Source organism: Phalacrocorax aristotelis, chromosome 1 (genome assembly GCF_949628215.1).
Source record: "Phalacrocorax aristotelis chromosome 1, bGulAri2.1, whole genome shotgun sequence".
Taxonomy (NCBI): Eukaryota; Metazoa; Chordata; class Aves; order Suliformes; family Phalacrocoracidae; genus Phalacrocorax; species Phalacrocorax aristotelis.
In genome coordinates, this window is record NC_134276.1 from 178381737 (window position 1) to 178525915 (window position 144179).

Genomic DNA, 144179 nt, shown 5'->3' on the forward strand with positions numbered 1-144179 from the left:
TTAAAGATTGTTCCTGAAAGCGGTGAACTGAGATGCTTTTTTGCAGAGTAGGTCTTGCAAACTTTGACTTGCTATACTGTCTTGTATTTTGGGGTAGGACCTAGTATGATGGATTTTAGATCTTCAGGTGTGAACATAAGTGATTACCATTCTGGCAGCTGGAGCATCTCAAGCCTTTCTGTATTCCACAGACCATAGATAGATGTGGGCTGTTGCTAAATTTCTTTGCAAAGCAGAGGCAAGTCCAGTGGTAAATTTGATGTTTTATTGTTTTCTTCAAGCTTCCTACAATGTTCAGGCAGCTGTAGGTGAAACTTGAGGTAAGCATATAAACCCCATTTTTAAGGAAATGGCTTTCTGTCTCGTTCAGTTCTACAAATGGGCCTTCCATCTTGCTCATCTATCGCACTGAATTTATCAAGTAGCAACTATACCACGTCATCACCAAATAAAAGAGCAAACTATGGCTACCCTAGTGGCAAACAACGGCCAGTTTCCTTGAGGAATAGTTAGCTCAGAGAAATCCGTATATAAAATTTGTATGCAGTTACACTTTAGTATTGAGGAATATGCTGAAATCTCATGAACTCCTGAATATTGCCAGTTGCCCAAACCTACAAAAAAAAAAAAAAAAAAAAAGGCAAAACCAAAACCCAAACCCCACAGAAAAATCCAGCAATATGGAGGATTGTCTGTATACTGGGACACATATACAGCAGGTAAAGCAAAACTCCTCATACTTTGCATTTACAGTAGGGCATCCAATTAAGTCAGGGAACTATTTTCCCACTTCATGAATTAAGGTGCCAATGGCTGGCTCTTCCACCTGGCTAGTTTGCCATGGTTTAGACATGTTCTTGTCAATCTTCTCTTCTATGTACTTCCCTGGAACAACGATCTTGGCTCCTCTTTCATTTGCTGACTGATGATGATGTTCAGGGAGAGAAGTGCTGAGGCATTTGTTAACATTGCAGACTTAAGAGTGATTTCATAGCCTAAAATTCATTCCCTGGCCACACAAAACTTTCTGGAGTTCATTTTCATAGTTAACCAGAAAAAAGGCCTAGGAAGGTTTCACAGAAGGCCGTGGTACTTCCTACAGGAGACGAAACCTCTGTTTCTAGTAGAACAATCTCCCCAGTTACATTTTTCTTAGAAGGCTGGGAGAGCTCCTTCCTCCAGGAAAAGGTCAGCTCATAAACTGGAAATGCTGATAACTGCAGTGACATCTATAGATAGTCCTGGGAAGCTGTTGTTATGCATGGACCAGAATTAATAATTGCAGACACCTGTCAAAACAGTGATTACATATCAAGAATGAGACCAGATGAAAAAGGAGATGTTTGAAACTTCCTTCAAGTATTAGTTTTGGAGTCCTGAGACTTCCAAGGCCATTTGGAGAAGACTCTTGGTACACGCATGCATAATACTTAGTGGAAGTCTCTACATTCACAGATGGACAGTTTTTTCCCTTGTTAATGAAGCACATTTTTTGCTTGACAAGTGGAAAACGTTGCCACCTGTGAAAAGATTAAATAGGGATTTTAAGTGGACTCTTTGTCTGTGACCGAGATTTTAGAAATCCTGGCTGTGGGCCAGCTCTCAGGAGGAATATTCTTAATGTTTGTTTTTTCCTATAGCTGAGGTCGGATCCTTAGATAATCTTGACAATGCCACAACAAATTGTTTTATGGGGGGAACATACTCATATTTCCTACGTCTCCAGAGCCACTGGAGCACAAGTCTGTGATTCTCGTTATGCGAGCAAGATGTCCTTAATGTTGATACTGCCTTCTCTTTCCAGTACGCTTGCAAGTGTTAGGTATAACACATGGAATTCCTTCTACTTTATTTATTAGCACGGGTAAATGTGCATTTTTCTTTAAAATTTCTAATTGTGTGTAGCTGGGACTCTGTTCAAGCAAAGACAGATAAAAAGTTGAATCAATTTCCTAGGCTTGGTATAGATAATATAAAATAATACCCACATTATTTCTTACAATAACATTGCAGAATGACAGATTTGTCCCTTGGTTGGCTCGTTGTTGAAAGAGAACAAGAAGTGCTTATCACAGAATCATAGAACTGTTAAGGTTGGAAAAGACCCTTAAGATCATAAAGTCCAACCAATAAGCTTATTGTGCTTGGTGGAGATGCTGGTCCATGCTTTGCTGGTGGAAGCAGTGCAGCTCTGCTGGAGTTTGAGAGCTATGTTCTCTTGCACCACCTGAGCATCTGCAGAATTATTGTGCCTCATGGATCTGGGAAGGATTTTCTAACACTTGTTGCTGCTGTGATCCTAGTTCTGGTCTTTTATTGGTGGCTTTCCTGTATTCATGTTCTTACTCTTCTGTCTCCAATTCCATGTCTTCCAGTGCTTTCCTCAAGGAAGAACATTAATTTTGCTACAAACACTTCTAATTATTTGAGCCTTTCTTAAGTGGTTGAGGTTTTCAGCAAGACCTTAACTTTCACATAGCAACCTAAACTGATGACAGAGAAATGCCTGATTATGAGATTATTGTTCCAGTGTTTCATACAGCAGTCAGAGGAAATAAGTGGTGCCCAATACTGTAAAGCTGAAACTCCTATTACAGATGATATGGATAGGAGATAGCTTGAGGCTTTGTGCGGCAGGAGCTTTCTTACTGGCCAGTACATGTAGGTCACTAAGGCAGAAAGCAAACATGGAGCAGCAGCAACAGCAAGGACTGAGCAAGCGGTTGCTCTCAATTCGAGATCCAGTATGACCACCAGATTGCCCAGGGATGTTCTCCCCCATTTTGGGAATGAGGTCTGAAGCCGCATGCCCAGCTGATGCAGCATTTCTCCTGCAGTGTCATTCTTCGTGTTTCTCTGCTATTGCCTGCTAAAATGTGGCCTTTATCCTCATCCATTTTTCTTACAGGTGATCCCACCTTCTTTATGGCTTTTACTTCTATCTCTGATGAGTTCTTTTTCCTTTGCCATTTATGTATCTGCAACTTCCCTGAGGACCAAGTTCCCAGATAAAACTAGTGTGCCCGAGTAGTGAGCAGGTGGCGTGCTCCGTCTGCTCTACCTAAATAACCATCGCATGAGCCTGCAGTAACCTCTCCTTCAGTTGTTACTGCAGATAACACTACATGTCTGTGGTGTGAGTGCTTTAAGGGAGAAGTCACCTATACTTACGTGTGGTTGTACCTTGCCCGGAACACCGAAGCTGTGACCACAGGCACTATCACTCACTATTTGGGACATAAATGAATAAAAACCTTTTTTCCACATATCAAGCTCTATAACCTTGATGCCTCTTTTCCCATTTTGCATTGAAGCTTTCACTAACCAGCCCATTCTTCCTTTGTAGTTATCCTTGTTCCCTTCTATGTCCAAGCTGTACTATATCCCTCCTTAAATAACACAATTTCATTCTTCTCCCTTATGGCCCCCAGCTCTAATATTGCTTACGCTGTCTGGTGCAAGTAAGTGCATGTGAAAGCATCTTCACTGCCTGTTCTCTTACCATTTCAGTCTCCTCAGCCATCACACTGCTTCTGTCCTTTCATATCCACTCCGAGCTCTTCGTCCTTCACAAAAACTCCACCACCCTTCTTGACATCCAGTAAAACTGCCCGTGTTTGCATCCCATCTCTTGAAGCCCTCTCTGCTCCCTGGCTTATGCACTCCCCGATGCTATCTTTGTCACGCTTCTGGTTTTGCCCTCCTAAAGGTAATGAGTGCCTTTCTCATCTCTCTTCACTGCTGGTTCTGTCCCACCTCAATAAGACTATTCTGAAACTCACCCACCTAAATTACTTCTCTACTGGGCCTCCTGGCTGAAGTGACCCCATCCATGCTAGCCTCCTTATCTTAGCTGAGAACCTGCACACTCCCTGTTGAAATCAATTTACGTCTAGGATCATTTTACCTTCTTTTTTAAATCTTTGTAATTTGTTACTTACCATATGGAGTAAATTCCTGACTAAACAATTGCTTTCTCAGAGTTTTTACTTCACTGGTATTTTACCTCTTTCTTCCAGGTACTTCACAGAAATGACCTACAACTACAACCTCTGAAAAACCATGCACAGTCCCTCCTAACAGCAATGCATCCATAGTCTCACCTTTCCTTGATGCCTAGATGATGACATGACCGTGCTTGGCTGCTGCCTGTCTTTAATTCAACCGAGCTGTAACTTCTAGTGCAGCCTGAGCAACCTGACTCTTGGCAAGACCCATGTTTTAGGCCCAACCTTTCATTTGCCCTTAGCATCTGCATCCTGTGCATGTCATATGTGACGGTGCTACTGCCTCTCTGCTGTGTATCAGATGAGCTTTGCCAGCTGTTTGGTAATCCCCTGTCCCGCTTCGCATGCCACATAAGGGGTTGGAGCAAAAACAAGGAAGCATGTGGGAGGATTTGCTGTCTCACCAGAAGCAGCAGCCTGGTGCAGCATCTCTCATGTGCTCCAATATGGTCTGAAGCCTGCTGGTAACCCATGCACGTTCATCGCCTGATCTGATGCATGCCCTTGTCACATGGTCGGACATGGCAACTGAGAGAGGTCGTCACTGCGGTACGGACAGCATGCACAGGGAGCAGGAGCTGTTCACAAGGGTCTGTGTGTGAAGTTTTGGTAAAAGACTTAATCTGTGTTGAAATGAAACCCTATTCTCTTTTTTTTGTCCCTGGGCACCTAATGAGAGCACGCAACCTGTAACTGAATTTATACTTCACCAAGAATTCTGGACATCTAGGGAGGTTAGTGGAAGTATTACAATAACTTGGGAAGGATTAATTGAGGCTGCGTGCCATTTTGTGAGGTGTTAGGTCCTGATTAAATGCTCTTTACTCTGTAGTCACATTTTATTACAACTTACATATGTTCGGAACACTGATAGAAAAGAAAGCATGTCACCTATTTACAATCACTACAGATTTACATTATATTATTTACAGATAATGAATTTAGTAATATATATGAGCAGAAAATATAGCAAATATCAATATGAAACTGTACAGGGCTTAATCTCACGTCCTTTACTGTGGTTGCATTTCACTGTAATAATAAATACAGTTCTATATTTACACATTTTTACTTTAAAAATCTATTAAATGAATTTTAACAATTTCAAGTTTAAAATATCTGATCAAAATATTTCAAACATGCTTATAAAAATAAGACACAGAGCCTTTAGGACTTTCTGCAAGCTAAAAAAGTTCTGATAAAAGAAGCTTTCTTTAACTAGTCTTTAGAATTATAACATTATTTTGCTTCTCAAATCACTTTACAAACTTCTTAAATATAGCGAGCTGAAAGGAATTTCACTGACATTAAGCAGTGCAGCACAGATGGACCCCAGTTAAATTAAAGCTAAGTAAACATGGTAATAGGTATTGTGCAATGGTTGACTGATCCTCTGTTTAATTCAAAGTGGTTTCAGGCATCGTTCTCCAGCTGTATGCTGCACTGCTTCAAAAGCCACAAGAGATAAAGGATTAAGATAAGTGCTCAGCTGACTTTATCATACATAATTTCAGCATTGGTTCATTTTCTTTTCCTGAAGGATGAACATGTCAGCCAAAGTCAACTGATGCCATCTGTAACTGCAAAACTAAAAATATGCCAGTGTGAATGGACAAGAAAATCAAGGCATATCCATTGTTGGCAACAAATTCTTCATTGTGAAAATCCGTCCTTTTTATATACAGTAACAGATGAATAACAGAGATCATCTGTAACTGATTACCTTAATTACTGGGCTAGCCTAACCTTGGTAACGTTAAAAAATTCACCTGGAGGTTGAGTGGCCATTAACTGAGCAGTGAGTATTGGGCTATTAAATGTCACTCCTCAGGGAGCTATTTTTAACAACAAAAAAAAAGTTAATTTGTGCATTTTCGTGCCTTAAACGATCAGCTCACTCGAGCAAAAGGTGCCAGCTCTGAGAAAAGAATACTGGAATATCCCCTGATGGCTTGGCCAAGGTCAAAGACTGATATTCTAGGGAAGTGAAGGTGGCTCTGTTGTCTGAGACACTTTGACAGTAGACTTGGCAAAGACCTGAAGTCTCCTCTCTCTAACTGGGATGCTTCTGATGTGTAAACATACATGCCTCGATATAGTAAACTATTAACAGATTTAAAGCCAGAGAGGAACGCTGTGTTAATCTAATCTCAAAAGTCCCTGAATTCCAATCGCTGCCCCAATACCGTTTTTGGCAATCTATCCAATTTGAATTTAGAGATTTTTGGTGACAGGTAGTTCCACTAGCTAATGATGATCACTGTCAACAATTTGCACCTTTATTTCTACGCTGCATATCCCTAATGTCAACTTTGAGTCGATCTTACCAGATTCTTCTCCTCTTGAACGAGCAGTCCTCTGCTCACAAACTTCTGTTTCCCAGAAGTAGCTACTTATAAACTGTGATCAAATCACTTCTTTCTTAAGCTGCTTTAAATCTATGATATTCATATCCTTTTCAATTTCAATGTTCTTTACAGCATGTGAATGCAAGAACTGTTTGAAATATCCCAGTAGCGCTTGCATCAGTGCTAAGAACACAGATCATACAACCTCTTCACTCCTACTTGATATTGCCTTGGCTAAGGATATTGGCTATCCTTAGCCAAAAGGACACAGAGGCCTCTAAATCTTCAACTGACTAGTGACCATGAACTAGAAGCTTTCCAGAATCACTGTTCCGCAGGACAGAGATCATGCCATGAGCAGGACTACGGTTTTTGTTCCTAGACAAATTACCTTAAACGAGTGTTTCTACGTGAGTGCCTTTGGTGTCCTTTAATTGCCCTCAGCATGCCAGTCTTTTTGTATTGCTGACTTTCTATGTAGTATTTTCCACCCTCAAATTCTATAAGTCATCTGCCAATTTTATCTGCAGTAATTCTGGGAGCAATTCTACTGGCATAGTAGCAATTCAGGACCAAACTGTTCAGAACCTCACTAGAAAAATATCCATGTGACAATGGTTTGCCATTTACAATTGCATTTTAAGCACTTAACAGGATCTTGATTAACTTCCTTCACACCATGTTAATTTTGTAGGTTTAGCTGACAGTTAAAAATGCTTTGTCAAGTCAGATGACTTCTAAAAACCAAACCCAATACCAGTTAACCTATTAAATCAGCTTCATCAAACATGGAACTTCATCAAAGTCTATTCTGCAGAAACCTTTAGGACTTGAACAGGACTACTCTTCCATTTAGATGCCTTGCTGAATGAGGGCCATACACAGATGCTTATAAAACAGTCATGGCACTGAAAAAATATTATTAAAATCAAATTACAATAAACAGGAGAAAAACCCCAACCCCTGAAAACAAATGGTATCAGTGACGCATTGAAATAAAAACTTACCAATTTAACATGCTATTTTTGCTCTTGACCAACCGATGCCCTTTCTGAGTAGTGCTACTTTAAAAGAGAGCAGCTGATACAACTGCACAAACTGCAGCAGCTTTCAGTTTCTCTCTTCATCCCAGCATTTCGGAAGCAGGCTGAGAAGGCTCAAGTATTGGATTTTCAGCCTGCTGCAAGTTTTGTCATTGACTGTTTTCTGATGTGTGCGACAATAATTCAGAGGCACTCTCTGGCTTGTATGCACACATCCATACTTACTTTTGGGATTAAAAATTTTGTAAACATAGATATTTTCTGTACTGCCACTGAAACTAGCGACACGGAACAAAGGCGACTGATGAAAGATTGCAGCTTTCTGTCATTTGATAAGACGATGGCATTAGTGAACTGCCGGTAGGCATATCGTATGATATGCTGGCACTTGTGAAGGTTACCAATGCTTGTGTTGAGTCACAAGACTGTTTTTCTAGGTCCTCTGAATTCACAGAGATCAGACTAGCATGTTTTGATCTCCTCCATAACAAAGTTTGCTTTCGCAGACTTCCCAAGTCCTCCTTAAAGTGTGGATTGAAAAGTATATAAAGGAGTGGGTTTAGACATGCAGGCAGTGGCACAATCACTAGCAGTATTGACTTAATCACTTCTGGGCTGATAAAAGTGAGGTTTAGTAAGGAGGAAAAAGATAAGAAGGCCACAGGGCAATAAAGAATGCAATTAGTAAAAAGTAGCAAGGCTATGTGTTTGACCATAGAGCAATCCCAAATGTTGTCCAGTTCTCCCTTTTCTAAACTACAGTAGAGCTTTGTATAAGCAATAGTCATTACCAGAAAACAAAGGGAGTTCAGCAATACCAGTGCTACCATGTAGCCCATAGCAGTGGGTTCTCCAAATGGTAGTGGTAAACAAAGCGGAGAAACCCCATACTCACTCCCAGTGAGGAGTGGTATCACTGCAATGATCAGTGCCACCATAAAGCAAAAGAAAATGGCTACTTTTACACCAGCAATGGAGGATTTTGTTTCAAACTTTGTAGCGTGTTTAAGAGAGAACGCACGTTCAAGCGCAGCTAGGGTAAGGAGGAAAATGGAAGCCTCTGAAGCAAAAATGGAGAGAAGGCCAGTTATTTGGCAACCAATTCCACTTTCCCACTGTGCTCCATACTGAGCGAAGCTACCAAAAGTTGATGCATCCACGCTAGCCAGTACTCCACTGGCCAGACCCATCAAGGCATTTACAATGGCTATTAAACCGATCAAAAGTTTTATGGAGGACATATACAACGGAGATCTGAAAACTGTAGCAGACACCAGTGCATTGCAAGTAAAGGTCAAACCCACTATGGTCCACACTCCAATTCTGATCAGCCAGCTACCAAACAGATGGTCACATGGTTTGAAGGGACCTGAAATGACAAAACAAAAAGGGTAAGGTAAACTCACGTAAACCGAAAAATTATTTTGTGCTTTCCAAGACATTACATTTCATGCTTCCTGCAGGTTTCTCAGCACAGCCAAGCAGTGAATTTCAGTCCAAAAGGGGAGCCATAAATTTGCTCTTCCTTTGGAGTAATCTGAGACCTTGGTAACATGCTGCTAAATGCATGTTGCATTACTGGTGCACGTGAGTCTTTGCTCCTCAGCGTGAATAGTTTATGGGTTTGTTTTTGTGCCTAGCAGTACAAGTGCAATGTGAATGTCCAGTCTGTAGTTTCAAGAAAAGCTGTGACATTTTTCAGTGTGTGAAAAATGCTGAAAAAGATACCTCTCTCTAAACTAGGACAGGCTGCTAACGAGTCCTGCTGAAGTGTGATGTAATGGATACGGACAGACACACTTTGGCTACTTTACAACATGCCATTACACAGTCCAAGAAAATTAAGGCTGTCTTTGTGTTTGGAAGTGCTGCCTTTTTGGAGGGGCTTCTGATGACCTGTGGCTGAAGTCAGGTCATTGTGGTTGAAGCCTGCTGCGTATTCTCATAGAATTGAGGTGCATATGCTGTGCAGTCGAAGCTGAATGCTCTGCGGTCTGAGAAACATTATTTACCTTGGTACAAGCCAGCTACGCTCTCTCAAAGCAAGTCCTTCACAGTGGTCTGTGCTTCCCCATTAAGACACAAACTGTGCAGCTGAGATGTGCGCCATATGACGATAACTGTTGCCATCAAGTAGGCATAAGCATCTATTGTGTCAGTTTGCAAGTATTTCTAAGATACCATTTGAAAGATCAGCATGGAAACTAAATTTTCTCTTGGGTCTGGTGATAACTTACCTTGAAGACAGTGACATTTTCACGAACTCAGCAGTTATATTTAGGCCATAGGAGAATATGTGATGGTCAAATGGTTCTAAATTCTTTGGCTGCCTGCCTTTTCTATTCCTCTCTACATAACTTTTAAAAATTCATTATTATTTGCTGTTACAAACAAGAATCTTGGCTTGCAACGAATGCTGAAGTACTAGTTGTCACTTGGGGTTTTTTGTTCATGTTTCATAAAGAAAGAATGGCTAGGGAAAATGTTTGCTGAATCAAGCAAGCAAAACCTATGGCCACAGCTGTCAAAGCTAGAAGCGACATTCCAAAGACATACTTCTTTCCTTGCCTTAAAGGAAACTTTCAGTGGAATTGGTGGCCTGTAGCTTTGCAGTTCAATCAATGCATTCCTTTTCCTTTCTGCCACACTGCGAAGCCAGGGATGCACTATTCTATAAAGAAAATGACAGTGCTGGGGGTCCTTTGTGATGGACTATGTACTTCAGTACAGTAGCGTTTGGTGTTTCCTAGACATGGAACTAAACTGCGTGTTGTTCAAGAAGCTCAAGTGTTGAATAACTCAGTGACGTTCAGAAGTATTACACTAGCTTTGCAAAAGACTGAGCGAGTAAAGATTCTGCTCCCCTTTATCATCTGTGTCTTGGTAGGACAGAGTCTTTGCTCTGTTGTACCCTTCGTAAGGGATCAGTTCCTGTGAAAAGGGGCCTGGAGTGAAGATCTGCTTGAGGGCTGCATAAACCTGTTGTTACACTCATAGATGAATTTAGTAGCTGAATAGTTTTCTGGACTTCAATGCAAAATTTTATACTACTGTGCAATGTATTTGTATTAATCTCATCAAATTATTGCAGAACATCCTGTTACTGTCATAACATCACGTTATTGTCACATTCAGAGTTTGTTCTGCATCTAGAATATCTGGTAATACTACGCTCGGATTCCTACCTGTCTGGCAGTTTCATACCTGGAGAAGGTGAGCATTGCACTGAATGATGAGCTTTCAAATCTTCTTCAAAGTCAAGAAAAAAATCTTCAAAGTCACGCTCATCTGTGGGTGAGGAAATAGCCAGATATGATACTGCAATTTTCAGGAAAACTTCCTTTAGTAAAAATTGCAAAATTGTCTGTTGTATTTAAGGCCTGGTCTTGTCCCTTTGCCTGCCAAACTGTGAGCAGAAGCAGACTTATGCCTACTTGGTTTTGAATTACTGTACTCAGGATTATTTAAAAAGTTGGCACCATCACTTCTCTGAAAACAATCACTTACAGGTACATTCTCTATTACCTAATTTGCAGTGCGATGACTGCCCAGGAAGGAGTTTAAAATATGGATTCTGCTGTTGTGCCAGGCTACTAAGAATTAGCCCAGGTTTTTCTGTGTTTCTTATGTCATCGTTCTGCCACGTATTCTTGGCCCTATTCTTGCTGGGGCTAGCCCTGAACTCTGAGACTTACTGGTTTGCAGGAGTGGAGACAGCACAGAAAGCAGCAGGATGGTATAACATGTATATGTGCACCTACGTAACAGGTCAAGTAACAGACCTTGTGCTGAAGGGGCAGAAAAATATGGTAGTCTCCTGTCCTGGAGAGCAGATGCACTCTCTGGTACCCAGGAAGTGCCAGGGAAAAATAGCAGCAGCTATGCCAAAGTAGCCACATAAGCTCTGTGACTCATCCTGAAGCATGTGGACAGGAGGAGAGCCAAGGATGTGTGGCTGCTTCCAAGGCTGGCAAGAAACTAGTTCTTTGCTGGCCTGCTCTTGTATGGGGTTACATACCAGCACCACTTCCCTGTCTCTCACGTAGTTATTGTTCAGACAGAAAGATGAGCAAGCGAGAGTTTTGAAAGGCAGACCTGAAAAATTAGTTTGCTAAGCATACGAATGTTTGAATAACATATTATCGGGCAAGAGAGAGGGAAAGACTGCCTCTGTGACTGTAGAGAGTATTGGATTTGTTTAGCATCACAGGCTGCTCATAGCCTTCAGGTAGATTTAAAAGCCAAAGATGATGATTACCTTGAATTTGTAACAACCCAGCATCCTTCCTGTGAAAATCGTCAATGCTGCTATTCTCATCTTTGTTCCATTGGCTGGAGATTTTGTAGTGGCTCTCACAAGCTCCAAAGGCACAACACTGGTAAGCATAAGGCATTTCCATGACCCTGTAGAAGAAGGAAGCATGCCATGATACTGGTTTAGCACCAGAGTTACTGGATTGCACTGCTACCATAAAGGAACCTATTTAAATAACCATGACTGAAAGGAAAAATACCTATGGGTAAAAATCAAGTCATGATAATATAAAATGAGGACTCAAAAATAAAATTCCACATCAGGAATGCCGATGATTTCTAGGCTAATTTCAGTAAAGGCACAATGAAGTTTTCTTATGCATTTTCATGGGAGATATGAAAGTGGGAGACATGTGCCTTGTCACTGAGTGAATGCTACTCTTAAGAGCTGTATTTCTATTTTATGATTTTGAATGATTTTACAGTGTAACTCAACGGTTTCTCCATGTTCCTTTCTTAATGGTTTCTTTTAAAAAAGCAGATCCAAAGATCACAACTGCATCTATCTGCCTAACAGGCAAAACCAAAACATCACTTCCCAAATGAAATTTCTCCAGTTTTGGGAGAATGAGGTCTTGTGGAAGTCAAACCTTATACACCTCTTTCCACATCCAATTCTTTTCACAGTAAGGTGGCAAAAAGGAGATTGTCTTTTGTGCACAGATCAAGAAAGCAGTGTTCTAAGCCAAAAGGTGAATGAATCAGAAAGACATTGTGTGTAAAAACACTTGTCACCGAGGAAAAGGTTCTACTTTATTAATAGTCTAGGAAATAAGCATCGTCATTGCAGGACATTGGATGCTCATTCCTAACTCTTTCAAGATCATTGGTATTCCTAACACATAACCGAGTATACATCAGTGAGTTTCAATGACCTTGAGGGTTTCTTTTGTCAGAAAATTGCTCATTTCCAGTACGTTTTGAATTTAATTCCTTCGGAGATGTGCAAATTCTGGGATAGCATGGAAGAACTACATAGATTCAAGTTCTATAGACTACTTCTATTCCTTAGATATATTTTATGCTTTGGAAGAAGAGGTGTTTCATTTGCTCAGTTCACCAACCTAACAACTCACCTTAATTCCAAAAGCCCAATAAACCAAAAAATTAAAAGATAAAAGGTGATTAGAAGTTATTCTGACTTAACTTAAAAGGAACTAAATAGAACTATCAGATTACTTTCAACAGGTTAATCATGTAAATTAACATAATGAGCATTCCATGCAACCTCTAACCCCCTGGGAAATCTGCAAAATCAGTCTGAATCAGGCCCAGTGCCAATAGGACTTAAACTTGTGCGCTAGCCAAAAGCTTGGTACAAAGGGGAACAAATGGAACCCTAAGCTCTAGAATTATTTTTAAATTAGTGCATTTTGGGGCACATACAGTGCTGGAAGCAGTCCTTTTTATGGATGATGCTTATTTGATGTGGGTGATTAGATTTGGGCTTTGTCAAATTAAACTCTTTTAGAAACACTGGCTGAATTTATTTTTATATACTGTTCTCCTATTGATGAAATCTGTATCCTTGATAATTCTTTTCCTGCAGCAACGAACATCCCTTTTTTCTGTTTTCGGATTAAGCAGCAGAGAACACAAGGTTGTTTTCCACCTCACAAAGGTATGGGGTTGATGGTGAATGGGAAGGCCCAGTTATGATGAATGGAGTAAATCATTGAGTTCTTTACAGCACTGAATCAAAGCATCAGATAAAGAAGGAAGGAGTGGCTGGCAGCCTGACTTTACTTCCTCAAAGCTTGCCATAGCAGGCTGGGCTCAGTTCTGTAGTGCGTTCTCATGCCATTGCTGAAGGTGGGGCAGAGGATGCTCAGCTCTTTGATGTGTCTGTGTATTGAACAGCAATGACCCGTTCAGATGAGCAGGAAGCTTTTATACAGGAATTTGTCTTTAATGTTGTAACCAGTGTCTAGTTCCAGCAATTACAAAGGGTGAAATTTCATTTTGTTTTAGATCTCTGTTCAAGTTTGGTGCTTCATGCATTGTCTGTGCAGTGATCCTGTGTGAAATCCTGGCCTTATTTTGATTTATGGTAAAAGTCCTGCAGACTCCAGGTCAGGGTTTTACCCCATTCTCTCCTCACTGGATATAATTTGTTCTTACAGATGTTAATCATCTCTAGATATATTAATCATACTTTTTATAGCCTTTTTAAAGACTTAAGCTACTGCCTGACACACCATTGTTAACTACTTGCCCAGACTAAATACACTGTAGTTGCATTTGAGCAATGTACATGATACTACTGGTGAAAAATCATATAATTTTGATAAAAGAATTAAAAAATCTTAGTTGCACATAATTCAGTTGAATAATGATTATTCTAGGACCACTGCAGCACCTCTTATGCCTCTAGGCCATGGTATATACATCACTATATAGAATCATTAGAATCATAGAATCATTAAGGTTGGAAAAGACCTCTAGGACCATCAAGTCCAACTGTATTGTTGGAGTAATCCATTTTCTTGTGTTTACATTCTTTTAAAGAACCTTCAGGTGTTTTAGAATTGTCACCTGCCTCAACATGTGGGCAAAGTCAGTGAGAGAAGAGAAGCTAAGACAGAAGCTCAGCCTCAACCATCATGATTTCTTATGATACTTGTTTGACCTCTGAGACCCATCTCAAGGTCTCTAGTGTAGGAAACGCATATGGCCTCTAGTACTTAGAATGTTTGTGTTATGAAAGTAGTTTCATACACGGTGATGAAGTCACTGCCCAACCTCTTCTGTGACAAACTACAAATATTGGGTTTATTAAGACTTTCAAGGCATTGTTTCCTACCCTTGGAACCATTTTTTGCAGCTCTTCTCTCTGTTTATATCAACATGCCACCATAGAAGTGTTCTAGTGTGGATCCCTCTCCAGTGCTCTACGCAGAGGTTTAATCAGCTGCGCACTTCTGCTCATGACTCCCTCACTGATAACTCCAAACACTGCAGTCCTCAAGGTAATGTCTCCTTGAGTTGTCTGCCCACTAAGACTCATGGGACTTTGCCAGTGCAAAAGGCAAATCTAGTGAAGACATAAGAATGGAATCTCCATCCTTGGACATATTCAAAAGCTGTCTGGATGTGGTCCTGGGCAACCGGCTCCAGGTGACCCTGCTTGAGCAGCTTGGGGTTGGACAGGATGACCTCCAGAGGTCCCTTCCAATCTCAACCGTTCTGTGATTCTGTAACTGTGTGTACACCGTTTAATTTTTTCAAATTTTATGACATCAAACCTTTTACAGTAAAGCATGGAAAAAATACATGCTGCACTTGGCATCCTCTAATTAAAATATAAAAATCAAGGGAGAGTTAGGGAACACTTCCAAATACCCTGAAGTCAGAGGCAAAACTCTCTTTACTCTGATTTCTCTATGGTCATCCAGTGACTGACAGAGCTGCAAATGCTCTCTAGAGAACATTTCCTTCCGGTATCACAGAACATCCAGCAGAAAATTATTAGCATCAAAATGTTTTAGTAATAATGGCAAAGCATTATTGAATCTTAATCAAAAGATTACAGAAAAAACATGTTCAAACAAAAGAGGTCAAATATTTTGGAACTTCAGGAGTATATTCTTCCCTTGCTATTTTCTGCATTCTCATTAAATATAATGGAAGTTCTGTAAGCACAATCCAGTAGAAGAAGGACATATCACTAAGCTGCTAGCAATATTGTTTTAACAGCTTTTGAAACATATCACCAGGAAGCAGATGTGGCTCGTTTTAAGCAAGTACTGGGGTTAATATTTCAAACCCTTTCAGAGTTTCTTCAGTTAAAAGTGAGCATAATAAAAGGTCTATCATTTTTATCATATTTGCTTTAGTTTTAATAGCACAGATCAAAGACTGACAATACGAAGTAACATGCGTTACACACTGACACACCTTCCATTGCACATGAACACAAATGTGGCTTATTAGTTTTAATGATATACTCACTTGAGTTCTGGAAAATTTTCAGATGATATCAAACTTTGTAGGGCATGATTTCCTGTTAATTTTAAATGAGTTAAACCATGTAGCCCCGTCACAGGAAAAGAGGACAAAAGGTTGGATGACACATCCCTGCATAACAGCAAATAAAAATCAGCTTACAGGTTTCCATTTTTTTTTCTTCAGCACTAGAAGTGTCATGTTGGAAAAACAGGTTAAAATTTTCTAACTCAGTCAAAAATGACTGAATGAACAGAGGCCCCAGTCAGCAGAGCAAAGCTGCAGCACCACTCTGGAGTATGCACCTATGTGCCTAGCAGAAAGCTAACAGTAATATCTAGCAGTTAGCTAAGTCTCTCTTGCTGAATTTTGACTCCCAACATTCATAGTACCAGTAAATCAATTTAAAATCTGTTCATTAGATTGTTTGAATTAAAGGGAGCCAGCTTCCAACAGTTTAAAAGATTCAGTGGGATGCCAGAGCGTACGGCTGCCCTGCAAGCTCCACAGGGAGCAGCTCAGGGAGTGTACAGGGAAGATGCGTGTTTCAGGGTAGGATGGATCTGGGCTGGAGCAGATGAAGGTGACAGTTCTCAGCTAAGGTTTGTCTGAGGGAAGACAGCACAGATCAACACAGATATGTAAATTGGGGAAAGTAAATCAGGTGAACAAAAAAGTGACAGTGATCATGGTAAGTAATAGAAGAGTGGGAAGTCCAGAGGTATTCTGTTCTCTATTTCTTCCTCTGTCTTCCATTTATCCTCTGAGCCTTTTCAGTCCTCTTCACAGTTATCTACACTGCAATACTTAAGATGGTCAACAGTCAAGATGGAGGAAGAAGGAGAGTTTCATGCTGTTGAAATGCTTTTATGCCCAAGGTTGAATAGCAAAGTTCCTGTCTCTCAGATGATCTACTGAAATCTAAGGGCTAGACAGAAAATAAGGTATGTTGATGGACTGGTCTTCTACCTATCTGGTTTAGTGTGTGTCCTCTTGCTCACAACATAGTTAAATACCAAAGGTGAAATTCTGGTCCTAGTGCAATGGTAAAGATGACCACTGACTTCAGTCAGAAGAGGGACTAGCATTTCAGGAAACACTGGTACACTGTGTTACTGTGGGTGTGTTAAAGGGCTTTTTTCTTTAACCCTCCCTGACTGTTCTATATTATTGACCAAAGCTACAATTTATTGCTCACCTTACAAAGTAGGAAAGTTCTGAGGAGGGCCCCCAAAAGGGATGTCATAGACAGTATTGTCCATCAAATGACGAATGATAAAATAAAGATGCATACTGGAAAATGTTTATTATTTAATTTTTAATCCAATTCCTTAGTCCTGAAACACAACTAACAGGAAATATTCCCCACTGCTACAAGAGATTAGACTGCTAACAAATTGAATGAGGAAAGGGAGATGCACTGATAATCTGTAATTAGGGAGATGCACTTATGGACCCCAAATCCCTCTGATTACACAGTGTTATATGCAGCTTTGCTATAATACCTATGGGAATGGGTGAAGTGCAAGAAAGCAGGCATTCAGTTATAGATTCAATAGACCAGAAGATTAGAATACAGAAAGCCTCAGTTTCTGCTGGGGCACCAAGTTATTAAATTTTTATGTACTCTTGCAAGAAAAATGTGAAAATTTGAATGTAAAAGATACACAAATACTTACAGTTTGATCAGAGATGGTAAAGAGGAGAAGGCATTGGGGTGAATAATTTTAATTTTGTTCCAAGCTAAATCCCTACAAGAAAAGTGAGTAGAAAATTACATACCCACTGACTGAATATGGAAGTTTTCATACACTTGATTAGGAGGCCTAAATATAAAAAAGGTATTAATTTAATGTAAATATTTTCAATAAGCTTCTGCATATCTCATAGTGCAAAATATTTTTTCAATTTTTAAATTGTTATTCAGTTAATGGTGTTAGTTATTAGACTGACAACTTTCTTAAAACATCTTAATGCCTTCTACAGTCTAAGGCAGTTATTTGCAGTCTGCTTCACAGCTTCCTAAAGCAGCAGAAAGAAGGGTGGGGTGTATGGACTGCTTCTAAGAGGTCCTCATGATGTGACTGAAGAGCAAATCCATTGTCAATAGGCTTAACTTTCTAATCTCAATCTTCACCGCCCCTGAAAAATCAAAAAGACTGAAAGCAACTCTTAAAATAATGTATGGGTTTGAACCTGCAAAAACTTAAAACCATGAGTAATGTCTTGACAGAGTTACTCTCCTAGCACATGCGTCTGGGTGAAAACTAGAAATCCACACATGGCTGGTCTCTATTTCTTAAGACACTGTTCTCTATAAAAAGATTTCATGCTCTCCAGACCTGATTATTACGTGAACCTGACAAGAGATACCACCTCTGGCTCAGTATCTCTCTCCACCTCCATCAGAAACATTTAGAAGTAACAGTTTTTATAGATGCAGGTTTACATCTTTGAATTACTGCTGCCCATGCTAAACTTCACAATGTTTGTTCTCCTTTCACAGTTATGACCAAATGGGTGAAAGATCAAAGCGAGGAAAAAACAGAAACAAGGATGTTTGGGGGCATATAGCAAGCAGACAGTATATACCCCATGTTTCTGAGAACCTGGGTGAATGGTTGTTAGGGCTGTACTCACAGAGACCGAAGGGCAGCCAGCTGCCGAAACGTGTCTGCTTTGATTTCACCGATTTCATTGTGATGCAAGTCACTGAAATAGCAATAAGAACCTCCTCAGTTTCAAAGGCACTTGGAGGACACTTTGGGGTGTTTTAGATTGTGCTTATGATCCACTTCAATATAGTGCAAGAGCATATATTTAGCATATGTCACATCAGCCAGCAATAACCAAGTTAATGATGCTCAAACACATTTGTATGTTTCTTTTTAGGCTTTTTAGGGTAGTTTGATGCTTACATTTTTTGTAGTTTTTTACATGCAGTAAAACAGGGTAAATCTTCAAGCAAGTTATAAGACAGATCCCTGCAATACACAAGAAAAGAAAAGATTAACATCAAAGTAACGTTAAAAGAAAAAGATCTTTAATTGTCTACCTTCACGCTAAATTTAAAATAACTTGGTTTTATCCACACTCACAGAAGAATAGACGTGCAAACTCACTTATCATCTCTCATCTGTCAGATGTTGATTTCTAACTGAGGAGGAAAGAGAAGGGAAAAAGGCAAGATGTATTAACTCCATATCCTACGTTTGCAAATTCCTTGCATTGTCTGAAGATTTCCTGCCTGAAGCGTAGACTTCACTCTGCTCAGTGTTTTACAGTAAAGATATTGGCCATCTGCTCATAGGGAATATTGGATTTACATCACAGACTTCATATTCATTAAATTCTGACAAATATTTAAACCATTTAAAATAATCTACTAAATATGTATACTCATATTTTTTCAGAGAAGATCCTGTATTCTTCTAGTAATAATCACAATAGACTGTAATCAGCTTTCTATTCTACACTTTTAATTAAGCACTATTGCCTCTGATCCTTAGACTGTTGTATCTTATAACTGAGGGAAATGGTTAAAAAAATATTTGAACTAACTTTGAAATCAATCACTACATGAGGGGAAAAAAAAACCTTAAAAGACTTGAGCCAAAACTCAACAAATTACAGAATAACTGAAACATCTGGACTGATTTATGGTATAATGTAAGTAATCAAAACCAAGCCCAGGCAATTTGCAGAAATTGGAGGGGAAAAAAAAAAGAGGAACCAAACACCCGCCCCCAACACCCAACAGTCTCATCCTATATATATCTATATGTTGCTCAGGGAAAACTGAATGGGAAACTTGCTAGTGAAGAGAATATAGAAAAAAAGCTTGCACCTATAGTTAGGAAAAATGTCCTTTTCCACAATCATCCAATATTATCAAGTAAAAGAGTAACCGCTTTGCACTCCTGTTTTGAATTCTTTATAACTGGTTCATCTCCACCCATTTACTTCCTTGGTAAAATTTTATTTTCACTGTTACTATTCCAACAGGGGCATTTAGACTATTCTATACTTGATTTGTTGAAGTGGTGCAAGTACTGACTGTGTATGTTTTTAAGGTATTCTACTCTGCTTTTACTATGCACAAAGGCTACCATCAATATATGTATACTTTTTGTTACAGCAGGGAAGATTACAGCCTCTGGTTTTGTATTTTTCACAGGTACTCTGCGGTCCAAATCAGGCAGGACAGAGGAGATTTTGAGTGAGCTGGAGGCTTTTAGGCTAAGGTAGAAGATGTTTGGTACGTCTGGCAGACTGGGGCTATTCTGTCATGCACAGATTTGTGACCTAGGTCTTAAAAGAACGCTATTAGCTTGACTTTTGTACATATGGACACTCCCTCTTCACACATGGGAAAAAAACCCAAAACAAAACCGCAACCCTTCTCCCCTCAGTTTCTATTAGAGCTCCAGGAAATATTTCATTTTTTATTTTTAAGGATTTTTCCCCACTTTATTAATACATGAGGCTTTTGGCAGCAGCAGAGGGCAAGTGGTTTTGGTTCCCGTATTGAGGTGCATACCCAAGGGCACTGAGGGTAGTCTCTCAAGGACCGCTGGGACCGTGTTCTCACATACACCTTTACCACAAGTGCACAGACACCCAGGAAGCCTCTGTGTACATTAATCCACATTTGGAAGTATCGGTGGCTGGTAGGATGCACAAATCGTCTTTCAAAGCACTGTTTGTGCTTGTAGTGTTTGCGCACATATCTGAGCCAGGAAGCCCCTTCAAGATCGTAGTCTCCAAGTAACTTGTGAGGTTCAGCACACCGTTATAACACTTCATGGCACAAGCAAAACTATGTGCAAACCTAAATGTGGGCCTGGAAGGCTCATGTCAATCTGATGGGAATGGGGGAAAACCAACTCTAAGTACATGAAATTGCTCTTAAATTGGTTCCTCGCCCTTTTAAATATCAGCTGTTATAATACAGGGTGATAACTTAAAAAATACAAAATGTGAATTTCCAATGGACAGTCCTAATCTACTATGAACTGTACAGGTTATTAATTACTATAGTATTTATTTGCCTTCTGTTTGGAGATTATTTATTGTTTTTGAATGGTACAGACCGTATTTAAACTTAAGTCTGTGTGCAGAATTTCTTCTGGCAACAGACTCTGTTTCTGTCTTTTATCATTCTGGAATATATTGAGTCCATCAGCTAAAACTTAATTTTTTTCTGGAAACGTTCACGACATTCATGCTGGTATTCAAATAATGTGTTACAATTAGTGCTATTTCAATGTTGGCCAGAGAACTAATACCAAATACATTCCTAGTGATGTAATACATAGAGGAAAGTGCTGTTGGCTCATTCTCAAAGGAGCGGACACAATGATTACTTTCGTTAGTGATTAAGCAAACTCCAAGGAAATCTCCGAGCTAAAATAATATTGGATATTTAGTACAAAAACCATGCCCCAACTATGCCAAGGAATAGCCTATTAAAATTTCAGTCAGCTACTTATGTCTGACTGGAAAAGAAACTAAAAGAGGAGCACAACAAGGACTCAAAGCTGCACTCCTTACTCAGTTATATTTTCCATTCACTTTGCTGAATTTTCTGCGTCAGTGAGGAAAAAAACCCCGGGCTACTGTAGGAGAGACAGAATGAATGAAAATAAGGTAGTTCTGTTGTTTATTAAACAAAATAAAGAACTGTTTTACCCTTTCCTAAAAATACGCAAAGTAATTATCTTTTTCAGCAACATATGGGAAATCCTGAATGATAACTGGGTTGTGAACTTTTTGAGTAACATGGGGGCCCACTCCCTGAGCTGAATTCCTAAGAAGTAACATGATACACAAAAATAACAGTAATTGGGTAATTCTGAAATCATAATGATTTCATTTGTCCATTAATCTCTTGCATTAATGTAACATTAATAATCTTACTGAAACGTACAGCACTTGGAGATTAGGTAACTGGTCACAGGCCAGTTTGGGGAGAGAGGTGATCTGTGCTCCTGTGAGTGTCCTGTTGAAAGTATTTATAAAAACAAAAAAGCATTACTTTTTAAAGATTGCAAAACAAATACACTTATTTTAGGACATTCTTTAGAATAAGTCAGTATCCCCAAAAAATAAAACAAAGCAAAAATACTTCTCTAGCACTTACAAACTCTCCAGACTTGTTGTCCCTGTCAAATCAGGAAACTCTGTTATCTGTGAAGCACCATTTAAAGTCCTAGAATTAAAAAACATAATTTCAGTACAATTGTGGTGAGGGAAGTGTGGGGCAACTCTAATACTGAAATATATAAAGACAACTAAAATAAAAAAGTAAACACATACAGAGTTCTGAGTTCTGGTAAGTGTTGAAAAGCAGATTTCCCAACAAGCTGGATAGGGTTATCATAAAAATGTCTGCAAAAAGACAATAAAAAGACATTTTATGAAAAGTATTTTAAAAGATTCTAAATATATTACTTGGTTATACTATAAGGAAATGAACAAACTGCCTATGAGGTATCACAGACTCTGCACCTCTGGTTATAGCAGAGGTGCACCCAGAGGAGCTTTTTTCACCCACTAATCTACACCCATCAGCCACATTTCAAATTTTGAATATTCAAGTAGTCATTGTTTTCTTGGTTTTAAAGCCAGAAGCCAGTCAACAAAATATTCCTTCTTCCTCCCAAATTTGCAAGGATAGAAATCCAAATATGAAAAACTTTGCTATGACCTGAGACAAATTTAAGGTGAAGAAGTCAGAACTTCACGTACTCAGAAGAGGTCCCCTTGCCCTTCTGGAGTCATGCTGCTTTTGCTCATAGAATAATATTGCTCAAGATGAGTTGCTATTTTTCTTACATTTATTTTACACTTTCTTATTTTGAGGTTTGCCCATTAAATGCATTCTCATGTAAGACAATGGGAACTCAGACTGGAATCCATCAAGAGTAATTTTTGCTTGCTAAGAGACTTACAAGAAATAGTTCAAATAGTCAAAGGCCAGAGACCACCACTCGCTTCCCTTAAAAAGGGCATGAAACCACCATTCTTTCCACAAAGTTGGAAAAATAGGAGCTTGTTTGCTTGTATACTGATGTGCTACACAGTACGCTTACAAGAAGAGCTGTTTGACAATTAGCCACAAACATGATACTTAGTTCCACATTCTCTAATAGGAAGAGTCATTGAGAAGAGTCTTACCACTTACATTGTAATAAGTGATGGATTGCCCACAAATGCACGCTCAGGTATTGACTTGATGTGATTGCTATGAAATCCCCTACAAAAGGAAAAATTGTTTACACAGTAAGAAAAAACAAAAAGTGAAGGCACAATCTGTATTCACAATGCACAACGATTCTTTTTGTGTGTAATAAGAGAAGTGTCTGTATGTAAAGGTACATCCTTATTTTCTGGAGTAAGACAGAACTGGGGAAAGTAAACGAAAAGCAAAGCAAAGAAATAGCTGGAATTCTGCACTTTTCTAAATGAACGATGAAGTAAACCGCGAAATGGCATTTTAAAATTCAGGTGCCCTCAGTAGGAAACAGCTTCATAGCTGTATATCATGTATCTACGAATCTATCTGTGTATGTAGCTAGATATAATGTAAAAACACACATGTGAACTCATAACATTAATAGTTAAATATTAATAATTAAATAAATAACAATAATATCGTATATATATTTACTCCTGTACTTGTTAAACTACAACTATTTCTTTTGCTGGGATAATAAAGGATTGTACTAGTTTATTAAATAAATGATTTTATATGTTATGTTGGAATATGTTGAGCCTCCCACAAGCACCTTTTGGTTGAAATTTTTTAAATGTGGACATTAACAAACTATCCACTGTAGTGTGCATGGTGGATAGAGGGCCAAATCTTTGTCTCATCATTAATTACTGGATTTTATTCGTATGCATAATTCTCCATTGTGAAAAACACAAGAAACAACTAAGATTTCAAAAGAGCAATGATGATATGTGTGGGAAACTCCCATTAGTTCAGTTGGGTATGAAAAAGGCTTCCCAGCTTAAATTTATGCATTTAGAAAGCCTCAAATTGTTCACTGATGCAAGCACACTTGGCCATTACTTGAACAGGTCCTACATTATTGGTTTTACTTGTTTAGGCATTGTCATACCGCTGATGAGCTACAGAGCAAGGCTCTAAATCCCTAGTTCTTTTGCATGCAATAAAAAGTGCATCCATGCAGATGTCGACTCTAAGCAACATGAGGATCCCATTTAATCTAGAACCAGTAAACAGACTGGTTTTGTGGCTGTACTGAATGGGATTCCTTGCATGGCAGAAAAGCTAAGGAGAGGGCATGACTGCTTTCCAGGGCGGTATCTGGCCCCTCGTCACCAGTATGGCTTGAGTTAGAGTGAAGAGGCAGTCCCGTCATCAGCCAAGAGCAGGCTCTGGTGCATTTACGCACAGAAGAGCCTGGAGCACTTCTGACCTGGTGGGAAGGGAGCATGCTCACCGCTGCAGCCTGTGACCTGGGGCACTGTACCCAAATGATCCACCCTGTCTGAACTGAAGGCACTTTATAGCCTGTCCGTTCACATACCGAGCAAAAGAGCAGTAAACAAAGCACTGAAGCACATGGTCTCATGGTCTGTGCTGGATTTGGGATTTCAGGTTGCAATTTCATGCTCCAAAGATTTCTTGCACCGAGGAGCTTATCTGAGACAAGTTTGATATTTAGAGGTGAAGTCCTACAGGGCCAGTGAGTGATCTCAAGCACTTCAGGCTGTTTGCTGGACTGGGCAAGGTGCATTTACTGCAGACCTGGGCTATCCATGTTTGGCTACTGACTCCAGAGGTCAGCAAAGAGGATTTCATACCAATTTTTTTAGCACACAAACGACATAGTAGCTGAGAACAGTTGGGCTGAGAAACTCGTAGCACCACTCCCTTCACCAGAGCCGCACTCTGCTAACACTGCTGAACTGGAGTCAACACTGCCAGAGGATCCCTGCTTTGCAAAAAGTCCCAGGTAGCTACTTAAAGTGGCTTTAAGATCAGTTTGTGATGTAGCAGGGGTACAACTGTGTTCAACTCCTATACAATTATCTGTTTTTTTCAAAACTCCATGCTGATGGTACTGGTAACATGGTAAACAATTCAAATGGAAAGAATTCTGAATATACGCATTGATGTGTACATTGTGTGCATGATATGTGAATATAATTTAATTAATTTTTTTATAATTCAGCTGTTGCTTATAATAAACTTGGCTGGTTTCTTTTCATTGTTGATTTTTTAAAATGCAAACTACGTCTGTGCATCCAGAAATGTTTTATTTACGGCATTAAAAAGGACTATTAATACGGAAAAGAAACTGCTTTAAATTGAGAGGGGGGAGGGAGAGAAGAAGGTAAAGACACTTAAACCTGATGGACTAACGAGGGTGTCACGACTTCTTCTTCTTAGAGTAGAAGACTGTCATATATTGAACTGTTTGTGGAATTCAACAGCTGTGTTTGGGACTCAAAGTGAATTAATTGTGTTTATTATTTATTGTATTCCAAGGACGACGTTCCTGGAAAAACTCACTGCACAATGCAGTATAAAAGTAAAAGTTGTCAGAACTTGAATGTTCTAAACTGAATGTTGAAAATCATCTTTTATGCATGTTGGCATGTTTGTTAGTTTTTCCTGGGATATCAGTTTTTAAGGATTACTGATAAAATCACCAGCATTAAAAAAAATAATCACACACTAGACAAAACATCCTCCTTCCTAATATGAGCTGGGTACTTACAGTTCTTTTAGGTTTGTTAGTGTCCTGATAGCAGTGGGGAACTCGTCCAGACTGTTGTAATTTAAATCTCTGTGTGAAAAGAGATTTTATTATTTTGGTTATGTACTGCATAATGGATAGGATAGAATTGTTGGCATTTGTAATGAAATATCAGTGTCTACGCATTGACTAAATACATACAGCCAAAAGCCAGGAAATCCTCAAAAGTGTATGGATGTTTTCCAACAAACTCTATTTAGGGCACATTATCATTCCTAATTTTTATCAGCATCCTATTTTCAGTTATATCTTAGCTGTTCTGCAATAAAGAAAACATAAGTGGATTCAGATACTACTAAGGCATTTGCTGTTTTGTAAATTGCCCATCCTTTTCATTACTTTAAAGTATTAACAGGAAAAAAAATCTTTCAAACAGAATATTCAACAACTTTGTATGGTGAGCTGCTTTCTCCATGGCTAATACATCTCACGATAAAGGTTTCATTTGCTTCTGACTCGCTGTCTAGTTGTATTAGTCTTTTTTTCTTTTACTGATGAAAATATCTCTGAAGAGATTTTTCCCAAAGGTTAAGTGGTAAAAATAAGAGATACTGGAGTTTGGCGGGTAAAATGAGTAGGGGGAATCTTCCTCTGGCTACAACAAGTGGGAAAACATACGGTAAGTTCAATGTTACCATTAACTGTATTGTTAATTTTAAGATTTGTCAATATTCAAATGGAGAATATTTCTAACCACAAAAGTAAAACTGATAGTTTAACTAGGGTAGTGACCTCTGCTTTAAGAACTGCTCATGCTGCAGCGGTAACTAAACTTTATTCTGGTAGGCTGAATGGACTGTAAGCCTACTTCTGCCCTCAGTATGACATGTGCATCTTTAGCATTCAGGAGGCACCTGAAACTAACTTTGAGACATGCCAGTTTACTGTGATGCTCTCTGACACTGCTTTGTGAAAATATAGTCTGAAAAACATGCGCAAAAGCCTTTTTGAACAGGCAAAACACACATCAGAGTTTACAATAGATTGAAATTGAAATAGTATCAGGCTGAAGTAATGCAGGCAGGAAACTGCTGTCTGAACTCAACAAGGCTTTCCTTCCTGCTTGTAAATCTCTCCTGTTTATTGACAAGAAGAGATTACAGACATGTACGGTTTGCTTTTGCCCTCCAGTGATCTGTGATTTCCAGACCCATGCGTCGACGCAAACAAATGATCTTAAAGTTGGCATCCATCATTTACACCAAGATCTCGTTAGATTATCTTGAAACTATCTGGAAACAAGTCTATACAGTATGCAATTACTGTGCTTGAGGCAAGCGCTACATTCTCCTATTGCAGTGGAGTGGCTGCACCTACACTTATTCCCAGGTTCCTGACTGGCCTCTGTGTTTCCATCTCTCTCATGCCAGGTGGCTGGGATTGGGTTTGCAACTGCTTATTCCATTGTTCTGTTTTTCCCCATTTTTTGACCAAGTGCCATGTGAATCTCACTTGAAAAACCAAAACAAATGATTACATTTTCCTTCTCCCTTTCCTGCCCCGCTTTCCGCTGCTACACTTAGGGAGTTCCTCTCAACTCACAGCCAGCTAAAAGTGAAAATTGTAAAATTGCAATTCAGTGCCAAGGGATCAATGTAATCAAATCTTGGGATTAAAAAAAAAGCCCCAAACTCCTTGCTTTCTGATCTTAATGAAATGTGAAAGTGGGCAGTACATAGTCTGTGGATGAGAAACCAAACAGTCACCTTTAGATTAGCATTATTCATGTTTGATACTTTGTTCCTCATAACAGGCCTTTTAGCCTCCGTCTTCGTTGTGTGAAATGTCTAAAATCTCTGAAAATGAAGCAGCTGACTGTGACAGGTGCCAGGAGGAAGGATATGCAAGGTTTCACTTTCCCTGCAGCATTTTTGGGGTCTGTGGTCTAGTCTAGCAGACAACATCTTTATTTGACTAACTCTGTAGTAAAATACTTTGCGCTAACCGTGAGCACTGTGTTCCCGTTTGGCGTCCTTCTGTAGAATTATTTTTTGTTACAAAACTCAAGAAAATTTGAATTGGTCTGAACAGAACTAGAGCAAAAGCTTGAGGAAATTTCAGTCTTTACCAGTGTTATTCTTTATCAGAGTTCTTTAAAGACAAAAACTTGGATACAACTGAAAAATTCCTCTTCCCCCTCTTGTAAAACATGCATAATTTGGCTACCTGGCACTTTTGCTTTTTCCAGGGATAAAAGAAATAAAACCATCTAATTTTATAGCCCTCCTCTATGGCGAGACAGTTTCTTAATGTTAAAGCTTTTCATTGTGACAATTTCCCAACCTAGCTATTAGCTGTATTGATTAAACAAGACAAATAAATAGTACTAAACTAGGCAAACAGAACTGTCCATGAAAAGCCACTTCTTCTTCAATGCTCAGTACAGTTTTCAACTGTCCTTCAAATAATTTATCAATTGAAAATGCTTATTAAAAAGGCAAACTGATTTTATAGTCAGAAATAGGATTTGCTACATAGAGTCATTGTAAACCATCACTTAGATCCTGTAGCGATTAGGCAAGCCAAAAACCACATTTGGCTTTTAGGCTATTTTTATTCTTTCAGAATATTAATGAAAACACTGGAAAAAAAAAAGGAAACAAATAAGAGGTCAACTCACAAAGTCTCTAGGCTGTGGAGCCCATCAAAGCATTTCTTTCCCAGGGAGTAGATTCTATTGTTATGGAGATGTCTGCAGGGGAACATTAAGCACACAGTCAGGAAAGCACACTGCACACAGTGGACTTAAGCAAAACATTTTGATGGCTAAATCAAAAGAAACTTATTTTCAGGCATGCACCGATTATATGCAAGTCATGCTTTTGCAAGAGCATGTATAGGAGGCACCTCCACCATCCTCCCCACTTTTTCCAGATATCTCCCCACCCGTGCAGGCTTCCATTTGGTTTCATAGAAAGGATTTGTTTTAAAATGACCTAGATTGTTTAAAATGGGTATGTCCTGCAGTTTCAGGTTGGGGGGTTGCATATTGAATACCGGGAAATTGTAGCCGTATTCTCAGTGGTGGTTAATTAACAAGTTGCCTTAAAAACTGGGTGCAGGGTGTGAGGTTTATATTTGGAGGACGTATATTCAGAGGGTGTTAGAGGGTATGGCACAGAACAGGAGCAGGTGAGGTGATGGATAATACAGCAGACAGGAAAGGGGCATTAGGCTTCCAGAATGAAAGAAGACACAAAGCCATAGGACAAAAAGTCACAGCTTCACTGAGATGAGTAAACTAATGAACCTTAAAAGTGCTATAACTTGCCTGCCTTTGAAACTATAAAAACCAACAACTACTTTGTCAAATACTTAGCAGTTGAAAGTAATTTTGTTACATATTTCAACCAACCGCCTTGCACGAAGGCTCAGAGTGCTGCCTATTTCTAAGTCTTTTAGACCAACATGGAAAAAAACCACTCTATGTGAAGCTCATTAATGTGAGTAGATACAACTTGGAGCCACTTCAGACTGTTTTTTAAAAAGGATGCCTTTTTCCCCAGATTTTTCCTTTTATTTTATTCTTGACACTCTACCCCTGTAGTAGAGGGAAACTATAAGAATAGCACTTTAAAAGAAGGGCTGCGAGTGAGAGGCTGCCAGGCACTTCCCCTTCAATGCATCATTCTGCTCTGAAAATAATGCTAAAGATCAGAGGCTCTCTGAATGTTCTGCAGAACCCACAGACATTGAGCCTACCTGTCCATAAAAGCCAGGGATTCTGATGGCAAAACACAAATGTTCTGCGGGTTTTTCCTTTCCTAGGAAGAAACCTAATCAACTTTTTTTAATGACTACACTGACCTTTTATGCTTTAGTTAGCATGGAGAGTGCATCTCCAAATTCCAGTCATGCTTGACCTTTAATGATAGAGCTTCAAACCTGCTCCAGCTGACTATGCATTTTTGCACCGAGTTGAAAATTTGCCAGCATGAATAGAGTAGCAAACAAAAGAAAGCAGAACCCACACACAAAGATTTTGATGACCCAAAAATATCAGATGTTGTAGATCATGAGGAATGATTCAATTATTAATCAATATGAAGCCCAGAAGACAAGAAATAAGCAAGGCAGATCTAAAATAAGGAAACCTAACTGAGCAGAAGCAATCAAGCCTTGAAAAGAAATAATTTTCTCCTGCATTTCTTAACTGTGCTCTTATCATTGTGTTTTAGGTAGAGATCTAGAGAATGACATTCAAGACAGTCTTTTGCCTCTAGCATTGCTGAGGTAAGTCTAGAAGCTCAGTCAAATGACAAGTCCATCCACTCTTTAACTTGAATGGGATTGATAATGTAAAAGGAAGGCAAAGATTTTGCGGCACAAGGCAGGTGTTACCCTCCATTTTTGGTGCCCTATATGCTTATATGAATATATTAAGCACTAGGCAGAGATGGTGATTATAACTGTCAATAGAGAACCCTGGCGTGTGCCAGGTTCAGTGCTTACACTGGGGCTAGAATATGCTAAAATATGCTAAGTATCTTACAGACTATGGTTTCAGACAGCTTGTAAAGCTTGAATATAGTATTCTCTCTTTAATAATGCTAACATTTTCCAAAGTATCCTGAAGTAACTTCTCCTCCTCAGTTTCTCCAGCCAGTCTAGAATTTTTTCCACTTGGTACATTCCCAGAAGATAAAAAGCTGAAACCACGCTCCATACTATTCCTTCCAGATTTTGGTGCGAGCCATGCATGTTTCATTTAGTTGAACTGGTATGCAAAAATAACAAAATAGAAAACTACATATACTTTCTATGAAGGGAAATGCATACTTTTTCTACTGGATGGCATTCTTTCCAAGTCACCCAGAAAGCTTTCAGTTCATTTCCTTCTTCTAATCTTCCCTCGTTCAGTACACACTGCCTTAAAGTCTTAGAGGGCACACAATTCATCTCCTCCTGTTTGTTTTGCTGACCAGATAGGGTGATTTTTAAAATTTCCTCACATAGTTCTTTACTGGAGATGGAAACTTTTAAGCTAGAGCAAAACAAGTGATTTAGCAAATGCTAGTTTAACTGTAGGAAGATGTAAAAAATGTGTTTATCCAAGATATATTTTTTTTAAATTTTGGTTTGTAGTACATATAAAATCCAGAAAATGTATTTTTCAGAAACAACATTTTCTGCAACAAATGGAATTAGACCTCTTCCTAAAGGAATATCACTAAGCCTAGGGCAAATGTAGAGGGAAACTGCAGATTTGTAGCCCTAAGATATCAGTTTAATACTAAGAATGTGAGACAAAACAGACTTTTAATTAATGCACATATATACCTCTTTACCTATCATTTGCCAACTGGGGAGGGACTAGGAAAATTTAATTATTAAAGGCTGTCTCGGGCAACATCTAAATTAAACATTGCATCTTCAAGTAATTTATCACAAAGTGGTCAAAGTCCTGCAAAGAAGCAGAGATTGTGGCTAAAAAAGGATCAATAAAACTTACAGAACTACCAAACTAGAGAGGTTTCCAAAAGCATAGTCTGGTATGTAATGAATTTTATTCAGTGCCAATGTCATTGCCTGAAGTGCCGGTAAGCTTCTAAAAGCTTGGACAGGAATTTCTGTCAAAGAATTATCATCTAGCCACAGGTGTCTAAGGGAGACCAAGCCATTGAAGCAGTTGGGGGGCACATAGTTGATGTGGTTGGCATCCAGGCGTCTAGGAGAAAAAGAAATAGAGAAAATATTGACTCTGAGAAAAGAACAGCGGACTTACACAATGGATATCAGAAGTTATCACCAAGAATACAACCCCAAAGGATGGACATAGGTTGCCACACCCATTTTTCATTTCCCAGAGACTCCACATTTCCATCTTGTTTGCAGCCTCACCACTGAGACCTCACATCGTGTTTACAAGTCTCCTTGTCAGCTGGCTCTCTGCAGACAGCTCTCCTTTGGAGCCATCAACTCACTGAGAACACACACTGATCATTTTTGAGCAGAGCCTCTCTACAGACTGGGTATGAATTTGTTTCCCTTCCCAGTTATTTGAACGTACGGAATAAAAAAGTGTAAGAACCTCAGCCAGAGATTCTCCTTCAGAGCCTATAAATTGCTGGGCTGCAAGCTGATTTGGGTTTCCATACGCTAGACAAGCATTCTAAGAGCCAAAAATAAAACTCACTTCTGAGTCTCTGTTCCCGTTTTACCTTTTCTTCCATATTGTTTATTCCAATGATTCTAATGAGCACTGAAGTTCACATATTTTAGTAGTGGAGCAAAATGTTTTTCAACTAGAGGTTAGTGCTGCTAATGCGATGTATTTATTTTGAAAAGGAAGTTATTAAATACACTTCAGTTGCTGCAGAGCCAACAGAGGGAGCTCAACTGCACATTGTACCTCTTCAGAGTCTGCAGGTCATACCTTGCTCTCACACTTGTGTAAATAAGGATTAAATCTACTGAACCTTTTGAAGATGTGGCGCTAGAAATGTTATGTCATATATTCATTGCCTTTTGCTTTTGCTCTGCTTTGCTTTCCCATTGCGATGTTTTCAGGGAGCTATTTAAAAGTGTGCTTCAGATTTCTGAAACTTCATGAAGCATCCAGGTGGTGATTTGTACTCCGATACACTTTTTCTGCTTTTAGTGTGTTGTAGTGACTTGTACCTTGTTCGGAACATGAAAGCCACGCTCTAAAACTTTTCTTGAAGATGTCTGTACAGAGGAGTAATTAAGAGAATGGCGAAACAGAAATAAATTTAAATAGACGTTTGAAAACATTACAGAACAAACAGACACACCCAGGGTACAAAGAAGTAATTCTGTACTGCCTAAATTCGGTCTGTTTGAGAGAAATGCAATACTCTTTGTGGCAGGCGTACTAATCTCTTTATTTAAAGCTGCTTCTTCATTTACAGTCATGTAAAATGTCAGGTCCATTCTATCTCCTGCTCCATGCTGCTCCTACCTACTGCATGAGAACAAGTAATGACTGCTAAGGCTCTGTGCCAGGCTGGCAAATAACTGAGACAAGGTCAGTTGGAACAAATTTATAAAGTTCAGTGTCAAAGCCTTCGTACAATTAAATTTTCAATATAATAACTGACATGGCAGGCAGCAGAGACAGAGCTTCCAAAATAACTCAAGGGTCTGTCAACAAATGGGTGAGGCTGGAAATGTTTAGAAATACTCATGCTGTACCTCCCCCATTCCCCAGGCAACAACCATGCTACGCCTGTGTTTTCAAATAAGGTATAATTTGAATGAGTAGATGAGGTTTCTTTGTGTTCAGTCAGAAGTAAATTCCTTCCCTGGGTGATGCTGGTATGTAAACTAAGAAGTTACAGTTGCCTTAGTTTGACAGTTACACTGATTAAAGAATGGAGGCTTTATTCAACCTAAATACCTTACTGTATTACAGTTAACATCTTGTTCAATGCGAAGCTTGCCTGTGCAGCTCTGATGTCCCCATTGACTCTGCAGGAGTTACTCACAGGATGCTTGGCTGCCTGGCACGGCTGACAGTCGGTTGTTTATATGTGACCCTGTGGCTGAAATGGCAATAATTCTGCTGTCGTCAGCAAGACCAGCATTTTTACCTTACCAATATTTGGTAGCAAATCAAGGAACTGATTTTGTTTATAGCTGAAGTTTCCAAATATAAACCCACCGCTGGTTATATAAACAAAATACACAACATAGAAAGAAAACCAGGACTGCTGTAATATAAATGAGATTCTAGGTAGTTGGATTATTGTTTAAATAAACTTGGGAAGAAATCAAGAAGCTATGGTGATTTGTGCTTCAGGTCCTGTAACTGGGTTGTGTATCATGCAAGCGCTTGTAAGAAGTACTGCCTCAAGTGCTCTTTTGTTATCTAATCTTTTTAAAATTTCCAAGTACCGTTTTCCCTCTTGCAGATATTAAAAGGTTTCAGCAGCAGTTATGTTTCCTGTCACACTGTAGGTAATACACACTGATGTATAACGCACAGATAAAAATCGACGTTTTCAGCCAATTGTTTTACATGTGTTGATCAAAGTTTTGGCACTTCCAGAACTAAATCCATTAACTCACAAACGTGACCCTATTTATAATTGAAAATATATAGATAACACGTGGTGAGTTTGAAAGCTGCTATTATATTCCAGAGAGAGCCAGTTTAGGGAAACAGAAATGCTTGATCTCTTCTGATAGGCAGCATGTAAATAAAGCAGCCAGAATGAAATTCACCATGAGCCCACTTAAAATGTCCAAACCTTTCAAAGTACACACTCGAGCTCTGCAGACTGTACCCCACTGGTGTGTCCTGTGACATACTGTGAATGCTACAACCATGTGCATAAATTATGGAAAGATATTATTCATATAGTTGAAGTAGTTAAAGGTTGGACTAGATGATCCCTGAGGTCCCTTCCAATGTGGGATTCTGTAATTAATTCTGTGATTCTGTGATATAGAATCGTAAACAGGACTCATTTATTGGTACTCTGGAATGACTGAAGGTAGATGTTTGAAAAATATTTTGAAAAATATTTACATTTTTTATCAATTCAGTATAACTGGATGCTTAGTTTTATGCCACTGGTAGGTTTCCAAGGGAATATATATTTCTTTCCTCTTTCTGAGTCTTCTCTCACAGAGCAAGTCCAGCTACAACCTGGATGTACCTTGTGATCAAGAAATTCCTTAACATCTTGTTGGCATGTCTTGCTCATTCATTCAGGGTTAAATGAAATGCTAGATATGGGATCAGGAAGGAGAGTTCTCTCAGGTCATTCTCCCTTCTGAAATAAACAGCTATTACATGGATTGCCTCTTATTGCAATGGATGAGGGCCTGAATACAACAAAGGGACCAGAGAAGAGCAAAGCCACAAAGACAGATAAAGAAGTCAAGGACAAAATATTTCTTCCAACATTTACGTTTAAAATAGGAGATGTAAAACCAAATGAAAAGGGGCTATATGTAACAGGCAGAGGAGGCAGAGAAGTGAGAGCACATGGCAGAATAAAGAAGGGTGTGTTCCTCCCTTTCCTACCATCTTACTCCTCTCCTGACTTGCTCCGTTATGCAGGGAGCCGCAGACAAGCCTCTCCACGAGGTAAGAAGCAATGATGGAGAGAGGCTGGGGACAGGGCCTGTCTGGGGAGGGTATAACGGGCAGGAGGGGGTCTCCTGCAGGCCCACCAGCTTTGCTAGGGTGTGGTGACATGGACCCTCTGAAGGATTTGTTCACAGGACTTGGCCTAAAGCCCCATTTAAGTAACAGCAAGTGACATCAAAACTGACTGAAAACTGGATGTAATGAAAATATAGCTGGCTATTGTAAGCCATGTTTTTCAAACATGGCCCTTTATGCAGGATATCCCCTTCAGTCCACAGGGAAAATGCTAGTATTGTAAAAGCTTAATTAGAACACACCAGCACAGCAGTTCCCACAGCTCACTTTCAGCTCTGCCCTTGTATGGGCTTCTAAAGGACTGATACAGAGAACCCTGTGTGGCAACAGCAAGACCAAAAAAGAAAAGTCACAAATCACAGTTTAGGAGCATTTGTTTCTTTCCCACTGCTCAGTTTTATATGGGGAGGTCTCTGCAGCTCTGGGAGTTTCAACTCTTAGCATTTCTCTTCATAGCTAAACATGCTGCTCAGGTGTTTTGGTAAACCTGCATTCAAGATGGTGGGCCAGGACACTAGCCCACTGCATAAAGCACAAACAGCCAGTTGCAGTGCTATTTTTATACAAAGATTGGCTCTCATACTGGGTATCCTCATTCTCCACAATTGGGAATCCTCAGTTCCCACAGGGGGAAAAAGTGGGGGCCAGCAAGAGCTGTTGGGTTGTCCTAGGAATATGGCTGCAGACTCAGATACGGAGGATACGGAGTCTACGGCTAGACCAGCACATTTGGTGTGGCTGGGAAAGCTCCCAGGTCCTGCAGCCAACTGGCTCAGTGTGGCCTGCGCTACGCTAGTGATCTCTCCTAGCCTCCCAGACGAGGTGGTTGTATGCAGAGTGCCTACTGGGGACGGTCCCAGGGGCGTGCGAACTGCCAGATGGCCCCAGGAAACAGTTCAGGCAAATGTTAGTTTGCACAGGTCAAAAGTGTGCCAAGGACCCTGTTAACAGTGTAGCAGGACAGACGGTCATGGCCAGTGCCTGGGAGCACTCTAAAGCACTGTTTGCTTTGCCAGGCTGGCTGTAGCAAGTCTGTGGCCGTACGGTGCCCAGGAGGATCTCCTCAGAAATCTAGTGTGAGCCCCCCCCATTGCTAACCACTCCAACAGCTTCTTGTCTTCCTCCCACATATGGTGTACATCCTGCTGGGCTTCAGCCATGCAGGATGATTTTTGGCTAGCAGTTCTGAGGTTGAGAAATTTGCTGTCCCTTACAGATGGGATTAAAAAAACCCTTTTTTGAGAATGCTCAGAAGACAGAAAAGAGTCAGATATAATAATTCTGACTAGCTTCTACTAGCTTCTGACTAGCTTCTAGCTAATAATTCTAGTAGTGTCTACTGGATGAAAGAAAACATCTCCAGTGGCCTGGAATTGCTGACCTAGGTCAGCCTATTTGCACCCCACTTTGAAAACAACAGGCCCTTCAGCAGGCTCAGTGAGGGACTGCACCCAAATAAAATAGTAGCACGTGCATTTTAGGGAACGTTGCACCCCTATCTTCCTTCCAGGTGCTTATCAAGTGAGAAAAGCATCTGTGACTGAGAGGGGTGGTCTGATATTGTACTAATGCTCCATGTTTCGGTCACTCTTCTGTTACCTAGTGTGCCCCAGGGCTGTAGTAGCTCAGATGGTTAAGACATGCAATAAAATGAGGAGACTGCAACAGTGAGTTCTGAGACATCTTTGCGTATATGTATAGACACCTGCACGGGTACACACAACCCTGATTTAAACTGTGGGAAATTCTTCCTCAGGCAGTTTGTGGGTACCTGTTGAGGTACTGGGTTTCCTAAGAAGCTAATGCCTTCTGTAGGCTTCATTATCATGGGGTGTGACATGGAAAACCACAACTAAAGATCCTGTCTTTTCATGAAAACAGTTCTCTTGGGAGAATGGGATTTCATCAAAGTTGTTTCCTCTTTTTACTAAAAATCAGGATTATTAATGCAAGCATCAAAATGGAAGAAAATTGTTTAAAGTTAACTTTTCTGAAAAAAAAAAAGGCTTTTTAATTTCAAGCCTGAACTGGAAGCATTTCAGAACTCTCTGCCCTCAAAGTCTTCAATTCTTTGTTCAGATTAGGAATGGAAACTTCAATTGAAATGTCAAATATTTGGAGGATTAGGGAGAAGATGAAAAATCCATTTGCTGTTCTCTCCCAGCCAGGCAATTATTAAGCACATCTGAGATGATTTCTAGATAATCTTTTATGTCAAATTCGATGTCACCATCAGATGCTCCACAAATACTGAAATATCTTTAAAATAAAATGTAAGTTATTTACAAATTCTGTCAGGAAATTTAAAACAAATTTCTTTGATACTATTTTCTTATGTTAACTTCTAAAGTAAAATTAATTTGCTTCACTAAACTCCAGCTTTGCAGGTTGTCAAGGGAGAAAAGATGGTATTATTTTTAATCCCTCTCAACCGTTTCCAGCACTTTGGAAGATGGGCTATGTTGTATTCTGCCCTATTTTCTACTATTAAAGTAAAAGTCCTCTTAAATTTTACAGGAAAGAAAGCAGGTGATACAGAAAATAATACTTGCTTTTAAATGTCTTTCATGACTGGTTTGGCATAGGCAGTGAGATAACACCTGATCTGTTCTTGATTTTGACTATTTCTGTGTCTGATAACGCAGCAGTAAAAGCTGCTCACTAACAATGATGTCTAAACAAGAAAATAAACCAGGAGTGAAGTTTATTCTGTATTATTCACTGCAATGGGTTGTATTACAATAGTCCCAATAAAAGAATAACAGAAGCTTTGCTTTTTCATCAGCAATGCCAATTACACCTTCCTCCTTTATTTAGCAACATTTGCAAGTGGAGCTCTGCAACTTTTTGGTGTCTAGTAATATAAAATTTGTGTTAATGTGTTCAGGGGAAAAATAAAAAAAATTTATCCATATGTCATTTCCTGCTTCACTAATCCCTTCTTGTTCAAAAATACTTAAATGATATGCCAATTCCAGTACATAAGTGATGTCATTAGAAATGACAAGAAATTGCAATAGAGAAAAAGAGATACCTATTCAAACAAATACATTAAATGAAAAAAGTTGGACAGAAAATAAGCTGTTAATTAATAATGACATTTGAAAAAGAAATCAATATAGATATGTAAAAGGTTTTGGGACTATACAGGTATATTCAAAATCATTAAAAGGCTTCTTGATTAAAAGCAGAACAGAGATATTGATGCTGTGGGAAACACAAAATCCAGAGACCATTTGCTTGTAGTTGGTTTTAAAGAAATACATTTGCTCAAGGTGAGTGGCAGGGAAAACAGCATTCAAGTGACACTTCAAACCCTGCTGCCAAGATCGAAGTTGTGACACATCAGTGATTGTGTGTTCACCCCTTTCAATCAGGGCACCTGAGAACGTATTTTCCTCTTTTTGGCTTAACAGAAATAAATACCATTTGAATTGTTAGGACTACTAATCCAGTTAATTAGTATTCACACTAGATGTCAGAGGAAAATAATAGCCCATATAAGCTGAAGATACCCTTCTGCTAAACTTGGAGATCAAAACCACATCTCAGAATCAACATATTCCTTAAATCCTCCTGCCACAAAGGGGACTTGGAGTCCTATGCAATCACTGTCCAACCTCTGGTAGCTGAACTCATTTATTAATCAAAGTAGCACATCACTGTTGTTAACTATTGAACTACAAAGTCTTTTATAAAGTTGGAGAAGATTTTAATATTGTTTAATATTATTTTTTCCTTCAGTGACAGAAAAAAACATATTGTTGTTTGTTTTGAGGCAACAGTATAAAAGTTTTCTCATAGGATGAAATTCACAAATCTGGATTTTTTATCTAATTTTTTCATGCTCATTTCTCAGTTTATAGTATTTATTGAATAATGTCTGCTGTCTGAAGAAGACTGATCTATTCTAGAGGTAGGTCAAGCCTTAAGAAATTTATGAATATTTATCACTCAAACTTGTCACTCCATTCTGCATTCCAGCAATATTACATCTTGGACAAGAAAGTCGAGGAAATTGTTGCTCGTTCCTGCCATACATCAGTTCTTGTTCTGTGTGCCACAGGCCATTTAACATAAATTAATGTATCTAGCATTATTGATACCTATACTGCATTTCTGAGCCTGGAACTAGATAATAAGGAAAGCATATAATCCAGAAATACCTTTTTGTGCAAAAATTTGTGATGAATTTGTATTATGAGTGAACACAGAAAAATTTTATGTGCATATATATATCCCCATCTATTTTTAATCTACACACACACACAATTATATATGTGTATATATATATAAATGATTTTAGCATAATCACATTGATTAAGGTAGCAAGGCAGCTAGTATGCCTTGCCCCTCCTCTACATGACTGCCTTTCTTGAGTAAAACCACAGAAGGCAGAGATTTGAGTCCGGTCACCTCTTTTCAGTTTTTTGCATCTATACTAACCTAAAGCAAAGGGTTAATGAAGCTTCCAGAAATCATGCCACCTGCATAGTTAAACATAATAAATACAAGAAGTTGCTATCTTATAGGAATTGCCTTTGTGAAGGCTTTTAACCTCTTAATTACACCCTTGAAAAGACTCCTGCTATTTCAAAGGTTTCAAGAAATAATTCCTATTGTATGTCAGAAACCAATGCAAGAATCACCTTGTGACCAGAAAATTCCTGTATGAAACAAGAAATTGAATCTGTGCGGACCTTTATCTGACAGGCACAACCCCGTTTAAGCAAACAAAAGAACAGTAGTTTTCTTTTCCTCAAAGAGGTCTCTTTTGCTGGTGATCGTCTTTCAGGTGATAGTAGCTTTTCTGTACAAACCCATATCATTCCATCTTGGGTCTCCTGCCCAGCTGTCTAAAGGTTTCCACTGACCACTCCTATTCTCCTATTCTGTCACAGAATATCAGTTCTTTGCATAGACTGCACAAACTATATTTGGTTTACTTCTTCAACTTCTTCACCCAATGAAAAAAGTATTTGCAACAAAGCCTGAGTGAGACTGTCATTTTGTTTAGAAAGTGCGCTGAAAATTCAACAGTCTCTTTCAGAGCAACAAAGGAACTCTTGTTTGCTTGGCTTATCGTGTTTTGGTCCAGAATGTGTATAGAGTGATGTGATCTCAGCAAGATTTGTTTTGTTTGTTTAGCAGAAAGAAAATCTAATATAGTCACTAGACCAGCATTTTCTCATGACTTTTTCAAAGATCAAAGGAAAGAACAGTAACCTCAAAAGTATATGCCTGAGATATTTCAGTCTGTGTCTGGTCAATAAAGAAAAAAGGCACTGACCAAATAACAATTATAAGATAATTAATTCTTACGGCTGTTTCACCTTTAGAAACCTTAACGAACACTTTGTATATTAAGGAGGTAAATGTTGTTCAAGACGGACATAAGAACCTGGGAGCTAATACAGTATAATGTGTGTCTGTGTAGTGGGAAGTTATCCACAGATGAAATAATTTTGCTGAAAATCAATTAATTTAATTAATTCTGTTCTTCAGATTTCGGCTGAACTGAATGTATGCAAAAGATGTTAACCTTCTGGTGGACCTTTTTTATACACAAAAAATGAAGAGCTTGTTCAACACAGTACATTTCTCAACCAATACATCTTAACTCTAAACAGACTGGATAGCTTGGTACAGACACTCACTCTATCCTTGTCATCGTTAGACTTTTACCAGTGACGCTGGTGATCAGTGCGCACTGTAGCAACAGTTTTTGTGATAGTTATTTGAATTTCCAGATTGACCTCCACATTTGGATCTTGGAACTTTTCAGGAAAATAATATTATTTCAAACTAATTATGTGAAAATATATGGTGGTCAACTAAAGCACAGAGAAGGGTCAGCTGTCATTTTCCTCTGTCCAGAGAAGCTGCTTATCTTCAATCATCTAGATATTTTATGCTGCACATTCAAAATCAGTAGTTGCTGCAGAAAATTTAGTCTTTTTTTTTTTTGTATCAGGTGAAATCCAAGCATCCATGCTTGAAATCCATAAACATGGATTTATTCTGTAGATAATTCAGAAACATACTCTATTTACTGTGTCCTGCATTGAGACAGCAAGAGTGGCCTTGTGGTTGCAAAATGTAAACCGCAGGTGCGGCAGAAGGAACTCATGATACTCATTTGACTGAAAAAGAACACGGCAGATGAATTTTGGTATAGACAGGTGTGGAGTGAGGCACTTTCGGAAAAGGCAATTCAAAGTCTACATCACAAACTCTTGAGTAGCTACTAACATGCTAGAAAGAGGTCCCACAGTTGTAATAAGTATGAAAATAATAGCTCAGTGTTCAGTAAAAGTTAAAAAAATTAAGCAAAACAAAATCTGGGGAGTTAGTAGGAAAGTGAAGAAAAAAGCTTCCACAATTCCCCTCTATAAATCCATGGTATGCAAACACTTTAAACATGCTGTGCAGGTCTGATCCCCCCTTGACTTGTCTCTAATCAGATAAGAGAACTGATAAAAAAGTTCAGTAAGAGTGACAAGGATGGCCAGAGGAAGGGAATAGCTCCCACATGAGAAACAATCCTAACAGCTTATGTCTGAAGAACATGACTAATGGAGATACAACAGAGGTCTATAAAATCCGGCATACATCAATAAGGAACTGCTGTTTCCACTTTCTCCTGATGCTGCACTTAGGGGACATCAAATGTGGTGGGAAGTTCCAAGTAAATAACAGGAAGTACTTCACCGTGCTAGAGAGGGCTAGCTGATCAGCAGATACATTTCCACAGAAAATTGTAAGTGTTACATTGGCTCAAAAAGTAATCATACAAACTCACAGAAGAAAATTCTTTAACAGCTATTAAATTTAAAGAAGCCATAATAGGCTCAGTGAGTCCCTGGGTGCAAACCTCTGGCAGCTGGGACAGTTTACCAAAGGAGTATTACTATGTTCTTTGCCTGACCTTCTAGTTTTCTTTTGGCATCTGCTGTTGAAGACTGGATATTGGGCTAGGTCAGCTTTTAGCATGGCCTGGTACAACCATCCTTACGTTATGGGACAGAAGCACATCAAAATAATTTCATTCATACCACGAAGCAGCCAATCCTCTCTCCTGGTCTAGCAGTTCTGGCAGGAGTTCTGTTAAAACTGAAGCTCATGGACTGAGTCAGCACGGCACAGTCAAGAACTATAAACCTGCCTGAAGCACAGAATATAATTAAGCATCCTGTAGTACACTTTGTTTCATGAGTTAATAGTGTTTTCCATACTGCTTAAAAAGAAAAAAATTACACCAAATAAAAAAACCCAAGAGAGTAATTTGGGATTTTCCCCTGTAAAGAATCTTAACAAGAAACCATGGGAAACACCAGTGCTCAAGGGACCATATTCTTCTTGACAGTCAGAAGCATTGCAGGGCAAGAAGTGTCTTCTCAGATGGTGAACCAGTTTATAATGCTGCAAAGAAGCTGCTGGTGTCATGAAATTACTGGAATGAAATCAGTCACGTTTGATGTTTAATTGAGAGTACAATTCTCTAGAAAAGCAGCTCAAAGAAAGTTAAAAGAAAAAGTCGATTCAGCACATTATTAAGTGATATTAACAGGTAATTAATAGGTAATCATATATTACTGTTCATGCAAAGTTACAAGTTGATTTATCAAATATACTCACAGAGACTGCAGGCTGCGCAAGTTCTGGAGTGCTTCAGTAGGCACCTGGCGTAGCTGGTTATTCTGCAGCATCCTACATTTTGAACAGCATAAAAATGAGAATCAACACAGTAAAGATAATTTCTTTCTATTTTAAATTTTCTTCCAAGCTTACCTCCTTTGTACTGGTTCTACTTCAAGACTACAAAGGGAAGCTACACAAACACTCCGTTACCCCATGCCTGTCAAATGCCGGTTCGCTTCAAAAGAAACAAATACCTGTAGCATACTAGCTTTGTTAACAGCCACACATCAGCTTTGAGCAGGATTTTCAAAGCAGCTGAGGAAGTTAAAAGAATAAATCCGATTTTCTTTCAATAGGGCTTGAGCTCCTAATTGCCTCCAGTGATTCTGAAATGGTCATCCTTATGTAAGGATTTTCTTTTCCTTCTGAAGTGCTTCAGTTTCTTATTCTGATAAAGCTGTGAAGGATTGACACTTGAAATCCTTACTCAGGAAAATGCTACTATGGCAAACAGAACTTTTAACTGTATGAGGAGTTTATGATTTGGTTTGGATAAAATTTTATCTCCGTAAAAACTGCTGTGTTTCCCCAGTGAAATAAATTTTCTCAAATGGAAGGTTGCTAGCAATGACCTGACAACTCACTTTTCTGAAATATCACATCATTTAGCTTGCAAAGACTGAAAAATCACTTTTCAATCCAAAATAATCTTTTCCTCCTTTTGAATATGGCCTAATATCCTTGTTTGGACCAACTCCTACATATATAAAAGCATTCTATGTGGGTAAAACTGAAGTAGTACATGCTGCCTCCAAAATGAGGCATACCCGATGGGACATTGTAAATGAAATAATTTTTGGCAGGCCTAAATCTCCTTAGGCCAATGAGAGCTACAGCTGGCCAACTCAAGAGTAGACGGAGTGGGAAACTCTTCATACTTCTTTCCCACTTACATATTTTTTCAGTAGAGCTTTGTATACTCTTACAGTAGCATCTGGCTTGGCTTGACACTGCCTAGGAGGTTGGCGTTCTTGCTAATACAGTTTCTGTGAACTTTACATAGGCAAAGGTCCTGTCTAGTACAAATATTGTGAGATGTGACCTGCTAATAATTTTAGTAACTCTGTGTACTCTCTTATCACTCCAAATAATACAGGGTTTTGTAATAGTTTTTATAATTATCTTACAGCAATTACATTGCAAAGAACAAGATACGAAATACAAACTGCATTTTAAATTACATGGTATTCTACAATACTGGTTTCCCCACTGGCTCTCAAGAAAAGGAAAAGGCAATTTACCCCTGGTTTTGTGGGATCAGAAAACATCCACTATGAGTTTTAGACTTGAAATCAGAACTGTTGAGTCAATCAAAGAAACTATTGACTGAACCAATTTTTACCTTTGACATTGTACAGAGACATCTACTTGATGAACAAGTTGTTTTTAGAATGCCATTAATGTTTCCCAACCTTTGTGTTTAGGGTATTTTCTATATGAAACCCCAAAGATTTAATGATATTCATATGTATCTTCACTTCAGTTGAATTGTTCAAAATGACCTGATCAAAATATGTAATTTACTTGATCAAAACTTCACTGGTTAATTAGTTCCCTGGAGCATTTAGGAAATCAGAAATATATCAAACAACACAAAGTTTACTTACAGCACTTTAAGACTGAAAAGGCCAGCAAATGCTCCCTTAGGAATGTATGTCAAGCCATTTCCTGCAAGACGTCTGCAAAGTTTGAAAAAGGAAAAGAAAGAGAGTGAATACTTTTCTCTTCATGTGGAATTAATTTCGTTGCTAAAAAGTGCAATACAGCTATGTTTGAGCGACTGATGCCAGAGGCAGTAGTTAAGAGCCTTGTTTTGTCATTAATACACTTTTAAAAGAAAAAAAAAAAGGAGAAGCCCTTAACTGTACAGTTGATTTACTGACAGCTGGACTGCAGAGACAAAAATGCAATTTCATTGCAAATTGAGCTCATGGATTAGAATGCACATCTAATTCTTGACATTGTTCTTTTTAAGGATTAAAGCAATCTCAGCAACTTAAATACAGATATACTGACAGCAATTAGAATGACTGGATTTACAAGCGTGCACTTTTGGAATTGTGCATGTATGATATCTGCGCAGATTTAACTTATTCACACTACTACCCACATAGTAATGACCACAGTTCATTTTAAAACAACTACACATAAAACTGCTGTACTGCTGGAATCATAGTTTTCCCCGTGAGCAGATGTGTAATAGGTTGGCACAAAATATATTTGCTAAAATTTGTAGGGCTTTTTTCCCTACTCCTATTGCATTGTCCTTCTCAGAATGCCTGAAAGTATTTCACAGACCTAGGAGAGTACAGCAAATACCTCTGTAAAGCGTGTTACTCTGACAAAAAAAAAGAATGTTTTCTGTAAGGTTTATGCCTAGGAAAGAGACCATATATTTGATGTGAAATAATGGCATTTCTATGTTCCCCATCAGTGCAACTCCAGAGCATCTTGCATTTAGCCTCCTGACATCTCGGTTCAGCATGAATGTGCTATGATACCTGTACCCTAACTGGAAAACTGACTGGCAGGAGTCAGATTCCCAGTCAAGTTACTCTGTGTCAGGAGAGTCATAGTGTCTGCTCTTAGCTGGCCACAAGTGCAGACTGATATGATGTAACCTCTTCTATTTGCAGACCAAGTTAAGCCATGTGGAATTGATATTGCACATTAAAATTGCACAGTTACCATTGACCAGCTGATTTGGTAACGGGGTTGACATTTGATTTGGCCTCTGGCCCCTTAGAAAAGACCACAGAATTAGACCCAGAAAATGCCTTAGGTACCAAGCTGCCAGAGAGAAACCTACAGAACTGAAGTAGCCACGAGAGTTACCAATACTCTTAATGGAAAATGCCAGGTGCTTATGACTGCAGTTCCAAAGATCCAGCACTGACTGGCCCTTAAATGTTGTCTTCCTCTGCAGTTTAGTTGCCCCAAGCTAACTACAGGGTCCTGAGCACACCTTCTCTTTAGACAGCTCTTCCATACAGAAAATAAAAATAAAAATGGGGCCATAGAGAAAGAAAACATGATTCTAGATCCCAGCTCCAAAGACTTTTCAGGCATCTCCCTGTACATGCACAGCTCTTCCCTGTACATGCACACCTGCTGACTGATGCGACCCGTAGCTCTGAGCAAGTGGCTCTTCCTCTGTCTATTCAATGAATTTAACTGTGCTCCGCAGAGGCACTCCGCTTCAGACAGAGCTGCTTTGCAGTACACTGGAGCCTGATGTTCAGACATCTGAGAATTGGGCACGTGCACCTGAATTCCTGCAGGCAGATGAGTGAACCAAACCTGGCTCACTCTTGCTCCAAGGTGAGGCACTCACAGGCTAAGCCTATTTTTTTTTCCGATGTGTGAGGGGCTTCTCCAGCTTCAGCTTTCATTCTGAACAAAAATGGCAATGGCTTTTGGGTTGTTGCTGGATCAAGCAGGTGTGTGCTAGGTTAGGCACACCAGACTGGGTCCCTGAAAGTAAATGCCATTTGTGAATCACTCTCTAGTGAGGCTCAGGACCTACCTAATGCCGATCTCAGTTTATTATATGATATTTTTGGAAAGACTAAAGACTGCTCCACCCCCACAGCACCCTTTTGCTCTGTTGTTTTAATGACATGACTGGATGTGAGTCTGGACATGAGCCTGGCATGAACCAGAAAGTAAGAAGTCCGCAAAACTTTACAGGAAAAAAAGTAGGTACAGGTGTTGAGGTTTTCACTTACTGCTCTAAGGTACTGCTTTGAGTGTCATATGGAAAGCTTGATAAAGAGCAGAGGACTAAACCCACGTGCCTGAAGACTCAAGCTGGTGCTGTCAGGCCATCATCCCTTCTTAAGAGTGGCCTTGTTGCAGCAATTTTCATAATTGTTGCAGTGCAAAATGCCAAACACACTACATGTTCACACGGCCTGTCTGTACTGGAATACTCTTCATAAAATGGGCCAGCTGAGAAAATCAGACCTGTGTAAGAGCTCCTGGAGAAGGATTCTGGCAACTACCTAGCATGCTCCTCCCTTGTTCCAGCTGTAGGACTCTGGCACTTTAATTGGGACACTACGCAGCTTTAAAGTTCTGTTTCAATGTGCAATACTCACTTTTTCCAGCTTTAGAGCAACATCATGGTTTTCTGTGGTAACCTTAATGTTTGGCATTTTTTGAAAATGGACTGTAATATTTTTCAAGACATTTTTATGGTATCTGTATTGTATATCTAATATATCTTTAGAAAGAAACACCCAAGCACAGGGACACACTTATACATGTACATGCTACACGTCTCACTGACATTCAGGATGGTTTCAGTGAGACTGTACTGCACTGGGCTGTATCTGAGCTAGTCTCGGATGGCTAAAACTTTTCCATGTAACTTTTTTTCCATTTTCTTTTGTGGCCAGGTTTTCTATCAAACTGCCTTCAGGAGAAGATTTTTTCAGAGTAAACTGTTGTCATTCTGTCTGTAAGGTCCATTTTGATCATCTGGCCACCCACAATATGCCACTCTAAGAGCCTGATCCCTCTGCATGGCCCCAGCTCCAACACCTTTTAGAGGAATATCTGAAGCCGACAGAGGGTTACAAGCAAGGGATGCTGAGCCATGTTCTTGAGCTGTTCTGAGTGATAGTTACCTGTGCTGTTAAACTGAGATGTAAGTTTTTTCCTCTTTTCATTTTTTTTTGTTTCAGATTCCAACCCTTGTTTTACGTTCTGCTTCTTTTCCTTTTAGATCCTAACTTCGCAATTATTAAATGTGTCTTGTACGAACACTTTAGACAGATGAAGCCACATGTTAATCCTCTTTTTGGCAGACACAGTTTCTATGTTTACTCCTTATGAGTTTTTCAAACCTCAGGTCATTCTTGAAGTTCTGCTTTGAATATTTTTCCGTTTGAAAAGAGCTTTCACTAATTTTGCAGACAGTGATTAATACTGTCTTATATGACACTCCTCTGCTTATGCAGCAGAAGATCACACTCATCATGTATAGCCCTACATATTTCAGTAGAGGGCTACTTCAAATATATCACAAATGCCAAAATACATGTATGTCCCGTAGTTCTCTCACCAAGCAAACTGACAATGTCAGATATGTAATGATGTTGTCTGACCTTCAGTCACCATATTAAATTCTTTCTTATTATGCCTTTTTCATGGTTTTCTGTGGAACCAACTTCAGGCAAACCACCTATCTGTTCCCAAGATGCTCCATGAGACCTCTTCTGAACTCTGGCACAACAGTAGCATCTTCCCAGCCCTTCAGAATTCTCCAGCATTGTGGTATTTGGTAAAAATCAGCAAAAATGATTCATTCGGATCATTGTCTAATTCTTTCAATATTCTTGGGTAAGAGTTAGCACACTGGTTCTTTAAGGCATGCTGCAAAGCTCATATAAGTTTGGCTTATTTGTTCTTGACCATTTTTAATGCTTTACTTGCGTGTTTTTTCCTGCTATTACTGTGCTTCTATTCTCAGTCTTGGCATAGGGGAAAACGAATTCCCTTCTTGACACTACGGTACCTATCAAGTATCTGCTAGGGTTTACTCTTCTCCACTTCAGGGATTTTGTTTTCCATTACCCTAAGTTATTTGAGGAAAGCTGCCCAGCATTTTAGAGAACTTTGGAAGGACTTTGGGTAGTGATTTTTGACTGGATGGGTAAATATCACTTTTCTTGAACAGATGAGGATGGACATACTACCTGTCTCTATAGTTCAGTGTTTAGTTAATGATTTCTGAGAGCAGGTGAACTTGCTTGTTTATAGCACTTACATAACCAAATGGCTGGCTTTTATTGTTTGAACAACTTTGAATTTCAAATTTTAAAAGTTATTTCTTTTATTTCCAGCATTTCTGACACTATTTTAGAAATATCTCATGAAGTACATTCAGGCTCAAATGTGCCACATCGTTTTAATGAAAAGTAATCAAAGGTACACAGCATTACTGACTTTAGATCATATTCTTTGAGCTATTTTATTTTACAACTAGATTTCACTTATGCTGCTTCATATAATCCTGCACATTAATGGAAGCTGGAAAAGTTTATGAGGAAGTGTTACCACATACTTCCCTCAGTATCTGCTACTTGCCATTGTTGGAGTCAAGATACCAGGATGCTTTTGGCTTAAGCATATGCTAAGTTTTTATATTACTGCATGTTTCTTTCTTAAAGATGTACAATAAATGAGCTGAGAAAAAAGCATGTTGCCTCCATCCTTTGAAACGGCAGCAATTTATAAAATATCTTTCAACACAGTTCAGCCCAGCTGGCAATTCCTGCTCACTGTTGGAATAGCTGCAGTGCTGCAGGTCAGGTTTATGGCTTATGGCTGGATCTAAGAAAAGGTGTGTCTGGGCTCTCCTTTGAGTGTCCCCCATCTGTTTACCCCTTTGGTGTATTCTGACCTCTCCTGCAGTGTCATAGTTCTGAGAAATGGTGATGACCAAGTCAGGACAATTCCCAAAGACAAGACAACTCATGAGACACCCACAGAAAACTGAAAATTATCAGAATCTTTTTTCCTTTTCCTTTGATTGTTGCTCATGTCTGAAAAGAAAAACTTGATTCCTCAGAAAGAAGCAAATAAACATGAACCTGTGACTGAGCACAGTCAACTATTTCCTTTAAGTTTCTAGTACAATAATTTTTCTTTGCCAACTCAAAACTGCTTTGTGCATGGATGTTTTCTCCATCAGGACAAGCCTCACCTGGCAACAAGCGTCTCCTCATTACCTGCTGGATGGAAGGTGAACTTGAAACAGTAAGAAGTTTTCTCTCTACAGTTAACAAACTGTGCCATTAATGAAGAAAGCACCTCTCCACTAACTGTGGAAAGAAGCTGTGGCAAATCTAACCCAGCTACTCCTCATTGTCTGCAGCAGACAGTGACAGTATGATGTGGGGAGTGGCTGCTTCTCTTCTTTGCTTGAGTAATATCTAGTCCTACAAATGCTGAACAAGCATCTGTAAAGTGTATTTCAAAACCTAGTAGTATCAAACCTATAGGAAGGACATGAAAGGAAGATAATAGTCTCCTTGGGAAAAAGCATATGTTTACACTAATTAATATTCATACCGTGTTCTAACAGGATTAGCACAATGGAATTTTCTGGAACAAGTTACTGATCAAATCTTGCAAGATGCTGAAATGTGGGAGAATAGATGGCACTCTGGCTCTTGGTGTGGCTCAACGTATTACAGGAATAAGCAGTGTAAAACGAGTCAAGCTCCACTATTAAGAAATCAAAATCTAGTGAAATATGTTGTAATTCTACTTCAGAACAGATACAGTTAAGTAGAACTTCATTGCACTCAAATTTATGATAAATATATCGGACTCATAAGCCAGTAAACTATAATAGCAATACCAGACTGACTCAATGTTTCTAGACTAGTGCCAGTGCATGCCCTTTAATACAGATCAGGTTATATATCATTGCATCACTTGTGTTGCATTGTATTTAATCAGTCTACATGTACTGCAATATCTTATACAGAACGTGAGTGCAATTTGAAATCATCCTTCAACTGTGCAAAGATGCTGAGGGATTTCTACAAAACTAATTCCATGAACTACTGTCTTGCCTTGATGCCCCTTTGACTCTGCATTTTACTTCTGTTCACTAACTGGTTTGCTGATGCTATTTAAGGAATGAGAGCAAAGACTGCACATGCTAAGAGGATGCTAGAATGAATTTGGTGTTGTATATATATTACGTTATATACTACAACTAACGAACTCTCCAGACATAAAATTGAAAAGGAATTATACAGAAGAACCTAGAGATGGATGAAAAAAATCTTTGCTTTTGTGAATAGAAGTTGAAAGTACAGAAGGCCTGAGACAGTGAAAAACCCCAACAGCTGGGATGGTTCTGCTGCTATGTGGTACTAAACTTCCTGAATTTGGTGCTAAAACACTAGTATGCCATGTAGAAAATGCCATTAAAATTAATGTAATAATGGATTGTGTCTTTTACACCTTGGGTACAGATAAGAAATTCTCTTTCGTAATTTGAAACTTCTTTCTTAAAAGCCTGATCCACCTCTCCAACTGCCATAATTGTTCTGAAAAACTGATAAAGGTCTGTGGTGAAATCTTAGTCTCATTGATGTCTGTGGAAAAATTTGTGCTGACACAAGTAGAAATAGGATTCTCATTTGCATCCTAACTCAGTATCGTATTTGCCAGTAATTTAGCTCTTCTCTGAGGAGTTGTACCAATAGCACTAGTACCAATCCTAAAGCTATTACCTCAATTTCTAATAAAGGAAATGGTTGTCTGTGGAGGAACAATGTGGAAGTATAACAGGAAAACAAAAATTCCCAAATCTTTTTCTAAAACAACTTGTTCTAGATATAAAAAATCATCTCTGTTCAAGGAAGAATTACTGATCTTCAGTCTTTTGCTTCAATTTTGTTTCCTGTCAAACTTAATCAAAGATACACATGCACACAACTACACATGCATTTAGCCCAACTATATAAATATATAGCCAATATATAATTTATATATTTCTAACACCATAGTTTTCTTCAGCTTACATACACACCTATAAATAGGTAACACAAAACATTCTTGCTTCTTACATCAAAAAAGCTCTGACAATATGGATACTCATCCAGCACTTAACCCAGAGTCAACTAAAATTTTGAGGTAAGAGTTTAATTTGATATTTATTAGTGATTATTCTTGCAACAGAAATATATGAATTAATGGGTGATTAATTACTGTGTTAATTATTAGTTAATTAATGGATGACAGCAGCATACATATTTCAAAATGTTTTTGAGGAATTACTTTGTTAGACTAGGAATTTAAATGTTACTCTGTATTTTAATTATCTTTTTATATTTCAATCTGTCATGTTAATTAAAACTGCAATCATTATAGTAATATAAAAAGAAATGTGGGTCAAATGATATATTAAAAAATCTGATGCTCAGAGAGATCAAAGAACAAAATGTAAGATATTCTGCTTTCTTTAAAAAAGGGGAGGGGAGTGTGCAAGTCATAATTGTGCTGTATATTATATTTATTGCTGCTTACAGTTTAGTTCGAAATTCAAATATAACATAGTCTGCTCTTGCTTTAGGGCCTAATTGACTTTTAAAATGCATGTGCCAAATTCTCATAGGGTGTAAACTGGAATAACTCCAACTGACCTCAAGCAGTTGGAATGAATCAGTGTGTATTTGATCTTGAGCTGGCTTTGATAAAACAGATCATAGATTTTTGTCAGCTAAGGATATGGTCTAAAATGTACTATTTCTTTCTCCACTTACAAAAGACAGAGACTCTTTCCGCACCTGGCATGAGTGTGATCCAGTAACTGCTAAAGACAACTGAGCTCTCCTTTTGTGAAGCTGTCCATGGACAGCATGGAGAACAAGCTGTTTTGCTCTCAGTGCTGCAGAAGGCAGCACCGTTCTAGAGGGCTCCAACAGTGCTCTTCTGCCAAACAGGCAGCCAGGTACCTGCCTTCTGATTGCAGCAAGGCCAGCTGTCAGGAGATATTCCAACATCAGCCAGGAAATCCCACGTTGATTCCCAGCAGCTGGATCCCAGGATACAACGAATAAGAGACATAACTTGACTTCTGTGTTTGAAGAATGCTGTCACCAAATCACTACTCCCAGAACAATCCTAATTTGTTAAAATTCCTTTCTCTGTGTTTAAATGCTACAGCAAGATGGAGCAACAAATGGTGGATCATATTCATTACATTTCCTAGGCTGGGTGTTCCAAGTGTCATTTATATTTCTGATGCTGGTTTTGGTTTTATCCCAGTAGTGATGGCATCATCAGAAAGGGTAAGAACTAATAATAGTAATCATTAATAACAGGAATTGGCTGAAGCGTACTGCAGTGCAACACACCATGATCAAACTATCAATAATGAAAAATGTGTTAGCTGTTTTGTCGTTCCTGTGAGACAGGCAAAGGACACCAAGTTTCGAGGTTACTACAGTTCTCTGAGCGGTACAGTGAAGCAACACCAAAGGATTACTGGAGAAATTACTGCTACTTCTGCCTGGAAATTCAAAAAAACAACTGAGAGAGAAGAAGTTGGTTTTATTGTGCTTGTGAACCTATTAGATATAAATGTGATATTGGCTGAAAACATTACCCATAACCCTAAGCAAGCAGAAAATTGAATCATGTAGGTATCAGAGGTGCTCACTGCACTGAAAACAAGCAATCCGCAAACAAGCTGAACTTCCACTGACAAAAAAGGAAATTATTTCTGCCTACTTGCTACTGCAGTACACACAGAATGTGTAAGACTTAAATTAAAATCCTGCCTCAGGATCTACAGATATGCAGCATGTTTAATAAAGCATCGTTTCACAGGTTTAATTAAGTATAATTTCACTATCTGTATTGATCGCATAACACAAAAAGCTCTTCCTATGACTTTTTTTATATCTTAAACTAGTTCCTAATGAATATTGCTTGATAATAAATTACAAGTTCCAGAAAGCATTTAGAAGCTACAAGCCAAAAATAAACTTCAACACGTGCTCAGTAAAAGCAACACAGCAGCACTGACAAGGTTTCTTGGATATCAACCTAGAACTTTTATTGTTTCCGCTTGCATGCAGATCTTACTATTTTCACTTCTATCTTTTTCCTTCCCCCATCTTCTCCCCTTCTGCCCCTTTACACCACAGATGCACAGCAGTTCCAGTGTCAAGGCTGTTCTATGCAATTTGCATTAACATTTCCAGGATAATTGTCTGTCATCACAAGCTATTCAACAAGCAATGCAAGCAGCTCTAATTTAGTAATGCATTTGCTCTGTTGTTTTTGGTTTTTTTTTTGTTCCTCATCTTGTCGTTCTTGATAAGGCAGCAAAAAGGGCGGTTTGGGGGGTACCAGGCTGACACATCCACATGGGAGAGTTCTTTGTTGTTACTGGCTTTGGTGGCATCAAAGGGACAGCAACAAAGACAGTGACAGCTCCAGAACATCAGGGCCCTTGTTTTGTCAATGTAAAGGTTACAAGTGATATTTCGTACAGTAGGAATCTTCTGGGTTTGGGTTTGTTCTTTTCTAGTAAATCAACCTAACGGTGTATGCAAAAACTAGGGGAGAAGACTACCGTAACTGCTTCCAACTCATTAACTAGATAAACATCTTCTCACTGTTTTTACCAATGTATGGTTACTTTCAAGATGACCGGTGTACTTCCCTCTGTGAGGACTTTGAGCGCCTCCCTGGCTGTATTAAGGCAAAGTTGGGAAGCCACAGCCCTGAGTTATCAGCAAAGTGTCTTACGGCAACAGAATTTACAATGTGCCACGGGCCGCTTGCCTGGCTGGTGACAGGTACCTCTCACTGACAAACACCATGTATTGAACACATTGGCATGGCCTGAATAGATCATCTCAACATGCATGCATGAAGTGAAGAAACCAAATTCACAATTTATGTGAAGAAATTGAATTCACAACTTCTGTGTTAGATTGTGTGCGGCTCGAAATTACCTATGGGATCATAAGTCATTTAGTAGTGAAAGTTCTTGAAGCTTTAGCTGATGTTAGATGGCACAAGCTAATTTCCACCAGGAATAGCTCCACTAAAACGTGCTGTGCAAGAAAGGTTGGACTAGGTGATCCCTGAGGTCCCTTCCAACCTGTGATTCTGTGAACTGTAAAAATGGTATTTTAATTGACATCAGAAGGAAGCATGTGTAGACAGTTTGAGACCACTAGATGATACTCTATTTTTACTTTTGTTGTGCATGTCAGTTGCAGGTACTTTTACTTTTTTGCCTTGGAGGTTTTTAAATCTATGCAGATTAATCTTTGGGAAAGCCTTTAGAATTTAAGCATGCTGCCCAAAGACTCTTGAAGTCAATGACAAGATTCCCCCACTTTATCCAAAAAGTTCTGGACTGTGGCTGCAGCACTTTCATGTTTTCTACTAGCTTAAATAGTAGTAAAAAGCAGAGAATCAGTTTTCAGTGCTAGCCACAATGTTCCTATACCAGCACAAAAATAAAGACTGTACAAGACCCCAGGAGCTAACGCTCTCAGCTTTCAAAGAAGTAAATGACCAGAGAGCTCAGTCCCACTGCTCAAAGTCTGTGGGGAAAAGAACACCTAATTCCCATTAACAGCTTTGAAAACCTCTTTGTAGGAAGAAAGAGCAACCAGAAAGAGAACTAAAGGGAAAACAATAAATAAGAACAGATGGTAATGGATTGTGCCTGGTAACTTAGGATTTCATTTTCACGTATACAGTGGCCTCTTGACCAGTTCTGCAGTGTAAAGGGATTTCACACAAATCATGGTGAGATTCACGTAATATGTCTGTTTTGTATTGCATCTGTAATTCTGCACTTCATTATTGTAGTAAAATGCACTTTTAAAGGCACTTCTGCCTCAGTAACTGCTGTAATAATATTGTGATCAATCGGAAAAACTTTGTACATATATTTAATTCCCTTCAAGGTTATTTTAAGAAATAACATGGGTGTCAGTAAACTTTCTTGCACCTGTATGTAGGCTGCAATTAATTTAACGTGGCTTCATTGCTTGATTTTGTGAAATGGAAGTTATTTGGAACTGTCTTACTCTGAAGCTAAAATAATTGCAATAAAACAGTCCTTTGTTTGCTGTTTTACTAAACACCTATTTTAAGTTGCTGAAAAATAGCAATGTACTAAAAATCACTTGGAGTTTTGCTTATCTGTGAAATGTTCCCGTGTTTAAAATGAAAATAAAAGTCCTATATATGTGCATGCGTGGGTATGTGCGTATATATTTATGCATACGCATATGTAAGTATGTGTGGAGATACATCTAGTTGAAGGTATTTGTAGTTAGGTCTCATTCAAATAGTTTTAAATTATTATTGGCTTTCTTCCTCAGTCTTCATGGAGACATTAATTTATAAAATAAAACAGTTTCAGGCACTGCTTTGAAGTGTTCTTAATCACAAAATGATAAGTCTACACTCAGATGTAGCTACCTCTTAAACTGTTAAGAGACCCACCCTAGGTAATTCTTTATACTTTTTAAAATAGCTTTTTTTCATTCATTACTCTAACTTACTGCTCTATTAATAAGGGCATTCATATTGTGTACTGTGCAATACACAAACGTATTTGTAGAATGACATACATCTAGAAACACTCCACATGAGATCGAGCCTTGGACTCAGTCATACTGATAAATATCTGCAGTTATTTTGAATTTATAATGAAGAATTTGACTTAATGGTGCTGTACAAGTTCATGCAGAGCAACTTGCTGATAATCGAGCAGCCGAAGCATATTTCTTTCTTGGTGGGAGTTCCATCATACGCACTTTAAGAGAAAATGAGGCCTGAAAGGTCCATCATTTTCAGCAGTAAAAGATCTTGCTCAAAACTAAACTTCTTAGGAGCTACAACAGTTCAGTTTTTAAAGTACCACATTTTTTTCCAAAATATTTGGAGGAACATGGACCTCAGAAATACAGCATAGTTTCAGTATGTTGCACTTCTGTGATCAAAGTCTTTGGTTAAGGATAAATACCAGGCATGATCATCAGGATTGCAAGAATGCTGCTTGCAGAGGTGTCTAACCTTGGCTGGAAGAGTGGATCAGATTCAGCCTAGAAGGTCAGAACTGGCTGAAAAGACCTGGCTTATACATCCTTGCTTTGGAGTAAAAACAAATGGTTTAACTGTCTTAATAAAATCTCAGTTCTTCTGGGGCAATGACTTATCAGTCTTGCCAAACCACGCATCTAGGACATAACTTCTCAGCTAAAACTCAGTGGATCAGTCGTTAGCTTTTATCACATTTTTGAACCAGACCTCTAATAAAAGGATTAGTACACTTTTTTTCAACACTGAAAAAACCCTTAAAAATGTATTTTAAGCTCCTGTTCTTGTATTTCAAAGAGCAGATAAACATTTCTAAGATGTATTTTAATTTCATGGAAACCTTGCTTTGGTATAAAGATCTTGTAAAATCTTATTTTTACAATGCCTGCATTATGGGCCAACTTATATTTTGCAACAGCCCCCTTTAACTGAGCCACACAAACAAAACACAGAATTCCCATGTAAGCTGGGAATACAGATTATGTGGCAATGCCTGGATGGGAAAAATGATTTTCTTATGTGCAATCGCTGCTCAGAAATGAACATAGGGGTACACAGGAACTAGAATGGCTGTTGCCCCCTACTTCAAAACTGAATATCCAGTTCTCTTTCCATTGTTAATACCTTCTTCTATGTAATACTAGACTGAATTGTATTACATGCCTCTGAACACCAAAGAATCTCTTAGCACAATGGGTTTGGATCTGCATTAAGAAGAGGCAATCAGTTGCCTTGCCTATTCAAAGGCTTCAGTTTTCTATGCTCATTTGAAAAGTGAATACAAACTGGAAGGGTTTCACAAAACAGCATCCCAGTTAATAAGCAATGGAAATGATTGGCTTGTGTGGAACAAATGGAGGAGCTGACTGTGTATATGTAAAAGAAAACATAGTAAAGAAATAAATATTTTTCTGGTACTACCAGCAATGAAGGACTGGAATTAATCTGGAACAAGGGTTATAAGGATAACGGTTTAATATTTCCGGTGGAAAAAGTAGGCCCAAAACAAGAAGAAGGTAAGAATACTTTCAAAGGCCTTGATCAGGAAAATGAAGTAGACTCCTGAATAGTTTCTCAAGCAGTGACATAATTCTCACTGTTTGGGTCATCTAACTGCAAAATGAATGAGTGAAGGTAACTTGGCTTAACGTATTACAATTTCCTTCCAGGAAAAGCACAGACTTTTGTTTTAGTTCTTTTCTTTTAATGGCTGGAGAGAAATCATTGGGTTGGAAGCTTTTAGTAGGTTTATTACAGTTGACAGGAGATGGGACAAGCAAACATGGACATGATGCAAAAATCCACAAGCAAGGTCTTTGTGGCATGATTCACTTCATATGCACTTGATACTGTCAACACTTGGCGTGTGACATCTCTACATCTCTCCTTGTTATGTCCATATCTATATGTTATTTGAAAGTTGCACCAACACCAATACAGATAACAAGAACCAAAGAAAAGAAGTAAGGGAAGAGAGAGAATTAAAAGAAATAGTGCATTCTAAATACAAACGCTGCCTGTCATAAAAATAAGACAGGAAAGGAAAATCTGCTTGCAAATAGGGTATTGCTCAAAGTTAGCATTACAAAATGGCTTTAATTTCTTCTTTTTTTCATAGATGCCTGCTGGAAAGACCAGGTAGCAAAATGCAAATGAACATTATTGGCAAGGACACCAAAAGTTGTCAGTGAAATACCCACCTAAACTGCAGAGGACTGTACATATTTCACGGCTTAAAATAGACCGCATCTTCGCAAGAAGGGTAGCACCATGACTTTGCATATCTTACCTGGGTTTTATGGTGTGTTAGCAGCTAAACATGTTATAAAAAAAGGAGCCTTTCAATTTTAAAAGCTTATAAACCACATTTCATAAAAGGCTGGATGCCTAGACAATTCTTTTAATCAACTTTTAGAGGTACTCATGCAAGGGCAGCAGCCAGCTTTTTCCCACAAGATCTATGGTGCATCAGTTACAGAGTCTTCATCACTCCTCAGGAACCTAAATTTTCTTTTAAGCTTGCGCCATTATAACTAGGGTCACCGCCAAATCCAGGTCTCATGAATGCACAATACTTTTCACTTCTGGTTAGTCACCATCACTTCAAACCAGCATTCCTCTTTTGATGTTGTGCTTGCTTAGGTAGTTTTCACAGTGTACTTTTTCACCTCACTGAACGTGCTAGATAGTGTAACTAAGCGTTTTGCAGGATTCTGCATTTTACAGTCAGCCTTCAGGGATGCTAAATTTAAGAGTAAGGAAACAGTAATTAAAAGTGATTAGGACAAGAAGCCTTGATACTATGAAATGTGGACTCAATTGTCCTTGACACAGGCAGAACGAGGCAGCAGGTTTTGGTTTTGATTATAGCTTTACTTGAGATTTTAATAAACATGAGCCAGTATTCAAACTTTTAATATCCTGCTGCTTAACTATTTCCAAAAAGCAATCCAGCTCTTTTAAACAGCCCTTGTTTAAAAATTTTAATTTGTTTGGCTCTGTCTCTGCTTAGAGAAGTTGTAGCCTCACGGTAACTCTTTTATAAGTTCATTTCCAGAATCACAAGCAATTGGGTTTTTTTCAACTAAGTGTTTCCGCATGTGCCAAAAGTGTCAGGCTGACAGCTTTCCTGCACCGTTTTATCTGGTTCCCACAGTAAGTATGAGAGACAAACACAGGAATGTGTCTAGTGCTGACTATGCCCATCAAGGATACAATGATACTTACAGCTCTTCCAGGAAGCGGAGATTGTGCACGGGGTTTGAGGGCAGCTTAGTAATGTTGTTCATACTGAGATCACTGTAGGGGAAAACAGACAGAGACTTAATATGGCTTGCTACAACTGTGGTATCCAGCTGTTCATTCCACACATTTTTAAGTACTACATTAACAAAAATTAGTTCCTCTGCCAGAACTGATGAATCATTATCTAGTTAGCACGTTAAACATTCTTCTTCCGTATGAACACACCTTTGTCAAACCAAATACAGGCTGTAGCGTGTTCCTTGTTTCCAAAGATTTTGGAATGTTTTATCACGCTCTATAAATCAGCTGGAACACTAAACAACTCTTTTAGTCTACATAATTGTAATAAACCACTGTACTGTACTAAAATTTACTTGGAGTGGTAAAGGAAAACTACTACCATTTTTGTTGTTGTTGTAGAACTGTAGCACGTTTGGTTTACTCGACAGGCAAAAGTGTACAGCTATACACTATCTGCATCATTCTTCACATTTCATGAATATGGAAGCATTTTGCTTTTGCTGTACAGTCTGCTGCACAGTCGTACTGATTTGCCTTGCCTTATGTTAGGCACATCAGGTGTCCCCAAAACCCAACTTATTTGAGTTAAAGAAATAGCTTATTTTCAAATAATAAACATCCCCTTTTTAGAGTGCTCTTTTTCTGCAGGTTCTCAAATTGCATTAAATAAGTGAAATGAACCATAAAACAAGGGTGTAATGTGATCCTGCTCTGTAGCACACTTCCTGGTGGGGTTCCACGGTAGTTCCTGGCACAGGAAACAACCAGCCATATCAGCTCTGTCAGAGCTCATTCGAGCTATGTTTTAGACTAAATTTTATATAATACCTTTTTATGCTTAACATGCTTTTTCATTGTTTTCCATTGTCTTTCCCATGCCCCACAGTATCATTATAATTGCTTTGCATTAAGTATAAAAACTGTAAACAGACTGCATAATAGAATTCTGTGTTGAAGATACAACTTACAAAACCATACCAAAATTCCAGTAGACTGTTAAAATAAAAATATCGGAGACCTGCATATTTTATGCAAACATTACGTGATAATTTTAAACTCCCCACTATCTAAACATACATACATTTGTAGCAGCGCTTATAGTTTCCAGCTACTTCGGGTAGTATTTAGATAACTTTATTTCTTCCAGCTGTTGAGAGCTTACAAGGTAAATAAGTTATCTGTACTTTGGTGGGTAGATGTCCTATTCCTAATCCATCTAGTTCTTATTACTCACAGTCTGTTTCACATTACAGAATATATGCTTTTAGCCAGCATAGTTAATTTCAATGTTTGATCTTTTGCTGAATTTTAAAATGTATAATTTTAAAACATACTTCATGTAGAGAGTTTGAAATAAAGGAAATGTGTTAATACTTTACAACAATTATCAAATCACTGTTGGGTAAGGTCTCCGCATTCACTTCAAAATCAAGGTATAATTTGAGAACTGAGTACTTACTAAATTCATTCTTTACCATAATACTTTATCACCTAATTCTTCCATACCGTTTAGCAGGCTATTACCCTTTCACTTTGATAAAGGCTCAAAGGATTTGTTCTGGCTAAGGAACAAAACCATGGATTTATTTGGCAAAAGGAAAAACTCATCCAGGTAGTGAATTATACTACTGAACATTAAGATAAACCCAACTTTTAACAATATGATTTTGATCGTGAGATTTTCAACGCATGTCTTAATGGGTTTTTGCAAATATACCAAATCACATTTTAGACTTAAAAAGCCAGCCTTGGTGGAAGATGGGAATGATTCATCTTCAGATAGACACATCTTTGGGCATTCTACAAAAGCAGCATTAACCAGTGCTCCAGGGAAACCTGAAGCCCGTTTTTCTACCGTATTAATTTCTGTTAGTAGTAGGCAGTACTTGTCTAATGTACCACCCACAGTACCCCATGATGACATCAGTCACAAGCAATCTACGGACCAGATCCTAATATCTTAAGAGGATCAGAATAACAGAATGTGGGTTTCATTATGTGCTTTGATGCACAATGAGAAAATCAACAATACATACACTTTTCTTAAAAACATCTTTAGACCCCAGAGATGGATTTACCAACAGTGAACTCCAATGTCCTAGTCTCTTTTTTGTACTCCATTCATGTGGTGAAGTATGTGCTCCACCTCATATGATGGAGAATAACCTCTTCCATTCCCAGTCTACACTGCAGCAATTGCTAGCTCCTTTTAAACCTACTAGTTAAATAATCTCATTCTGTTAGATAGGTTCCTTTTTCCCAGATTATTCTTTTCTTGGAACATAGAGTACAAAGATGTTTTGCGCAACAGCACCACTAAACATTACCTATGCATATTTCATAGAATCATAGAATCGGTTAGGTTGGAAAAGACTCTTAAGATCATCAAGTCCAACTGTTAACCTAATACTACCAAGTCCACCACTAAACCATGTCCCTAAATGCCACACTTACATGTCTTTTAAATTCCTCCAGGGATGGTGGAGATATAAGAAATTATTTCCAATTTCGTTCAATAGCTTCTTTCCAAATTAGTTTTTAACACACTAGGAACTAATACACAGGCTGTTCCAGTCTATGCTGGTGATGTGGTATTGTTGTAGCTATAATGGCTATGCTGCCTTTCAGTGAGACCGGGACAGGATGGAGAGCTGGGCCGAGGGGAACCTCATGAGATTCAACAAGAGCAAGTGCAAAGTCCTGCACCTGGGGAGGAACAACCCCAAGCACCAGTACAGGCTGGGGGCTGACCTGCTGGAAAGCAGCTCTGCTGAGAAGGACCTGGGAGTGCTGGTGGACAGCAAGGTGACCCTGAGCCAGCAATGTCCCCTGTGGCCAAGAAGGTCAATGGAATCCTGAGCTGCATTAAAAGGAGTGTGGCCAGCAGGTCAAAAGAGGTTATCCTCCCCCTCTACTCTGCCCTAGTGAGACCACATCTGGAGTGCTGCATCCAGTTCTGGACCACCGGTAGACAGGGAACTACTGGGGAGAGTTCAGTGGAGAGCTACAAAGATGATCAGGGGACTGGAGCATCTCCCTTAAGAGGAAAGGCTGAGAGACCTAGGTTTGTTCAGCCTGGAGAAGAGAAGACTGAGGGGGGATCTCATCAATGATTATAAGTATCTAAAAGGCGGGTGTCAAGAGGATGGGGCCAGACACTTTTCAGTGGTGCCCAAGGACAGGACAAGGGCAATGGGTACAAACTGGAAAACAGGAAGTTCCACCTGAATATGAGGAAAAACTTCTTTACTGTGGGGGTGACAGAGCAGTGGAACAGGCTGCCCAGAGAGACTGTGGAGTCTCCTTCCATGGAAATATTCAAAACCCACCTGGACGCAGTCCTGTGCCCCCTGCTCTGGGTGTCCCTGCTCAAGCAGGGGGGTTGGATGAGATTATCTCCAGAGGTCCCTTCCAACCCCTACCATTCTGTGATTCTGTAATAAGGGTTTAAGAATGTAAGGGAGACTACCGTAGAGAGAGACAATATCTTTGATTAGGCTAGCTGATACAGCTGGAAAACCTGAGAAACTTTCAGGCATAAAAAGCAAAGACCTCTGCTTCTTCCAACTGTACCAGTTAGCTAAATAGGTGACATTATTTCTCCCTGACAACCTCACATCACTTACACAGGCAAGGCAGTACTTCATCTGTGCTTCCAGTTTTTAGATTCAGAATACTCCTTTGGGTCAGAATCACCATGGATGCATTTCATCCAATTTTTGTTCACTGAAGTAACTAAGGGTCTTAGGAGAAAGTCCCATGACCCAGAGCTACTTCTGGGGGGATGTTTGGAGAAGTGAGACAAACAAAAAGAGTTAATGCAATGCAATCAGTCACTGGGTCTCATGTGAGCAATACTGCAAAGTTTGGGCTGCTGAGCAGAAATTCCTCACAGTGCTCCAGAGACAAATAAGGAGGTTCTCAACAAACTTACCAGCCTTTGGACCATATTGCTGAGAAGACATAGCTAGGATGAGACTTACGGCCATTAGCTAGATCAAGCACAGCTAACAGCCAGAAAGAGCTAGTTGGTAAACTGTACATATTATTACTATGAAAACCAGTAACAATTGAAATGGGTATGTCTTATGTCCTGCACCAGCAATGGTTTCTTTCCAAAATGTGCATCGATCAGGTTTTCTGATTTCTCGTTTCAGTGCTAGCCTGACAAAATCAGCAATTTCCTCTCTCTAGAAAAGAGAAGGGGATGAAAGATGGCTTGCACATCAGGATTTGTAGTGTAATGCTGAAAAATATTAAAATCAAGGTACTAGATCATTAACTATCCTCAGTGGAATGGTTTCCTGATTTTATATCAGGTCCATTCCCCAATTTTCTTTGTGTGCCTGTGCATGTATACTCAGAACCAAACCAGCTGAAACTGCAAACATTTCTTGTCAAACTTGGTAGACTCTTACAAGCTACAGTGATGAAAATGTTACAATTATTAGAATACTGAAAATCTTTAAATAAGTTAGTGTAACAAAACTACTCCTATATCCCACCACCAAAGCACATGCAAATGCCACCCATGCCAGTAGGAGCGGCATTGTGAGAGTATACTCTGAGTTTTAAAATGCTCCTAATGTAAGCAGCAGTAGTACCAGATCTACCTTTATGAAAACTACCTGCACCATGAGCTGACGTACTGCACTGGAAAGGTGGTAGGATATTTTGAACCATCAGAGGAAGACATCATCTATTCTCCCACCAGCATTCCTGCAGCCTGTTTCCAACTGCTGACTATAAAAGCAACATACCAGCAAATGAAACTTTTATCTTTTCAACATTTGGCAACATGGCTCACTATAATGATATCTTAATTATGCTCTGTGCCAATCAATCACCACACTGTTTCTTTGGTGACTTGTAAAAGGAATCCTATCTGTGATGAAACCTTGGGAGAACGGAAAATACTGCAAACTGCACCGTGCATCCACCTGTTTTTTCTTGGTGACTATATGGGCATATTCTGGGTATTTGCAAAACAGAGTCCAAGAAGGCAAATACAACAGGTCTTTTTTTCTGCCCAGTTTTGTTGCCCATGCATATACATGCTGAAAAAATATCCAGTTACCATCTTAAAAGTGAGTAGCTCACAATGAATTCCCAAAAGCCAGTAAAACAAGTTAAGTGAACTAGTTCTTAACATATAATAGATGAGTCTGGAGGCCAAGTTACTAACCTGTTATTAGCTGTTATTACAAGACATGTTTCAGTGACTCTTCATCTTGGAAGATCAGTTTTCCACATGATATTTATGGCTTTTAAAGGACAACAAAAATCTGTCTTGGGATATATGCAGGGCTTCTATTGCCTTTCACCAACCTGTTAATCTACTGCTAGGCTAAATTTCTATTATACTGAATGGTACAAACTTGTCTACCCATTGCAGGGCTAATACAATAATCCAATATCAAAGACAATGAATTTTGTAGCCTATCGTTTTTTTTAACAGTTGCAAGCTGTTTGATTTTTAGAAAATGATCAAGACATTATTAGGATTATTAATTATACTTCCTCTAGGCCTGCCTTAGCCCAAAAAAGATGTATTAATGATTATTTTTATAGAAGTCTCTGAAAAACAAAGCACTCACATAAAAATACTGACAATAGACTGAATGCACTGCCTTGAGTTCTTACCAGCTGACAACAGTTCCTAAATTAAGACAACTTCCTTAATCCACTTACAGCAAAATTGACCACTATCTTATATGTAGTAATACGAAAGAATGAAAAGGGGTGAGAATTACTACTGCTCTTCCCTTGCTGTGCCTATCTTTTTAACACAGCACTCTTGTCTCTGCTGTTGGCAGAATGGTTTACTAGCTCTACTGTACGATGGAAGAATACGCTAGCCATTAAGTGCATATCATCCACTAATGAAAAGGCTTCACTATGCATATTAAAAATAACGTCATCTGCTACAACTACTTAAAGTAGATAAATCTATTTGCCAACACTGTAGCTCCTAGTAGTAGTTCCTATTTATTACAAATAAATTCCTATAGCATGTTTTCATTCAAGGGTCTCAATAAATCAATAGAATAATAATTGCCATCATTTTACAGAAGGGAAATTAAGACCCCTAATGGCAAAGTGACATGTTCACAGCCAAACAGCAGGTTATATGCCACAGAGGAGCCAAACACTGACGATGGTTGGTCCAGTGCCCTTTTCGTTAGATCACACTGTCCACCCCATGGCGTTTACACCAGTTTTCTAAATGGTGATGCATAAGCTGTCAACAGCCTCAGAAAACAATGGCCATATTTTCATTTTAATAGTCCTAGATTACATTATCTCCCAAAATCAACATGAAAATTGGTAGTCATGTATTTGCATGTTTAATACACCCATGCAGAGCAGCACAGGGCAGGGTATAAGCATGCATAAATAAGCATTGTAAGCACTTCCTGACAATTAAATCATAGCATTTATTCTCACAACTAGCTTCAAACTTCATCTGTGGTTCTTTGAAGGACTCTGTAGCAAACTATGATTAAGATGTGAACTTCCACTAAATGATTCACATTGGAAGCAGTACATCTTTGCATTTGGAAGAACCTTCTGGAAGAAAGGTCGTAGATTTGCAGGAAGAAGCAGTAAAGAGAGAGTTATAATAGACATTACACAGAGTAGCGAATCTCTCTATCAAGGTATTCACAGTAAATAACAAGTGACAAAAGCATGGATATTCCTGTTCTTCTGCATACTGATAATGACAAATGCTAAAATTAAATATTTAAAAAATCATTATCCCGCATAATATTATTTGTAACAGAAAATTATGAGCAACTGACCCCATTCTATACTTTCAAAAATTAACACAGAAGTGATGCAAGGCTGAAACAGGATTGCTTGTTACTCATTTTTTACAGAAAATTTCTGTTACTTGACATTGAAGTTCATTGTTTCCAGAGACCTGACACCTTTGTATTAAATGACACCCTGCAAATGCAAATGACGTTGTGTGGTCACATGAGAACAGACCCTGCAGTGAGGGTATGTGTGCCTGGGCACCTCATGAAGAGCTTTATGCCAGAAAACAGACAGTACTCTCACTGTCCCCCTCGCACTGTCCTTTTCTTCCTTGGCACATGAGTGGTGCTTGTTCCAGCAGTGCATTTTGCTTACAGGAGATACAACCACTGCAGCTGTAAATAAGTATCTATGGGAAGGATCAGGCATTTTGAACTTAGGGAAGCCTCAAAGGTGATCCAGAAAGGTCAGGAGGGCTCTGTCTACACCTCTTCTGCGCTGTTGTATAATGGCCCATAACCCATTGGGTGAATATTAAACATCAGATCCTGGCAAACCAGGCTGATAGGATGTGTCTGGACTCAGCACAAACTAACCAAATGCTTTGGTCAAAGTTCTGCACTCCCAACACCTGTCAGTGGGCTCCCCTAATGTCACAGACAGCAAAATCTGGCTTATTGCTGCAGAAGCTCTGTAACACAGTTGTTTTAAACAGCATGCATTATTCCTGAACATAGTAGGCAATTCTGTCATATAAGCAGCCATCAAAGACTTACTCAAATCTAGACTGCAGAACATTTGTAAAGCAAACAGTACGTGCATGATTAATCTTTTCAGGAAACAATTTTGCCATTCAGCTTATCCAAGACTCCAGCAGAGGGAGCAGGGCAGAGCAAACAATTAGGGTCAAAAAGAAAGTAAAGATCAAAGATCAGATCAAACACACACAGTGCTGAATTAATCTGACAAGTACCTGACATTTCATTTTAGGTACAAAGATTCTGGCTCTCTACTTTTTTTGTATATCAAATTCACGATGCTCCCTAGATGAAATTATCCATTTACTTTCAAAGCTGATTCATGGCTGTTCATTTGGCGCTGAAGACTCAGTTTGCTAAGTAATAATTACCAGGGTAAGTTACAAAAACATTCCAACATGTCAATCATTTACCATACTTAACCCGCATATTTTAAAGCTTAAATAACTAAAGGAATATTTTATAATACAGAAGCCAGCACAAGCAATTAAAAGAGGACTGAATGGAATTCCTCTTCCTCCCATGCCCACAGATGTATTAGTATTATTGTACTTTGTGAGTTATTACTTGTTTCTACTGCACTAACTCAAATAGATTATACAAGTACTGCATGCATGATTCATCTTGTTCAAATACTGAAACAATACACAACAGGAAAATATATCAGGTTTTGTTGTCATTTATGAAGACAACTGCTAGAGTGTTTGTTCTGTTTTTCATCATTACCTGTTTACCAGGTACTGTTTGTCTTATTTTTGATGAAGAAGGGTACAGTTAAATTGAGAAGAGGTATTTATTAGAAGTGACCAACACTGGGAAAAAAACCTCTTGGCCTCTGTTAGTTTCAGAATATTTTCTGCAACTCTAGAAGTTGCTTATTTTTCAACTACTTGTTACAAAAATGACAAAAATATAGGAAAACATAATTTTCTTCTGAATGAATGGACACACTCATCCATTTTAGAAACTGGGGGTCCAATTTCCTTCTAATTCCAAGTCTATAATTTCATCCCTCTGAATACAGTGAAGCCGTTCCTAAATTATCCTTCTTTATATAACAGCATCTACAAGAAGCACAGCATAGTTTGCTTATTAGCATACTATACCTTGACTACAGCAGAAACTAACTCAAAATATATCTGAGTGTAGACAAAGACTCAAAATACAAGCCTAAAGTAATAAAACACAACTTTCCTAAATCAAGTATTACGGGCCGTGCAGTCAACTGTCTGAATACGCAAATGGAAGTTATGCACAGCATAGGTTACATGTTACACAAACCACTTTTAAAACTCATCTTCACCAAAATATCCAATAGTATTTCAGTGAGGCTGCTGAGGGTGGAAATGAATCAGGATTAGCCTGATTTCACTCACAACAGGATACACTGCAGTGCCTTTATTCTGCTGGTCTTAATTTGACTCAATTCCATAGCATGGATTTGAAGAATTAAAAAGCAAACAGCTTTGAGAGCATCTGCTACAACACATTCTAACAGTAATGGTGTAAGTTTGAGTATCCAGAAATCCATGCACAACACACCTGATTTTAGAGCGGGAAATACCTATCCTACGTTGCACAGTGCAGAGGTCCCCAATGTACAGATGAGTGAGCTGGGTCCAGAGCTGGAAGTTCCATTCCCATGTTAGGTGTCCTCGAAAGGCTTATTATCCCAGGTACAGCATGATGCTTCTATGACTGTACTAATTTCACAGTGCAGCATCTCTGCACAATGCTACTTTGTGTGATGTAATGTAGCAGCTGTCATGTATATAAACTTGGTATTCCCAAACCGGTTCACTGCAAAACATATATACTCTAGACTAGGAGAAATTCTGGCTTGGTAAACAAAATGGCAAAAACATCATTCTGCAAAGACGAGTCCCAACTCTTTTCAACTCTTTTCAAAGTTTGATCCCAACTGATCTTTTCATGTCAGAAGAGTTTTCAGTAAAATTCTGGTTAGCTTCTTCACTACTCCTATTCTATAGGTTCCCATTTTCTTATACACTGATGCTGAATGATTGGACTTCTTTTAACACAGCACTGCCACTTCTGCTTCTATTCTATTTTAATTGTACCTTGTGTTGTTGAAGAGTAACTGAAGAGTTTCAGCAGAGAAAATGATGCTACGCTGTATCACAACTACTAGAGTTCTACTCTGAATTACTAATTTGATCATTTTTGTGTTGTTGCTTAGCTGAAATAATTGTTTACAGAATCTGCTCTGTTTTGTGTGGACAAGCCAACTGATGCTACATTATCAGCACACTAATTTTCATCCAACGCTGCTACCAAAAGAATTACTCCTGACCTCCCTCCCACGCCAGCTATTCAACCAGAGCTGGCAACTGATCTGGATTAAAATAAATCCAGCAGGAAAAAAAAACAACTTGTTTTAATCCAAACCAGTTCCCTGAGCTGGTTTATTGCATTGCTGTTTGTGCCACCACAAGCTAAAGTATAGAAGAGAAACAAATAAGGAAGGTGAAGCATAACTGTTTTTTCAGTTGGCAGTGTTGGCCTAGAGTAATGCAGGGTAATCCTACACCTAGGACATAAATATTGTAAATCTTCTTCAGATATACTAAGTTGTGATTTTTAAAATATATATACACATCTTCCCTTTATATCTGATGGAGCCTGTTTGCTGAAATACAATAGAGCCTCCAGATCTGCCAGCTCCTGGCTGGCTGACAGCCTCTGCCAACACCTCCTATGGAGCTCAGAGGAATGAGAGAGCTGTCAAGATTTTTCACTGACAGATTGAACACCCAAACTTCTGCAATAGTAAGTGCCAGGAAATATGTATAGCTTGATTCTTACAAAGATAACGCACTTAAAAACACTGTATTTCTCCACCAGGTAAATTTTTTTTTTTTTTTGCTTAAGTGTTCAAAATTCACTTTCATCATGACATACCTTCACATGAACTGGTATAAAATAGTCTGAATATACATAAACACCACATCCTGAATCTTATACTGACATCATGTATACCTTCTAACTCAACAGTTGCCGTTCAGATAGGCAGAGTACTGAAATACCTGAGCTAGCTTTAAACAATTCAGGTCAATAAGCTGGGTTTTGATGCGCTAATTTACCCTAATGAGGAGAAATCTCCAGTAGAGACTGGTGTTGGATTGAGCTGGCATGTATTTTTCATGTGGTTATACCAACACAATCATCAGGGAGAAGAGCTGTGCTCCTTCTAGTATAAAAGTGTCTTCTCTTTGGATAAATTATTTCCCTTTCCAATAACTTAAGTTACTGGGATCAGACCTCTACAATTAATACGTGGAGGTAAAATACTTCAGGACTATTTCTACTGAGATCAGCTGGGCTGTTCAGAGGATAAGCTAATATTTAGTATGAGTAGAGGCAGCAAACTCTGATCCAGAAAAAATGATCCCTGTTTCCTTCCTTTTATTCACAGTGTTTACATAATCCACTGTTTGACAACCTCATTTTGAGGCCAGTGACCCACCACTTCTTGTGATTGTTATGATGATCAACAGAAAATCTCTTCAGGGCAAGCAATTAACTTGTGCTATTCAGTCAAATCCACGGCTGTGTCTCAGTTTCAAGTTTCAAGTATCAGTTTGGGGTCTTCCTGGAGACAATTTTGAGTAATATTATAAACCATCAGTAGCCAAAACAAACCTTTACCAAATGTAAACTGTTGCTGCAAACTCTATTGCACCTGTGTCCATAGGTGTAATAAGTGTGTCCCCTATACTGCACCTGTCTGCTCTGCTTTTTTTGCACAAGAAATGAACTTTCCAAGATCTCTTTTCTTTAGCTGTTCCAAATGCTATAAAAATGCTGGAAAGAATCAGTTGCCCTATTATTACACATGTCTTAAAACTTATAACACAGCAAGTCAATGTCAGCACTAGAACAGTGCCTGGGGGTAAACACCTGGCTCCACTGGTGCTGGTAGCAAAACTCCCATCGACTCCCATGGGAGGAGGACGTCATCCCAGGCCTCCGAGTGCCTAATGCCAGGTTCTACCCAATAGGCAGTATTTCACAGTTGTGGAAATCATACACATCACTTTGCGTGGAGTAGTGAATGTAGTACTGCTGGGTTCACTGGGAAGATTTCTACATATTTTTTCCAGCCCTTTTATAGTTTCTAAAATATGTTGAGTTAAAGGCAGGATGCCTTTGGGCTTTGTCACTAAGAAGAAGAAAGTGTGACATTTTCTGCTGACAAAATCACCCCTATAACTTTTTTCAAGTGAGGAGGTTCAAAAATCTAAGGAAGTGGTTTATTTCAGTTTCTTTTATTTCCATATTGTTCACTGTTAAAGCTTTTCTTTCTTTTCTGCTTGGTTGTCATGCCTGCTCCAGTTATTTGGTTACTTAACTTTTCATTCCTGGTGTTATGCTTCCAAGTGAAGTGCTGATTCTACTCACTTTTCCCTCCTCACCCTCTCTTTTCCATAGCCGTTGCTCAATTTTTGTTTCACATAAAGTTCAGCTTTCCAGTCAGCTCCATCAGGAAAACTCAGAGTAATCTGCATTGTGATGGTTCTCTCTGGGTGAAGATGAATCAGCATTTTGGAACTAGACGGCTTAAACTCTCTGACACTTTGGGAGATCTCTTAAAGGCTTAACTTGCCTTGCTATGAACAAGTAGCACAAATGAACACAGCGATGCCCACCTCCTACGTGACAGCAACTGCTGATGACCACCGGTCTCACCTTGCACAAGACAGTACTGCTATTGCTGCATTCCCCCCAAATGGTGACAAGAGAGATGCCAGCTTGAAAATGGATCAGGTTGAAATTAAATACAGGGCAGAAATAAAGTCAAGGCACTCACTAAGCAGAAGCAGGCCTTCTGCTGAGAGGTGTTATCCTATTTTCCACACCCTGCAGAATCCAGGCAGCCTTGCCTTCTCTTCATGAGAGGTTTGGAGTTGGTGGGATGCAGACTGGTGCTCCTCTTCACATCACACAGGGTATAAAGAGACTACCTCAGCCCACAGGCTAGCTTTGTTCTGTCCTGTGTGAGGAGTGATGTGAAGATTAGAGTGGTGAAGGATGCCCCTCTCAGTCACGGTCTTGGCATGTGGATCTCAGCTTTCACATAGTTGGGGCAGACTGAAGAAGACAGCATGGCATGGTTCTATGTGCATTAATATTGTTGCTATTAGAAGGACCACAAAGGGGGTTTTATGGGCATTTGTTCTGACTGAAAAACACAAATCCATCAGGAGTTCCCTGCATAAAGCCCCAGTATATCCTTGCAAGATCCACCAGAGATTCCAGAGAGATCCTTTCTCCAGAATGGCCCAGCAGGTTCTGCACGTTTTGGTTTGTGCAGTTTTATTAAGCTCTTCAGAATTTTCATCTTGAATCCTGCAGATTCAGCACAGCACAGGAAAAAAAGGACTTCAAGCCATCCCGATCTTAAATTAAAACCCTTTTAACAAAAACAAAATCATCTAAGGTGTCTTTTTTTCTAACCTAATCCTATAATGGACATTTTTTAATAAAGGCATGTGGTTTGAAAATGAGCTTCTCAATAACCAGAGAAAAGAAAGAACATAGAAACAGGTTTTAAAATGTCTGTGGAAAAAAGACAGGGCATTATTTTAAATAATTAAACTCAAAGCTCAGGTGATTTGTCTTGTCACATGTATAATGTATGAGGTTACTTTTCTTTAAAAGCAAGTGTTAAAGAAGGAAATGGTAGCGTCATTAACAAATGCTATAGGGCAGAGAGCCTTTTCTGGGCAATTTTTCAATTCAATAAAATTTTCAAACTTGTATTTCGCCATTTCCAGCTCCCGTATTAAAAATCTATTAGCAGAAAGCCTATTGAAAAGCTGACCATGAGCACAAGAGACTTTTTCTGGAAACACTTCTATTCAGTTCTCATGCCTGAACAAAAGCAGATTGGCACATTCAGTTATATACAAATGCCTTTGAAAGGGACCTCCCCCCCCTTTCCCATAGCCACGCGTTTCAGGGCTCTATATGCTGAAGGAAGGCAGTGAAAGGTTTGAAGGGGTGGGGAGACGAAGGGCTTCCACCGAGATCCTTCAAAGTCCTCGTCTTCTATAGTGGGAGGATTTCCCTCTAAATCCCTTTCAATAGCATATTGATGGCTTTGAAAGCTTAAATGGCATTTGTCAACCATCAGTAAATCTTGAAAACTGTTTCTGCAAATAGCCCAACTCTGAGTCTCAGCTTTTCCCATTAATCTGTACGTAAGGCCACTGAAGACTTTTTCAGAGCTTAGATAATGCCTGGATTAAAAGGTCCATTCAGAAGGGAAAACTTTAGCATTCACCTTGTGTACATAGCCATTTCACCAGTGGTATTCATGGGTTGTTATTTCAACTCTGCATTTGTCCTGCAAACAAGACATTTTGCCACAAAGACTTGGTAGAGACATTCTTCAGTGAATTACTGAAACCTAGCCCTGCTATTTGTCATGGCTTGTTATTTTTATCAAGTGTAATCAGTTCAAATAGGAACCCTAGACTGACAACTTTACAATTATGTCACTATTTTAAGAGTGGAAGGTATGTTTCTTCCAATTCAACAATGAAATTGATTAAAGCACAACCTGATTGCTTTATCTAATGAAACAGTCTAAAATTTCCATTAATCAGATGTCAGAAGACTTTTTGTTTGGTTTATATTAAAGCTAAAGACAAGATCTTTATAAAAATCATTATTCAACATTCTTACTTTATGATATTTTATAAACCTGTATACATTTACAAGGCTTAACAATTTATAATATGGTACATACTGCCTTGTGTTTGGATTTTAGGGCAATAATGTATTCATTTAGCTTTCTCCAAATAAACCAAATGGACAGCCTTTAAACCCTCAGAGCCTCTGGCCCTTACACATGCAAACTCCTTTCTTAGGCTGTTCTTAGATCCTAATAATGTTTGTGTTCTCTCCTTTCTAATTTTTTTTCCATTTTGCATCCAATAAGTTATACCAAAGCCAAGGTATGAGCTATTTTGAAGGGCACAAGGCATTTCATTATTATTATTATTGAAATAATCAGGTCAAAATGTTTATGCATCACAGAAAAGAAGAAAAACAGAACGAGATCACACACCGGAGACTCCAGGCAAATTTTGAGGTGCCAGTGATGCAATGCTAGGCAAATTTTTTAATATTAAAAAAAAATATATCAGACTCCTGTCAAATTTCCCCCAATCCAGACAGAACTCATTGTCTGAACAAATCAACCTTTTCACCATACTGTATGATTTACTGTGAACATGAAAAACACCCAACGTGGGGATCAGTGAAATCCACTGAACTTCCCTCACAAGGATACACAAACATTATCCTTCCCTCTAGTACTGTTGAAAGGCAGAAGCTTAGTGAAATCACATGTGGCTGAGGGCCACACCTTGCATCTGCTTCTTTTCGTTTGCCTTTATTTTCACCTACATGGATATGTCCCACCCATTTTTTGCTATCAGTGGAAGAGACCTCATAATTTAAATGTGAAAAGTCTCTGCAGCTTCGGTATGGTATCCACGCTCAGCTCAACTCACTGTAAAACTAATATGAAGCCTGTCCCACAAGTTCAAACAGAAGGGTTTTTCTACTCCAAACCTGCCCCCTCCTCCCACCCCAAGTTACTGTGTTAATAATACTGCAATTCTCTGTGTGTCTTGAAGATTTCTAGGGGAAATATGCCATCGCTTTTGGCTGATTAAAAGTAAACTAGGCCAGATTTTTTCATCTGTGGGTCACTTCTTGAGATGATTTAGGGTATCCTGCCTGGCTTCCAACCAACCCTTTCCATACAGTAGGGGATGCACTTCCTGTAGAGGCCATATCACATGTACCCCATGAAGACAGCACAGATAACCTGGAGTACCTTAAATGGCATAAGGCAAGTACGTGTGAGCATCTAAATGAAGCTCCAGCTGCATTAAAGAATGGCGACACAATTTAGCTTGCTAAACATAGGCGTCTACAGTCATTTGAAACATCCTCAGTTACCTGAGACATCCACATGGGCCTGGCAAATATAATATTATGACCTACGATAAGACCCATTGCCTTTTGAAGGGAAAACTGAAGGCCAGCTAAGGCCCTAAGGCAAATCGAGTGCACTAGATACCTGTGCTTAGGCAACTGCACTGACCTCTGAGACTGGGATTCTGCTCCTAACACTAACCTAAGTTAGATGTCTGCCTGTGAAAGAGGCTTCTGGGCTCCCAGTGTGGTCAGTTAAATCTAGAAAGATTTATCTTATCTTCAGATAAGTGACTTTTTTGGTCAATGCCCTCCAACAACTAGGACTACACTGACTGTTAGGAGAGTGAGACACTGCTTACTCTAGACATCTGCATTTTAGATCAGTATGTAAATCTGGAGCTGAATATCAGTTCAGTTGACTTCAGGAGCAAATAGATTACAAGATAAAATGTATGCATGGTATTTATACTAGTGGTGGTGCAAGGAAACTAGGTGAAAAAATCTGCTTCCTTGATTCCTCCTCTGCACTAATACAACTTGAGTTTTCTGACATCTGAAGCATATCGTAACACCCGGTTCCTTACTCAAGCTTTTCTTTTCATGAAAGAAACTAGTTTTCTTTATGTGGGAAAGTGAGAAGTTGTCTTTACTTTCATCAGTATATGTTAAGACTTGTGACTTGACTGTTGGGCTTTGTTTGATAAAAATAAAAATAGGCCTTTCTAGAAATACAGAATACTTAGCAAGGATGATTTAATAAAAATTAGTAAAACCTTAATGAAAGTGAATGCAAGTTAAGACTTCTGAAGTCCTTCTCTGTAACTCAGGATGTGTTTCATGAAAGTAGACCTTCGGGAGCCCAGCTTCATGTGAGTTTCCATCTTGTAGTCAGACTCCTCTAGGTTCAATGAGATGGAGCAGGTTTCTCTCCCATGCAGATTCTTAGGTGTCTCTAGATAAAAACCATCCTTTTTGGTAATGTTCGTGCTCAGGTAAGGTCAGGCGCAGCGCTTTGCTGATGGTTTCCAGATGGTTCAGAACATGGGCAGAGCTCACACACATATTCCTAAAAAATTCTACATTGATGTGACTTCAGATGTCTGTTGCATCCTTTGGGACTAGAAACAAGTGATATCACAAAAGTGTGAAGTGTTCCTGGAAAACTATATTCCTGCACCATTTTGAGAGTTGTGTATTTCCGTATTACCACAAGAATGTTATTTTAAAAACCCTCAGCCTTGTAATGAACAGAATACTATGGAAGAAGGACAGCTTTCATAATTAGGGTCAGTGTTTTCCTCCTGTAGGAGTGACAGATCCTCTGATTTCCTCATGGTTTTCACTCTGAAAAACCCTAAGGATTTAGGAAACTAATTTCAGTGCAACTCAAAAAGAGGAACAATAGCAAATCCCCTGTCCTTCCTCAGGTTTGTGAACAGCTGTAGGAATTTGCACTCTAGCTCACATCCTACAGAAAATGTGATGAATTCAAAGGTCTGAGACAGAATTGCTACCTCTTTCCTTGGGAGTGCCAGGGGAGAAACTTCTGGCCACTCATACCCAAGAATGACGTGTATTGGCAGGGGGTGGAGGGAGAATTTTCTGGGCCAAAGTAATTATGTGCTTGCTGGCTTTTCCCTCCTGCACTTTCGGTACAGCAATATTCAGCTAAGCAATACTTTTCAAAGAATAACATAAAAAATAGTTAACTACTATTTAGGAGTTAAGGAGACAGTAGAGTGGGAGATGGACTAATTTTGCTGTGGCACTAAGCAATGCAATAAGGAAACGGAAGAAAATATAGATCTGAATCTCTGATCAACACTTTATCTATGAGGTGGTGCTGCCTCCTTAAGCAAAACCAATAAATACTCCCAGGCTAACTGCAACTCTCAGTGGTATTTCAATGAATGCTTCTACTTTTCTTTATAACTCTTCCATCAGATTTTATTTTTGTGACCATGTTCTCACATTCAAACTAACATAGCTTTTGCAGCTGACATCACATGGGTTGGAATACAAATACTGCAGATGTTCACAATGCCAACATATTTTAGGACATAGAAAGACAACTGAAAAATCTGTTATCTACTTCAGTTTAAGAGTGCTATCGTACAGGAACATAGGTTTTTTTTCCCCAAATACTATTCAATGCATCTTGCTGGCAGGGGAAATTAATTTTCCAAGCTCAGTCTTTAAAGGATATTATTTTTTTAATAGGAGCGTCTTTGAGATAGAACATATGCCCCTGTTTCTCTATCCACACCATAAAATGGTTTTCCCATTCATCACAAATAGCTGTTTTTTTCCCTACGAAAGCTTTTATAGAGCCTGCCTCTGTATTTTAACTGTTCCTGACATAGTGGATCCACAATCACAATTATGGCTGTGGACTGCAATACAACCGTAACAAAAATGATAAATAGAGTCCTCATGCTTATCTGAATTTTTAAATATAACTTTCAAAATACAGGTAGGTGGACAGAATTATTAAGCAGGCTGGCTGTAACTGCCTGCTGAACTACTCAATTCATACAAAAGATGGGGAAACCTGGGGAAAGATGTAATCCTTAACCTTCATTTAGTACAGCCTAAGGTTACATTATTCTTCTCTGCATTATTATCGCATAGCACAAAAGGACGTACAAACACGAGGCTCTAATGCTTATGGAAGGTCTGCCTAGCCTCTGCAAGGAATGGGTGTTCCAGACCCCTAATCCCCCCCACCCCCGAAATACCTTTTATACCCTTGTAAATCAACTTTATGAAAGTGAGATAGCTAAAAGCTGAACAATGCCGTCCAGTAATTTCTCCTAAGTCATGTGTGATGGACAGTTTAGAAATCTGTTTGCTTATGATAATAGGCATGTTACTGACAGAGCACCAGACTGCTGACCGGCAGCAGTCGAACATAAAAAATTACAGGTACAGATATTCTTTGAAAGTTTCTTAGTTTAATAGTAATTAAGATGGCTAATAAATATTTCCAAAACAATCTTCATTTTAAAGACAGGAATTAAAAATGGGGGATTCCGCAGCCTGTGGACTTCATTAAGATTATCTGAATGAGTACTGTTTGCCTGGATAAAGACGTCAGTTCTGTGTCCTGGCATTTCATCACCTCTGCATATTAAGGCTTTTATTAGTGGAAGTTATTATCTTTCAAGGCGTCTTGATCTATACTTAAATTGAATGGTCAAAGCCAAGAAGAAGAGAAGTAACAGCTCCCAGAAAACTTAGCTGAGGCATACCACACCATAGCGCACGTGCCAGACTAACAGTCACAGTTCGAGCCCACAGAAGCGCACAGTTGTCACCTAAAAGAATCAGGAGACAGAGATATCCAGTAATTTGGCTTTGGCTATGGCTATGGCTTTTTGATTTCACTGGGTGGCCTTAGCAACCCTCATCTTAAGGTCTTATGGTAGCAGCAGATTCAGACTTCAATGAACCACCGAATTATTCTAATGTGATTGTGGAGAAAGGTACCAGAATGCTTTGGGAAATCAAGCAACATTGTCAGAGAATGGCATACTTACTGTTTACATCGGATATGTTTTTTCCATAAAAGAGAACAGAACCTGTATATACTAAAACTCATGTGAAATTAATCTTCAAAAATGTTTAGCTGCGTAGCATTATAGATCATGGTGTACAATGATATCCCAGCCCATAAAACCACCTTAATCAGGGCCTCTCTCCTATGGCACCATCCTATTTTCAACTAACAATGCTTTCAGATGAGCCGAAAAGGGGTACTTTGCTCCCACCATTACAATTTCTGCTCTTCTTTCTTTACCCTTTTCAGAAACATCAAAGCATTGGATTGCTAATTACTTTTATCCAGCCTATAGGAAAATTAGTTTATCTTCCTGATCAAAGAAAATTAGGCAGATCATGGCTGATTAGAATGCAACAGTAAAATCTCCATACTTTCTATTCCACCCCCTTTTCTCTCAGAAATGGGGCCTGTGTCAAATATGTAGGTATTTCCCACGGCCAGTCTGGACTCTGTTTCCAACGGGCTCTGGGGCTGGGACAATGGTTCTTACACAGACACTGAAGTTCTTTAGTTCAGTCATTGTGCAAGGAAAGAACTGGTAACCCCTTAGCTAGCATTTGATGAAACATCTAGATTTACATATTTCCCTAATTGCATTTTTTGAATGTGAGTGAGATTTATCTGACCAGAGTTAAATGCCTCCTTTATTCTACTACCCAAAACACAAACCTGTGCTCACCAGGCAGAGTTGCATTTGGTTCTGATCCCAGCATTAAAATTTTGTTTTTTTGCTACAATGGGACAAAGCAATGTCTACCTTTACTTCTCAAAGCACGATCTAAAGAATAGCTTGGCTAGTTGCTTCCAAGGTGGCTGCTGCATTACATTGCAAAACTGAATACCATTGCTGCTTCTAAGTTAACTGCTTCAAGCAGCATTTTCTATCACTCTAGTATTTTACTATTCACTTTTTACCCTTCATAACTAATTTCCCTTCAATTTGTGCTCTATGGCTTTAATACATGAAAGCCAAGCTATACTGCTACTTTATTTATAACCAATTACTATAAATTAACAGTAAATCTCACATTTAGCTCCATTTAAACATCACTATGCAGCTGCCCATTTGAAAATAAAATGGTTGCCTTCTTTCACTTCAGTGGGCACAATACAAAACATCCATTGAGCTTTTCCTTTATTGCAGCTGCCAATGCCCAGCCGACTTTTAACAAACCAACCAAGCGGAATAACAATGCAGCTGCAACATTTTATGGTATTTCTGTTAGTTCTCCTTTGAGACTGAAGGTGTTAATTAGGAATCAAAGAATACAACCCTGCCAGCTTTCTTTCACAAACTATACACTGGCCACTGCAGTTTTCAGAAGAAAAATAAATCTAATAAAGGGACAAAAATGTTGTTTGTCACACCAGTAACGTGTATTTAAGACCCTTTGATCATGAGCTTTTTATGTAGTCTTGTCAGACAGGCTGAAAATATTTTTTCCTCTCTTTTCTCCTTTCTTTAGGCTTTTCTGAATACTGATTCTAGGGTTGTCTGGAAAGGTGAAAAACCCGATAGTAACTGGACTGCTTTACAGGTTAAAATGGCTATGCTGAGCAAGCCAGCTTTAAATCAAATCAAACCATAATTGTTCACTTTTCTGAGTCAAGCGTAAGTTGTCCTGAAATATAAATAATCTGTTCCTGTTATGGAGTTTACTAATTCTGTGTATCATTTAATATTTCAAGCATTTAAAGATATGTAGGTATTTTAATATTAATACATCAATCGTTTTGTGGAATCTCATTTTAAACCATCAAAAATGACAGTTTACAGGATGTTGTAAAATATCCATTACATGCATACTTCACATGTGTACCATACAATATATATTTGATATTTTATTTATACTTATTAACCGTAATCATATTAGAGTATCATATATTCAAAGGTAGCAGCATGAAGTCATTACCTTTAATCTTCAGTCAAAGTTAAAACCTTAAAATAGGTTTATGAAGTTAGCACAACTGAGAATTAGTCAAGCTTGCTAGCTTACCCAGCAAGAGCTTTCACTGTTAAATGCACAGATCATGCCAAAATCCATTAATCCTGCCAGGGAATGGCAGAAAGAAGCTCTGGTTGTTGATTTAATGATAATGAATTGAACAGGCTCTTAAGGCTACCTGCAGAGTTTTCTAAACTGTAAAACAAATAAAGTCGGTTTTAAGAAATACTTTTTACAGAAGTACATATAACAGTTTTCTTTGCCTTAAACACTATGTAGGAGAAGCAAGGGATTAAAATACAATTCTTACCTTGTTATGCATTTAATATAACTCCTTATAATGTTATATACAGAACATGATTATAACATATCTGCGGGATTTGCTATTTGTTAATCAAGAAATACAGAACTGGCTTGAAAATGTTAATATACTAATCTTAGTAACAAAAAAAGTTCTGAACAACATTACCATGTAGTACATCTCAAGTAAAGTGCAGTCTCTGGCTACTGTAACAGACACGAAATGAGATGATTCATAGTTCTAAAAGTACATTTTCTTTAGTGCCCCAAGTGTACCATTTCTTTTATTCCTGAATTTTAGAAAAGTGAAACATAAAATGGGAGAATGGTTTTTTTAGAAACACAAACATGTCCACCTTTTGGGTTTTTTTTGTAAAATGACATATGAGATAACGTAGTAAATGTGACTGATGTATTTTTACCTGTTTTACTTGTTAAGCATTGGTTGGGGATGCAGAATTTGGCTTGAATTTCAAAGCAAGCAACGGCAGCTGGGAGGCAGAAGACAATATTCCCTTTCCACATATGGAATAAGGTAAAACCAGCACATATATTTGAAATTGGCTGCTGCAATCATTTCTTAAAATCCTTTTTTCTGTGCCACGGTGTCTAAAGGGATGAAATTATTCTTGTAGAAAGATGTCAAGTATATACACACAAGCCATACTGCTCTCCATAGGGTTAATAATAATTATTAGAGTCTTGTTGCTAATAATTTGTTGAAGTTCTGCTCTGGATGATGTATTTCACAGATATTTCAGAGTAAGGTGGCATTTTCAACTGTAAGCCCATACCTGATGAGTCGTCTTTCACTCTCTTAAACAGGGTGTCATGTGGTCTATAGGCTAAGGATGGATACATCTTGGGTGAAGTTTGCCATTAAGCAGACAAAAAACCTGTGGGTACTTCGATACGGAGTGGAGAGGATATTTTTTCCCAATTTTGGAAAAGTTTTTACCCGGTCATTATTTTGAAATTATTTGGTGTATAAACTTCATATTTATTTGACTCACAAATTCAAGAACTGCTCTGTGAGATTGTTTTTATAAAGCTATACCTGGATGAAAAAGTTTTTCTCAGTTGACTACTAAATTGAACCACTGTAAAGGAACTCAAGTTCTCTGAGAGCGTTTATCTGCTCAGTTTTCCTGAATTATAGACTCATCTGGAAGAGTCTAAAGAACTTTTTATTGTGCCTATTATGAGCACCTCCAATGGAATTTTTACAAAATGCTGTGTTTATCAACTATACCCAATTAATCAAGGCAAAAGACTTTTGCTCATGAGCACATGACTACAACTAAATCGAAAATAAGGAAGTCCTATCCCTATGATTTTTTGCATGTTCATTTTTGCATTGGAAACTGCAATGGTACAATGGTACTTGAAAAGTTTTCCACTCCCCTCCAGTTGCTCACTGAACTCCCAGTCAGTTGCCCCCGTCCCTTCAGCTGTGCTCGTTCAGCTGTTTCTGTTGCTACATTCTAAAACAGATCAGTGAAATGAGATATATATTTTTCAAAGACCAGAAATGTGTTTCTTTTTAAACTGGATTATTTCACAGATCTGCTTAGGAGCACAGCCCAACAAACAGCTGAGTCAGCACAGCCAGAAGAGATGAAGCCTGGAGCAGGAGGGTGGGAACAACTGGCTTCGAGGAGGGGAAAGCCAACATGAACATCTTAAACTGCCTCTGTGGCAGAGGGACTCTTAACATGGAAGCACATTTTTTCTGAGTTTCTTATTCCAAACGCAATCTTCGAGAAAATTCTGAGCACTATCTTCTTCCCGTTCTGTGAATTCAGGAACTTAACGAGCAAAGACAAGCTCCTACTCAAGCAATTCAGCTGCAGAAAGCAAGTTCTTTTCCAGTGCCCTGCCCTGCTAAGTGAAATCAGCAATTGTGCTTGAGCTGGGAGTGTCAGGAGACAGCACACATGCTGGCACCTTGGAAGTTCACTTTTGGTAGTCTACCTCTCCTGAATTGTTTTTCCTTGTAGATCTAGCCAGTCCTAAATCTGTTACGTTTCACAGCTCGGAAAAAAAGTCTGTTCTGGTTTCATATGCCTTTGTATGAGGGGACTCTCTGCTGATGGAACCAGAAGAGAAAGTGTTTTATCTATATGTCAGATAATAAAGCATATCAATCAAGCTTTTCCTGACCTCTTTCTCATCTTTTCCACTAAACCATCGATGTTATAAGATTTCATTACTTACCCTCAAATCCCATCTTTGGACTGAACCCAGCATGCCCATTCCATCCTCATTCTGTTGTCCTTTCAAGCACAGTAATTATAGCAAAGAACAAAACTGGCTCTCAAAGTTGGCTTCTGCAATGCCACTGATTTTTTTATTAGTCTGCATTTTTTTATTTTGGTGAGCAAAGAATTGAAAAAAAACCCTGTATTCACTGAACATTCATTATTTATTTTGAGAACTCTAATTTAAAGGAATTTAAAGAAACTTGCCATAAGAGCATACAAAAAAAAGTTTAAGACTGTTTTGTTTAGAGGGAAAGTGAATACAACAGTTAGGCTATACATATATCTCCTCTTCATAATGACAAACAATCCTCTTCATAATAAAGAGATGACTGTAATAATAAAGCTATCAATATTTAATACTTTAAAAAGAACTCTGTATCTGTAAAAACTGTTGTCTTGAGGCAGCTGAAATTAGTATTTTAACAATATTTAGAAAGGGTCAGTATGCTATCAGGAATAAGAATATTCACAAGTATATTAAAATACCATGGAACACAGTGATTTGTTTTCACTTAGCAGTTAAATATCCTCCAAAGCAGCTAGGTGTGGTTACTGTTAGAATGAGATATAATCACCTTGGTCTGATCCATTTCGCAATCTCTTATTTTGCCCTTCATAATGCAGGTTGCCTAATAATTCAACTCTGACTTCCCCCATTGTAATGGCTTTATAATTTGTAGACTCTTCAATAATTTGATTCTATTTTATCAGAGCTTACACAGTTCACTATGAATACCAAGACCATTCAATTTTCAGATTTATTTGACAATAACTACTTCCACAAAGAGGATGGACCTAGGAACATGACAGAAGTCTAGTCAGTGACGTGAGGATCAAATTTAGACAGCTGTCTTATTCTCTACTGCCTGTACATTTGCAGTCATACTCCTGGTGTTAAGAATGTAGTTGTGTAGGTTGGCAGATTTCCCAAGTGACCACCTGGGACATTTAGATGATATAGCATATAAAAATTAATGTAAAAATAAATATTCTAAGGCCCAAACAGAACCTCCTTCCCAGCCTGTACACAGGCACACACAATATCTGTATATGTTCTACCAACTGCAACTTAGAAGGGAAATAATCTTCATCTTATCAGCTATTGTCGCAAAAATGTCTTAAAAACTCAATAGCTAGAGAAGTCCTATGAAAAAGCTCTTCCTAGATTGGAATAATAAGCTGAGAAGCTTGAAAAAGCTTTGTTTTCCGGTGTAAGGTGTCTCTTTTCTACTTCAGTAGCTTAAAGATGGTAAAGATAGAGGTCTTAAAAGCTGTATAGGCACTTAGAGATACAGATAGCAAGCACAGACTTGCTAGGAAGGGACCAGGCACTGTGTAGGTGATATGGAGGTAATAGTCCCCACAGCTGGATTGCCTGGTGTCACACCAGTCGCACCATGATCTGTCTTTCCTTCCAAACACAAAAAGCTAGGTCTGCAGCTGTATCCGAAAGTATATAACTGCCAAACTCCTATGAATATAGAACACCTTGGTATCCAAGGAAAAATTTAATGTATAACAGAACTTCAAAAGTATTTTGAATTTGACAGAATGAAAGATTCAGGTACTGGGAAAAAAATACACTAATTTCTACATCTGAATATATTTTACACTTTAAGGGTAAGACAACTGAGTGTATGGAGGTTCTGCACTATACAGAAGCACCGCAGCTGAAATCATCAGCCTGAAGATGCACACATTTACATTAGTCTGCATTTGTTTATGTCTCCAGAAAACATAATACATGTAATAAATCCAATCATTTTACTACAGACCTTTACCTAGAAATGGCAAAGCTTGTAGTTATATTGTCAGGTCTTCTACATGTGAAAGTTTAAGAACATAGATATAAGATTTTAAGATCCAAGAAAAGCCAAAAATTTCAACTACTGAACTAAATAGTTCTGAAGAATCTTCATAATTTTTCACGGAATTGGGGAACAGTGCTTCATCGACCCATCTGTGGATCAGTCCAAATGGGGCTCTCTTGGCTCTGAGTAGCCCTCTCAGAACAAGGCAATGGTATACCACAAACCTCCTCAGAAGCCTGAGAAAGATGTTTTACATTCTCTGCTTGACAGTTCCAACTAGTGGAACAGTTCCCAGGGTATCTATGAGATGATTGCTTTTCTAAAAAGCAGCCTGAGGCCTTTTCTAGTGTCTTTGTGAGCTGTGTTGCTGTCCTAAGTAACCTACAAAGGAGAATATTTTAAAATGGCAAAAGGTACCTCTAGCCACATCTTCCAGGCCTGGATGTTAGAAGGAGCATAAACTCTTCTCCAATATCCCTTACTGAATTCTTCTTAATTAGTGTCTTTCAAAGTCAACTGCATCATGCACTTAGTGAAATATTTAGAGAGTAGCATGAGGTACAGAACTGGTATTAAAATCAACCTTTTATTCATTTTAATATCACTCAGCCTCATGTGTATGCTTACATGGTGACATCTCAAACCTGTTTCCCTACAGCAGGAAGCTTAAGTTTTATTTATTTTTTATTTATTTGGAGCAAATTGCAGGTCTATTCCATGTCATATGTTTGAAGATGTAACTCCATGGTCTAACATGTACTTTGTCTAGGAAACTTTGACTAGTTTGAATTTTTATCCATCAATTTTGTGTCTTTTGTTAATGTTAACACTCAATATATTACGTTAAGGCAGTCTGTGCTCCAAGTGCTTTACAACAAATTTTAAATCAGTTTATGATCTCATGCCAGCAGTAAACCTCACCATCATCTTGCCTATCAGAACATTTAATGGTGTATTTTTACTAAATCTGGCAGTAAGAGATAACCCTGTCAACAAAATTATTTGAAAATGAAAGAAATAAAAAAATATTAATAGGAAATAAAACTCTTGATTTTACATGCACTGCATTTTTTATTCTAAAGGATTATGACATAAAAGGAAAGACAGATATCTGAATGTTTTTGGCATTTCTTTCTTCACATTTAAACCCCTGTGCACTGAGATCAATCTCTGTGTGCAGTTACTTCTTTATACTTGCCTTGACACATGACAAAATATTCAAAAACTATCTTTTTAACTAGAAGTGAACACCATACGTATATTACATCATTAAAATACTTTCTCAAGAATGATATGCTCTGAAGGAGCACTGTAGAATCATCTTAGTATGCAACTTCAAAGCCTTTTTCTCATACTGTAACTACTGAGACATATATACCACCTCATATTTCACCTTCATCAATAATCGTGCCATACTGCATAAAGAAAAATTTCAAGCTCCCTTTGTTCTGTGTCATCCTTCACACCTGGTGCAGCCCTAGGCTGTTTCTTTCAGGTCAGCTTGCACAGTCTTGAACCATGTGCTCCCAAAGTGCACCCAAGGTCACTGCAGTAGCACCAGGCCTGCCCTAATTGCACCCAAGTGGACTGACTCAGGCGTTTGCCTGTCACACTGTTTGAAGACCTCGGTTTGCTTAATAAGCCAGGAGCTGCTCCATGAGTTAAACAGCATACAAATATTCTGGTTGCTTTGTAAACTCTTTAGACCCATCTTCTAAAGAGTCACATTGGCTAGTACTGGTCCAAGGCATTTCATTGTGAATGGACTTGATAGCACAGAGGAACACTCTGATTAATGTCTAAACCTGCTAATAAATGTTAGATTAACAAATGTTTTAATTACCAGAATTGTTTCTGATAAACAATACCATTTTACAGATAGATATAGAGAACAAGCATGTCTGATTTTGCTTCACCCTGTTATAGCTAGGTATGTATTTCATTTCTCTTCAATGCTAGCAGTTACATTACTGACAGAAAGAATTTAGACATAATGCTTTGCTGCGAAAGTGTATCTTTTTTTTCTTTATGTCTTTCTGTTATTATTCTCCTGCGGCTACGACATCCATCCATGTACCAAATTCATATTGTTACATGATGATACACAGAGTGCTTATTTTCATTTGGTCTAATCTTGATCGGTACATATTTATTGAACAACCACCTTAATGCTGCCTGATAAAAGCTGTGAACACTTTAATGGAAGCTCTCCATGCTGAGATAATCAAAACCACTAATGAATGTCATTTACAATTAATTACTATCATTGTGTACTTAGGTAATTATTCATTTACCAAATATGAAAAATACATCTATTTGTGTACTCAACATATGGTGATATTTGGATAAAGAGTGAGTAATTTCCCTTAGATTAGATTCACCATGACCCAACAGAACCCTCTACAATAAAACTAACTGTGACATACCAGGAGCTCAATCCATATCATCAAAAGGAGTTTCAGTTCTAGTTTTATTGGGAACCAAATTGGCTCATCATTAGTTTTCACAAACCATTATCAGAATAGATTAAACTAGCAGCATGTTGAGGGCATGCAGCATTTCCCTGTATACTTCCCACACAGAGAAACAACACTGTAAAAAATACCATACAGTGAATCTGGATATTACAAATTCCTTGTGAAATCTGATGCTCCTACAGCACTGCTCTATGGTCAGACAGGCAGGAACACAGAGCTACACCACTGCAAGATGCTGTACCCGTGATTGATGATAAATGCAGAAAACAGACCACATCTGGCTTCAGGTTTACAGGATTCTTCACAGATTGACCGGAGACAGTCATTGAAGGTAGAACAGCTGAGGCACCAATATGTACAGAAATGTGATTTTGATAACTCTATTTGGGGTGCCAGTTCTTTCTGTCTACGGTAAATGGAAAGAATGTATCACAGTGCCGTGTAGGCATCCCCAAAAAATATCTATTGCTTTTTTCACTGAATGCTATCAACAACAGAAAGACTGAAAAACAAAAGAAAATCCCTCCTTCCTCAAACTGCTGGAAAGTCTGTACAGTTGACCACAACTCCCTGACACAACACAAGACAACTTTCCTGCCTGAGTCTACATCCTGACACAAATGATCACTTGGCTGTATGCTTAAAATCCTTTTTCCTAAAAAAAAAAAAATAAAATTGTGACTTTTATTTAGTTCAGAAAGACAGACACAATGCACAGTAATGACATATTAGAAGCTTTTCTGTCATGAGTTGGCACACTAAAACTGAACTGAATGCTTCATTTTAATTATATCAATTAATGCTTTTCCAAAATCTTCAAATTTTTTGAATTAAATTTATTTTAGCAGTACCAGTTCCACAGAATTAAGTTAGTTCCATTAGCATAAGCAGAGTGAAAACTACCTGCAGTCTTTCTTGGCATAAGTCTATTAATTTACACACATGGAATGACATGCAGAGATTAATCTGGCACTGGGTCTTTTTCTCCATTCCCTATAATGATTTCTTTTAAATATTCCATCCAAATAACCTAAGAAATACTTCTGCTATAATATTCTTCCACATATATCTGTTTCAACACAATGTCTTTTTCTATTCTAGATGAAAGATTTTTGCCTTATTGGCATTCAGTAAGTATTTGTCTTATTCTAAAAACATGTACTTCAGGGTTTCAAGAGTGTGTTTAGCTACGTTCCGTTACTATCTCTGGCCTTCAGGCAGATAGGGTGTTCCAAGATGCATGTCCTGCCCTTTCTTTTCACATTTTCTGCCTTGGCCAGAAAGAAGTAAAGTTCTGGCACTCTGCAGTTCACACTACTCTACATATGTACAGGCAACAGGTAAAAGGCAAAGTGAAGCCTCCACATGCTGAGGAGCTTACAGCCTTCCCAGATGCTATTCTCAGATCATGAGCTTTCACATTGTCCCTTTCCAGTGCTACGCCTAAGTAACACCACATGAACCCCTTATTCTGCTACCAATTACTCTTCCATAGTGCCCCACACTCAATTTTTAAAAACACCCAGCAGCAGTACTGCAAACCCATACCCTTCACCCCACCACAACTATATACTTAGACGTTATCTCCACTAGGGCCAGCTCGTCACAAACGTTTCTGATCGTAGCTATGCCAAGGTAACTGTACCCTACAGAACCTTATTGCGGACACATGGCACTAATGTAAACTGTGAGTCGCATTATTGCCACTTCTGAGCGTTTAAAAGTGGTCGACCTGCCTGATGAGAGCCACATTTCACTACTTTGTGGCACTGATACAGACAATTCCCCAGCTATCTGCCGCCTCTTTCTTCACAATGCTCTTTTTGCTTCTCTGTTCATATTCCTGTAATTGTGTGTGCCTGTTGCAGGTTAAAGTCAATATAGTAAGGCTTTATGCAGGGACACTATAGGACTGAAATTTATTCCCTGAGACCCTTGTCAGGTCGAGAGGTTGAACCTGCACTTCTTTTGGCCCTCTTTCAAATCCTTGTCTGTGCACAACTTCAGCACGAGTGCAAGCAATACTTCCATATTGCACCAAGCATATGGATTCTGTATTTTCTTGTCAGCAGGTCAAGTATTGCTTTCAGACGCCTGGATAGACTTCACTTGTTCCAGTAGAATCTTATATATCACAGAGTTCAGCCCACATAGACAACCATGAGCAAAACTGAAATGCAGACATACATCCTCAGGAAGACAAGAAAATCCTTCAGGATTTCACCTTATTTTACCATGTCATACTCATAATTAGCACCTCATTAAGTGTTTTTAATCTACAGATCCCCAGCCACTACCAAATTAGTCAAACTCAGGTGTAGGTAGCTGTCCCAGCCATTACCTATACAGAGTAAGAATACAGAAAAGTTGCATTAATTGCTTAAATTTGTAAACTAATTCATTACTGTATCGAGGAACAGAACTCAAAAGTCTTGCTCCCTAGATCCCAGCTATAACTATCTGATCACACTCCCTATTCCCAGAAGCAGCTCCTGCGCTTTCCTCACACTCGCAAAATGGCAATCTCTGTGAATCTGGGTGTTTAAGAAACTTTTGTTTCTATGCCTTCATAAGTATGAATATAATTTCTGGACACTGGAAAACTTGGTCTGCCCCCACCACAAACATAACTGCAACCTCATCATGTGCAAGACCAACAGGAGAAAGATTTAATTTCTGAGGCAGCCTCCACGCCAAACTGATCAAGGATCAAGCCCAAAGGTAAGTTACTCATCAAGGTGGTTCTGAACAGGTAACTTTCAGTGATGGGTGAGAGAGAGCTTTGTCTTATCTCACTGTCTTCCTTTGCCAGCTATGACCTATTTCTCCCCTCAGGCCACACAGAGACTCATTTACAAACCCAGTGAATGCCAAATCTGTGCAGTTACACTTCCCTTAATGCTGACATCATCCCACATCTGTTCTCTCATTCACTTAGACTAGCATTTATATTATCACAGGATCCAGAAGACAAGGTATAACTGGCATCGTAAGATGCCTACTGCTGCAGAAACAAGGGCTAGGGAAGTTTTATTTCTGTCTAACACCAGTGCTGTAACTATTCCATCCTCAAGCAAAGCAGACTAAAGTGTTTGGTAAAGGAACTAACAGCAAAAAACCTGAAGAAAATAGAGAAGTAGTAGTACTAAACACCAGCTTTGCTCTTCTACCTCCTACCTCCCCTTCATAAATATCATCATCAAATTATTGTACACTTTTCACGGTAAAAATATGACACAAGCACAAGAATTTATTAGACTTAAAGTGTTCAGTTTATACGCAATCATTATACAAATCAAGTCCAAATCCAGCAAATACTTTTGCATTACTTAAGTACTTAATGATTAAGTTTGGTAACATCACTAGGCATGGTTACTCTCCGTAAAAAAAATAGCATTTATTCAAGTGTCTGCAAAAGAGGGGAAAGATTTTGTGTGGTGGGAGCTACAGTTGTCTGTACTGCTTTAGGCTGACAGGTACTTTTTTTTTAATTTGCCCACAGCCTATCTATACACACATATCTACACACAATATTGTATCTCCTGTACAAAACTCCTATACTTTTATACTATAAGGCAAAATGTTTTAGCAACTTTTTATCACAAACATGTCCTTAAAATTACTTCACTGCAATTACTTAATAGTGTTGAAAGACAGTGAGTTCCAGATTAAACTAAATATTCATTTTATTTAAGATTTTGAAAATTTTTGAAAGAAAGGCTTCTAACGATTTACAATATACATAACGCTTTAGGCTGTGTAATGAGACAGTGGAGAATGTCTTAGGGAAACTATTCCACACAAGTTTGATATTGAGTTGATATTTGGGGAAGGGGATAATTGTTTTAGAATTATTCAAGGCCTTGATCCGACAAATATTTGCACATGTGATTTCAGTAGAACCATTCCTGACACTAAAGTTAAGTATTTGAATAAGTATTTGCAGGACCGGAGCCAAATCATACAACTGGGCGCAAATTAAGAATCCATTTGTTACCAATAAAACCTTAATACAGGAGTGGCTGATTATTATAATTACCACTGTTGGATAACACTGCACTTCAGAAAAATTATTTTTTGCATCAGTGTTTAGCCATGAAAATACAACTTGTCCTTTATGGGATGGACCTCAGTGCTGTGGCCACTGCCCCAGAACCCAAAGCTCATAGCTAAAAATTAGTAATACACAGCAACATAATAAAACTGGAAGGTGATACAGAATGTGCTGTCTGAGCAAAGGCCTTATCAAACTGGGGACATACTGTACCAGTTCCTGGGGATCTGCACTGCTACCGCATTTCATTCCTGCTTAGAGTTCCAGGTATTGTTGGTGCCTAGTATAATACTGGCTAGCTTGTGCTCTCTCAGCTTGAGCGATCATATCTCCTTCAGCAGCAGCTAAGAGGAGACTTTTTCATCTAATTGGCAAAGACATTCCAAGATGGTATTTTGATTTGGGTGCTACTGCTTTAATACTCATTCCATGGTCTCTAGTACAAAAATTCCAAGCTGATGTCTATAGACTTTTAGAAAAAAAGCATGCTTCCTGGGACTTGTCCTGGTTTCGATGGGGATAGAGTTAATTTTATTCCTAGTAGCTGGTAGAGTGCTGTGCTTTGGATTTAGAATGAGACTAGTGTTGATAACACACAGATGTTTTAGTCGTTGCTGAGCAGTGCTTACACTAAGTCAAGGACTTTTCAGCTTCTCATACTGCCCTGCCAGCGAGGAGGCTGGAGGTGCACATGAAGCTGGGAGGGGGCACAGCTGGGAGAGCTGACCCAAACTTGACAAAGGGATATTCCTTACCATATGACATCACGCTGAAAAAAAATACTGGGGGGAGCTGGACGGGGGGTGCGGCTTCTGCTCGGGAACTGCCTGGGTATCGGTTGGTGGGTGGTGAGCAATTGCATTATATGTCGCTTTTTTTGTGTATTCTTTTATCATTATTATTATCGTTTTCTCTTCCTTTTCTGTCCTATTAAATTGTTTTTATCTTAACCCACGAGTTTTACCTTTTTTTCAACACTCTCCTCCATCCCACTAGGGGGGAATGAGCGCACAGCTGTGTGGTGTTTAGCTGCCTGCCAGGCTAAACTACAACAGTCCTTTTGGCATCTAATGTGAGGCTCGAAGAGTTGAGATAATGACAGATCTGACCAGAGCCTGTTAAAACAAATTTGTTATACTTATTCATTATATTATGTTAATAGTGACTGGTTGCAATGTTGATTTATTTGCTCTCAAAGTTGTTGTGCTTGTTCTGAGTTGTGTTATGTAACACCTTACTTGCTGTATATGTTCTCCATTGTGCTGTTTATCATCTCTGGGGGCTGGATTAAGGTTATAATTTTGCTGTTCTGTGTAACACTGATTTATGATATGATAAAATTATTGACCGTGAGACTAATCTGTTTTTTGTACTCAGCATTGCCGTCAGCTCCATTCTTCGGGAACCATCTCTTGGAAACTATTAATAATTACACTCTTTACCTTTCCTTCTCAGAGAGCCAGTCTATGGGGGAGACAAGAGGGGACACTTTCCCCTGCTCCTTCACCTTCCCCTTCTCCTCCAGGCTAGTTACAATAGGTCTTGAGAATTTTGAATATCATATTTTGAATATGATGTTCAAACCAGCATAGTCCTATTGCTATGCCTCCTGAACATGTTTTAGGTTTTGTTTAAGGTTAAACAACTATGTAAGAATACTGCCCAGATATCTGCCCAAGGCTGGATAGTTATGAGTGGCAGGGTGTGTGGGATACTTCGGCAAGTACCTAGGACAGTGGGCACCTCCAATGTTTTGGAACTTCACCCTTGAACAAATGCAGAACCCTGAAAAACTAGTAAAATATTTGTAAAAAGTAGGCTATCACCCTGGCAATTCCCAAGAGACACAAATCACTGCAACGTGCTGGGGCCCAGCCCATGCCTACCGAGCCCTGTCCAACACTACTCAGTACCCGCAAGGGGAGGAGAAGGCCTGTGGATCTGAAGACAAAGCAACAGGTGCTGCAGCTACTCCAACCCCTGTGACAGGCACCGTGGCTACTCCAATGCCTGCAACAGGCACTGCAGCTGAACCAGAGAACCAACCCATGGCAGTATCAGCTGCCCCTATACAGAAGAATAAATACTGGATGCGAAAGTCAGCTCGCTTAGTAAGGCAAGAAACTCCTACTAAGAAGGGGAAGGAGGAAAACATGGACAAGGCAGGCTGCTCCAAAGCAGGGCCACCAGGAGAACAGGAGAAGAGGCAGAACTCATAAACGAGGTGGTAAGCACCCTATCCCTGTGTGAACTGCGAGATATGTGAGAAGATTTCAGCTGTTGTCCAAGCGAGTACACTGTCACCTGGCTGCTCCAATGCTGGGATAACAGGGTCAGTAGCTGGGAATTACAGGGTTGGGAAGCCAAGGAGCTGGAATCCCTTTCCTAGGAAAGGGCCATTGAGAAAGCGACTGGAAAAGGGGCATAAGCCCTCAGCCTTTGGAGGCGACTCCTGTCAGGCATGAAGGAAAGGTATCCACGCTTCAAGGAAGATGTTATATGTCACCCCGGCACGTGGACCACCATGGAGGGAGGTATCCACCACCTGAGTGAATTAGCCGTGCTGGAAGTGGTCTATGATGACCTGGACAATAAGCACTTAGCCAAAGATCCAGATGAAGTCAGGTGCACATGAGCCACATGGCAGTAGTTTGTATGGAGCGCACCATGGTTGCATGCCAACTCATCAGCAGTAACGACCTGGAAAGGCAGAGAAGGACAAACGGTAGATGAATTGGCTTGCCAACTCCAGCGATACAAAGAAAGTCTCTCTTCACCCCTACAGGCCTGTGTCTCAGCTAAGGAGAAACTGTCCTGGGAGTTCCAGCAATCCAAAGAGGATATGCCCTATTCCCTACCCGTATGGACCAGTATCTCAGCCATTAGGAGCAAGCGTTCCTCTGCTCAGGAGAGAGGATATAGTGGGTACATACCACAGGCCACCCTGCAGTTTTACCTGTGTGACCATGGAGAGGACATGAGGAAGTGGGATGAAAAACCTACCTTGACCCTAGAGGCCTGAGTACGTGAGTTGCAAGGAAAAACAATTGCAAAAGGGGGTTGGTTCTTCCAGGAAAATTGCTGCTTCAGTTTCCAGTGGGCAGTTACCCAGACGGAGCAGAAGGGCTGATTTTACTTCCAATCCTAATAAAGGGACTTTTGGTTCTAATTTACAAGAAGTAACAAATACTATGACCAGGACTAGAGAGGCCCTGCCTCCAGACAGTTGGAGGAGGGGGACAACCAAGTTTACTGGACTGTGTGGATTCGATGGCCTGGCACATCAGACCCACAGGAGTATAAGGCTCTAGTGGACACCGGTGCACAGTGCACCCTAATGCCATCAAACTGTACAGGGGCAGAAACCAGCTGTATTTCTGGAGTGACGTTTCTGGAGTGGTATTTCAAGGACCCCAAAGGGTACAGGTGGGCTTTTGGTAGAGCTGCCTTGGAGACAGAGGAAATTAAACAGCTGTCCACCTTGCCTGGTCTCTTGGAGGACCCTTCTGTTTTGGGGTTGCTGAAGGTCAAAGAACAAAGGGTGCAGATCACCACCATGACAGCGGTGGCAATATTGCACCAACTGAAACTCCCTGATTCCCATCCATGAGCTCATTTGTCAACTAGAGAGCCAGGGAGTCACCAGCAAGATTCATTCACCCTTTAACAGTCCCATATGGCCTGTGTGGAAGTCTAATGGAGAGCAGGGACTAACAATAGACTATTGTGGCTTGAACGAAGTCACACCGCCACATAGCGCTGCTGTGCTGGACATGCTAGACCTTCAATATGAACTAGAGTCAAAGGCAGCCAAGTGGTATGCCACAACTGACATTGCGAATGCATTTTTCTCAATCCCTCTGGCAGTACAGTGCAGGCCACAGTTTGCTTTCACTTGGAGGGGCGTCCAGTACACGTGGAATTGGCTGCCCCAGGGGTGGAAACACAGCCCTAGCATTTGCCATGGACTGATCCATCCCACACTGACACAGGGTGAAGCTCCGGAACACCTACAATACATTGATGACATCATCATATGGGGCAACACAGCAGAAGAGGTTTTTGAAAATGGGAAGAAAATAGTCCAAATCCTTCTGAAAGCCATTTTTGACATAAACCAAAGTAAGATCAAGGAACCTGCACAGGAGATCCAGTTTTTAGGAACAAAATGGCAAGATTGATCTCATCAGATCCCAATGGATTTGATCAACAAAATAACAGCCATGTCTCCACCAACCAGCAAAAAGGAAACACAAGCTTTCTTTTGCGTTGTGGGTTATTGGAGGATGCATATTCTAACTTACAGTCTGATCATAAGCCTTCTTTATCAAGTCACCTGGAAAAAGAACAATTTCAAATAGGGCCCTGAGCAATGACAAGCCTTTGAACAAATTAAACAGGAGATAGTTCATGCAGTAGCCCTTGGGCCAGTCTGGGCAGAACAAGGTGTAAAAAATGTATTCTACACCACAACCAGGGAGAATGTCCCTACCTGGAGCTTCTGGCAGAGAGCACCAGGGGAGACTCAAGGTTGACCCCTAGGGTTTTGGAATCGGGGATGCAGAGGGTCCGAGGCCCACTATACTCCAACTGAGAAAGACATATTTGCAGCATGTGAAGGGATTCGAGCTGCTTCAGAAGTGGTTGGTAGTGAAGCACAGCTCCTTCTGGCATCCTGACTGCTGGTGTTGGGCTGGATGTTCAAAGGGAGGGTCCCCTTTACACATCATGCAAATGATGCTACATGGAGTAAATGGGCTGCACTGATCACCCAGCAGGCTTGAATAGGAAACCCCACTTGCTCACGAATCTTGGAAGTGATCATAGACTGGCCAGAAGGCAAAGATTTCAGAATCTCGCCAGCGGAGGAGGTGACACATGCTGAAGAGGCCTCACTGTATAATGAACCACCAGAAGATGAGAAGCAACATGCCCTGTTCACTGACAGGTCCTGTCACCTTATGGGAAAGCACTGGAGATGGAAGGCTGCTGTATGGAGTCCTACACGACAAGTAGCAGAAACTGCTGAAGGAGAAGCTGAATCGAGCCAGTTTGCAGAGGCGAAGGCCATCCAGCTGACCTTAGACATTGCTGAATGAGAGAAGTGGCCAGTGCTCTATCTCTATACTGACTCATGGATGGTGGCAAATGCCCTGTGGGGCTGGCTACAGCAGTGGAAGCAGAGCAACTGCCAGCACAGAGGCAAACCCACCTGGGCTGCTGCACTGAGGCAAGATATTGCTGCCCCGGTAGAGAACCTGGTTGTAAAGGTACGTCACGTGGATGCTCACATGCCCAAAAGTCGGACCACTGAAGAACATCAAAACAAGCAGCAGGTGGATCTGGACTGACAACATAAAGGTGAACTATTTATAGCGCAGTGGGACCATGACACCTCAGGCCACCAAGGAAGAGATACAACATGCACATGGGATCATGATTGAGAGGTGGACTTAACCATGGACACCATTGCACAGGTTATCCATGAATGTGAAACATGCACTATAATCAAGCAAGCCAAGCAGGTAAAGCTTCTGTGGTCTGGAGGACGATGGCTGAAATATAAATATAGGGAGACTTGGCAGACTAATTATACCCCACTTGCACAAACCTGCCAAGGCAAATGCCATGTGCTTGTAATGGTGGAAGCAACTACTGGCTGGCTGGAAACATATCCTGTGCCCCACGCCCCGCCCAGAACACTATCCTGGGCCTTGAAAAACAAGTCTTATGGCAACATGGCACCCCAGAGAGAACTGAGTCAGACAACAGGGCTCATTTCTGAAACAACCTCATAGACACCTAGGCCAAAGAGCACGGTATTGAGTGGGTGTATCACATCCCCTATCATGCAACAGCCTCTGAGAAATTGAAAGATACAATGGACTGTTAAAGACTATACCGAAAGCAATGGGGGGGTGAGACATTTAGACACTGGGATACACATTTAGCAAAGGCCACCTGGTTACTCAACACTAGAGGATCTGCCAATCAAGCTGGCCTTGCCCAGTCAAAAGCCTTACGTACTGTAGAAGGGGATAAAGTCCCTGTAGTGCATGTAAAAAATATGCTGGGGAAGACAGTCTGGGTTATTCCTGACCCGGGCAAAGGCAAACCCATCTGTGGGATTGCTTTTTCTCAAGGACTTGGGTGTACTTGGTGGGTGAGGCAGAAGGATCGGGAAGTCCAATGTGTACCTCAAGGGGATTTGATTTTGGGTGAGACCAGCCAATGATTTGAATTGCATGTTGTTAATTGCTATCTAATACTGTATGTCATCACTTCTATGGTGGCCATACACCATATTGATGGTATTACAGTAAGAATCGCCTAGATTAATGAAGAATGGACTTTGATGAAACTGAGCAAAGTGCAGCAATGATAGAACTGGACAAGCGTAGCAGTGATGAACCAGAACTGTCTTCAGCATGTGACAATCCAACACCACACACCACCTCTCCTGCCCGAAGGACTGCTATGACAGATGAAGCCCAAAGTCATGGACTAAATGAACTCAGTGGACATTTTAGAGGTATGGCCCATAGAGTAAGGGAATGATATCTGTGTGTATGTATCAAAAGACAGGAAGGTGGTGGTGATTAATTGGAATGTCTTGGAAAGTGTGGGACCTGGGCATGACATAGATGGTATAGAATAAGGGGTAGATACTGTCCTGGTTTCAGTGGGGATAGAGTTAATTTTATTCCTAGTAGCTGGTAGAGTGCTGTGCTTTGGATTTAGAATGAGACTAGTGTTGATAACACACAGATGTTTTAGTCGTTGCTGAGCAGTGCTTACACTAAGTCAAGGACTTTTCAGCTTCTCATACTGCCCTGCCAGCGAGGAGGCTGGAGGTGCACATGAAGCTGGGAGGGGGCACAGCTGGGAGAGCTGACCCAAACTTGACAAAGGGATATTCCTTACCATATGACATCACGCTGAAAAAAAATACTGGGGGGAGCTGGACGGGGGGTGCGGCTTCTGCTCGGGAACTGCCTGGGTATCGGTTGGTGGGTGGTGAGCAGTTGCATTATATGTCGCTTTTTTTGTGTATTCTTTTATCATTATTATTATTTTCCCTTCCTTTTCTGTCCTATTAAATTATTTTTATCTTTTTTTAACCCTTTTTTTTCAACACTCTCCTCCATCCCACTAGGGGGGAATGAGCGCACAGCTGTGTGGTGTTTAGCTGCTTGCCACATTAAACCATGACAGGACTAAAAACAGGGTCACCATGAGTTACTGTTATACATAGTCAAAGCTGTTAATTGTCTTAGTTTTGTGCATTTTTTCATTTTGACCTTGATTCCAAGATAGAGATCAGGGTAGCACTCCTTTGACAAGTAAGAGTAACATAATTTCAAGCCGTACCCCTCCCCAACTACATTTATTTCTTTTATAATTCTCCAGGCACTAAATTTCTTGCATCTGATCAGTAAAATTGTAGACAAGTTTCTCAGGCCTTGTCGGCAAACAGCAGAGAGCATGTAGCATAATGATTTGCCACTTCAATTGCTAAATCTCTGAGGAGTAAGCATGCTTTGATCACATCTCATTCTTTTTAAAGATGTTAGGGTATTTTCTTCTAACTGAAGTCTAAAGCTGTTTTGCTATGTCAAAAACACCACATCAGTTTTCTCAGAGCCAAAGGAACCACACCTTTTTTACCATGATTTTTACTGGGAAAATAATGAGATCTGCTGGACAGTTCAAGGAAGGAAGTCAGGGAAAATACCAAAAACTGTATTATTCAAGACCATTTAAATAACCAATAGAGAATTAAGAAAGCAGTGCATGCAGATGACATATTATCTTGGCCAACAAACAGAATAAAAGAAAGCGATCTGGACTGCTGCAAAATTGGTAGCAATTTTAAGCAGTTGAAAGACAAATGACATCGGAGAAAAGACTGGGTTAACAAGGGAGCACTTGAGGAAAGTCTAATCTCTGCTGGCATGCTGACTGGGAAGGTCAGCCCAGTGCATGCGTTCTCAGCTGGAGTCAGGCTCCCTCTGCCCAGCCAATTGTCCTATGCACTTCAGATACCAAACCAAACTGAAGGTGCCTTCACCCTGCCAGCTCCTTACAATCTACCAGCTTAAAGACAGCTTCCTTTTCCCTGTCAATTTATGCAGCGTTTCCACAGAGCAAATGCTACAAAGGAGAGAGGTAGTGTGTGAGTGCCTTTTTTCCCCCCTTCTGAGCAGCACAAGGCTCTTTAGGAAGCAGTGTAAAGAGTTATTTTTAGCACTGTATTCTCAAGTGGGAAGAGTGACATTCTCTTCCTAAATACACTTTTAATCCAAATTTTCCACAAAGACACTAACTTTGAGTTGACACATTATGTTTTGAAATTTAAAGCAAATCCCTTGGAAAGTGGCAAACATGAACTTTAAATAGTTTGTTACTTCTTCAGTTTTTATGTACCTCTAATTTGCCTGTAAGTACATTTTACCTTTGCATATCTACTATTGCCATGAGTAGAGAGGAAATGCTCTGTTTTCTTTTCAAAAGGGATATTTAACACTAAATTCTAAATCCAGGACCTGGATTCATCTTCACCCTCAACTGGGACAGGACTCAGATTATTAACTGAAACCACATGGCAATCATTTAATTTATTTCAAGTAGAAAGGCGCAAAAATGGTTTATAAAGTCTGGAGCTATGTAAAGAAGTACTTTCTAAGAAAAGGCAGACTTGATCTCTTTCAAAAAACTATGGTCATTCCCAAGATACCTTAGACAAAGGTGCAGACAAGACCTGAGTTTTCACTGTTAGATCAGACTGACTAAAATAGTGCAAATTTACCCCAAAGGGTTGGGCTTAATGCTTTTGGGTATTCCTGACACAGAAACAACTATCGTTCTTATTTCAGAAGTATAGTTACTTTCTGGCAATATACTTTTTAACCTTCCAAAAGTAAAAAAATTTTCTTCTCCCAAATTCTTGGGTTTTTTTTTCTGTTTAGTAGTTTTAAACACTTTCATATACCCTACAGAGTTTTGACTGTGCTCTGCAGCAATATTTATCATCAAATACAATATTATGGCAATGAATGAAGCAGAAGCCCAAAATTTATTTGAACACTAATATGTTAAGAACCTTACAATATACACTGATTTCTTCTTCACAGGTTTTCCTGTAGTACTATCAATGTTATCACAGTTTTGAAAAATAATTTTTTCTTAACCAATTATTTCTATGAAGAATTAAAACTTATATGAATCAGATTTTCCCAAATGTTACTAAGCAAATTTATAATGTACTCATAATTAAACTTTTTCATGCAAATATCACATATCCCAAAACAACTCATTTTCACCTGTGTATAACTATAATGTAAAAGGTAATGTACCATATGCTGCAATATTTATACCTGTATGCGTGCATGTCTATGTCAGTCTAAGTACATTATAAAAGTATTCCATTTAATATTCCACTTAAAATATTCCACTAAGTTTATAACTGAGAGTTTTAATCACAAAAAAGACAGCATCTGAACTGTTAGACAGCCCTGGCACTTATAATAAATTTACTTTTCTGTGCTATCCAGGCATGTAGCAGAGACCCTCAAAATCTTCAAGAGCTATCTTCTATCTTGTCATCACATGAGATATGAAAACAGATTATTTTAAAATACTCGTTATACTAAACATTCTTGAACAGGAGTTGCCAGATTTTACAATATTTTTAATGAGCAATTATTTAGGAGGAGTAGAGTGAGCCTGTCGTTGAAGAATGGAGTTAGGATATGGCATTCTGGCTTTAATTACTGGCTTTGTCATAAACTTTACCTCTAACTTTGAGCAAGCCCTTCTTTACCTCCGTTTTCCACATCACAGTAAATGGCAACAATATTTCACTAACTCACAGGCTTGGTTCGAGAATTAACAAGGGTCCCATGTGCAAAAGACCTGTAGATCCTGGCTTCTTCTTTTCACTGTGTACTGATAGGCAAGTGAGATGTTCTTAATTTGAAACAGGGACACAGTGCTGCCCTTCCTCAGCACATGGAATTCACATTTCTGTCAACAGGAATTGTATTAAATACATTGAGTACATGATTTAGCCTAAAATGAAGAAAAAGGAATGGAAAGAAACTCCTGGATTCTCCTTGCCTGCTCTTAAAAAGTCTAACAGTTCATGGCAGCAGACATATAATCATAAATAAAAAGATTTTTGATGGAAGGCAAGAATTGCTGATGGGGAATATAAATGAGATTGGAGAAATGTGTAACAGGTCCATCTGTAGACTACATTTAGCTCTGCTGCAAGAGCACCATCACAGAAAATATGCAGAATTCAGTTACCATAACATATGCTCCATACACATTTGTCACAACATAAACCAAACCTTAATGGCCTCGGCATTTCAGCTTTTCACACAATTTCCAATGCACACCAAAGAAAATGTTTACTTTTTTTTTTCCTCTATGCAAGTGTCCAGATAAGATAAAAATGACAGAAATGTAGAAAAAAAACTTTAAAACTTTAACAAAAGGTAGCACCCCAGACTGTTTTTGGCCATATATATCTACCATGCAAGAACAGAATCGACTAGAGAAGATAGGTTTTTTTGCTGGAATGAGGGTTAATGTGAGTACACAGTTTTAATCTCCTACTTTGGTCTGAAGTAAAAATTGTCACAGTGCAAAAAGACATTTATGTTTTTCTGCGGCGGGAAAAGCCAACCAGACAAAAATAAGTCAAGGAGCATCTGGTTGGCCACTACCAAGCTCAGGGAGGCAAACATCTCTATAACAAGCAGGCATGCTTTAAAATTTGCCATTGCTTAGCCATCTGCAGAAAATGAGACTTGACAGTTCTTTACGGAAGGGAGGCAAGAGCTACAACTCTGCATAATTAGGCAATAATTAATCAATCCAAGGATAACAGCCTGGTAAATTTGGAAAAAAAGTATGTGTATCTGCCTATGTATATGAAACAGCCTTTTATTCTGTTATACTGCATGTTTTTTATACTGTTACACTGCCTGTATGCAGCCTTGGTCATTTAAAAGTCTGCCTGTCCCACAGCGGGGTTTTTTTTACTTCAGTACGCTACTGAACAGCACAGAATTCTTGACTGGAGAAAGACATTCCCCTGCTGAAGGAGAAGAGGATTTAAAAACAAAAGTGCGAACCAGATCACAATCCTACCAAGAAGCAGGTTACTGGAGGTATATATCTTTTCAACAGCAGAAGACCACAGCAGTGGTATTCGTATATCGTCACGCATGTTTACGTTCTCTTTTTATTCATAAAACAGTCAAACAGTGGGTTCTCTGAAGTTTTTACAGTTTTACCATTCCTCCAAACAACCATGAATTTAGGGCACCTACTTCTTGACATAGGATATGTACAGCTTAAGCATGCCTTTTTACCTTCATTATCTATCTTTCTGCTTATGACTTTCCAAAGCACCAGAAAAACATTGCGTCTTGGCGTATACCCACAATCCTGACCTGCTACTTGTCAAACCAGTGGCAGACTTTGTATGTGTCTTAAGGACTGTATCTTTACTACGTATAGCCAAAGTTCCGCTCTACTGTAAATGGTCATTCAGTAACGCTGACTCCTGGCTCTTAACATTACTAATAGCTTTGACTTTGATATGTCTATGATAAAATAAGCTAAAACTTATCAACAAAAATTTCAGAACAGTATTTACATGCATAATATTTAGAAAAGTCTTTCAGCTGCACATCCTCTTTCCAAACCAATGCTACTTTCACTAAACTAAGCTTCTCCTAACACACACGTAGTACTTCACTTCTACCTCGCCTATGCTGTCACATTCATACTTCTCTTAGAAAGGCCATTTCTAGTTTAGTTTCATCTACTTTCTCAGATGCAACATGTTTTACGTCCTTTGAAGTATGGTATTAACAGAGAAGTGAATTCAGAATTATCACTTTAGTGCCCCAGACACACAACTCTGCGAAAGCATCTTTACAGTAACCATAGTAGCAAGCATGTCAACAGCACGTCAAAACATACAGATGGACAAGCACATACAGAAACTGACATGCTGTGCGCTGGATACGAAGGATAAGTGTTAACAAGCTACTGGCCATGCAACCACAAAGAACTGTATTTTCATACAGCAGTGAGGAGGGCACGGAAGTAACCGTTTTAGGGCACCAACACTTTCAACACGTGAAACCCAGAGAATCTAAACGACGACCCTTCCGCCAAAAAGAAGCTAACAAAGAGGAAGTTTCCCCACGGTTTTTGGGTGGTTTTGGGTTTTTTTTGTTTTGTTTTTGTCCTGGTTAACACGAAGTTTCTCCGTCCTCGCCGTCCCCGTCCCTGTACCTACAGGCTGCAACTCAGCACGCCCGAGATGCAGAGGAGTCGCCGAGCACCGGAGCCCGGCCCGGCGGAGATGCCCGATGAGGCGGGTGCTCCGGGGCAGCGGGAGCGCTCCGGGGCAGCGGGAGGGCTCCGGCGGGGCCGGGTGTCCCGGTCCGGGGGCACAGCCACCTGCCCGGGGCCGCCCCCGGCACCGCACCGGACCCCGAGCTCGCTGGCTTTATTTATTGCCTTTCCTCAGCCCGAGGGGAGATCTGTTAAAGATTAAATCAGCAGCAACCGCAGTTCAAAGCCCTGTCCTGGGAAGCAAAGGTGAAGATAACGTCCCTGCAGATCTAATCGAGTTTCTGCTGTTGCAATCGCTTTTAATTACCCTCTAAACGGCACATCACACAGTGATCCTCCAGGCGCCGGACGGGGCACCGAGATAGCGAGATACCTATAAACGCTTTACAACCCGCCCGCTGATTAAAAAGCGATTAGAAACTTATTTGAAGTCGGGTGTTTTCTATAGGCAACGCACCGACCCCGCCGCGCCCCTCCTGTCACCGCCGGGGGCCGGCCCGGGCCCTCCCGCGGGGCCGCTGCCGCCGGTGCCCCCTCCCCGGCCCGCCCGCGGGGGGCTGCCCCACACTTACAGGTAGGAGGTGAAGACGCTGAGGTTGGCGGGCACTGCCGTGAGCCCCAGGTCGGAGCAGTCGGCGCGGACGAGCATGCCCTCCTGCTCGCAGCGGCAGGGAGCCGGGCAGCCCCGAGGGCGCTGCCCGCCGCCCCGCGCCCCCCGCCGCAGCCCCGGCAGGCAGAGAAGGAGGAGGAGAAGGAAGGCGCGGGCAGCGCGGGATGTCGCCATGGGGCCCGGGGGGTACCTAGAGATGCGGGGCGGCCGCTCTCATGCCCCGAGGCGTGGCGGGGGGGGAAAGGCGGGCGCCCGTCTGGGCTCGGGGAGCTGCTGCTGCGGCCGCCGCCGCCGCGCCGCTGCCTGTGGTAGCATCTCAGCTTACACGCTGCTTTAAAGCCCTGGAGCCGGCACTGCGCGCCCGCTGACGCCGCCCCAGCCTTGCCCGCCGTAGCGCGGCGGGCCCTACCCGCGCCGCCGTACGGGCGGGCGGGCGGGGAGGCGGGAGGCGGGGGAGCCCCCCCCCCGCCTCCCGTCTCCCCGCCCGCCCGCCCGTACGGCGGCCGCCCCGTCTCGGGGCTCGTCTGAGGGCAGTGATCTCCCCTCAGGGCAGGGGCGCGGGCGGTGGACGCTTCTGGAAGGCGGCGGGACGGGCGGTTGGGCAGCGCGTGCGGGGCTGGGGGCGGTTGGGGAGGCGGGGGTATGGTGGTCCTGAGGCATTGCGGGGGTGTCTCTGGGGTGGTGGGGCAAAGGCTTGGGTTGCTCCTAGGCCTAACCCCGGCCTTAATTACGGTCAGGAAACCCGCCCGTGGGTGAGCGGTCCCAACTGCGGGCTGGCGATGGTCCTCTTCGGAGGGGGGGATCCACTCGCTTCCCTCGCTCCCACGCGGTTAAATCGCAGGCTTGCCAACAGGCAGCAGTTTTCCAAAGGAGACCGGCTGCCAAGGGAAACTGACTTCGCAGCGAGGCTGATGTTGAAAGCTCCTGAGCTGTCCCTCACCCAGCTTCTTGCCAGAGGTTTCCACTCCTCAGGTTGTGTGGAAAGCGGCCCTCACGCTACTCTCCTGTGACTGAGTATGCCAAAGCCATTGGTGAGGGAAAGATGAATGTGGCAATTTTTGAAAACCTTTTCTTTTTTCCTACAAATGAGCTTTCAGTGCGAACAAAGTTGACCACAAGCTCCAGACTTGCGACTAGCTACGGCTAGTAGCAGTTTAATAACCAGTCCCAGCCCAGTTCCTGTTTAGACTGGTGACTACGTTGTTGGTCAGGCTACTCGGTATGCGTTGGAGAGCAAGGTTTTCTGCTATACTGTCTTTGAATCTACAATTAAGTCTGAAATGAGAGCCTAATGAAAAGGCCAGCAAAATACATGCTTCTACCCAGTTTATAATCCCTATTCCCACCTCTGGACCATCATTTGATGTAATCTGAGCTGCAGAAGGATCTTGTACTGGAGCTCAAGTGCTTTAAAATAATAAAAAAGGAATCTGCTGTCTGGCTGGTTAGGCAGGCCAGAATGATTTGTAAATCTAGGCCTATGGGGCTGCTTGGAAGCTTTTCCCCAAGCATCACCTTATCCTAAGCTAATAAAAACAATGGCTGAAAGCGTAGATTGTCCGGAAGAAATGCCTGAGGAGAAAAATCCTGCAGGAAGCAGAGTATTCATTATGTGCCATGATATCTGTCCAGGAGACCTGTTCCCACAAGGGGGAACAGGAGACCTGTTCTCCCTTAGCCATGTCTAATATCACCACAAAGCAGCAATACTTTCGTCACTGAATTTCATGGTTTTTAAGAAGTTTCACACTGTGCTGAATAGGTACATGCCAATGGTTTGATAAATTGTGGACACTCTACTTCCTTCTAGGGTAAAATAGTTTCTATTAGGCATCTGTACTGTGTGATATTAGAGTCCTTAATGTGCACTGCCAAAAGACATCAGAATAATTGTAGTTAACAAATAAGTAAATATTTTTCATAACTGTAGTGAAATAGTATTTGTATAACCTGAGGCTAATGCACACATATTTTGTTTGTTCTAGAAAGCAAAGTGTATACTGTTTGTTCATTTTTTGTTGAGGATTTATCAGCTTGAGCAAGATATCTGAAGTTAGACATCGATTAATTAGTAGTGAGCGTTTAACTGTAAAAATTCTCCCTTGAAAGTTTTTTATTTTGCATGAATACATTTGTTCAGCTAGTGGCTTTTTTGAAGCATTTAATGTACTTCAATTTTACTTAAAGATTTTTTGAAAGAAGAGTAGCTTGAAGATTAAAAGAAGGATTTGGTAGGAATGGATATGGATAATTCCTACCTTTATACATTTAAATTGGACTGTACAGTTATTTCCTTTTCATGTCTCTCATAGGTCTCCGGTTCTCCATAAAGAGAAAAGGAAAAACATCTGTCAGTTTGGTAGCATCTCTGGGAGGTGCTGTTAGTGTTCCAAAAGGCCATTGGGACTGTAAGACTTCCTGCAGGTTCTGACATCTCAGCATAATGTCCTGGTCACTTGGAGTGACATCCAGGGTAGAGCCATCAGTGGTCTTCGGCCTTCGTCAAGGTAGTAAACACACCCCGTAGGGATCTCAGCAGAGTGCTCTCTTGAATCTCTTCCTGTCTTCCTGATACTCAGGCAAAAACACCTGTTTTCTGAGCATGATATATAACATGATGACAGTACCGCCTCAGGTTTATCAGCATAGAAGATATCTTTACGGAATGTTACGTACAAAAACAGAATGGTATGTTGTGTTATATAATGTTAGCATGCAAAAAGCATACCGATTCTTATGTCATGAATGTGCAGCAGATATGTATTTAACATGCAACTTTTAGATTGTTGCTCACAGCATGACAGATTTTAGACTTTATGTGAAATCTGATTTTAAAATACAGGACTGTAAAAAGAAAATCAGTATCCAAAATATTCACTGCCACTGTTTAATAAGCTTAAGCTGGGTTAATTGATTTTAAAAAAGAGTGTGGCTAAAGCATTTAACAATGGAAATTTATGCTTAATCCTGAAATGATAAATTGTCCCAGCCAAAATGGAGATTAAGGCAGAAAAGTTAACAGATCCTGCACTAGCAAAGGTAGCAGCTAGTGCATAAATATTAAGGCAAGTCCGATACAGCACCAAAGTAAAAAGCACAGCAGCAAAGGACAAGGTAGTTTACAGCTGAATGCAGCTTGTTTTTCCCTTTCCTGTCTCTGGATGAAGGGTAAATTCTTAGAAGGCAGTACAACTCTGTGGTTAGGCTGCAGAGAAAATAAAGCTCTTGTGCAGGGTGGGATTTCTTTTTCAGCCCATTTGGAGAAGAAATTCTTCATTGAATGTGTTGAAGTCATTACATTGAAAGGGTTCATTAGGCAAGTGTGAAGCTCCGCTAGCCCGTAGGCTGTGCTACTGTAGAGCAGTACTGCAACTGGCCAGTGATCTGTGCAGAAGGGTCCGTTCCTCTTTGCAGGATGCCTCATTTGTCCTTTTATTCTGTCTAGCCCTGGAGAATGGTGCGTCTTTTAAGACTTACCGCTATATAGGGTTTTTATACATACAGCAGAAGGCTATTTATATACTGTCTTCATTTGATTCCATATTTACCTATCGGTATACGGTCACATTCATTTGCATTATGTATCTGTCATGTTTCACTGAGGATCTTAAGCTAACACTTGCATTTACATCACTTTATTAAGCCATGCAATGTTCTTCAGACCAAGGCAGGTAACACCATTTCTGTTTTACATAGTGATAAATGTTCGTATCTGAAATGTAGGATGGTTAGGGCAGAGTCACTCCTAGAACCAGAAAGAAAGACAGGAGTTTTAATCACCCTGGCTGAGTTTACCACATGGTAAAGCTTTTCAGTCACAATACTATTGTGGATTATGTGACATGAACTTGTTTTTGTTTAGGTTTTCATGCTATTTGAGGCACGCTATGTCATGCATCTTTAGCAATCGTCTTTTTATATTGATTCTTTCATTTGGCACACTGCCACCTAGCTGCACTCTTCCCTCAACAGTTCAGTAGCTAGTGTGATAGAAGGACCAAGATGAAACATTTGACAGGTAAGATTTACTTGGGTTCATCTGAAAGGTTCTTCAATAGTCAGGTTGCCAATGTGAAGAAGGGACAAAAATAGAAAAACAGTAGTAGTATTGCTGTTACAATTCATACAGTGACAGTTGACTTATCCATATAATTTTGAAGCAACTGCTGACATGAACATCATTTTTAGTTTGAAAATATCTGATAGTGAAGCTTGCAGCATTAGTGGAAAAGTCAGGATTACCCAGGCACACTTTAATAGCTAGGCATTTGGGAAAATAAACAAGGGAAAAATGTAAATACACAGGATGCAGGTTTACTGAATGTTTGTTTGGAGGGAATGAAAGCTGATCATTACAGTAATTATCTGTTTAGGAAATAAAATCCATGTGTTAGAGTGAAAATGTGGAAATAAGCTATATGAAGAGAACCTTCTCTTATTTTGAGTCGAGGTGGATGTGATATCATTTAGGGAATTACAGTCAGGCTGCAAAAGCATTAAGTGGATATTTCACCAACATAGGGACTTTGTGCTTTAAACAATACTTTAAGTGATGCTTTTTAACTCCAGCATTTACTGGTCTGTTACCTTATCCTTGTATGTTTCACTTAAAGCTAAAAGAAGAAAGAGGAGAACATGTAAGCTATGTCTAAAAGTACATGAAGAATGGTAAGTCATTAGATGAGGTGTAATACCTTTTATCAGAACAGCTAATATTTGAAAACACACAAGAGCTTTCTTTTTGGCTCATCAGTCTTTTTTCTCAACCTATATCTAACTGGCTATTCAAAGCTTGTCTTACTTGTAGCCCTGGAGAATCATTTCAGCTGGTATGATACAGTTTCTCAAGAACTGTGCCACACAGGAGTGTGGCAGCAAGACAGGTGAGATCGACTGTAGCCTTCCTCTAGTCAGGTGTTTATATTGTGCTCTTAACTGCCTACTGATAGTCAGTAAATCATTGCAACAAGTCTCTGAACTGATTTGTCCTGTTTCTACATGCACAGAAAAACACATAGTAGGTTTGAACCCAAATGGCAAGTGGGCTCAAACATTTCTCAGAAAGGACTGAAAGAAGGATGTGAATTTTAGAATGATATGTAGTGATGTATGAATCCATTTATCTGTTTCCTGAATTGCACAGTCTTGGGACTCTACTTTCTCACCCCACAGAAGTAATCGATAACTACTTGTTCCATATAATAGCAGGTGTCAGAGCCAAACGTTTAAAAATGCATTACTGTGCATTATAGCACAGTAGTAAGAGCAGAGTGCTGCTGCATTCTGTGGTGCTTGTCAGTGAGACTTTGAGGAAGGTCTCCAAAATACTGTTCACTTAATGCAACAAAAGTTCAGCACTCCCATGGAAAATCAATACCTCCACATCTGTGAGGAAGTTAACTCCAGTTCATAGAGGTTTTTGGGGTTTTATTTTTTTCCTTAACACTTGTAAAACATAAAACCTTTGAATATGTGTGCGTGTGGAGATGCATGATGTGTTTCTGTGTCCTCAACATGCTGTGGTGATGTGCATTCTTCTCTGGGTGAAAGGCAAGAGTTGATACATACCATGTGCATGCATAAAGTCATTTCTTAATTTAGCAGCTCATATAGAAATTCTGTCCAATTTTTTCATCCTTCTCTCACTGTGCCTGTGTGGCAAACACCCTGGGGTTTCTGAGGTTTTTGAAGTGTATTTGCATGATACTGTATAATGAGCGATTACATTGTTTTGTAGTTGTTTGAAGGTCACAGTAATGTGTTTTTTTCCTTCTTTTTTGTGGTGGTTGTAATAGTTTTAGCCATTTTGGGATCAGCTGCCATGCAAAAGGAAGAAATGTATCTAAGAAAGAAGCACCTAATTGTGACAAATTGTCGGAAGGCTTTAGATGTGGTGTAATACCTTGTTTTCCTTTAAATGCCTGTCTAGAAGGGGGGAAGGGTCTGTATTTTTATTTCTATTTCTGTGTATTTGGCTGCTGAGGTGTAAGCACAGAAAAAGCAGATTTCTTAGCAGAGACAGAAGTCAAGAGTTTTTCATTAGTAAGACCAAAAGATTTTAAATGCCTCTATCATCTTGATAGCAGTGCTTTTCTTATTCTTGACTAGGACTTTGGAAAAATCAAACAGCAAATACCCTATAGGACTTCATTTTTCAAGAAGTTTTTGAAAACTATTTGCATATTGCCCAGTGCAAAATTAATCAACAAAGCTTTTTAGTACATACTTAATCAGAACAGATGTTAAAAGTGTCCATGTTTCTGTGGCTCATATGCTTTATCCTCACTTTGTACCGTGGTGATAAACTGGCAGGATATGTTATCCACCTCTGCTAACTCTTCTAAGTTGATGCAGTCCCATCTGCAGTAATGCAAAATGACACATAGGGAGAGAAGGAGCAAGATACAGGTCTTTGACCTTCAGCACATGCACAAAGCCTCACCAGAGCCTGCCAGAGACACAGGTCATGTAGAACGCTTATATGGATGTACAAGAAATGCTGTTTCTTCTGCATGGCTGGCAATCATGCAGGGCCCCTGCTGTAGGTGGAGGGAGGGAATTGGTCGAGAATTTGGACAGAGCAATCAGCAGGAAGGAAAAGTGGGATTATGTGCCTACAGCTGCCAAAGAGCTGAAGATAGAAGGAGCCTTATGCAAGGGAGCATGGAGCAAAGGGAGGAAGAATGATTACAGCATGGATATTTACAGGAAGGTGAGAGCAGGTGAGTTGGAGGAGCCCTTGTATTTGAAAAAAGGGAATGGGGACACTCAGGACTAATACGAGGTTTAGAGCCAGAGAATGACAGGGAGGTCTTTACAGAGGAGAAGAGGGAAAGTGGCCCACAAAAAATTTGCAAGAGATGGGGCAAGAAGTCTTGGTACCTGCAATAAACTCAGCCAGTTGAAATACACAACTCTGAAGTTTCTATGCCCTTTCTTCTACAAACACTGCCCCTGATAGTGTTAATACTCTGTGAATTGCTATGTATTTGCATTAAATGTTTCTGAAAGAAACAGAGATATTTCTGGACTGAATGTCAGAATCAGGGCCTTATGTAACATTAACATGTTTATAACATGCATTGGGTTTCTCTTCTGTTCCTTGGCAAGGTGGTTAGTTGACTTGAAGGCAGGCATGTTTATTTTGGGTTGTGTTTGCCTTTGAGGCAAGCAACTTACTTGAAAGTTTTATGTTTATAAATCCCACCTTAACAGAGTGACAGCATAGACCCATAACATGCAACACCTTTACAAAGTGGGGAGCAAGGTATTGCATCATTTAGCTTCACCTGTCATCACTGAAGACAAAGAGGTACCTGCAGAAGTCACTTGCTGTCCCCTGGCCTCAAGCTGAGTGAATTCTTATCTCTGTCCGTTGAGATCACACCCTTACAGCCTCTTACAAGGCTAATACAGTTGCCCATGCCGGATGGTTTGAATATCCCTCCAACTGCTGTCATTAGCACTGACATCTCCAAACATGTTTGCTGTGGGACTTTCTTTTTAAAAGAGCATCTGACAGAAGTTCAAATTTATAGTTGATAGACCTGGTTCAGATCTGTTAAACTCTTGTAAATCCAGAGTAAGTTTCATTTTGTTGTAGTAGCTGAAAAGGCAAGATTCTCAGCAATACAAAATTAGTACAGTTTCACAGAAGCCAATATATTTCTGTTAATAACTCAGACCTCTGAGGGTTTGGCTACTTTTCTGTAGTAATTAATGGAGGCAGTAGGAGATGAGGAGAGAGTGTTCATACCACCCAAATTTAATCTCCCAAATTTAATCTCCCTGGCATCTCTCTGAAGCTGATTAAGAGTAATAGACTCCTCCAGAAGGTGGTTCAAAGCACCTATATTAATTATTTTATGTATTTGTGGATAGTTAAATCAAGGTTGCTATGCAAAAGTATCCTTGCATTGATTATGATTAGAGTTGCTGCTACAGTAGAGCAGAGCCCTGAGAAGTTATATGCAGGAAAGAGGAAACTTTGGCAAACAAGGGCTAATATGAAAAGCCCAGGCTTAGTATATTCTGTTTGTACATTTTTTCATCTGCATTTGGCTCAATATATAAGCCCCTGAGATAGGTGAAACAGAAGGTTGGAAGTAAATCAGTAGTAATCATTTTGGCCTAATGCCACTTGGAATCTGTCAGAAGCAGCAGTGGTATAGAAAGCAGAGCATTTGGTCAAGTTTAATTTTTCTCTGAAATATTTCTGTGAACTGTGGTAAAAACAGATGGAATTTAAAATATACAAAAAGAAAAAATTACAAAAGGAGAAAGCAGTATATTGTATTGAAAAATAATTACTTATTTTCCTCAGTTGGAGGGGATATCAAAAGCATCAAGTCAAAAGCAATGCATTTGTATTTTTTCACTTTCATTTCCATTATAGGTTTTCCTTTTCAGGGAACACATCTTCCATCTGTAGAACAAATATGCACTTAACGGACTCAGTATTAAGAATAATAACGATCAGTGCAGAATTTTAGAAAATGTTATTATGGGAAGAAGTCACAAGTGTCAGGTCTGTTGGCTGATGATTTTAGGGAGTATTTCTTTGAATATGGAAACTTAACACAATTGAAATGATTTGGGGAGAGAAGATGACCTCATAGGGGATGCTGTGTTGCACATGGGTGAGCATGCAGAATTCAACAGTTCTCTTATTTTGCTTCAGACTTCTGTCCACTCGGCAACTTGCAGCTTGGCCCATTTGTAACAGAGAGCAATATCTGCCCCTTCCATACAGTGTCAGAGTTTTAGGATAAGTCATCAGATTATGCATTATGTATGTGTGTGTGTGTATACATTAACATTGTGTTTGGCTTTTTTTAGGACAAAAGCACATTAATGACAGGTGAATTTGAGTCAAATCAGATACTACTCTTTAGTAACGCTCATTTGTGCCCAGAAATCTTCAGAATGCATTATTTCTATTTAGTTAAATTTTCAAAATGTACCTGCTAATTTTGAGACACTAGTAGTTTTTGCCGTCCTGACTTTGCACAACTTAATTACAAATTGAGAACAACTTAAAAACAGTTTGAAAAGTTAGACTAAGTAAGCTATTTTTAAATCCTAAATTCAGATTTACTGTGGTGATCAAAGAAGATTATTTGTGGTATATTTTACTTTGGAGCTTTAATGTTTAGTATTTGCAGTTTTACTGTTGTCCAGCAATATATCAGCAAAGTTTTCCCCACTATATCTTTTAAGAGAACCTTTTTCCATGCAGTAAGAACTCTTACTTTATATTTCTTGAGAATATGTTTGTGAGAGGCAGCATTAAATTCAACATGAAGTTAATTTTATCATTAAATTATTTTGAGGAGTAGAAGTTCAGAGTAATCTGGTGAGACTAATCTATTTCATCTCTTACTATTGCTGTGGGTTGATAGATACAAAAAAATGTATTATCAGGTATGTATTTACATACAGCTTATTATTTACTATGGTATGTCCAAACGTAGAGGATTTTATGGTAGTTCCATTGCATTTAGCATGCAAGGTTATTCTTCCTATTTCTGTCTTAGTACCTCACCAGAGTAAAATCTAACAAGTTTAGAATTGTGTTCAGGTGAATTGCAACTGTTCAGAGAAATTTCTTTAAAAACATACCCATAACACCTGAAAAATATGGTACTTTTTATTAATGCTTTCACAAAAAGAGTAATTAACATGAGTTATAACAGAAATATTTGGAAAAAAAAACCCAAACAACCCAAATAATTAGATTTCAGTAGGACATTAAAAGGACAAACTACTCTTTGGAAAAGTCAAAGGTATATATTATAAATGTATTTCTTGTACATTGCTCAACTTCTTTGGGACTCTTCATATGGACAAAGTAAGTGCATACACTTGTTAGCAAGGCTGGAGTCTAAAGCCATGGTTGAACTGAAGAAGGTGAAGGCGTAGATGAAGACATTATTTTGACTTTTGAAAAAGTAGTGTCAGACGAAAAGGCATATGAGGCCAAGGTTTAATTAAAAGATTCCAACTGTATCTACAAGTTGATCTGTGAAGAAGTTGAATGGATTCCCATGCATTTCTGTGTTCACCCCAAATAATTTTTTTACTGCTTATTACTGGAAGGTGTGGATTTTATTTATTGTTTTGCCAAAAGCATGCACACCCAAAAGATAGATACTTCTCCTTGAATTAAAAAGTAACTTGGCTACCGTCACTTACCAACACTTGAGTTTATCTGTACGGAAGCTGTACGGTTGATGTTGCCTTTTGCATTGCTCACCAATTTCAGTAAGACAAGACCAAGCTAAAAGCATGAGCTCCCTCTGCTGGCTGCTGGTCCTGCTCTGAGCTCTTCTGCGGGGCAGTCGGCAGGCGCTCCAGACAATAGAATTGAGAAGACACGAGTTGCAGCTTATTTTAAACAGTCACACTTTGAGGCAAAAATATAATCAAGTGGCTATTAAAGTAGATTTAATCTAGCCTTTAAAAGACAACAGCAATGGCAAACTTGCATTTGGAATCCCCCGGCACTCTGAAGTAATGTTTTATGGTGAAAGAGCATCAGATGGAGCAGAAAAGAAAGTACTAGACAGAAGCAAGTTTTTACTGTCTATGATTTCAGGTACTAAAAGAGGTGGGGGGAGTGGAGAAGTTAGGATGCAGTCTAACCAATCCTAGCTCCTGTGTAACACTCAACAGAAAGCTAATATTCCATCTCTCACTTCTTTTTAGCCGTCCCCAGACATTTCAACTGGATAAGGCCATGAGCAACCTGATCTGAAGTCAGTGAAGGTTGAACCAGATAACCTTTGTAAGGCCTTCCAGCATACATTGTTCTATTTTATGTCCTAAATGTGAGAAACAGGTTCAACTTATGAAAAGAGTTTGTATAATATAGCCTTTAACCCCATGTTCATCTTGAAAGGCCTTTTATATTCCAAGGCGGCAAATGGCAGTCTACCTGTATAAATAGAGGGGCCTGGATCCACTTTCTGAACTTTCACCCTTTGCATACCAGCAGGCCTTTGCAAGAGGAGAGGTGTAACACACGGACAAGAGTACAGGGCTGCAGATTAGGGAGCTCCTCATGTATTAAGGAAAATGGCTACATGTCCCCTGTACCAACTAGCAGACTAATGGCTGTTAGTAAAGCTGTGGAAAAAACACATACAGCTCATTTCAAAAGGAATCCTGGACACTATCTCTTAGACTGAGGGCTCAAGTGATAGTCTCTGACATGCCTGTACAATGAGGGAAGGCCGCACAGGCTATATGAAAGTAAGGGAATGTTTTTAACACCCTCTCTGCGTTGTGACCAACAGTTACCACAGAGCTGCTTGGCACAACCATTCACTGCATGGGAGAGTGGATGAGTGTGAACCCTCCATCCTTCGCCAAAGTACTGAGTAGCAGTTATATGGAAGAGAAGTTTACAGTGCCAGAGAAATGCAGGGAAATGTACAATATTCACAAGACGGAGAGGCTTCTTTAGAAGGTGGTTCAGAGTAGAAGCCATAATCGAGGCATTCTTGAATTTTTTCCCTCAGCTTAACTCCTATCAACAATGAAAGCAATCTAGCAGGTCTGGTCTTTGAAGGCTAAACTTAGCTTTTGTGAATACTTCCTTCCCTTCCCTCACTCCAGTGTCCAGTGTGATTTTCTCAGTTCTTTAGTCCATGGATGGACATGGAGTTTGGTTTTTATCTGATGAGTTTGAATTATATGTGAAAAAGTAGTGAGATCAACTTTCCACAACAGGTTCCCATCATCCTGACATGAACATGTCAGGTGAAAGGTTTGTTTGGGCATGTGTTGTGATTTCAGTTAAGGGTAATGGTCAAAAAAAAGGACTATGCTTTTTCTACTAATCTTCTGGAAAACTGGCTTTACAAACATGATACCAGAATTATTATGAGACCTATTTCAAGGTGGAATCTTTTGGGAATTACTAAATCCCAAATTACAAAGGGCAATTCTGAAGGAACAGTCTGAATTTTTACGAAACAGTGACCAAATCAGTCACATATTAGCAGTGATGAACCCAACTACAACTTAAGAAGATACGAGGAGGAAGGTTAAAAAACACCCTGGTAGTTCTATGATGATAGTCCTGATGAGGACACTGTATCCCCAGTTAGTCCTCTCTGGTCAAAATACCCTTGATTTACTAGAGAGTTTTTCAGGAAATAGAAAAAAAAATCGTAATCAGAAGCTACAGAGATAACCTGGAGAAGCCTCATGTGTTTCTTTATACAAGTTGCCCCTCTATTTTACCAGGAGGACCTGGCATTGAAAATCTAATCGGAAAAATGGGCTTTGAAGGGGGTATGTTTTACAGGTTGTTTTGTTCAGCGACACTTGCTGAAAATGCTGAACCTACAGTGTAGCCCCAGGGATTAATGGTAGTACTGGCACAAGCCTCTAATTGAGCCTGTTAGAAGAGTGAAGGAAAGTGTGTAGCTGATATTGCCATTCTTTCCAGATTCCGTTGTAACACGTGTCACAATCGCTCTTAGATTTGCTTTGTAGCATGATGTACATTTACTTAAAATAATTTTATAGTAACATGTCTGTAACTTTTTTATCCTTTTGACACTTGAATGGGCATGATAGTAGTAGTACACAGAACAGGACAATATTCCTTCAGGTTTGTGAACCATCTGCATCTTCAGTGTTTCAGCAGTCACCCAGACATTGCCAGGACAACCGAATGCAGATATAGTTTGACTTTCTATGATACGGATATAGATTTAATAAACTGGAAGTTTTAGAAGTCACTGCTTTTATGTGAATACTTTAGAAGCGCCCCATATAATTAGCATTTATTAGATAGCTGTGCACAATTCACTTGCATTTGACCCATTAAGGCACTGTCAGTAGACACTATTTACCACACTAAAGTCTGTGCAGGCAAATGAATGGAGTAAAAAACCTGCTTTCAAAGCATCCTCACATTAGGAACTTCTCTGTCCTTTATACCTGGCTTTGAGGCATATGATGGACAATACTGGGATTTGAGGGTGAGGTTTCAAGACTTGTTTTTTCTGCCACAAGAAAAAAAAAATCTTTTAATTGAGCTAGGATGTAGTTATGAATGGTAGAGGGGGCAGCTCACACTGAGCCAAATATAAGTTCCGGGACTCATTCCCTTCCACAGTTAACTCTGTAGCTGTAGGGCCAATCTTTCAGTTCATACTCTATTTTGCTAATTTTAATTTAAGTCAGTGGAAATTTTGGTTCACAAGGGCTGTATCGTGACAAAGAACAGGAGTGTTTACATGCCTCTCTATATCTATATTGATATACCTGAGCTGGCTTTGAGAGACTGGATACGTCTTTCAGGACAAATGCAAAGCTGAGCTAGCTCAAGTCGTGTGACTAGCCAAGTGACTGCATTATATAGTACTGCACAGCACAGATACACTTGAGGAATCAAGGCTGTTGCTTTCTGAAACCAAAAAAGGGGCATTAGCCATTAGACTTACTAGGCTTTTTGTTTTCTAGCACATAAGGTTGGACTAGATGATCCCTGAGGTCCCTTCCAACCTGTGATTCTGTGATTCTGTGATTTTCAATATACTGGAGAACAGATTATGCTGTTGATATGAATGCCTAGAGTTTCAAGAAGTAATGTAAAATGCGATTACGATTATCCTACTCTCAGTTCTATCTGAGTTTTAGCCTATTTGATCCCATCACAAAATGCAAGAGAAAAAAGTCTTCCATATGCTGCCTAAAAATCCTGTGAGAAGCATGCACTGTTCATCAAAATACAGTGTATATTCTGTGAAATCTGGTTTTGTGTTTTTTTTTCTAACTTCATTTTATATTAGGTATATCTGCTTTACAAGCATAAATTCTTTTAAAAAATCATTTCTTCTGTACATTATGTTTGTCTGCTGTAATAATAACACAGGAGAATGTTTGCTGAAATGTACTGAATCCCAGCCTGTAGCTTGCGCCTTTAGAGTCATCAAGTAGGTGTTCCAATTTATGAATAATAGATTTTATGGAAGCAGGAGGGTGAACCAACACCACTGGCTTGCCTCAGTAACTTCAAAGGGAAACTTTTATTTTTCAGAACAGACAGAAAGATCATATTTGGAGGTTGAAAGTGTGCGCTGCACCCTTTAGCCAAGACAAGGAGAATCAGCCAGCATCTGAGAGATCTATTTGTCAAATTATTTAAATAGAAATGCAAAGAAAATGTTCTGTAAGTTGTAAGTAGCATGGATAAAATTACTTATAGGCAAAGTGGCTTTATTATTGTTTCCAGATGTAAATTTTGAAACGCAGGAAGGGCAGCTAACATTTGGGTCCATTAAAAGCAGTATAATTCAAGACTCATTCAGCCTCATAGACTCTCTTTTGGATGAGAAAGGGAAGACAGGAATGAGAACCTAGTGCAGTTGAAGGCACTAGACATGGAGCCATAATGTGGAGCTTGGGTAGGATGTGTTACTTGAAAAGCAGCATCTGGACACGTACACAAACTAGCACAAATAATTGACAGTTTTGTTCTATGGCCAAAAAGAAATTGGAAAGAAAAAATTCTCTCAATCTGACTTTTTTTTCTTGCATCATCAAAACTAACATACAGATAGTCATTTTCAAAGGAGGTGAAGGGATTTACAGCTTCTCATTTCCCACTGAAATTCAGAGTCTACTCCTCCTCCCCTTGTAGGCAACTCTAAGGTCAATTACTGTGAATAAAGTGAAGGTGCCCACTAAAAATGATACATTTTTCCTCCTATTGTTTGCTTCCACTGTGTGCTGAGCTTTTCCAGCTTACTGTGCTGACTCTAGGGATGAATATAGTCCCTAGTCAGTGGTTCTCATGTAACCTGGAGGGCCACAGGACTTACGGTCTATAGTTACGGGCTCCTTCAGGGTTCATGAAGGTGCTCAAGCACAGGGTAAGGAACGCTGAAGCATAAAATCAAACAGAAAGCAAGCCAATGCAGGCCCAAATACAAACTGTTGCACAACCAGGCAGGCGTTAGTAAGCAGCCTGCAGCCGGTCCTTCAACAGTCAGGTGTGAGCAGCAGGCAGACGAAAGCTGGTGCACATAGTGCTTAGAGCTCTTCCAAAGGTGGCATAGCCCTTGCCAGTATGTTTTAGCTGCTCTTCTCTTTCTGGAGAGCCAACAGGTTTTGTGGGAGTGATTTGGTTTATTGTTAGTCTTGCACAATAGCATTTCTAATGGAGGTCCAGCTGCAGAGCATCTTCTACTGGTGATGCTGATGAGTATGAACTTGAGAAAACCTATCCTGACTTTTGCATTTCAGGCCTAGTTTGGAAGGTTGACATTTACAAAAGGAAGCACAAGCATATTTTAACTTGTCAACTGAATAAAATTGATACAAAATCTATGAGGTCACTGGGAAATAAAAATACTGAAAGACAAGTATCTTTCAGAGTATTTTAGTACACAACTGCATAGCGAGATAGGTTTTATTCTGTGAATTCCCTTAGGACACTGACTGTTTATATCTTTCTCACTGAGGAATATGAACAACCCAATTCTGTGACTGTACACTCACAAGTGCTGTAGGTTTCAAAGGGGTGCTACATGTGGAACTGAGTAACTCAAATTATAGGACCCATGTAAAGAGATCTCTGCTGAAGTGTTCCAGCTTTTAAAGTTTGTCCCTTGTTTCTGCACATAAATTTCTATGAAGGCAGGTTTTGTCTGTAAATGGATGCAGCCAAGTGTGTAGATGATGCATATATATTACTTAACCGAAATACAATTTTCATTAGTAGAATTTATTTTGGCTTTTCTTTATCCTGACATTGTAACTGTTTTAAAAATATTTAACCAAAAAGCACAAACTGCACTTTGCATAAAACCCTCAGGAAGTGCAATAATACACCACAGGAGAAGAGAATAAAAACATCAATTAATAATTCATAGCATTTCAGTAGCTATATTAATATCTGCTACTAAATTAACAGAACAAGCAGTTTTAGAAAAAGCATAACAAAAAGATTATACCGGCACTGGCTCTCCTGAAATAATTCTTTCCTGGATGACCTTCAGTGTGGGATTTTCACAAAGCAAGCCAGAGGTCCTGACATAGCTGACTGCATCCTTTTGATGTTTAGTTTATGTGACTATCTTCAGAAATCTTCCATTTCTTAATAAAAATGTGATTCTACTGTTAACATAAATCCCACTGAAGTTGGTGGAAACATTCACATTGAATTCAGTAAGACCTCACCGGTCCCTCAGTCACCCAAATATTCATCTGTTGTCTCGAAATAAAGCTATGTTTGAGGATGCAATTGCGGCACTTGCTGGTGCAAAAGTTAAGCTCATAAAATATATGGCTATCAGGCTTCACCTTATGAAAATCTGGCCTACAGTGCAAAGGGATAGGGAAACTTGAAGGCATTTAATACTCTTCTGATTTAAAGATGGCCATGCATAACTCATTTGTGGCTCTACTTCAATCGACACCCTGCCCCTTTTGTGCATAAAGTCATCCAAGAGTCACAACTAAAAGGGGCGTATTCTAGGGGGCTACAATTCCTTTGACACCTCTTTAAAATTAAATGATAAATATAAATCGCAACTGAAAGAATCTGGTAAACCTGATGCAAAAATATCTAGACCGCCGCACTCTATTAAGTACCTTCAGATGGCAATAGGCATTTCTGGAATTAAATCTTTCTAAACTAAGGTATTTCGCATTACCACCACTTAGCTCCCTAAGCTGAAGTTGAAGATTGCTGAAACTGCATTGAAATGAGGTACCTAATTCCAGAAGAAGCAGCCAAAAAAAGCTATTTTCCACCAATACCTACAATCTGGTGCTGCCTAGAATTCCTTCAGTATGACCCTGAATGCCCCTGATGTTGTGCCCAGACCCGTGCGGAAGTGCCGCCAGGGTGGGTAAGAGCCCTCTTCTCCCACATGAGTTCTGCTGGGTTGGAGGAGTTTGGAATGCCTCCTCATTCCAAAGCCAACCTCGTATTTGCACTCAGTGGTCAGGCCCTGACCACTTGCCTTCTAGAGCAATGCCAGTGCTGCTGTCCCATTTGCGTCCCAGTATTCAGCCAGGAGGTGCGAAGGAGGAACCCTGGGCTCTCTGAAGTCACTGGCTGTCAGTTCCCCTGAGAGTGCGGCAGCTCCAACTGCAGTGCATGCTGAGAAGAGAGACCTTTTCTTAAACCCAGATCACTGTGCTGCTGGGAGCAGAAAAGACTGCTGTCAAAAGGAAACCATAAAGTTTGGCTTTGCAGCTTACCAAGTCAGGGAGACCAGTGCTCCTGAATCAGGAAAGCACACACCTATGGCCTATTAATGCTAGCTACAGATCTAGCCTTGGAACAACTGCTTTGTCTGATGGAGGCAGAAAATTATCAAATTATATGAGAGTTGTGTATACTTTGTCCAGGAAAGTGCAGGTAGCCTATAAGCAGAAATGTTTAGTAATGGAAATAAGAATACTTCTATACAATATACTTCAAAATATTCAGTTAATTCATATACTGTTTGGATTTAAGAGAACAAGTAGGCTACAAGTCTGGTTGCATATAGACAGGGTTTCCTTCCAGGGAATTATATTATATTGCATGTAAATTAGCTTAGTTGTTTCATACAGTTTAAAATTGTTTTCCTTCCTGGGAAGGCTTTGAAGATTTTGCAGATTCTGTCCATCTCTTGTCAGGACAATATACTGGAAGTCCAGAATGATTGTGAACTTACCTATTGCTTTGACATGAATTGTTCTTTTTGTTTGTTTCTAAATATATAATTCCATTTTTAAGGTGTATTATTTCAGCTATCACCATCTTATATTTTGAAATTAAAACTTCGAAAGGAAAACTGAGCAAACAAAAATTAGTTAGAAAATAATCTAAATAACTCTTCTCAATACTTTTGAAATATTTCCTTTTTTTTTTTTAAATAAGAAAAACCCTTTTTATAAGCCGGCTCATCATTCCCAAACAATTTCAGTTTAAATAATTTTGTGTCTTGTGGCAAAAGTAGATTTCTTAAAATTTTCCATTCAGCCGCATTCCCAATCCTGGAGGAGTAGGGACTCATTCTTTCAATGTGATGATGGATAGGCGGTCTGCTTTTTTACTTTGAAAGTGTTATCTGATGGTTAGAAACATAAATATAATACAATATCTTAAAATGCTCAAATGCTTTAATTATTCAGCAGGAGAATGAAGCAAAAAAAAATACTATGTTTTTTCCCAGCATTGAGACCATGCAGTCACAATATAATGATTGCATGGGTTTTACGCTGGTGACATCACACAAGTATTTTATCATATGTATCAATATTAATTTCCAAAGAGGTTGACTTTGGGGTTTTTTAGACATCAGAGGTCTGTAATGTCAGTCTTCTAACAGAAAATGTAAAGGAATTTGCTAGGTGAAAAAGAGGCTTATAATGAGATGAAACATGTTCAATTTTAGGTTTGCAGAGAACGCTTTGAGCATTTTATATTTTACAAACATTGTTAAAATCCCATCTGGTGTTTGTGAAGTATTTTACTATCTCCTGCTGGGCCAGGCAGACATTGGTTTTCATGTCTGTATGTTTCCAAAACATTAGGAAAAAAAATTGAATGGACCTGGACCAAGGGCAGCAAAATGATAGAATACCGTATTTCCATTCTTCTGCATTCAGGAACGGAGACAAATGTCCCCGATTCCAGAATAGATCCATCACTTCCCATAATGGAACCTCTTGTGCAAAAGGCAAAGGAGTAAATTTCTCTAAGTAGTTCAACATTCAACATCTTGCGCATGATGGATTTTTATGAGCAATAAATACGTAATTTCTGTTTCAATTATATACTTCATTTTCAAGGGAATTAATTTAGAAAATATAAAAGCCAGATGACTGTGTGTTCCATTTTGATATACGCATTTTTCCCTTATGCAGTTGACTTTTCTTATTAATTGTGTGTGAAAAAATAAATAAATACCAAAACAGAAATGCAAAGTTCTTCTAATTTTATATTCCTGGAGCCAGCATCGTGTGTACTGACGGCCCATCTTCTCTGAAGCCAATGGGAACAGACCCATTTCTGGTCTTACACCACATCTATAACTGGTACAGCTTTTAATTATTTTAATCCAGTTACTGAAGCAAAAAGAGAGGAGAAAAGAGAATCAGTTCAGAAGGGGGAAGAGTCAGTGGGTCTGTGTTAGCTGTTGTTTGTAGAAGGGAAATAATTATCTATAATGACATGGCAGCGATAGCATGGCTACTGCTTTTTAATGGCTTAGAAAATAAGTATTTCCAATCACATTTGTTGCACTGAAGATCCTAGAAAGCGTTTCCTACGTTCACTGATAATTCATAGAAAATGTAGATATGTTGCCAAAACAAAGAAAAAAATCTTAGAGGAACAGAAGTATAAAAATAGACTGATTGCTTTTTAAGATGCAGTGGTCATACCATTGGAATACCAGATGGAATTTTCCATAGGCACTTTTGTGCCTTTTACCTGATAAATGGCTGGCATTATATCAGAAAACCTTTTCTGTGCGTGCTTTTGATTGTGTATTTGATATTTGCTTAAAGGACAGAGTTTTGATGGGAGTGTAATTATTGCTGCGTTTGTTCATCCTTCATTCCTCCACACGTGATTTGCACACACAGGACCCATCTTCCTGCACAGAAAGGGGGGAGCAGGTATACATGCAGACACACATTTCATGTAAACTTCATGTGCGAGCAACCCAAGGGATTCACTGTGTGTGCAGATAGTCAGTAGGCGCATCGCCACTTCCATACAGTCTTCTCTCTTGTGAAACATGTTGTCCCTCTCATTCCAAGCCCTTGGTTCTCTCTCTTTGCTGGTATCGTGTCCGTTCTTAGAGCTAAAGAACAAAGTTGAGACTGTGAGGTCAACAGATCATCTGATGCATATATGAAAACTGCGGAAATTAGATTGCTCTCTGCTTCTGCCTTTCTCTGACCAGTGTAAAGAAAACCACCTCCTTTGCTATTTAAAATGGTATTTTCAAATATTGATCTAGGTAAACATTGTTACAGCCATCTTAAACGTCATGATAATCAGCATTCTGAATAAATGGCATTTATTTCTATTTGAGGCACTTTGCTGAGTCAGTATACACAGAGTTTGATAACAGCTTTATGCTTAGCCACAAACGTGAACTGTTAACTCTGTGGGAAACAGGGCAGAGGGCTGGAGAAGCTCAGCCGAGGTAATTGCTGTCTCCTCCACAAGGCAGATGTGCAATACAGGTATTTATTCCATTAATATCTGAATGTCTGATAAACTGGAACTGGAGGGGCACTTAGAGAAAGGTAAGAAGCTGAGGGGGAGTAGGGATTGCTGAAGTCTGTAACAGCGAGGGGACAGTTGCCTCTTCCAGCCCTTTTACCCTTTTTTAGGGGATATGGTGGTCAGTAGCGAGCTGGTGACCAGCTGTGGAGGTGGTAGTGGGGGGAGGGGTGCAGTGGAGGGGAGGAGTGATGGGCAAAAGGAGGCCAACTGCAGCTCTCCAGCAGGTGGGAATGATTATGGAAGGAATGACGACCTGTACTGTACAAGTTATTGATGGTAGTTCCCAGAGGAGTTGAGTTAATAAAGCTGCAGCCAAAATAAACCACATCCTTTGCATCTTGTCTTTTTTCCTGCATGTCCGGAACAACGCCATGAAAGTCTATTGCCTCCCCTTCCCCATATGCCTCCCCTGACACGCTGAAGTTTTCTTCTACTCTCTTCTACACAGCTGTGATATGGAAGGATTTAACTTTTGTCTTCTGTTAAAAGTATGAAAATATGAACATTGAGTAGATCCCAATTCTACTTTTCTAAAAGGAAGTATACACTTAAAGTGAGAAAAGAAGTAGAAAGCAAACAAGCAGAAATATTACCTGCTTGATGTAACAGTATGTTGGGTTTGCCTTTAGCATCAGTTCTTAGATCTGTGCTAAGCTGCAGTTCTCTAGGCTGGGCAGAAATTACTGTGTTTGTACTATACAATCCATGAGGGGAGCTAACACCCAGCAATCAGGTGATGGTCTTTTGAAGTGATTGTTCTTTTTAATAGTATGGGCTTGTAGAAAAGGAGTTGTTCCGAATCAGAATAATTGTAGAATGGAACTTTTTGAAGGGTTGAATTCCTAGAATCCAAATTCCGTCTTTCTCTGTGGTTCCTGTTGATTTGGAGCTATTTTATTCTATTATCTCTTTATATATATAGTCCATTTTATAGACGAAGTAATTTTCTAGGTATTTTCCACAACAAACAGCAGATGACAACCCTGATCCTACATCATGTTTTTCCTTTTGCTTTTACAGCTCCAGTCTTAATTTTCATTATTTTCATCACTAATGCTAAATGGCATTCTTCATTCTGACTTGGGTTCCAAGCCCTGTCAGTATGGAAGAACATTTGAACTGGTGGGGAGGAAGGAGTGGCTTCAACACCACGTCTATTATTTAATAGCTTTGGCTTGCTATTTCCTTGAAAATTGGCTTGTCTGCTTCCAAGTCTATCATAGGACCTGCATGTGCCAGAATGCTGCTGACACTGTTGCCCTGGGTATGATTCTTTGCACAATTATTTGTACAGTGCCTCTAGGAACTGGCCCGTTACTGAAGTATCAAAGTTCTTCCTCAGTATTTAAAACCAGAATTACCTGTAACAATATAATCTCTGTTTTCCTTTTTCTTTGTCCAGGGTGTCGGAAAAATATCTTCCTTAGTTTACAGCTTGCCTGAATGGACATTTGTGTACCCGTGTACGTGATCGAGTGCTTCTGTATTTATACTGAGAACTCATAGTGAAAGGTATATTGACTACACATCTATTTCCGAAGGTGGTGACATTTATGCTCATTCTCCTGTGAGTCCTGCAATCAAGGTTAGTGTCTCAGACCGGGGAGCTGTAGCATTCATGGGGAGGTCATCAGCCAGAAGTGGGGTTATGGTCCTGAAACTAGGTGTGCTGATGTAAAAGCTTGGGAACCGCTTATCTGGGTCAAACTATTGTTAAATGACTTTTGAATGGAAGATAATATATATAGGTAGGTTTATTATTTTGTTAGTAAAGAATCTTCTTTTAAGCCCAGGAGGCAAGGCACCGAAAATTGAAAATTTAGAATAATAGGCAGGGGCTGCACAGCTGTTTACTAGCAAGTCAGGCATTTTGTGTGAAGTGGTTTGTTGCTATTTGTGTATCTGCTGTTATTGTAAAATCATTATATCTTCCTGTAACAGTACTTCTCAGGCTTTTAAAAGCTGAGCTCACTTTCAAAATTAAACCAACCCATTGCTTTTCCATGAGCTTTTAAAGTCAAACACCTTAACATATGTATATTCTAGTTTATCCTTATTACGTGCTGTTTTTACTGCTTAGTCTCAGAAACACTGGGGTAAGGATTGCTACTAACATACTTTTTCCTTTGTACATGCATCAGTAGTGAAATAGTGGGCAGTATTGGCATTAGCACCTCCTGTAATCAGTGGATTTAGCCCCTGCCTAGGAGTATATGTGTCAGTCAGACCCTTCTGAACCAATTTCTCCATTTTTTTGCAAGAGTTAGAGCTTTAATTTTTAATGAAAGCTCAGCCTCTTTTAGGAGAGTCATCCACCAATGTTAGTCCATATCCTAAGGAATGTTCTACATATTGAGAAATGTCATTCTATAATTACCAGCTTAACAGCAGGCAAATGGAAAGCTCTTTTCACACATAAGGACTAGACCTTTTATAAAGACAAAACATTTTGTGGACTGCAGAAATTTTGCAGTCTTGGTGATGATCTTGGATAAAGTTAAAATTAGGGCATTTGCTTCTGTTGACCGGATTCCAACATTAATCTAGACCTAATCAACTTAGCTCTAATCATCTTGATCTCTCTTTCCCAATGAGGGGGGGAAAATTTCCTTAAAATCCCTTTTGTTACCCTGGGTTTTACTTGGTTTGCAAAGGTAAGAGTCTATCGCTGTAATTTTTTCAGGTGTTCTCTGATGTGAAAGTCTTTAGGGAGTGAATCACTGGGCTGTGGATATTTCATGTTCTACGAAGTGTGGTTGTATTACTAAAGCTTTAGGTATCAAAAGTTTTGAATTTGTTGAGGTACAATTTTTCCTAACAGCTACTGATGCTCAGTATGTAGGAAGTTTGGCTAGTGGATCCAAAGACTGGGGATAAGTGAGTAGGCCAGATGTGGATCCTTGCCACCCTGCCCCAACGTCCAAATTTTCTTAGGAAAGAATAAAAAAACCGCAGTGTGGATGCATACCGATGAAGGGTCTGTTGCTGTCTGCACACAGCAAGATCTGCCCCAGCATTAATAACCACAGTAAAGACGAACATTCGTTTCATCAATTGTTTTTAAGCAACTGGGTCAATGATATTTTTGACAATGTGAATGGTGAGCATTTAAATTGCTTTCACAAAAGTGGTTAACACATTGTACCACTAATTATATGATTACAGGGGAGCTATTTATCAATTTACTTTTACAGGAACTGTTTATTTTGGAATTGACCTTTGAGTTTTGCTGTAGTTTGAAACAGAGCCTCTCACAGAAGGAAGCTGTTAGTAGTGGCTAGTTTATAGAGTTTGGGGCCCAACAAAAATACCTCAGAATCATCCAAGGCCAGACAAGAGGTTTTATGAAAGTATCCTAATTTCACACATGAAACACAAGTTAAGTTTTAGTTAAAAAGTGACCAGATTTTTTATTTCTAAATATTCATCTTTATTAAAATTCAGGCTTTGGCTCATGCAAGCATGGAAAACTGGTGACACATAGAAAAGGACAGGTAACCTTTACTGTATCTACCTTAGTTCACTTCCCTCCTCATATAGCAACACTACTTTTTGGGTTTTAGCAGCTATAAGAAATAAAGATAGTCAACTTTGCTCATGGTCTCTGGCATATACTGGCTTTGAGTGGAAGGATTTGCTAGGGACAGAGCAATAAACCAAGCTGCCTTTTTTTTGAGCTTTGTATAAGGGCTGTAATGTCTCTAGATCTCCTGGTAGGCCTGCAAGTGATGGCATGAGGAATTTTGCATGATAGGTGAAATATGAATATTGCACCAAAAGTGAGCATGCCCAGTGCTCAAGTAGAGTAAGAATGTGGAGCAGTGAGAATATTAGAGGGAACAGTATGTACTAAATCCATAGCCAGAATGGCATTAACCAACACAGGCTGGCCTTTTTGCAAGTTAATTCAGGATTATATGGAATGGACTGTTCTCAAACCAGGGAACTTATGCCCTGTGCTCCCTTTGGAGGAGTCTGCATATGCAGAATAAATGCAGGGCAGCATGCCCTGAGATTTGCCTGCAGAAGCAAGCTGCATCAGGTTTGACTTAAATTTTAAAATAGGTTTCAGTTAAACACCCTGTGAGGACATGGTTCCCTTAGTTTAAGTATTAGATGGGTTCCTGACTAACTGACCTGAAATAGCAAGGTTTGCAGTGCTTTTTATACAAGAAACCTCACAGAGTACTGTAGACACTACCAAGTGGAGCCTAAAGAAGAAGAGGATGGAATTTATTCACAGACTGTTATTTAAGGAGTGTCTTTGAACACACTTGTACTTTCATAAGAGTTGAACAATTTGTCCAGTTCAGAGCCTAAGGACTAACCCTACTAAAGGCTGTTTAAAAATTAGGCACCGTGCCCCTAGACGGGATCCCACATCCTGTGCTAAGTGCTAGTGTTAGCTATGCTGAGAGTAGGGAGAAAGGATGAACCAAAAACATCTGCAAGAGGCCTGTGCAGGGGACTTTCTACAGAGGGCCAAAAGGACATGTTAGGAATCTCAATTCTCTACTGAAGGAGTGAATCTGACTTACAGCTTCAAAAGGTGTGTCCTTCTAACTTTGGATGCCTGGTCTAGAATCCTTTTCGTGGGAGACCGTCCCCACGATTACACGCTTGCTGATAGTGCGACAGCCATCTGCTTCTTTTAATAGACTGACAGCTTTAGGACTAACAATCTGAGGACTTGGAAGAGCTGGGTTCCCTGCCATTGGCGTGAGGGGCAAATCTGGATGCAGCAAGTGGACTCTGAAGTGAACATTGCAGTCTTTGTCTCTTGAAGATCCCGTCAGGGATTTGGCCATAACACACTGAGGCTTTGAGTTCAGGCTGTGTACTTCACTTTCACTCTCCCAGGGTGCTGTGGTGGTGATATTGCAGACCTGCATGTTGTTCCACATTGAGATGTGATGTGATGTGGCAGAGCCACTTACTGAGATTCTGGAGCCCCTTATAACCAAGGACATGAAATGCTCATTTCTTACTTCCCATAAGATGTCTTTAAATTACACCCTGCCCATACTATAGAAGTTATGACACCATCCAGAAAAGCATTCAACATTCATCGATCCAGAACGGCCAAGAAGAAACCTGTTTCTGTACCTCCTATTTAGGACACATACCTCACAGTGATGATTCTTGATTTTTGTCCCATTTCCAGCCTCACGACCAAACACCAGAACTCATAATACCCCATCTGGTTGAAAAGTGGTCTGTATTGCTACCATTCGGAAACATACTCTCTGCTGTAAATTGCTGTATCACAACCGATCTTTTCTGCATGATAGCCTCTGTATTAACCAACAGCTCGAGAGGCAGAATTTGAGTCCTCTGAAAATATGTCCTTAAGCTGTTGAACTTGCATTTCTCGTTTCCTGGGTAAATGCTGTAAGATCTTCCGTAAAAAGGGGTGCTCCCACCTCTGGGTATTAAAAAAACCCCAACTTCATGGCTCACAACTGCTGCCTCCACAAAGTCCAACTCCATGAATATGTGTTAAATGTCCCTCTGAATGTCTGTTGCATTCAGTTACTCAGAGATTTTAAGCTAATGGAACATGTTTTTTCTGGATCCTGACCATATCTAGGCTGGCAATGGCAGAGAAAGCACTGAATCACACAGAAATATATAATGGGTGAATTTAAGCAACCTCAAGATTAGGCAACAGCTGATGAGTCTAATTTGGATCCCAGTTTTGGTCTCAGGGCCTCAGTTCCAACTTCAGTCCTGTTTTAAATGCCTGAATCCTTCCTGGATACAGGACAAAGGCTCTAGAGAATGACAGTGCCTGTGTTCAAGTATGTTTTTTCTGCAGCCCCTGAGGAAAGATGACACTCTTTAGTCTTCTTCAGACTCCATACTATGACATGTGTTGTCTCTTTTTCACTTTTGAGGAAACAAAATTTAGAGGTTCATGATGGTCTGTTACCGACCTCAAATGTAACTTTTTTCTTCTTTCCCTACTCTTAGGGCTCAGATACTCCAAACAAAGTGTTTGGGGGTTTTTGGTTTCTTCAGTATGATTTTGTTAATGTCTCATTATTGCTTTTGTGAAGTAAGGTATAAGTTAGTAGGTTGTAACATACGTGTTTCTGTGCACATTAATTAGACTTCGCAAAGCTAATTAATTTAATCTCAAACACCACCACAAAATTCCGCTTCTTAGCACATACTAATCTGAGATTCATAGTGGGAATGAAATGGAAAGAAAGGGCAGTTGTTACAAAAATACACAGGGACTTTTGTCTGAAGAATGTTGACCTAGAAGCTGTGTACACATATTTCTTTTGTTAGAAGTGTTCTAAAAGGTGAATACAATAGTTCTATATTTTCTCATGGGAAATGTCAAGTAACAATTATATTACTAGTATTCAAAATTATATGGAAATACATTAAAATGGAAAAAGTGTTACATTCAGTAACTTGCAAATACTATTCTTGCTTTTAAAAACTTCATATAAATCACTCCCTCTTTTCAAAACAGAGAACCTACAGTTAGTCTGTCAAGAGCATTAAAGCATTAAATAGCTATTATTGACCTTTTTGGCTGCTCTCAGGTGCTAAACACTAGAAAACATGAAAGTAGCTCATTTGGGGTTTAAGAGCTTACAGCTGAGATTCGTTTTATAAAACTATTGCCCACAGAAAATAAAGAAGTAGATGTTGCCTGTTGGTGAATATTCAGTGAATAATTTCAGCCTGTAAAATACAAGTGGTGAGGGAACAGATATTTGAGGCAAATAGATAGGTGGCTTGTTTATAGTCACTCATTCTGAGAGAGGAACATGTCTGATATTTACACTGTTTACCATCAGTTCATTTCTAACCCAAAATTAAAGTTCACTTGAATGCGGAGGTCAGTCTGTCAAGAGGATTCCTCAGACTGATATCCATAAAACCGTGTGCCAGAGAAGTCAGTTCTGATGCAGCTTTTCAGCAGCTCACTGGGGTGAATTCAGCAGATGGAAATCCTGTGACTGGCAATCCTTTTGCTGGAAGGACTACCCGACTTGCAACACTGATGGCAGAGAAGCTGCTGTTGATAGTTGCACTGCTCCTCACAGTCTAGCCAGTGGTGTTGACAGCAGCTGAGGGAATTGGATTCCCAGGCCCAAGGCAGCATCATGCGTAGTGCCTCTTTTCTTCATTTTGAGGGAAGAAAAGGAAGAGTTAATTTTCGCCTAACATGCAAAACTTTTATTTTTGTGTAGTGCATGGAGCATGAACTTAGTGGGAGGTCCATGAAATAGAGCCCAGCTCTGCCCCATTAGCATTCTGGACATATTTTAGGACAACATAAGCAGACTAACAGCTTTTAGAAATGTTTTGCTCTCATCTAAATCTGCCCCAAAGCTGAGTTGTGTGTAGAGAGGGGGTGTTGTCCCATGCCAAGGCTGGAGTATTTCAATTTCCCAGCTGTTTATTTTCTATTTAATTATTCTTTCTCCCCTCCCCACCCTGACAGTTTTTAGAAATCAACGAGAAAAATTAAAGGTAATTAATTCAGTTCAAGATTTACTGCTACCAAGTCATTCTCCAGCCTATGTTCATCTTTACAATTTTCTTTCTTTTTTCCTTTTTTAAAATTAATACTATTACTAGTAGCTTGAAAAAATATTGTTTTAGTGTCTACTCATGAAAAAGTCATAGGAAGCTTCACTGACCTCCCCTTGCTTCCTCTTCTGGGACCAAAGAAGAGCTGTGCCTGTTATTTCCATCACCACAAGTTGAAATTTGTGCCATCTGACCAGGTGAGTTCTGCCTCTGACACAGCCAGGGTCCACAAGCAAGCAAGACATGCAAAGGGCATGCTTTAAAGAAACTTGTAGTGGAAGCCACTCATTCTCAAAACAAATGACCCCTACTGCAGGTTCTTTTTAAATAATGAATTATTTCTCATTTCTGTAGTCATCAAAGTTTTATGTTTTTCACTTTTCAGTTTCTGAATACTGCAGGAAATTTATTGCATTGGCTGAATTGATTGATTGACTTAAGAAACTGAAATGGTTTTCTGCTGTTGTTATTAGAACACACGGAATAATGTGTAACATAGTAACAGTTTATTTTATTCAATTTTTTCTGAAGCCAACTTGAACTAAGTTTTCAAGTTCCTTAGTTTTTTTATTTCAGGCAAAACTATTGATGCAATTGTATTTGCACTCAGCAGAAAATGAAATATTCAGAACTGTTTGGGTTTATGCCCTCTAGAACCACAATTACATCTCTAAATGAGAAATTGATTTTGAAAGAAACCTCCGGTTTTAATAATTCTCAGTGTTCCCTTCAGGTTCCTGTACTGTGTAGGGAGTGTTGCAACTAATTTCCACCTCTTGGTGGAAGGCAGAAGTACCATAAGTGTGAATCAGAAATGGATCTGGCTGCAAAGGCTAGCTCTGTACTTTCCCAAAGTTTGGGATTGTTTACATCTTGGAACTTGATTTTGGTCAGGCTTGTTCTTTGATATCCTGAGATGAAAGGCAGCCTATAAATGTGAAGAGCAAATTCTTCTGCCTTGGTTACACCAATGTTACCGATTAATGACAATGTGGTTGTATGCTGTAACAGGGTGGAAAATGTGGCCCAGAGTGTTTATTGTAAGTAGCAATAGGGAAAAGAAACCTATTGAAGAGAAGAAACACAAAACTGTAAATGGTCAGGCAGCAGGCCTCTTGCTAACTTTACTTGCCAAACTGATGATTTACTCCAACATTAACATTTTATACAGCCAAGCCAAATTCACTGTATAAAACATTTTATTGCAACAACCCTGCCTCCCCTGCCCTTTGCCTTTTCCAAAAGATTCAAGGGCATGTATAAACTGCTAAAAGAACTGAAATTGTTTAGCTATCTGTATTCAGTATCCCTCCAGGCTTATTTACTACATAAAGAGCAAAGAAAAACAGCTAAACATTTTAAAAGGATAGAGAAGTTTTAATTGTGAAATATCCAGGGGCTGTATTGTAGATGTATGGTCTGCACTACACATTTCTAATAGCAAACAATAGAAGTGAAAAATAAAAGGCCTTAATGCATTAGTTATGGGCTGGCAATGGACAGATATGTGGTGCTTATTCTCGGGCTGTTATGGCATGGCATCAGCATTGAGTCCCTACTACAACAAAAAAGCGGAAAGTCAAACAACAATCATGTCAAATTAAACCTCTTCTTGTTTAATTTTTCAAAAAGTGATTCATTTAGCTGGTTGGCAGAGAGTCAAACTGATAGCTAACAATAGTTCATTTATTTAATGTCGCTTTCAGTACCCTGTAGCCACTCGACTGTATCAGAACTTATCTTCTGTAATTCTCTTTGAGCTATGAAGATAGGCCAGGAAGCTGGAGTAGGTCAGGTGTACATGAAGGCGCAGCTCACATGGTGGAGCAGTTTGTGCTTCATGAACCATGGAATCGAGAAGGGATTTTCAAGAACAGTTAAAGCTCACTTTTAATCTGAAAAGTGAATAAAACTGATATCACTGTTCCATGTTTGCTGAGTCTCAACAATTCAAAAAATGAAAGAGCTCAGTTTATAGTGAAAAAAAAAGAGGTGTTGTATAAACTGCCAATGCTTCAAATACCCTGTGAGAGCACATAATGAAAATGAGATCTTTCCTGACTACATTTTCTCACCAGTTGTAAAAGTTTGTGAGGGTAAGTTAGTTTCTTGGTGATTTCAATATAATTCTATTTTCTACAAGAGAGTTGGAAAAAAAAGTCTGATTAGAATTGGCAAACACAACTGCAGTTTTCCACAGATATGAGTAAATCTAGTCATAAGCACTGTTTAGAAATGGTTCTATGGGACTTATAGAATAAAGTTAAGCAAAGATTATTATGTTAATAAAGTCAGTAGATACAAACCTAGTAATCAGAGAGGAAGCAGATCAGTTGAGTAAGAAGATAATATTTACAATAAGTGTGAGTGTTGATAGCAAAGATTTTTCTGTTCTATTTAATAGACTTTTGTGTGACTGTTGCACGGTGTTTGATCAAGGAGCTCTGGCATAGGTTGTTCACCCAATGAAAACAAGTGTAGTGTATGGCAGTTCTCTGGCATTTTAAAATTGTGTATCATGCAGTATAACTGTGTATAGAAACACTACAATGAGAAGGAAAATATAAGCAGCCTACACATGGAAGACATCTGTTTAAGTCCCTTTTTAAATTTTTGTTTGTTTGTTTGTTGGTTGTTTGTTTGTTATAAAGGGCTGGATAATTTTGATCTTCAGTTTCAGTTTTTACATTTTTTGTCTAAATTTTTCCATATATTCATGCTCAGACAAGGTGATCTGTGATAAAAGAAGACATTGGTATACATAATAACCATGGAGTAAAAAAATTTAAAAGATTAAAGAAGTCTTTCTACTATTCAGCTGTGGTGAAGATTATATATGCTTGCAAGGGACGAGTTTTCTCAAAAGCAAAGTAGCCCTTTCACCTCTGTTACTGTAAGTATGCTCTATGCCAAACGGTCTTGTGCCTGTGATTCACTTCTAGTTTTGTGCAGGTCTTCTACTAAAGAAGGTTATTTTAAAATAGTTTTCAAATGCTGATTTTCTTAAAGAAGCATAGTTATCTGTGGTTCAACTTATATTTATGAAAATACAATTATTCTGATAGGATGACAACATTTTTTCGTAAGATGTGTATAGCTGTTGCTAAGTAGAAAGATTCTATCAAAAAAAGACTGGAGAAAGAACATTGGTCCATCATCCCTGGTTCTCTGGGGCTATCTTTATGTGATCCTTGTGTTAAAACCTGTAATTTTTCCTTTCTGAATTGCATTTAACGTAAAATTTTTGTTATTCCTTGTGTTACTGCATCTTTAATGTGTTGGGAAAGGTTTGTGTTCTCCAACATCCTGGTAAGCCAAGCCCATGAGAAGTTTTGCTAAGTATGGGTCTCTAGTTAGTCAAATCACGAGTGGATTCCGATCAAAAGGAATCCTTCAGCCTAACATGGTAAAGAAACATTCTATTCTCAAGAAAAATTTACATTATAGAAACAATGCAATGCCCATAATATTCCGTTTAAGGTATGTATTTTCTGGTGGTTTTTAGAGTGATATGAAGTGTAATGGAGAAAACCAGATTCTAAATGTGTATTACTCACCACACTATGGTAAATGTATCATGAGTACTTTGGTGGGAGTTCCAGAAAGGCTGCTGGTATTAAGAACAAGCCCATTATGATGAGGCTCAAGAATTACTCTGCGTTAATAGATGCCCACACTGCTGAGGACTTTAAAATAGAAAAACACCTAAGAAATATGAAATCAATACAGCATTGGTTAGGGTTGACATAAAGGCAATGCAAAAACCAAAACAAGCATAATTTTATTGTTCTTTATTAACAGTATTATTTACATTGCACAAGCAGTGATGTAGATGATATATAGATATATAAATACCATTTTCTCCCAAAATTTAATTCTACATGCCTATGTACAGAAAAAGAAAAACCACAGGAAGGGAGGTGCCAGGATTGCTCATGCCAATGCAAAAATGTCCTACTATGTGTGGTGCTGGTGGTGTTGGCATGGGGCTTACAGGACATTTTATACAGTTGAAATGTATACTTTGAAAATATAACCCAGAGGGTAAAATCCAGTAATGAAATTGAGTTTTGCCTTTGACGTCAAAAGGGCCATGGTTTCACTCAGGTAGGTAGTTCTGTCAAAGTACAAAAACCATATGCCTGGGGAGAGTATTAGTCAATAACTGAGAGGCAAGTAATAAAATTTTATAGTTAATTTTCTTGAAAGCCCTTTTAGTTCTGGAAAAAAAACAGGAGTCAGTATCAAGGTTATGCTTAAAAGTTACAGCCTAAAAAATGTGTTTCACCTTCCACAGTCTAAAAGTGGAGAAGGTTTGGCCAGCTTTTGGGCTGAAATCACTTTGTTTATATGAAAGGCAGGGAAAGATCCATTAAGAGACAGGAATTTTAGTCCAAAACTTATGAGCTTTGTGTTCCACAGACTTCACACATAAGCATGCAAAGGTGACAAAAGAGAGCAACTGCTGAAAGGAGGCAGCTTCTAGGCTGTGCACATATCTCTTTATTCAGCGCAATGTGATACTTCCTGGATGCTGCTGGGGTCAAGACATTTAGAAAACTGGATGTAAGTCAACCATCTTCCCAACAGCCTGAGTTTTTTTCATATTTCCTATAGTTTTAAAGAAAAGTGCAAGGATTCATGTTTTTTCCCACTCTTACTTGGAGAAAATAAAATATAATTGCTTACTCAAATAATCTTGTTTATTGCTTATACTAGAGAAAGAAATATTGGTGGGAATCTGTCATTATGACACTTTCATTTTGCAGAATTATTTGAGGAAACATTGTTCTGAAGATAGAGTAAAATCTCTATGCTGTTAGAGCACACACATTTTTTCACCAGCAATTTCTGACACAACTGGAGTGCTCTAGAAAGGCCATTAGCTGGTAAGTAGTTGGGGCAGTCTGTATTTAAGGAAGACATTATAGAAAATAAGCTTAGACTGGTCAATTGGAAGTTCTGTTAGAAGGATGCAGAAATTCAGACCTGTAAGTCGATTTGGGATTTCAAAAGGCAAGAGTTTCTAAGTTATAAGCACAGGTACATACATGCCTTTGATGAATAGCAACAGCTTTACAAGTGACCAGCTGTCAACTGAGGCACAGAAATTATCTGTAAACGTACTTCAATCATGAAAAGACCACATTAACTCTAACCTCACTGAAAGTAATCAGCTGCCTTGCATTTAAATGCCAGATGGGTATAGATGGTGACAGAGAAGCAGCTGACAAAATAGGTTAAGATGGTGATTACTCTGCAGCAATTCATGACTGTGTTGATGCACTAAACACAAGGACAGTGGTACATAGGGATGAAGACAGAACCTAAGAAATAAAATAAGTAGCTGAATGGTAAAGAGGTTAAAGAAACCAGAGCTATTGACAAAAAAAAGAAAGAATAATTTGCGGTGCTTTTCAGTAAGTTGACTGATACTAGCTACAGAAGAAAAAGGAAGTATAAATGGGAATGAAATAATGGAAAGAACTATAACAGAAGTAAAAATAAAATTACAAGTGATCTTGCCAAAAGGGTAACAGACTCAACAGTAGCTGTCCTCTTTCAGAATTTGCACCAATATACAGGTCTAGTAGCAACTATTGTAAATCAAGCCTACTGAGTTAGTGATAGTACTAGATCTGAAGACAAGATTCTTGCAGGTGTTTGTGTAAGGAGAGGAAACTGCTGTATGCAACTGCAGACTTGAGAGTCTGGCTCAGTCGTACATGTACTTTTGAAACAAGTTTTGCAGGGAAAGACAATTGAAGCTACAGATAAAAGGGAAGTGGAATACTGATTTACCAAAGCAGGATATGCCAAACTAACTTGATCTGTTCTTCCCCCCCCGCCCCCTGCTTTTTTTATTTTCTTTTAAATTGGATGACTTCATTTTCTGGAGAAAGGAAATAATGGGGGTATATTCTGCCTGTCCTTCTACAGTGCACTCATTATGCTCCTGAAAACTACTTAGTTGCTTGGAGAAAGTGGAATTTAAGAATGCAAATGTGAGATGACCATGGTAGATGATTTAGGGTAATGTTGAAAAAGGAACCATTAGGTTGTGGGGAGGCAGTTAGGACTGATCCTTCCTGAAACTTCCTGATTGTACAGTGTTGGGAAACTTAGATAACTGAGAAAAGGCTCAGTATAGCTGAGGAAAAGAGCTGCATCACCTTGAGGACTGGGGAACTAGGCATGAGATTCAGCAGTAAGAACTGCAAAGCATTGCAGAAGGGTACAATAGAGAAAATATAAAGTGTTTTTATAAGCTACGAATTCATCGGCTGGAAATAAAGATTATGAAAGGCCTGATTTCTGTCTGTCAATATACTAGATGGCTAGAAAACTCCATTTGCTGTTTTAAGTATGAACCTTGGGTCTTATTATGCCTTCCTCTGCTGTGCTAAAAAGCAATTTGTTATAAAAAATCTCTTCCCCGCATGGCTACTCGTTGAACATGATCCAGTCACTTTCTTCATTACCTAAATTAATAAAGCATCTGTCACCTCTCTCACTACAAAAGAATTATTCCCAGACTGCTAGCTATTCTTGTAGCTGCTTTCTGAGTCCCTGCCATCAAGATCCCTTTAGAAGTGCAGGCAGCCATGCATTTCAGCAATGATCTCATTAATACCATATTACTAAGAAATTACCACTGTGTACACATCCCTCTGTTCAAGGATTATATTCTCTGTCTACACCATATTGGAAACAGACATTAGTTAATCATCATGATTTTGACAAGTTTTCCAGTGATACTGTGGTTTAGGGTAGTATCCCTGTTCATCTTGAATTCCTTGTGTTTAGTCATATTAAACAACTCCTTTATTTACCAAGCAATAAAGATCAGCCTGTATAGGTGGTTTGACCCTACTTTTACATGTTATTCCCGTAATAAGGGGAAGGTTATCTGCAAGTAGATGTGATAAATAAAATACCACCTTAGATACAGAGGGATTTTTATTGGCTTTGTTAGATAATTACCCTAACAGTGACCAAGTGAGGATCCCTGTTTACAGAACTTTGGGTTTTTGATCTATTGGTTAAATAAATTATTTATATCTTCATATAGTTTCCCTCATTATAAAGCACTGAGATTAACAGAATTTGGTCTTGTTTACTAGTGAATTCCTAGTACTATGAATGACAAACCTCAATAATAAAATTATTTATCAGGTCCTTAATAAATAAGTATGATAAGTGAATTCTGTGTGAACTGGAAAAAACATAGTAAGTTACTCTGAACTGATGTTAAGACCAGAATAGCAAGAAACATATGCCATGTAGAAACAGAAATCTTGCCTTCAAAATTAAATCCTATATACTTAACACTATTGTAAAAGCTGTTTTACTGTATGGCACTGCAACTTGAAGACATGTCAAGCTGCTGCTATCTGAACTCCAGTTCTTTATAAACTGTAGCTGTAGGCTAGCTCTATATAGGCAGGCACACTTAAACCAGTGGCCAAAAATTAATCACAAATGATAGGCTCTGGAGACACATGAAATGGAAAATGAGAGGAAGCCAAAATGTAATTAACAGCATAAAAAGACAAGCATTGGCTTGGAATACCTTTCGCCACACTGCCCAGAGTACCTCAGAAATGTAGACACCTTTGCTGTTTGCTGCTCCAAGGGGGAATGGAAGTGAACTGAGCCAGATAGCAGTGGTAGAGTTGTTAAGAGTTCACAGGTCTCCTTGCTGGTAGAGGAAACAAGGTGATTTTCTCTGCCCAGATGTTTTCCACTGCCCCAACATCTCCTGAGGACACAGAGAAGGTAAGCAGTAAGGCCGGGGCTGCCCTACCGCTCCCTATAACTGAAGCCATATACAGCAACCTGCTTGATCTGTGCCTAAACCCTGTGCTTTTCCTAGGCAAGCAGCATCAACTCAAAAGACACCATAGGTTACAGAAAACAGGGGAAATAACCATTAAAAAGGCACCTGGAGAAAAAAGACTATTAAATGGAAGTCAGAAATTAAGGGCTTATGTTTCACACTGGACAAGGAGGCACAGATATCTAACCAGCTTACTGCCAGCCAAATGCCACTGTATTGTCTGTGTCCATGGTTCAGCACCTATGCATTTCTCCCTAAATATGTCGCGTCCTATCACCATAACTGACAGTGACAAGGTTAGACAAACAATAAATGGTATTCTTTTGGACGCCAAACTGGAGGTATAGGACATGACATGGGTAGTAATGGAATGCATGACTGAGGGACTCATTATCTCTTATTCCAAGCAACAGATTCTGGAAAAACAACACAGCCTTCCTGCACAGTTAAAATGGGAGAGAGTCACAACAAAGACTTAACTTCAGAATAACAGCTTTACTGGCATTGTGCACTGTGAGAGTTATGCATTAGACAGACAACTGAAAAACTGGCTATAATTTTGAGCTGGTGTCCAAAAAGTACTTTGGAAATAATTTTCCATGTTAAATATAAAATTACTAAGCAGTTTATTACTGTCAAAATCATTCAACACAGATGTCCTTGAATGTAATGCAAATCTCCTGAGGGACGTATTTTTGGTAAAATACACGTGAAGAATTATTTTCTGAGCATCCCTATAAGCCATCTGCAGCAGGAGCACTTCATGGAACTTTCCACTGTGCATTGCTTTCCTACTCTCTTGATGATTTCTTTTATGTCGTTATGGCTCAGTGGCTGTTAGGTGAGGGAACTGGATACAATGCTGTTGCTCTAATTATGCTATGGTGATCAGTCAGTGGAAATTGCCTTGCTTTTCTTGCACTGCTTCATTCATCTTCCTGTTTGAGCTTGTAAATCTTTTCTGTCGGCCTCCATAGTCCATCTTTCCATGCACTTTAAAGGTTGAGGTTGGGCTCTTTCAAATATACCACATTTTGCTAAGAAAACATTGTGATAGGTTCCTTGTATTTGGCTAAATTCTTCTGCTCTTACTGAGGATAATCTGCACTAATGATGATAAAATCTCACCTACTCTAAGTTCCCTTGGCCCCGAGTCATTTCCTCCACCATAATCCTTAGGAGTGAATGAGTATTTTGAGTTAGTTGCTGTTACGTGATCAAGACTCTACCAGACTAAAGAGCTTGAATCTGGCTTTTCAATTATACTTTCAGTTTTGCATATGCAGTTCTTCTTGTGCCAACTCTTGATAGCCTTGATTTTTCTCTCACTCTTTCTTACTGAAGCAAAATCCAATTGAACATTTCAGAATAAGCCCTGCTATTTTCTAACTTCATGTTTATGTGCACATGTGTAAAATAAAGCAGCTGGACATGACACCACAATCTGCAGATCTGACTGAGGGGCGAAACAGGAGACCTGCTGTACATAATTTCTGACAACTAATTTTATGCAACAACATTTTTCAAGTGAGGAATCTTTGCATATTCAATGCCTTTAAATACATAAATGTAAGGGAGTGAGGTGAAAGAACCATCTTGCTCCTCTGTCTTTAACTGACTTTTGTGCCAAGTCTGGCAAGGATTAGGCCCTTTGGTGAAAGCCACTTGGCATAACTTTGTAAGTACGAACTATAAAACGTTTTAAAACAGGAAGTATAGAACTGATGTGCAGTGTTTGTAAATCATATGTGTCAAAGAAAAACCTGTCAATCTGTGTTTAATAACATAAACACAGAGATAATTCAAAGAGGGATGACTGCAGCTTTTAAATTTTTTTAAAAACAAGATTCCATTTTGTAATTAGAAAACATGTATGAAAAAACCTTTTGTTATTATTCCTGGAACTAACAAAGACTGCTAATTTTTACTGTAAATATTTCATTTGAAGTTTTGAACAAGTCAGTTTTAGCTGTTTGCTTTCTGCCACTGAAATCAACCTGTATTAACAGGCCCAGTAGCAAACAAAATTTTTCCACTCAGTTATTTGAATAGTGAAGAGTACAAGTTCTATAGGCAGCTTCTGTCAATTTTCATATAAGAAACCTGATGTTAACTTACACTTAAAAATACTGAAAACAAACATAATGCTAGATTACTTACCTGATTAGCAATGAAGTAGAACTTCAGCTTTTTATCTGAGACTGCAGAGCAAAGGAAGCTTAAATGAAAATGATCAAATGATGAAAATATTAGGGAAGTTACTGAAATATTCAGGAAAAAAGCAAAAAGTATCCAGTAAGTGGATATTATAAATTATTTCTTCCTCTCTGATGATTTCCCTAATGATTGTAAAGAATTTAAGTCTTGTGTAGTGGTGACTATCAACATTTTAAAAGTTAATCAGGAAAGGAAGACAGAGTCTCTGGTGATTGTCCTACATAATTTCACTGCAAAGTGCTTCTTCATTTGTTAATGTTTCTAATCAAAATTTGTCAAGTGATGCTGCCCAATACAGTTGGGAAGAGCTCCCTATAAATCTTGCAAAACCACTCCATTTGTAATCTTTCATACCTCTCTCCAAAACTTGCCCTTGCTGATGTCTGCAAAAAACATCTCAGTGGGTAGACTGCTGGGGTGCAACCATATCTGCCTATCAGAATTTTGTTTCACTTCTTATCACCATCTGAAATATTTTCAAGCCTTTTGTAATCTGTATCACTTTTGTCATTCTTTTGGAGTAAGGTTTTTGGAGGAGAGACTGTCTTTCTGCTCTGTGTTCTACAGTCACGGTCCATGGCTAGGGCTCCTGTTTTCTAAGCTAATGCAAGTGAATTAATAATAATCTTTCAGCCTTTCTGTACGTTCTGTTCCCTGAGTAGATACAGCCCTTCTCACGTACAGTAAATACCTTATTTTTCTTTGTCAGTGATGCTTCAGGTGATATAGTGAAATCATATTTTTTTTCCCCAAAGGTAAGTAAATGACATTCAGCAAGGCATGTAAGCAGGCTGCACTTCAAGCATGTAAACCATATGACTGCTAGGAACCAGTCCAATATGAGGTTTCAGTGCATAGTTATGTACTGTGTTAAGCAGTGATAACAGACATTTAGTGAAAATTCAGCATGAACTAGGACTTTGCTGCCCTGGCATCTTTCTGTGCTTAAAAGCCATTAAAATCCTAGGATGTGAAAATGTACTGTCAGTTCAGGCCCTTTACCCACAAGACCTTATGCAATAGGTATATTTTTCATTGGGCAAGATGGAGGAAGAGGACGCTGATGTTTGGAGTCATTATAGCAAAGGAAAATAAATTTATTAGGAAACTAAATCAAGACCAACCACTGTGTTTTCTGTTTTCAGAGTCTACAGGACATGGGAAGAAAATACAAACTATTTGCTTCCTCTTTCCAAAACTGTCTCTGAGTGCTGCATGGATGAAATCTCCGGACTTCAGGGATCTTGAAAAGAATTTGATTCTTCAAGTGTTTCTCAATGCAGGTCACCTGAGAGAGTAGCTGGGCAAGAGGCTGTCACATTTCATGCACTATTGAAGGTTTTTCTAAGCTACCATTGTGAAGTTTTCTGGGCTTATGCTCTTGCCTCATAGGTGTCACACAAGCAACTCAAAAAGCTGCAGCACTTTATGCACTTTGTAAAATCTTTTAAACTTTGTCTTCTTTCTTTGCTTAGAACACAGTTCTGGTCCCTAAAGTAGAGTAAGGAAAAGCAAATATGAAATTATCCATCACATGGATATAAAACAGTGAGTTGTACTTCCAGTTTCTTTCAACACTTGGAGAAAAAAAATAATCTCATAATAATGAAATCCTGAAGTGTGCATCACAAGACTGATTAGTCTTCCTCATCATAAACCTCAACAGTAAAATTATGTCCTCAGGGAGGCAGTGAATGTCCTCATGCAGGGCATAAGCCCAAATATCATTCATATGTAGTCAGATCTGATTAGCCTAGGTGAATGGCAAACTCATTTTATATTTGGATTACAGCACTAATAAAAAATGTATGAAGGTGAGAGATTGAGGTGGCTGCAGGCAAGTGAAAGGGGAAAAAATTCCATACGTCTGTTTTTCAGAATGTATTTGGAACGGTGCAAAACACACCTGAACCCTCATATATGTTATCTGTCTTTAGAATCAAACACATGAAAACTTGACGCTAGCAAAAAGAATGGCCTAAAAAGTATATAAACAATTGAATACTGCCTTTGATTTAGAGAATGTATTGATGCTTTTGCAAGCCCGATGAAACCTTTACCGATCATTATCATTGATGTGAAAGGAATAAATTATGAAAGCATTGTGTTTGTACAGATCTGAATATACAGATTTTGGTTGACTATGAAGTAGGCTAACATAAAGACAGTTCCCAAGGAGCTACAATACATCATAAAGAGGTATGAAAGGGGGACCAATCTGGGACAACCAGAGATGAGGGCTTGTTTTCCTCCGTAAGGCTTCTTTTCCCTATTTGTTTCATTATCAGAGGGGATACGGTGTTTTAAAAGATAGTCAAATGATCAAGGAGGAAAGGCTTGGTACACTACTGAAGAAATTGGACTGGAAGCTTAATTAGGAAGTCAGGACCAAGGCACTGCTGACATCTCTAGTGAAAGTCTATATTACCTAATATTTTATAATTATATTTCAGTGTGCATCCAGTATCAAATCATGGAATGCAATTTCCCAATAGCTTCAAGAGATGACTGTTTTTTCCAGGATAAGAAATGGATACATTTTGTAGAATATAATTGATATTGCTCAGACTTTGAATGTTACCAGTCAAATTCTGCTGGTTTTACTTGGAAAAAATAACTGTCTTTTTGTCATGGTTGGCTTTGGTCTATTCTGTTTCCACAGTATTAGAAAAGGGTGCAAAATGACCAATATAAAATTGCTGCATAGTGTTTATATTTCTCTTTCTTCCTATTATTCATCA

At 39.3% G+C, this 144179-nt stretch overlaps 1 protein-coding gene across 2 annotated transcripts; it reads right to left on the reverse strand.

Annotated features, from left to right (window-relative positions):
* Positions 1 to 4827: 4827 nt before the first annotated feature.
* On the reverse strand, positions 4828 to 103979 carry LGR5 (leucine rich repeat containing G protein-coupled receptor 5). Of its 2 annotated transcripts, XM_075080805.1 has the most exons (18): positions 103527 to 103979; positions 58624 to 58695; positions 43899 to 43970; positions 42229 to 42300; positions 30907 to 31122; positions 28075 to 28146; positions 25416 to 25484; positions 22844 to 22915; positions 21976 to 22047; positions 21800 to 21868; positions 21587 to 21658; positions 18576 to 18641; positions 18298 to 18369; positions 17337 to 17408; positions 15664 to 15789; positions 11657 to 11802; positions 10603 to 10686; positions 4828 to 8767 (listed from the first exon to the last, which is right to left on the reverse strand). In XM_075080805.1, the coding sequence occupies exons 1-18, from the start codon at positions 103736 to 103738 to the stop codon at positions 7677 to 7679; spliced, it is 2727 nt and encodes a 908-aa protein (XP_074936906.1). In that variant the 5' UTR covers positions 103739 to 103979; the 3' UTR covers positions 4828 to 7676. The 2 variants fall into 2 exon arrangements, with proteins under 2 accessions (XP_074936906.1, XP_074936908.1); XM_075080807.1 differs by lacking the exon at positions 30907 to 31122.
* Positions 103980 to 144179: the final 40200 nt, after the last annotated feature.

Excerpts from the sequence above, each read along its gene's own strand:
- LGR5 (XM_075080805.1), bottom strand. The coding sequence starts at position 103,738 with ATGGCGACATCCCGCGCTGCCCGCGCCTTCCTTCTCCTCCTCCTTCTC. Across the intron at positions 25,485-28,074 it reads CTCCACAGCCTAGAGACTTT|AGATTTAAATTACAACAGTC; the intron begins GTGAGTTGACCT and ends CTTTTCACACAG. Across the intron at positions 8,768-10,602 it reads GCAATGCTCACCTTCTCCAG|GTCCCTTCAAACCATGTGAC; the intron begins GTATGAAACTGC and ends TTGTCATTTCAG.